The 144,179-nt window shown below is 41.0% G+C and overlaps 4 protein-coding genes and 1 long non-coding RNA gene across 7 annotated transcripts in view; all 5 read left to right on the forward strand.

The window, feature by feature from the left end:
- LOC124140571 (coadhesin-like) overlaps window positions 1–4,096 on the forward strand; it is a 25,899-nt gene extending 21,803 nt beyond the window's left edge. The window contains exons 6-8 of the mRNA XM_046508215.2: window positions 1,276–1,464; window positions 2,484–2,603; window positions 3,280–4,096. Of these exons, the coding sequence (XP_046364171.2) occupies window positions 1,276–1,464; window positions 2,484–2,603; window positions 3,280–3,548 (578 nt within the window). The 3' untranslated portion in view covers window positions 3,549–4,096. The remainder of the gene's footprint in view (window positions 1–1,275; window positions 1,465–2,483; window positions 2,604–3,279) is intronic.
- Window positions 4,097–14,180: 10,084 nt separating this feature from the next.
- Window positions 14,181–51,749, forward strand: LOC125371722 (coadhesin-like). 3 transcript variants are annotated; one of them, XM_048385696.1, is made up of 6 exons: window positions 14,181–14,790; window positions 45,956–46,147; window positions 47,815–48,006; window positions 49,783–49,974; window positions 50,762–50,878; window positions 51,044–51,749. In XM_048385696.1, the coding sequence occupies exons 1-6, from the start codon at window positions 14,469–14,471 to the stop codon at window positions 51,310–51,312; spliced, it is 1,284 nt and encodes a 427-aa protein (XP_048241653.1). In that variant the 5' UTR covers window positions 14,181–14,468; the 3' UTR covers window positions 51,313–51,749. The 3 variants fall into 3 exon arrangements, with proteins under 3 accessions (XP_048241653.1, XP_048241652.1, XP_048241654.1); XM_048385695.1 differs by lacking the exon at window positions 14,181–14,790 and adding an exon at window positions 44,013–44,433; XM_048385697.1 differs by lacking the exons at window positions 14,181–14,790; window positions 49,783–49,974 and adding an exon at window positions 44,013–44,433.
- LOC124140574 lies at window positions 15,517–19,202 on the forward strand. Its single transcript, XR_007218707.1, has 3 exons — window positions 15,517–16,342; window positions 17,317–17,433; window positions 18,362–19,202. It is a non-coding gene; the product is annotated as an uncharacterized LOC124140574 (long non-coding RNA).
- An 11,993-nt stretch (window positions 51,750–63,742) lies between the features above and the next one.
- Window positions 63,743–86,983, forward strand: LOC124140605 (SCO-spondin-like). Its single transcript, XM_046508253.2, has 6 exons — window positions 63,743–64,259; window positions 65,867–66,058; window positions 84,961–85,152; window positions 85,287–85,478; window positions 86,322–86,441; window positions 86,709–86,983. The coding sequence occupies exons 1-6, from the start codon at window positions 63,884–63,886 to the stop codon at window positions 86,975–86,977; spliced, it is 1,341 nt and encodes a 446-aa protein (XP_046364209.2). The 5' UTR covers window positions 63,743–63,883; the 3' UTR covers window positions 86,978–86,983.
- An 8,424-nt stretch (window positions 86,984–95,407) lies between these two features.
- On the forward strand, window positions 95,408–104,374 carry LOC124140576. Its single transcript, XM_046508220.2, has 4 exons — window positions 95,408–95,564; window positions 97,577–97,656; window positions 103,619–103,682; window positions 104,133–104,374. Exons 1-4 carry the CDS (start codon window positions 95,513–95,515, stop codon window positions 104,276–104,278), a joined length of 342 nt encoding a protein of 113 aa, XP_046364176.1. The 5' UTR covers window positions 95,408–95,512; the 3' UTR covers window positions 104,279–104,374.
- The last annotated feature ends 39,805 nt before the right edge of the window (window positions 104,375–144,179 follow it).

Raw genomic sequence — 144,179 nt, forward strand, 5'->3', positions numbered from 1 at the left:
ACGCCAAACCGGTTGAACAACAGGGCAGATGATCTCGTCGCGGTAGCGCTGTCCATTGAGATTTCCCGCTACCAATTTCAAACGGGTCCTCTGTCTTGCTGTAATCCCACCACATACCATAACGCTGCCGCCCCCTAACCAATCTTCTTCCATGACACAATGATTGACGTAACGCTCACCTCGACGTCGGTACGCTCGAATCCGTCCATCGCTGTGGCTGAGGTGAAAACTCGTGAGTGAATAGAACTTGTCCCCCACTGCATGGCCGTCCAGCGTAGACGCTGTCTGCACCACTTTAGACGTGCTTGACGGTGGTTCATGTCACAATGGAACACCTGGCGGGTCTTCTGGCGACAATCCCTGCACATCTGAGGCGAGGACGTACGGTTTGTGAAGATATTCATCGAAGGCCAGGAATGCTTCTTGCAGTCACTGTTGCTGGCTGGAATCGATTTCTTAGGTGTGTTGTTCGAATCCAGTTGTCTTGTGGTTTATTGGTTACACGTGGCCTGCCCGTAAAGATTCCGGGGAAGAATAGGTCTTCATGCAGCAACCCACGCTTGCCGTTAAAGGTGACTATGCATGTCGTAAAAGGCGACTAACGGGATCGGGTGGTCAGGCTCGCTGACTTGGTTGATGCATGTCATCGATCTCAATTGCGTGGATCGATGCTCATGATATCAATCACTGGATTGTCTGGTCCAGACTCGATTATTTCGGACCGCCATCATATAGCTGGAATATTGCTGAGTGCGGCGTTAACCAACCAACCTTCATTCGTCTGTTGCCAACGTTGCCATAAAAACCAAATGGTGTTTCTCTGGACGTTAAATTGTCTTGCAACATCACGTTGACTCGATCCTGCTTCATACAAATGGCTCGCAGACGCTCATTTTGGGACGGGCGTGGCATTTCGTGTAAAGTTGAATAATTGCGTAATTTTGTTGTTTTTCTGAGTGGTCAGCACGATGCTAAACAATGCATATGGAATCCCGTTAACGCACATGTTTTTGTACCCATTCTCGGGTAGTGAAATGCATGGGGCTTGCATAAAAGTAATATTTTCCATGGAATGCATCCTTTTCTGTAGCAGTTTCGTTTTTGTGACTTGATTCCATACATGTGTACTACATTATTGAAAGCCAAACTTTACTTGTTTGAAAAATACACTAAAATATTGGTGTCACAGGAACTTTTGTTGTTGGGTATATTTACATAAATGTTATGCTTGATTTTAAAAGGTCCTATTGTAAAAGCCACTAAAATACATTTCAGTGAACGGCGGTATCAGCAGCTGGGGCTCATGGAGTGGATCATGCTCACAAACCTGTGGCCCAACTCTGACAGTGACCAAAACCCGGACTCGAACCTGTACGAACCCCACTCCGTCTAATGGTGGATCTGACTGCACCGAAAGTCGCACACAAACATCTAACGTCAACTGTGGTCTGCCCTCTTGCACCTGTAGGTACACAACCTGTACTCGTTAGTTCCAACATTTTTTTTTGAAGTATAACTACATTTAAATGAAACATCAAAGCAGGATCCATGTGTTTTGGTGAAGCTTTCCAATAAACGTTGATTTCCCGACAGTTTAGAAACTAAAAATACAACATCAGACATAAGGGACCGAATATTTAACTTTCTGTTGGGTGGATGGTTGATGTGTTATTATTACGGGCATAATTAATACCTTTCGGTCAACCTCTCTAAAAGTACTTCTCATTCCCAAAATGGGGAAGTCAAAACAAATTTTGTACCCATCTCATTTTTCAGACATCCGTAAAGATTCCGGGGTAGAATAGGTCTTCAGCAACCCATGCTTGCCGGAAAAATCGACTATGCTTATCGCAAAAGGCGACTAACGGGATCGGGTGGTCAGGCTCGCTGACTTGGTTGATGATGCCATCGATCCCAATAACGTGGATCGATGCTCATGATGTCAATCACTGGATTGTCTGGTTCAGACTCGATTATTTACAGACCGCCGTCATATTCCTGTAATATTGCCGAGTGCGGCGTTAAACAACAAACCTACCAACCAAAAACATCGTGCATGTTCTTTCAACAAAATGTTTGCAGCTCTTTGACGGCGGTCTGTAAATAACCGAGTCTTGACCAGACAATCCTGTGTTTGATATCATGAGTATCGATTCACACACTGGCATACGATGACATGCATCAACCAAATCAGCGTGCCTGACCACCCGATCCCGTTAGTCGCCTCTTACGACAATCATAGGCGCCTTTAACTGCAAACAAATTATTTATTTCATTATACCTGGGGTAATCTGTTTTTACACACTAAAAAACCCAGGTTGCTCCAAAATATCAAATGGTATGTCTTCAACAAGTCAAATCAAACAAATGATCCATGATCAAGCTCACATTAATAATCTCTTTTATATATTATCTCAAATAAATAATATCTGTTCAAATATAAAGTCTTTGCTTTTCTGGTATATTGATTATCGTATTTTCAGCACCTCCACCACATTTTGGAACTTGCAGCTCCACTTGTTCTGGGACGAACGTGGTCTGCAACAACGGTTATTGTGTGTGTAGCATAATGTACGTCAAGCTTGGCAGCAGTTGTGTCCAGGGTAAGTATTCATTGCAAATAAGGGCCAAGAAATGTGACTGATAAGAACCTAAGTGAGCAACTCAGTGGGGATTTCAAAACAAAGCAGATCCAAGCCCATTGTGTGAAGAATCCACTAATTTAGGATAGAGTGTGTGTACAGTTGCAATGTGTGAACTTTGATAGTAGTTTAGTGTTTAACGCCGCACTCAGTAATATTGCAGCTATAAAACGGCGGTCTGTAAATAATCGAGTCTGGACTAGACAATCCAGTGATTGACACCGTGAGCAACTGGGAGACGATGACATGCATCAACAAAGTCACCGAGCCTGATCACCCGATCCCGTTAGTCGCCTCCTACACGACAAGCCGAGTCGTCTTTCACGGCAAGAATGGGTTGCTGAGGACCTATTCCAGCCCGGATCTTCACGGGTCGCAGTATATGAACTGATTCAAACTGATTGTAATTGCTCCCAAAAGGTGCTGTTTTGCCTGGCTCAGATACATTCAAACTTGTAATATTTGTTGAAAAGAGCAGATATTCACGCTGATTGAGCACGATGACGAACATCAAGCAAGTCCAACAGTAAGAGCCCCTTGATCCTAATGTGACGGCTGTGCTCTAATTACAATGACCTCTTTAATAACAACTTTATTCATGCCTCACTCACATGAAATGATTTTCTTCACATTTCAGATTGCGGCGGATCTGGATATGGATCAGGCTTCACCATCTTTCACGACAAAGTCCTGAATGGTTACAACGACAGGACCGTCGACTCCATTCAAACAATTGACGCGTGTATCAGTCTGTGCCAGGCGGAATCGGGTTTCACTTGTATTACCGCGGACTATCAGCATCAGTCAAAGACTTGCTACTTGAGCAAAACAGCTTGGTATGATGCATCAGCGAGCTCGGCTGTCAGTAGCACCACGTATCACCAGGTAATTCGTAATTGTGCTTAAAAGTCGGAAAGGAGAGGTCACTTGTAGCATGTCAAGTACTTTTGTGTATCAAGAGAACAATTACGGCGATGCCAGAAAAATATTGCTTTTGCAAGTTCGTGACTTTGAGGTTAGGCAGATTTCAGGTAGATCAAGTAAGATGCCCTTACACAGCTCTACATTATCAGAAGCTAACGGGATCAGGTGGTCAGGCTCGTCTCGCTGACTTGGTTTGTGCATGTCATCGTATCCGAATCGTGTGGATCGATGCTCATGATGATATCAATCACTGGATTGTCTGGTCCTGACTCGATTAATTACAGACCATCGTCATAAAGCTGGAATATTGCGGAGTGCGGCGAAAAACAACAACAAAAACACCGACTATATTTTTTTAACTCACTCACCCAATTATTGCATGCATAGTGTTAAAACCGGCGCACAACTTCACTCACCGTAAAAGGCGACTAACCGGGGTCGGGTGGTAAGGCTCGCTGACTTGGTTGATGCATGTCATCGATCCAAATTGCGTGGATCCAGGCTTATGATATTAATCACTGGATTGTCTGGTCCAGAAACGATTATTTCCAGATCGCCGTCATATAGCTGAGTGCGGCGTTAATCAACAAACCAACCAACCAACCAACCAACATCCACTATAATATTTGCATTTTTATCAGCATTTAAACATTTCAACAAAACAATGGGCATTTTTTATAGTTGACAGTTCATACAGAACCACATCTTCTTGTACTTGGACCCGTAGAAATCTGGGGTAGAATAGAATAGCTCACGCAACTGGGATTGATGACATGTATCAACCAAGTCACCGATCCCGTTAGTCGCCTCTTACGACAAGCATGGGTTGCTGAAGACCTAGTCTGCCCCGGATCTTCACGGGTGTCTTCATTTTTTTCAACTCATCACCCAAATGAGGCCCATGTTTGTTCTTTTTTACTGTACTCTTAAATTTTCAAAAACATCGATCTCCACCTGTAAATTTGTGTTGACAACAAACAATTGCATCGAGAAATTGAAAGAGTGAGTGTGAGGTAAGGTTTAATGCCGTTACCAATATGTCAGAGCAATCAGTGCTTAACGTTGAATGAAAGGTTTACCACTCGGTGTGAATTCGAAAGCAATGGAGACAATTTTCTTGCCCTTAACCAAGTAATATAATCCCCATCCGCTTAATATATTGTACAAACTTATCTCCTTTTGTCGCCTTGATACTTTACTTTTCATTCAAATTTTGAATAAAATTGATATCCATCCACGAAGTGTCATTCTTCCTCCATAAGCAAACAGGGATAATCATCACCACCTTTAACACGTACACTAACGTCTGCAAACGTTGGACAGCACAGTTTCTCCCTCCTGCATTTGCTTTTTGGTTCTTTAACGCCACACTCCGCAATATCCCAGCCATATGTCATTGTCGGTCATTGAGAGTATGGATCAAACAACCCAGGGATGCTATGCTGCACTGCATTTAACATCTGAAACCAAAAGCTGAGCGTTCCATTCACATTCATTTTATAGAGTTTAAATATACAGTTGACGATGCTCTACATCGAAAACCTACCCATGAAGATCCGGGGTAGAATAGGTCTTCAGCAACCCATGCTTGCCGTAAAGGGCGACTATGCTTGTCGTAAAAGGCGACTAACGGGATCGGGTGGTCAGGCTCGCTGACTTGGTTGATGCATGACATCGACCCCAATTGCGTGGATCGATGCTCAAGATATTAATCACTGGATTGTCTGGTCCAGACTCGATTATTTACAGACCGCCGTCATATAGCTGGAATATTGCTGAGTGCGGCGTTAAAACAACAAACCAACCAATCTGTTTGACCAAATATTATGCCACAAAGAACCAAGCCTCAACAACTCGAAAATAATAAATATAATGACTTAGTATAATGAGTGATTACCCGGTAACGTGTAAAAAATTAATACTTCCCTGTGTTTTGACAATGACCTCGACCTCTGACATTGGCCTTGCCTGCAGCAGTTCACAAAAAAAAACAACCAAGCGACGTGCGTCGTTTCACCCTGGAAATGTTATAATATTATAGCAGAGGATGAGCATGTGATAATTACATATATTTACTTCAAATACAGAAAATCTCTTCTCTCATAAAGCACTTGGATTTTCCCCCTGTATTCTCAACTTGCGAAAAATTGTCCTTTACGATAATATATGGCAATACTATTCAAGAATGTGTACTTGTGGGGATTTTATGGAAAATTACACATTTGAAATGTCAGTATAAAGGTGAGGGTGGGCCTCGTTGGCCCAGAGGACTAAGGTGCTACGATGGAACATATAGCCTTTCACCTCACATTTCTACCGTTTGTAATAATAACAAAATAATGCCTCAGATTTCTTAATATACTTACATGTAAGACTGTCAAATCCCCTTTTATGCCAGGCTGTATCAAGTGCACAAGACATTCCACTTCTGGTCGAAAAGACGTTAAAAATGGTACTTGTTGTTACCCTGTCTGGCGCTCGGCATTAAGGGGCTAAAACAAGGACTGGTCGGCAAGGAGACAGTAAACTGTGTCTGAGTGGGATATTCATGTTAAACTGCGGCACTGTATCTCAGTGAGCTAGCACTATAAATCGGCATCAGTCCGGACTAGTACAAGCTGCCACACAATAACACACACGTACATGCACGTCGCTATATAAGTGCAATACTCTTGGATTCGCAGCCACACAAACACACACACGTACATGCACGTCGCTATATTAGTGCAATAATCTTGGACGCGACGTTAACCCCGTTTCACCTCACCTCATCACCACTTCCACTGGTCTTGCATGTAAATCTTGATGCAAGTCTCACACGCTTCTCAGATGTTAAGATCTTCTTCTTGCCTGGGTGTTCGTGTGGGGCCTGAGGAATTTGTTTTAATTCGGCAACAAGGCTGGCTGGATTTGACGGCGTGTCTACACTGAAACACATAAACAGAAAACTTTGATACACATCAATAAATTTTCATGTCTGACATACCAAATCAAAAATACACTGATGGAATAAAATAAAAAATCGCATTGATGGCGCATACATAAGATTTTAATACAACACTTGATCAAATGAAAGCTACATGGTAAATAATGACTTAATCTCAGTTCTTCAGTTTGACGTGTGACCACCACGAGCTCTCACAACAGCCTGACAACGTCTTGGCATACTCCGAATTAATGCCCGGATTGTAGCCCTTGGAACATTATGCAACTCTTTGTCTTAAACAGTCAAACGTTTCGTCCAGATTACGAGGTTGATTAATGCGATCTCGCACCCGACGACCAAGAACGTCCCATAAATGTTCTATCGGGTTAACGTCTGGACTTTTAGCCGGCCATGGAAGCACAGCGACCTGGTTCTGCCTAAAAACATCCGCTGAAACACGAGCAGTATGTGGCCTTGCATTGTCCTGCTGAAACTCGAACAACCGCCCAACTCTGTTAGCGAACGGAAGCACCACTGGGCGTAACACTTCGTCACGGTAACGAACACCAGTTAGACGACCATCCACACGAATCAAATCTGTTCGGTTGTCGTAGGTGATTCCACCCCAGACCATCACTGATCCACCTCCGTATCTGTCATGCTGTTTGACAGTGCATGCTTGGTATCGTTCATTACGTCGTCTCCAAACACGTATCCGACCATCTGCATTGTCCATATTGAAACGAGACTCATCGCTGAACATGGTGTATCGCCAACGACGCAGCTGTCTGGCTCCATGCTGCCTTGCCCACTGTAACCTTCGCCGTTTGTGTTCTTGAGTCATCCTGATTCCTACCACGGGACGGCGACTTTGTAGACCCGCTGAACGCAGCCTGTTACGTACTGTGCGATCACTTAACCGTAGATGTGTGACAGCTCTGAACTCGGTATTCACTTTTTGGGCAGGTTTAAAGCGATCCCTCAAACAAATCAGCCGAATCTAACGATCTTGACGAGCTGTAGTTTTCTTTGGTCGCCCACGTCTAGTGACAACATCGCCGGTCTGCCTGCAGAGGGTTCCACAGCCGTGAGAGGACACTGATGGACTTATGAAAGTGTCTTGCAACTTCTCGCAGTGACTGGCCTGACCTCACCATCCCGATTGCCTGCCATTTCTCCTTCAAACCCATGTACTGTCTTGGCATGTTTCACGCAGTTGATGTCAATGAGATCGGTCTTACAGTAGAATACCCCATTGTGCCATGAAAAACTACTGAAACACGTGCACTACATGTCTTTCTATAGGTGATACCCTGCGTTTTGGAGATGTTGACCATGTACTTCCGAAAAACGGCCACAAAAAAATAACATTCGGACTCATTGACCAAACACACTGCGATCCCTTATTTTTTTCCATCAGTATATGAATAAAATACAGCAAGTACATTTTAAAAGTTAAATCCTTTCATAGCTAAAGCTGCTATAAGGTCTGTGATTATACCCGGTTTCCTTGGTGCTATGGGATAAGGTCCCCCCCCCCCCGGATGTTACACCAGTGCATCATCGCAGGTTAACCTGCAGTCAAAGTCAATGGCTATATACAGCTGGCTGGGCTGAGACAATGCAGATACAGTGACTTTATCAAATAAAACTATTGTTTGTGTTTGAATTTTTTCAAAATTCTCACCTGTTTGAAGATGAGACTGGTGGACTTTCGATTTTAGATGCTTGAGGAGTCTGCTCAGAATGTCAACTTTCATCATCAGAACCAGCATCAACTACTGGTACAGTAGAGGAATAGGATGACACCAATAATCTGAATAAATAAAAGTGAATTCCAAATTGTTTCCATGTATTGTCAAAATGTTTCTTCCAGATCAGTTATTGTTTAACTTCTTTGGTGGAGGAATTTAACTGAGTAACTTTAAGCTGCAAACACATTTTACCAATGCAATGAACCAACCCGAATTAATATAGGTTCTTTTATGTGCTAAAACAATTTCTCTCATGGAACCACTTATTCTGCAGTCCCATCTGATGGATTGATCTTCAATGTCCCACAGAAATATTGAACCTATGGAAAAGTGTCTTGTTCTTTATAAATGATATACAATAGTTGCATATACATTGTACAATGGAATATTTTCAAAATAATCTTATTTCCATCAGAACATATCTCCCACTATTCAACACAAGCTTTACATGTGCATACTAAAAATAAATAGAAAAGAACAAACCTAATTTCAGGAGGTGCGTCTGGTAGAGGACAAACTTCTAAATCTTCTGTCACCTCCCCGATGATCTCCGCAGCTTGTTGACTCTCCTCTTCTGCAATGTCTCTGTACCAAAGAATTAAACCTGATGGGTTAAAGTCAGACCAGAAGCAACAAAGTGAAAGCGGAATTCCAAATTCAAAGTTGGCGGGGGATATAGAAACGGGCTCCGTCCGTCCGTCACGTTTTCGTTTCCGGAGCATAACTCATAAACCGTTCAATATTTTTTCATCAAACTTTGCAGGTTTGTCAGGTACATGCTGAACTGGTGCCTTTTGCTATTTAGAATTTATTTATTTTTTTTACGTTTCCATGGCAGCAAGATGGACTTAGGTTCCAAACCTTCTTTTTTTACAATTTCCATGACAAGTTCCACCTCGGTTAAAAAAGGTTTGGGTTTGTTTAGATTTAATTATCCCCCGCCGCGCGAAAGCGCGAAGCGGGGGATATAGTATTCACGACCGTCCGTACGTACGTCCGTACGTCCGTACGTCCCACCTGTTTGTTGCCGCGATATCTCAAGAACTAAACACTGGATTGTCTTCATATTTGGAACTATGGTGTATATACAGACTCCAGTCGGTTTTGGTGACCTTGATCCCATTTTCAAGGTCACAGCAGACAAATCTGCTTTTAGAGTTGGAAAACGGTGTTGCCGCGATATCTCAAGAACTAAACACTGGATTGTCTTCATATTTGGAACTATGGTGTATATACAGACTCCGCAGACACCAGTCGGTTTTGGTGACCTTGATCCCATTTTCAAGGTCACAGCAGACAAATCTGCTTTTAGAGTTGGAAAACGGTGTTGCCGCGATATCTCAAGAACTAAACACTGGATTGTCTTCATATTTGGAACTATGGTGTATATACAGACTCCGCAGACACCAGTCGGTTTTGGTGACCTTGATCCCATTTTAAAGGTCACAGCAGGCAAATCTGCTTTTGGAGTTGGAAAACGGTGTTGCCGCGATATCTCAAGAACTAAACACTGGATTGTCTTCATATTTGGAACTATGGTGTATATACAGACACCGCAGACACCAGTCGGTTTTGGTGACCTTGACCCCATTGTCAAGGTCACAGCAGGCAAATCTGCTTTTGGAGTTAGAAAACGGTGTTGCCGCGATATCTCAAGAACTAATCGCTGGATTGTCTTCATATTTGGAACTATAGTGTATATACAGACACCGCATACACCTGTCAGATTTGGTGACCTTGACCCCATTTTCAAGGTCACAGCAGGCAAATCTGTTTTTGGAGTTGGAAAACGGTGTTGCCACAATATCTCAAGAACTAATCGCTGGATTGTCTTCATATTTGGTACTATGGTGTACAGGCGGGGGATATTTCGTCACTCTGTGACAAATACTTGTTATGTCATAAATTCTGCAACAGGGGCGGGGGATATAGCCACGTTAGTGGCAAACTCTTGTTTGAATATCCGACGCCAATACAAGATGATATTCTTTGCTTATATATTTGACGATTTCCACAATATCTACACAAGCAGTCGTCATTAAACAATGAATTCATTTGATTCAGAGTATCCACCATGTCTATTGTATCATTGTGTTATTAACAATTGGTTTGAACACAAATGACTGGTTTCATAAACAAACATTGTTATGACATTGTATAGAACTTACTCCCTCTCCCTTCTAAATGAATCATTTGCAGCCTGTTGAGTCGACTCTTTGGCAACAGCTTCAACATAGCCTCCAGTCGTCCGTTCCATGCTTTTTAAACTTCTCTGGTTGATGGGTTTGATATTTAATGTTGAAAGGAGATTATTCATCCTGTCTGGTCCCCCGACGCTATCGATCATAGCTGTAAATAAATATTAACCACAATATAATTATACGAATGTATCTAATATTTTTTTTAGGAATGAGGGAGTGATGTGGGCCTGTTCATATAGTTGGCAGTAAAAATTCAAAGTTAAATCAATACTTTTTTAAATCGGTCAAAGCTTCCGCGCACCCGATCGGACTGGGAGCAATACTGACTTAAATTTCACCCCCGGCCACCTAGACACAAGGACAACTGTCACAAGCGTCCAATGTCTCACCCTTTTCCCATGTTGAAGCATCATGGAAAAAAAGCTTACTATACTTACTTACCTTTTGTTGAAGAAACAAGACAACATTGCCAACATAAGACATTATTAAAACATATGATATCATCGTGACATGAACAATAAGAAAGGCATGACGCTGAAATATCTGATCGAAAACAGGATGAGGAAAACTGTATGAGAGAATTTTATTGGTCATTAAATGTAAAACAAAAATAAAATTTACCTGTTCCAAGCTTTGTGTTGATAACATAACATGGCATCCCTGACTTCCCTTTCTTCTCCCATGCTCAAAGACTTTTAGACAGCCATAAAGACATCAAACCTACCAAAATGAAGTTATGAAAGCCGAGGCACACTACACCGACTCGACATGCCGCCATTGGGTTGCAACTGCGCATGAACGGAAGCGACATATACGTAAAAACACCCGAAAAATATACATGCACATAAATTGATTTGAGGAATGTATGGGCGGTGGATATTGACATAAGCTTAGTTATGCACGACTTGAAAATATGAAACAATGCCAAAACGAAATATTAAAATGAGGCGTCATGAAATTTGCAGTCATTGACTGGTTGCAAGAAATACACAATTAATTGAGACCATATAAAAGGAATCGGGAATAATCATTCCCACTTAACTCAGCTACATGGAATGCGGGTGCAAGAAGCACAGTGAATTTGCACATGGAAAGGAGTTTAAGGTACTCAAACTGTCTTGGAAAAAAATACCCAAATGCATCGTGAACAAATTAATAGACAAACATTTGTTGACCGAAAAACAAAATCTGCTCTGCATTGCCTGTGCTGATTATTGCCGTGATTCTATTCTCAAGGAACATTTAACAAAGTGTCACATCTATCATCGACGACATACACATCGGCAAATGTACTCAGAACGAACTAGCAGCTATAGCATCAGCTTTAGGCAATTGTCAACATGATGCAATGCAAAAGGAAGCACGTGCCACCAAATGTTTATCTCTTGACGATTTCAATAACTATGACGGCCAAAAATGGCTGAATGACAGAAACCCCATAATTATTGCATTCCTTAGGGGATTAAGCAACCTTCAGGAAGGTGATTGTAACAAAAAGATATTGTCTATGATACTTTGTGTTGAAAAGTTACTGTTATGCTGTTGTTTGTCAGTTGTTGCTCCCCTTTCCTTCATGACAAATGTTTTCACCTATCTCTGTACTGGCAGCAAAAATGTATGTCAGTTAATGTCTTAATCATCCCCATCTGGCTCATACACCACCATTTGCAACTGGCTAAATGAGCCAACTTCTGCTCCTATACATGTCCCCGCTGGTTATGATCTCATAACATTTTTTGACAATAACCAGGTGTTGGCACATTACCCTGTACTGTCCCAGGACCATGTCCTACAAACACAGCCTCAATTGTCGCCATTCGTGTGGCTAAACATGAGCCCCGATACCTTAAATGTGACGCGAGAGGTTTATGATTCAAACATAGATGATTGTAAGAACTTCCCCTTACACAGGAAGAAGTTCATTGAATAACAAATTAATCATGTGTTTCACCAGCAAATACATGATGTGAACATTACTGATATGTTTGATTCTGTTCCAGTCACATCACCCCACACCACCAAGGCCAGTGACTTCATTTTGGAGACGTAAAAGGCGACTAACGGGATCGGGTGGTCAGGCTCGCTGACTTGGTTGATGCATGTCATCGATCCCAATTGCGTGGATCGATGCTCATGACATTGATCACTGGATTGTCTGGTCAAGACTCGATTATTTACAGACCGCCGTCATATAGCTGGAATATTCCCGAGTGCGGCGTTAAACAACAAACCAACCAACGTAGATAACGTTTCGTCAAGAGCAGCATCGGCTTTTCAGTTACCTTGTTATGCTGTTATGCTAACGTGACTTGGTGACCAGCAAAAGACGATGTCTCATCAGCCAGTAGAAAGAGCATTATATATATACTCAACAACGAAAGTTCCTGTGACACCAATATTTTAGTGTGCTTTTCAAACAAGTTAAGTTTGGTTTTCAATATTGTAGTACATGTATTGAATCAAGTCACAAAAACGCAAATGCTACAGAAAAGCATGCATTCCATGCAAAAGCCCCATGCATTTCACTCCTCAAGAATGGGTATAAAAACATGTGCGTTAACGGAATTCCACATTCATTGTTTAGCATCGTGCTGACAACAACCACTCAGAACAACAACAAAATTACGCAATTATTCAACATTACAAAATGCCACGCCTGTCCGAAAATGAGCGTCTGCGAGCCATTGGTATGGTTGAAGCAGGATGAGTCAACGTGATGTTGCAAGACAATTTTTACGTCCACAGAAACACCATTTGGTTTTTATGGCAACGTTTGCAACAGACGAATGCAGTCAGAGACCACACTCAGAGTGGCAGGCCACACGTAACCAATAATCGACCAAACTGGATTCGAACAACACACCTACGAAATCGATTCTAGCCAGCAACAGTGACTGCAAGAAGCATCCCTGGCCTTCGACGAATATCTTCACAAACCGTACCTCGCCGCCTCAGATGTGCAGGGATTGTCGCCAGAAGACCCGGCAGACGTCCCATTTTGACAGAAAACCATTGTCAAGCACGTCCACAGTGGTGCAGACAGCGTCTATGCAGTGAGGACAAGTTCTATTCACTGACGATTTTCGTTTTCACCTCAGCCACAGCGATGGACGGATTCGAGTGTACCGACGTCGAGGTGAGCGTTACGTCAATCATTGTGTCATGGAAGAAGAACGGTTCGGGGGCGGCAGCGTTATGGTATGGGGTGGGATTACAGCAAGACAGAGGACCCGTTTGATACTGGTAGAGGGAAATCTCAATGGACAGCGCTACCGCGACAAGATCATCGTCCCTGTTGTTTTACCGTTTTTGCGTCGTCATGGTCCAGACATTACATTTCAACATGACAACGCCCGGCCTCACATTGCTCGGCTTGTTCAGGATTCTCTTCAACAAAACAACGTGAATGTCATCCCCTGGTCGGCTCGCTTCCCTGATCTCTCACCAATCGAGCACATGTTGGATGAGATGGATCGGCGCCTTTGACGTCACCCACGTGTTCCACAGACATTCAAGGAACTTCGAAACATGCTCCAGCAGATATGGACAGATATCCACAGGACTTTGGGCGACGCCTGGTCCTTTCCATGAGACGAAGATATGTTGCTTGCATCGCAGCCAGAGTCTGACACACACGCTATTGATTTGTAAATTGACATTTTGGCATGTTCATGTTTTTTTTATGAAATCACAAATTTTCTGAAGTCAAAATGGCAAATTAAACCATTTGAACACTTACAGGAGTCTTTTATCTGTTGCAAAACGAAATTGTTTCAGATTTGGCAAAAAACATAACTTTGCATTAAATCTTATTCAAAGTCACAGGAACTTTGGTTGCCGAGTAGATATACTTCCATGACAAATACCTTAAGTGCTTGTTGTCTCTGTAGTCGCAGTTAGTGACAGTTGCACTACATCACTTATCTTAATATTGAAAAGGTATATCGATTTAAGCTGTTCAACCCCGAACACCACGCATAGTGCATGTTGCCAAGTGGGAAGAAGGAGACAGTTTTTAATCATGCCTTTACGACTGATTTTGATAACTTTTGGAGGTTTTTGGCTTGTTGAAAGTTCTGCCTCTGTTTGTAGTCTATGCGAGGTAAAGCCATTGTCAGATTTCCAGAACAAGAGAGTTAGTGAGGGTGTTCTGTGGACAAAGACTGATATTACTAGTCGTGCCGAATGTGCAGCGCGCTGCTCCCTCTTCAGTGTGATAAAGTCCTTTGGATACAAGGAGGCCAGTGAAGAATGTGTGGCACATACTGTGCCTCTCACAACACCAGCAGCAATGACGTATGCCAGTGAATCAGGATTCAACATGTATTCAACTTGTGCACCAGGTAATAGAAACACTCTTAAATTACACTTGCAACTGTCATATATCTGACATAAGAATATTAATTGTCAATACCAGAAAATAACCAGTCCAGATTATTTGCAGAAACAGATTCCATTAGACATACAGGGCAAAATACATTGAGCTGTGAAAATTATATGAATGGACCACCGGCAATCGTATCCCAGTTGCGTGGATCGATTGTCATGATGTCAATCACTGCATTGTCTGGTCCAGACCCGATAATTTACACAGACCGCCGTCATATAGCTGGAGTATTGCTGAGTGCGGCGTTAAACAACAAACATTTAACATTAATCAGGCGATGGCAGTAGGGCCTTGCTTACCATGTTCGCGAAAATGGTAAGCATGCCTGGCCCTACTGCCAGCTCCCGCCATTCACACAATTTGCTCAAGAAGTAAGTCTTTATATTGCCTGACGCCGCACAGCAGTACTCCTGCCATGCGACGGTGGCTTGTGTTGTAACAAACCATGACTCATAGTGCATTTATAGATTTTGTTGAAACAAATAAAAACGACATGATAATTTGGAATTACGTCTGCTGTGTACAAGCAAGGCCAGAGTAATCTGACCCATGAAGATTCCGGGGTAGAATAGGTCTTCAGCAACCCATGCTTACCGTAAAAGGCGACTAACGGGATGGTTGATGCATGTCATCGATCCCAATTGCGTGGAACCGTGCTCATGATATTAATCACGGGAGTGTCTGGTCCAGACTCGATTATTTACAGACCGCCGTCATATAGCAGGAATATTGCTGAGTGCGGCGTTAAACAACAAACTAACCAACCAGAGTAATCTATCAAACTGTAGCCACAAGAGATAACCGCAACCCACTACAAACGTAAGCGGAAATGTTATGGAAACAAAAGAATGATAATGCTGATATCGGTACGGCTCTTCGAAGTGGCTAGGACACCGGAACGACACAGATTGTTTCAATGTGTACTGATGTCTTTCATATATCAAGAATTGATAAAAAATTCCACAATCTAAAGAATCTGAAGAATATCTTCAGTTTCATTCCTGCTTTTGTGGTTTTTAACTGATATCCTGAGTAGTCTGCTTGTAGCCTTGAGAACATTCATTAAAATGACTATTTCGTTTTTCGAGACAATCTTTTAACCATTTGTAATTTGCAAATACATGACGGCCCCTTTTCATGGTCCAATCCAAAATTTTCGTTAATTTCTTCAAGGGAAACCTACGTAGAGAGAGGTAATTTTGCAAATCAATTCAAAATAAAAAATAAATTGTTTAATCATATATTTGAGTCAATTCATTTGACTAATGATAAAGAAATCATTGACGTCTCAAAATTAATTTTTAAATTGACTTCAGTTGACGGTGGTGTCAGTACCTGGGGCCAGTGGACTGGACCAGCTTGCCCTCAGACATGTGGGACCTCGCACACCATAACGAAAAGCCGGACTCGAACATGCACGAACCCGTCTCCAGATAAAGGAGGGGCAAGCTGCACAGAAAGCCTCTCGGAAACAGGTGACGTCAACTGTGGTTTGCCCCAATGTCCGTGTAAGTATCACATAATAGGTCTGCACAACCCATTCTTGCCGTAAAAGGCGACTATGCTTGTCGTGAGAAGCGATTAACGGGATCGGGTGGTCTGGATCTCTGACTTGGTTGATGCATGTCATCGATCCCAATTGCGTGGATCAATGCTCATATCAATCACTGGATTGTCTGGTCCAGTCTTGTTCATTTACAGACCGCCGTCATATAGCTGGAATATTACTGAGTGCGGCGTTAAACGACAAACAAACCAACCATTCTTGCCGTAAAAGGCGACTATGCTTGTCGTGAGAAGCGATTAACGGGATCGGGTGGTCAGGATCGCTGACTTGGTTGATGCATGTCATCGTATTCCAATTCCGGGCCCCGTAAAGATTCAGGGATAGAATAGGTCTTCAGCAAACCATGCTTGCCGTAAAAGGTGACTATGCTTGTCGGAAAAGGCGACTGTAACGGGATCGGGTGGTCAGGCTCGCTGACTTGGCTGATGCATGTCATCGATCCCAATTGCGTGGATCGATGCTCATGATATTTTTCACTGGATTTTCTGGTCCAGACTAGATTATTTACAGACTGCCGTCTTATAGCTTGAATATTTCTGAGTGCGGCTTTAAACAACAAACCAATCAGCTATATGACGGCGGTCTGTAAATAAATCGAGTCTAGACCAGACAACCCAGTGATTTATACCATCGATCCACGCAATTTTTTGTTTGTTTGTTGTTTAACGCCGCACTGAGCAATATTCCAGCTATATAACGGCGGTCTGTAAAAAATCGAATATGGACCAGACAATCCTCTCTTCTTAAGGCTTCATGGGACTGTTTTTTATAGTTTATGTTTACAACTCTATGATCAAACAAATTTCTAATGTGCCTCATTAGGGGGAATGTGATAACGTTGTTTTCTTGTTTATTTATTTGATCATGGTAACTTTAATACTGTCTGTTCAAATGAATGTCTTTTCTGTTATATAGACTATCCTAACTTTGGCACGTGCAGCTCCTCTTGTTCTGGGACGAACGTGGTCTGCAACAACGGTTATTGTGTGTGTAGCATAATGTACGTCAAGCTCGACAGCAGCTGTGTCCAGGGTAAGATTTTAAAGCAAATAAGGGACAAGAAATGTGACTGATAAGATTTGTTTGCTTGTTGTTTAACACGCCGCACTCAGCAATATTCCAGCTATATGACGGCGGTCTGTAAATAATCTAGTCTGAACAAGACAATCCAGTGAATAACATCATAAGCATTGATCCACGCAATTGGGACCGATGACATGCATCAACCAAATCAGCGAGCCTGACCACCCGATCCCGTTAGTCGCCTCTTACGACAAGCATAATCGCCTTTTACGGCAAGTATGGGTTGCTGCATGAAGACCTATTCTACCCCGGATCTTCACGGGTCTGATAAGAAACTAAGAAAGCAACTCAGTGGGGATTTTAGAACAAAGCAAATCCAAGCCATATCATTGTCTCAAGAATCCACTTATGAACTTTGATTGTTTGTTTGTCGTTTAACGCCGCACGCAGCTTAGATAACGGCGGTCTGTAAATAATCGATTCTGGACCAGAGAATCCAGTGATTGACATGATCATCGATCAACGCAATTGGGAGACGATGACTTGCATCAACCAAGTCAGCGAGCCTGACCACCCGATCCCGATCCCGTTAGTCGCCCCCTGCACGACGAGTCGCCTTTCACGGCAAGAATGGGTTGCTGAGGACCTATTCAAGCCCGGACCTTCACGGGTCGCAGTATATGAACTGATTCAAACTGATTGTAATTGCTCCCAAAAGGTGTTGTTTTGCCTGGCTCAGATACATTCAAACTGTTGTAATATTTGTTAGAAAGAGCAGATATTCACGCTAATTGAGCACGATGACGTACAAGAAGCAAGTCCAACAGTAAGAGCCCCCTGATTCTAATGTGTCGGCTATGTTCCAATTACAATGACCTCTTTAATAACGACTTAATTCATGCCTCACTCACATGAAATGATTTTCTTCACATTTCAGATTGCGGCGGATCTGGATATGGATCAGGCTTCACCATCTTTCACGACAAAGTCCTGAATGGTTACAACGACAAGATCGTCTCCTCCATTCAAACAATTGACGCGTGTATCAGTCTGTGCCAGGCGGAATCGGGTTTTACTTGTATTACCGCGGACTATGCGCATCAGTCAAAGACTTGCTACTTGAGCAAAACAGCTTGGTATGATGTACCAGCGAGCTCGGCTGGCAGTAGCACCATATATCACCAGGTAATTCGTAATTGTGCTTAAAAGTCGGAAAGGAGAGGTCACTTGTAGCATGTAGGAGAGGTCACTTGTAGCATGTATATATATATTTTGTGTACAAAGAGAACAGTCACGGCGATGCGAAAAAAATATTGCTTTTGCAAGTTCGTGATTTGAGGTTGGTCAGATTTCAGGTAGATCAAGAAGGATGCCCTTACAAAGCTCTACATTATCAGAAGTTAACGGATCGAGTGGGTCAGGCTGTCTCGCTGACTTAATTGGTTGATGCATGTCATCGTATCCCAACTGCGTGGATTGATGCTCATGATGTCAATTTCTGGATTGTCTTGACTCGATTATTTACAGACCGCCGTCATATAGCTGGAATATGGCTTTAACACACAAACAAACTTAAGTGGCTGTGCAGTAGATTCGAGTTCAATTCCCATCACTAATGCCATTGTTGGTTTTCCCCTTCCTATTGTTGTGGTGATCTCGAGCCAATGCTTATAATGTACCATGCACCCTAGCTTCACCAAACTTTCTCCACACATTAACCGCAATGAGTACTTGTGCCTTTTGCTAGTTTGAAGATTCTGATTTTTTTAATTTTTGCCGTTTCCATGGAAACATTAGAAACTTAAACTTTTAGGGGGGGTGTTTTGTACGGCCCATAACTTTTTAACCATGCACACTAGCTTCACCAAACCTGCTACACACATTTATTACAATGAGTACTTGTGCCTTTTGCTAGTTTGAAGATTCTGATTTTTTAAATTTTTGCCGTTTCCATGGAAACATTAGAAACTTAAACTTTTAGGGTGGGTGTTTTGTACTTTGTACGGCCCATATCTTTTTAACCATGCACCCTAGCTTCACCAATCTTTCTACACACATTTACTACAATGAGTACTTGTGCCTTTTGCTGGTTTGAAGATTCTGAATTTTTTAATTTTTGCCGTTTCCATGGACACATTAAGAAACTTAAACTTTTAGGGTGGATGTTTTGTACGGCCCATATCTTTTAATCATGCACCCTAGCTTCACCAAACTTTCTACACACATTTACCACAATGAGTACTTGTGCCTTTTGCTGGTTTGAAGATTCTGATTTTTTTAATTTTTGCCGTTTCTGGGGACTTTTTTTAATTTTTGCCGTTTCCATGGACACATTAAGAAACTTAAACTTTTAGGGTGGGTGTTTTGTACGGCCCATATCTTTTTAACTATGCATCCTAGCTTCATCAAGCTTGCTACACACATTTACCACAATGAGTACTTTCTTATATGATATTGTTCCAGTTTTTATGTGTTTTTATATCAACAATGTTTGGTCCTAATGATAATTCTTCTTATGTAACTCTTTAATTATTTTTTTATTCAAAGGTGTTTTTGGTGATCACCTTCCTCGTAGTGAACACTGGTAACATTGGGGGGGGGGGGGGGGGGGGGCGCAATTATCACTGGAACTCAATCTTAGTTTTTAAACATAGGAGTTAAAATCAGTTAGAAATATGTAATATTTCATTAATTACAAACTATTTACAGTAAACTACGGTTATAACGAACACGCTTATAACGAACTAACGGATATAACGAACTTACTTTTTAGTCCAGACTATATGCTGTAGGTATGCTGTATATATGCTTATAACGAACTACGGTTATAACGAACTAAAATTAGTAGTCCCTTTGAGTTCGTTATAACCGTAGTTTACTGTACTATTTGTTGTTGACCAGCGGGGATAACGGGGGTATGTGAGCTTTGCTCTCTTCTTTCTTGTTCTTTTACTGTCCTTTGTCGACTGGTTTTATAGGCTATATTTATGCTGTATTCTGTATAACTTGATTTAGTCACGCGTGATATGGCTGAAATATTACCGATGTGACAATAAATCTTAACCAACTCACCCAATTATTGCATGCATAGTGTTTAAGCCGGCGCACAACTTCACTCATTTACAGCCACTAGATTATTAACATTTTTATCAGCATTTAAAATTTTCAACAAAACAATGGGCATACATTTTTTTTATGGTTGACAGTCTATACAGAACCGTATCTTCTTGTACTTCAGCAACCCATGCTTGCCGTAAAAGGCGACCATGCTTGTCCTTTTACGACCATGCTTGTCGTAAGAGGCGACTAACGGGATCGGGTGGTCAGACTCACTGACTTGGTTGATGCATGTCATCGATCCCAATTGCGTGGATCGATGCGCATGATATTAATCACTGGATTGTCGGGTCCATATTCTATTATTTACAGACCGCCGTCATATAGCTGGAATATTGCTGAATGCGGTGTTTAATCTTGTACTTGTTGTAATGTCTTCTGTCGACATGTGAGTGCCGTCAAATTTCATAATGTTCATTTTGATGGTTGGTTGGTTTGTTGTTTAACGCCTTACTTAGCAATATTCCAGCTATATGAAGATGTGTTACTGAAGATCTAGTCTACCCCGGATCTTCACGGGTGTGTTCATTTTGAGGATATGTTAGTTATATTATTTCAACTCACCACCCCAATGAGGTTCATGTTTGATCTTTTTTACTGTACTCTTAAACTTTCAAAAACATCATCTGCACCTGTAAATTTGAGTTGACAACAAACAATTGCTTTGAGAAATTGAAAGAGTGAGTGTGTTAGTGAGGTAAGGTTTAATGCTGTTACCAATATGTCCGAGCAATCAGTGCTTAACGTTGAAGGAAAAAATCACCACTCGGTGTTAATTCGGAAGTAATGGAGACAATTCCCTTGCCCTTAACCAAATATTTCCCCATCCTCTTAATATATTGAACAAACTTATCTACTTTTGTTGCCTTGATTCTTTACTTTTCATTCAAATGTTGAATAAAATTGATATCCATCCACGACGAGTCATTCTTCCTTTATGATCAAACATGGGTACTGAGATCTTTGCTCATCACCAGCTTTACGATATGAATATTAATGTATCTTAACACGTACTCTATCGTCTGGGCAGCACAGTTTCTCATTACTGCATTTGTTTGTTTGTTCTTTAACGCCACACTCCGCAATATTCAGGCCATATGATAGCGGTCATTGCGATTATGGATCAAACAACCCAGCGATGCAATGGGCTGCACTGCATTTAACATCTGAAACCTCAAGCTGAGCACTTCGGTCACTTCGGGCCTTTTTTTTTTTTTTATGTCCGAGCAATCAGTGCTTAACGTTGAAGGAAAAAATCACCACTCGGTGTTAATTCGGAAGTAATGGAGACAATTCCCTTGCCCTTAACCAAGTATTTCCCCATCCTCTTAATATATTGAACAAACTTATCTACTTTTGTTGCCTTGATTCTTTACTTTTCATTCAAATGTTGAATAAAATTGATATCCATCCACGACGAGTCATTCTTCCTTTATGATCAAACATGGGTACTGAGATCTTTGCTCATCACCAGCTTTACGATATGAATATTAATGTATCTTAACACGTACTCTATCGTCTGGGCAGCACAGTTTCTCATTACTGCATTTGTTTGTTTGTTCTTTAACGCCACACTCCGCAATATTCAGGCCATATGATAGCGGTCATTGCGATTATGGATCAAACAACCCAGCGATGCAATGGGCTGCACTGCATTTAACATCTGAAACCTCAAGCTGAGCACTTCGGGCACTTCGGGCCTTCCTCCCACATCAAGCTGACACGCCGTGACATAACTGGAATACTGTTATCGGCCGACCTGTTATGGACTATGAAAAGGCCAGGTGTGGAAGGCGGAGACGGGCGCTAGACCGAGCAAAGGGAGATAACACCCTGCAGCCGCAGCGAAAACCATGTGCTCTCTACTGTACAGCAGACGAGCTATGTGCATTTGTGTCCACTAACGGAAACATGAGGGCTGGAATGTGCTCCGACAGTGGAAGCAGGCAACCGAGCATACGAACGAGACCTTATCGGTCCAGCGCCCGCCCGAACCTTGCCACCGAGCACCAAAGGTGCTACGCCATCCACACCTTACCCAAATCAAACTGAGAAAAAAACAAGGAAACAAAAATCTAATGAATGAAATGAAATAAACTATATGGCAAAGAAGTTAATGTTATCAAATGATTCTGATGTAGTGTGTACCTCTCCCCTGATCCTACCGAAGTCTAAGAACACCTGAAAACTGAAAAAAATGTTAAGCATGAAGTGGTGCCGTGTAATGCCCTGGTACCCTTGGGTCCACGTGGTCATGTCGCACAACTCTCACCCTGTAGTTCCGCGACGCGTTTCCCAACGCGCCGGTTTAGGTTTTTTTCTGGATAGCTCTAGCTTCTTTAAGTTACGTCCTCAGCGCCACGGCAGCATCCAGGACCAGATTAGGGTGGTGTCAGGCAGTACCAGTCTTGCATAGAGCAGATCTTCGTAGATGTCCCCACAGAGCATATGGCCTTTTATCTTACCCAAGTCGTTGGAGCCGAGGTGAATAAGAAGGTACTTGGGAGGGCTTCCGGCGACGGGGAGATATTGCAGCGCCGGTCTGAATTTCTTCCAAGTCCATCCCCCTCTTGACCTGGACTTTCCAACGTTATGGACCAACACCAGACAGTAGGGCTGACAGGTGGCGCTCGTTCTGGCCAGATAGCTGTCGCCGATGGCACCTGAAATTGTGTAAACAAGCCAGAAATCGGAAATGGTGGCCTACCTTTTATCTAACATAATTAGTGAAACCGTTTGAAGACCAGCGGCCGTCTTGTTTTATGGTGTCTGCATCCACACTGTTCATGGCTGCTGTAGTTGCGGCGCCAAGTCTAAATGAATGAGAAGTATACTTCTGGTGATGAATACCTAAGAGTGAGACAGATTTTGTTAGCACAGCCTGAAACTGAAATCTAGTTAACTGATTTCCATCAAAATGAACAAATAAGTATGGGAAGCGTGAAGTCCGTGAGGATAAGTAACCGGCCATAGCTGCAACAGGAGATAGAGGGGAAGTAGGTGCCGCTTTTATTAAAAAATGATGTGCCTCTCCTGCTTGGTCTGTTTTTGAGTACCTGAGGCGTACCTGAAGTCGGTTTGTTAGATCTGAAAGTGTTATGTCGTTGATTAGCAGCGCTCTACCGGAGGTACAGTGTATCTGCAATATCTGCACTGGCCTACCCGGAAGACACCGAAGTATGTTAAAGTTTTTTGGTTTTGGTTTGGTTTGGTTTGTTGTTAAACGCCGCACTCAGCAATATTCCAGCTATATGACGGCGGTATGTAAATAATCGAGTCTGGACCAGACAATCCAGTGATTGATATCATGAGCATCGATCCACACAATTGGGATCAATGACATGCATCAACCAAGTCAGCGAGCCTGTCCACCCGATCCCGTTTGTCACCTTATACGACAAGCATAGTCACCTGTGTGTTAAAGTAAAGGCTGCTTTAAAAAGCTTAACCTGATATGTTGAGTAACATACAAGGTGAATTACCTGAAGTATTTTGCCTAACAAGTGCGCAGTGATAGGACGACGGCAGTCCTGCTTAATGTTTGATTTACGTGTACCTTACAGTGCTTTCCTCAATAGGAAAGGTTTTGTAGGATCTGGCATATCTTGCAGTTTGTGCCACATACCTAGCGCCGATATGTATGAGAACAGAGTCCGTTGTGATATACCCTCTAATGACAACGCAGCCACGAAGAAGAGCAGATGGTCTAGTGGAACTTGCCATGTTTGATAATCTGAACTGAACGAAGGACTGCAAGGCTGTGTTGTAGGTTCGCCATGTGTTGTCCGACAAGGACAAACCCACCAATCTGCTAGTTTCCTGTACTAAATATTCAGAACGTCCTGCGGGACGGGTGTTCCCTGCGTCTCTGCCGTCGGGGCTGCTTCTCTGAACCGGTCCTTTTGAAACCTCGAAAGAGCGTCAGCGATGACATTGGCATGAGCACTAACATACTTGGCACAAAGAAGAATGTTGTGATTTAGACAAGTACTTACTATGAGACGGACCAGTGACCATAACTTTGGATTCTTTGCAGACTGTTTGTTTACGATGTAGACTACTGCCTGATTATCACAAAAACTGCTGATTATCACAAAAAAGCACAATCATGTTGTTGAAGAACTTGGTTCCCCACAAGCGAAGTGCTACCATGACTGGAAATAGCTCTAGGTATGTCATGTCTTTGGTAAGACCAGCGATTACCCATTGCAGCGGCCATGCACCATTTGCCCATCTTCCTTTGAAATATACTCCAAATTTTAAAGCCGCATGTACTAGCTGCATCTGTATACAGTTCCAGTTGTTCCGAGGTCAACCATTCATTATGCTGAGTAAGTGAGTGAGTTGGGTTTAACGCCACTTTTGACAGTATTCCAGTTATATCACGGCATGTCAGCTTAATGGTGGAGGAAAGCCTGAAGTGATGCAGGTCTCAGACGTTTACCACTTCGGTGAAACCTACGAGCACGGGTATGGTGCTGACAAACCTAGAAACATAATCGGGGCGAATCGGAATTCGAACCCACAATCATAGGTTTCTGGCGTGCCCAAGGGACGCAACTCTGCACAGCGAATCGCGGCGCCTAAGACGACTGGGCCACCCGTGCCCCCTCATTATGCTGAAATACTGACACGCCATTATGATAACGAAGGAATTTTAGCCATACCTATAGATCTTCCTTCATACCTCGCGTTAGCCTGACTCTGTGATGTGGCCTGGAGTGCGCCCCTGGATCGTGTGTGTCGCCTGCTGAAGGCCCGCCCTGCTGAAATCGCACGGGTTAGAAACTGCAACTAACCTGCGAGTGATTGAATCTCGCAAACATGTACCTTGCCCTTACCCGATGATAGCAAGGTTTGCATTACCTGCACAACATCTGTGACTTTGTCGGCCAGTACTCTCACTTCCATGGCTACAGTGTCGATTGTGAGGCCAAGAAATGTCAACGATGTTGTCGGGCCAACAGTTTTGTACACCTAATTCCTGAAGCAACGCAATTGCTGAATCCAACATGTAACTGCATTTGGCAACGGCAGGTTCACCGGCCAACAAGAAATCATCCAGGTAATGCATTGTATGAGATGAAAGTGTTTTCTTAATGATACACCATTGGAGAAAAGTACTGAATTTTTCAAATAGCGAACATGACATTGCACATCCCAAAGGTAAACATTTGTCAAAGTAATATTTTCCTCCAAAACACATTCCCGGTAAATTAAAATCCTCTTGTCGTACCGGAATGAGTCTGAACGCCGACTTAGTCCAATTTTGCAAGCAGGGCTCCTTTTCCAAGTTTTTGAACCATCTGAAAAGCTTCGTCACATTTTGCATATGTAAGAGATCAGAACTCCTGGGGAATGAAATCATTGATTGAAGAACCCTCTGGGTATGACAGGTGATGTATCAGCCTGTAGTGGTCCTGCGGCAGCGTTGACTGCGGGGTTGTACTCCCAGTGTGTACAGGCACCTTCTTCTCTACCTGACCTATCGGCGAGACTATAAGGTCTGGAAATAGAGGTTTATTAAAGGGGCCAGAAATTCTACCAAGCATTATTTCTTTATCTAAATTGGTTCTTACCACATGCGGGAGCTGCATTGCGGACCGAAGGTTTTATGCAAATCTCGGCCCTGTAGGGCCCACATACTGTAAATTGAAACCTTCAGAAAAACCAAGAATTAAGAACAAGGCAAGTTTTCGGTGAGAAAAAAGAATAATGCTTGAGCCAAGGTAAGATATTTCCAAACTTAATTGGAAGGTCTGCTAGCGTTCATACCTGGCGTTGCATTGTTTGCTCTGCTGCCGCTTGCGTGGCTGTCTGCTGACTGTCTTGGACGAAAGGAACTGCATGTACGGGCACCATGTCCTGTAGCATGGCACCTAGAACACTTGTGAGGGAATACACAAGCCGGCCGCATGCACCGAGACCGGTTTAAATCCCAACATACGAAGCTGTCCTGGTTGTCGTTGTTAGCTTTGTTTTGAAAGGCCTGACGGGGATTTACTTGCTTACCTGGTAGCATGAAACGCAGCCAGAGATTCCCGTCCGTAACTCCCCAAGACCGGGTCGGGTCACGAGCCATTTTGTTGCGAAAATGGTAGTCATACAAGGCCCAGGAGTCACCACCATATCTGATCGCCGATCCCCGGATAGTTTCAACATAGGACAGTAGCTGCTGTACCCGTTCCGGATGTTGGGTTACGTAAATTCCCATGAAGATGTGAAAAGCCGTCGTCCATGCACTTACGCTGAGATACTTGGGTGCTTGTGATTGAAATGGTTTAAATATAACCTGCCCTGAACTGTCCGATACTAACCTTAACGGAATTTGGTCATCAAGCGGTTGGTTATATCTGACGGCAACAGTGAACGGAAATCAACATACTCACCATTTATTATTTTTTGTCGAGGGCGTCCTTGACGTGAGACCCAACAGCGTCAGCTTGATATGCCAGCGGGTCGCGCGGTAGCTGCGCCAAAATTGCATTATGCGCTGAACGCAGTGGGTTTGTGTCAAATTGAACAGGAGTGCTGTGAGATAGCAAGGAACTAGGCGCTAAGGGAATTTGTTGTTGATTGCTACCTGAATGAGAGGCTGCGAACTGTGATAAAACAGCTAACGTGCGCTGTACCTCATTATTTGAAGTTGGGTGCTTACCGGTTGATTAAACCGATGTAAGCTTGATACAAGTAAATCCGGATTGATGTTTACTGTTGTATCTACACCTGCTCCTAGCGACAACATACCCGTATTGAGTTGACCTAGCTCCGAGTTGTTGCTCAATGAAGCTGCCGTTGTGGTCTTCTTGGCTGCGGGTTGCTGTCTTACCAACTTGTGCGCAAGCGACGCTTTTCTTTTTGGTGGCATTGTACTTGTGTTATGTAAGTTTCCTTGTGTACTGACACGGTTACATGATGGCGCAGTGAGTGTTTTTTGAAATGACGTAATATATAGAACGTCATAAATATGACGTCACTTGAGAAACAAACAGACGATAACAAGGAGAAGAATTTGTTTGGCAACAAGGCCACGTGTTATCGTTGTGGTTGTTGCGTATCATAAAATGAAGGGTGTTAATTATTAAGGTGTCACCGAATGTATAATTATATTATGATTGTAACTTGTGTGATTATGTAAACTTGAATATGCTTGTGTATGAATGGATGACTGTGCGCCTATGTGTCGGATGTGGCCGAAAGGGAATACATGATGTACATAGACTACTTGGATATGCCTGGAATTACATTAAGATTAGATCTATAAGTTAAGGTAAATTTATCAGGCGGGCAAATAACACCATTTAGCTAAATATTGCTAAATGACATTAAAAGCGGCGATTTTTTTTTTTACCCAACTCATTCACTGTAAAAGCCGAATAACCGGATCGGGTGATCTGGTTGTTTTTTTTGGTTAACGCCGCACTCAGCAATATTCCAGCTATATGACGGCGGTCTGTAAATAATCGAGTCTAGACCAGACAATCCTGTGATTGATATCATGAGCATCGATCCACACAAGTGAGTGAGTGAGTTAAGATTTTAAGTCACATCGGCAATATTTCAGCCATATCGTGACTTTCAAAGGCTATACATAATAAATATGTGTAAACTATAAAGACCTGTAAACAAGGGACAGTAAAATAACTAGACTTATCACAGATTATTATTTAAAACTAGCATGGAACCATACAAATACATCGCTAGACAGGACAATACATTATCAAAAAGAGCTATAGATCGCCAGCAACTGAAGGTAGATCACCATACTGGGGATCACGGGGACTTACAGTACCTTTGTTACCTGCATGGACCCCAGCAGGATTTACATCATCCCTTCAGTGGTTGGCGACGATTAGGGAATTAAGCTGAATTTAAAAGAACATATATTCTACGATAAAAACTATGATAGGAATAACAGACTTTGAATGATATGGACTTACTATGCCCTCTCAGGGGGACAATAATTTTACAGTACGTTAACCCCCGTCAAGGGCACAGCCAATAACAATCTCAGTTCACAATTAGACACTATGAAATTAAGAAATAACTATGTACATCAAAATTTATTTATCAGTTCAATTTCTTTTAAAAATGCAATAATCAAATGAGGACTAATATTGGTAAAAAGATCCTTAATTATAAGAGATGATGATTTGAAATATTTATCCCTCGTGATGGAAAAATCAACACAGTCAAGCAGGACATGCTTGGCTGTGATTCTTTCATCACAAGGTATACAAAATGGAGGATCCTCACTTTTAAGTAAATATTCATTCGTATATCTGCTGTGGCCAATGCGACATCGTCGTACAATGACCTCTTCAAATCTGGGCTGACAACCCAAGTAGGTGTAACCGATGGTTGGTTTTATAGCATGTAATTTATTTATACCTACTTCGGTGTCCCACTTCTTCTGCATTATATCTCTGATGTAGCATCTTATTACAGGTTTATAATCGCTGTATGGAAGCAGAAGTCGTGTCACAGATTTGTTGGGTGCTGCTTTAGCTGCAGCATCGGCCATTGTATTACCAGTGATTCCAACATGGCTTGGTAACCAGCAAAAAATGATGTCGTATTGGCCAGTGGCAAGATCATTAAACAAATCAACAATTTTGATTAAAAGTGGATGTGTACAAGATAGATTTTTAACTTCCTGAAGGCAAGATAGTGAGTCCGAAAATATAATAAATTGTTTATGCTTTGATTGTTTGTTTATATACTGAGTCAAATTAAAAACTTCACATTTTTAAAAGTAATCCCATATATGATATACAACGGACAAATGTATCAGAGAAGGTAATATTTAATCATTAATGTCGAAAGAAGGATTTTAATTAAAGGTGGTAACCATAATTTGTTCCAAGCACCTACGGTATTCGGTAATAACATCAACAGTTTAAATCATAAGTCCCAAGCACAAGAATCTGATGGCACACAAGTTCAGTAGCGTGTATGGCCACCATGTGCGTTGACAACTGCCACACAACGCCTCCGCATGGATCTTGTGATGCTTGTGAACACATGATTGGGAAGACGACGCCATTGTTGCTGCAAAATGGTGCCAAGATCTTGCAAATTCTGTGGTTGGTTCTGGAGAGTGCGCAGACTTCTGCCAAGATCATCCCAGACGTGTTCGTTGGAATTGAGGTCGGGAGACCTTGACGGCCAGTCAATGACGTTGACTCCCGCATTCTGAAGGAAATTCCTCGTCAAAATTGCCGTGTGGGGTCTGGCATTGTCGTGTTGGAAGATCAAACCGGGTCCATGTGCTGCCATAAAAGGCAGAAGTTCTGGTGCCAGTACCTGGTCGCGGTAAGCAGCAGCGTTGAGGTTGCCACGGATGACAAGAAGCCTGGAACGTGCATTGCCACAGAAAGCACCCCACACCATGACACTTCCGCCTCGAAATCTGTCAACTTCCTGTACACAACACTAGGCGTAACGTTCATGACGGCGCCTCCACACCTCGCCCTACCATCAGCAAATCGAAGATTAAATCGGGATACATCACTGAAGACGACTTGATTCCAATTCCTCTGACATGAGTCCATCGTAAGTGTCGCTGTGCCCACAATTGACGTTGACGTCTGTGTAATTGAGTTAGAATCGGCCCGCAGTATGGCCGTCGTGCTTGAAGGTGAACAGTTCTCAGACGGTTTCGAACAGTTTGCGCACTCAGTCCCTAAACAGTTCATTTCTGGTTGATGTAGCCGTCAAAAATCGGTTACGGAGGTGACGTAAGACAATCTGACAATCCTCTACATGTGACGTCACACGTGGTCGACCTGGCGGAGGGCGATCAGCGGTGGTACCCATTTGCTTGAACGCGTCTGTAAATCATAAACAGTCCGTCGACTACAACCCATCGTCCTTGCGACTTCAGCTACGGACGTTCCCGTCTGCAACATGGCGATGGCACGTTCACGTTGCACATTTGAAAGGCGTGGCATGACAAATGGTCGTAAAGACTTTTGTTTTCTTGTTTTTCTTTTTTTGTTAATGACTGCTAACAAGTATTGCTGTAAACACGTACGGTATTATGGCCACGTGACCAGTTCCACGTGAAAAAACTATTTTGCCATTATAGTACTGTGCACATGATTTTGATCGATTCACCTGCACAAAAACGGGTGTTATCTGAAGACAATACGTGGCCATTACTGTTTAAATACACAATAAGGGCCCACAATGATAACTGGTCAAAATGTTAAAATTTTAGGATTGTGAAGTTTTTAATTTGGTTCAGTATATATTCAAGTGCTGTTAATATGGCCTTTGCTTCGGCCGTAAAAATGAAACAGTTGTCTGGTAGTCGTTGCGATATAATCCAATGACAGTAGCGCTGGCTACAGCATCACCATCCTTGGATCCATCTGTAAATATCAATTTATAGGTATTGTATAATGATCTTAAGTGTCTGTATTCTTGTTGATAAATTAGTTCATTTGTTTCAGATTTCTTCAGTTTAGTTAAGGTTAGGTCCACCTCAGGTCTAACAACCTGCCACGGTGGAGAAGACAAAGCTGAGTTGGGGCTATATTATCAAGATGTATTTTAGCAGCAGAAATATGAGATTGTAACCTTATTCCAAGTGGTGGAATTAGACATGACTTTCTGTTGTAGAGTTCTTCATAAAGAGGAAGAAAAACACAATCAAAAGTTGGATTTGATTGATTAGAAGATAATTTTGTGATATATTGTAATGACAATTTTAAACGGCGTTGCTTGAGGGATGGTTCATCCGCCTCCACATACAGGCTATGAATAGGAGATGTGCGGAAAGCTCCAAGGCAAAGTCTCAGGCCTTGGTGATGTATAGTATCTAATTTTTGTAGTGTACTTTTACAGACTCCACCATAGACGATGGAGCCGGAATCAAGTTTTGAACGGATCAGGGACCTGTACAAGTGCAAGAGTGTTGTCTGATCCCCTCCCCACTTCGAATTAGAAACGACTTTCAACAAATCAAGTGCCTTCAGGCATTTAGCTTTAAGGTATTTAATATGTGGTAAAACGTTAAGTGGCTATCGAAAATAAGTCCCAAGAACTTGGCCTAATTCACAACTTTTGATAGGGGTACCATTTATGATTTATGAGAGAGAGAGAGAGAGAGAGAGAGAGAGAGAGAGAGAGAGAGAGAGAGAGAGAGATCCTTGGACATTTAGAAACTGTGGACATTATCTGTATAATATTAGGCACTCGTGAAGAGCAACCTCCTCGTGGTGAGTGCTGGGTAGCGCTAATAGCTCTTCCCCCGTGTGGAACCGGGGTAGAATATTTCCACAGCACCCCATTGCTGGTCGTAAGAGGCGACCAAAGTGGGCAGCCCGTTTGCCGTGGGTTGCGTCCCTGTGTCGGCGGAGGACGGGAGTCTGGTAGTTGAGGGCACTGGTTCCTGGAACTGTGTTCCTTTGCCCAACACACTACTTCGACCCTTACTTCGCCTAGACGGGTGGTAAGATGGGCCCGGTCTTATCAATCGGCTGGTCATGCCAGGCCCTGTGCGTAATATTGTATATGCACACCTGTGTTGTATTTTACTGTATATTTTGGTCTTGGCCGTGCATAACTTGTGTGATTACTAAATTTTGGATGTAATAAATTGCCTAGAGTCTTACGCCAGAAGGCGGTGGCTCATGGGCCAATCTGGTGATGTTGACCTCTGTATTCTGTATGTCTCCAGTTTCTTGTCATGGACTGAACCTGCCTGGCACTACATCTGGTAGATAAATATAGCTATTCAAGTCATATTTGCTGGAGTATAACATCCCTGTATCCCTGGTGTTTGCATCCTGGATATCCGGTGCAATATAACACTGTCCTTGTTGACACTCGATGGCGGGTGGGGAACAGGGGTGCTGAAATATATTCTTTTCATCATGGCTCAACAACAATCTGGTTCTTCTCGAAATGAAAAAAAGAGACGTCTAGAGGAAATTGAATTTACAACTGGAAATGTTTCTCAAAATATTGATTCCTGGGCTCGATTCCTGGTAATTGAGGCTGCTGACAAACTACCCATCAAATTGAATCCTTTTGCCATATCTAAGGCTGTGTCTGGGATTTGCGGTGAGGTCAAGAACGTCACCCGTCTCCGTAGTGGTTCGCTTCTGGTGGAGTGTGCACGGAGACAGCAATCTCTCAATCTTTTATCTATCTCTACCTTTGCCAATATTGAGGTTGCTGTGTCTGTGCACAGAACATTAAATTCTTGTCGAGGCATTGTTCGTGACAGAGCTCGTTGTCTGTCCGACATGTCTGAAGAAGAAATCGTTTCAGAGTTGGGAGACCAAGCCGTTACTGAAGTTAAACGTTTCACAATGAAGAAAGACGGTGTCATCACAAACACTAATACTTATCTCATAACGTTTGCCCGTACATCCCTTCCACAGGCAATTAAAGCAGGTTATATGAACATCGGAGTGGATGTGTATGTCCCCAATCCGCTCCGATGCTACAAGTGCCAACATTTCGGTCACGGTTCCAAATCCTGTCGCAACTCTGTGGTATGTCATCGCTGTGGTGACAGCCATGAGAGCTCTGACTGCGATCATGATTTGAAGTGTGCAAACTGTTCTGGCCCACATGTTGCTTCGTCAAAATCTTGCCCTGTGTGGCAAATGGAATCTAAAATAATGAAACTCAAATGTGAAAGAAACATATCCTACCTGGATGCCAAAAAACTATTTAAAGATCAGACCACGACTCCATCTACCATTTCCTACTCTGCTGCAGTCTCTCGCTCTGTAGCAACATCCTCTATTTCGTGCCAGACTGACTTGACATGGGTCAAGTCAGAAAAACCTGTTGCTACTATACAACTCACTGAACATATTACTGCCACTCACTCTAGTTCAGGATCTCAAACTGAGATTCAGCCTGAGAAACATTCTCAAACGTCTATGAAAGAACCTGTTAATCAGTCAAAAAAAGGGAAAAAGAAATTGCATAGAAAACAAGCACCGATCGTCCCTTCACCTTCAGACGTTCCTTTACAGAACTCATTTGGGCCTCTGGATATGGAGGTTACTCTGTCCTCACCGGACAGGCGGAGGAGTAGTTCCTCCTCACATTCACGCGAGCGATCTCCAATTGAGCCACCATGACTCAATTGTCCAACATAATACAGTGGAATTGCAGAGGACTTAGGCATAATTTTAATGAGATACAATTATTAATACAGGATTTTCAACCGTCAGCATTGTGTCTTCAGGAAACATACCTGAAAACTACAGATCAGTTCACCTTACGACAGTACAATGACTATCATTCATTTTCTCCTCCAGGAGATAAAGCAACGGGAGGCTCTTCTATCTTGGTGCGACAGGGGATAATACATAGTCCTGTCCCCCTAAATACCAATCTTCAAACTGTTGCTGTTCGTCTGACTCTGCACATTGCTTTTACGCTGTGCTCTTTGTATATCCCTCCTTCTTCTGATCTTCGACAGTCTGATCTTCAAAATCTGTATGACCAGCTCCCAAAGCCCTGCATCATCATGGGTGATCTGAACGGACACAACCCGCTTTGGGGAAGTGCAAATACCAGTTCTAAAGGAAAAATCATTGAGGAATTTATTTCTGACAACAACCTGTGTATTTTTAATGATGATTCTGCAACATATTTACATCCAGCCACTGGAACTTATTCTGCCCTCGATCTGTCACTCACAGACTCAAACTTGTATAACGAATTTGCATGGTCAGTCCATGATGACCTGTGCGGGAGTGATCATTTTCCCACAGTACTTAAAACTGTTAATCCTACTGATGAGCCACCATCATGCAGATGGAACTTTACCAAGGCTAATTGGTCCTTATATGAGGTACTGTGTACTGACACAATAAAACATCACATTTTCAAGAATATTCCAGATCCGATACAGTTGTTTTCGGATTTACTGAATGACATTGCTGACCAAACCATTCCTAAGTCCTCTGCGAATTCCCATATTCGTAAACCATGGTTCACAAATGACTGCAAACAGGCCAGAAAGTGTAGGAAGAAAGCAGAAAAATATTTTCGCCGACATCCTACAGTCCATAATTTGAATAAGGTTAAAATTACAAATGCCAAAGCAAGACGTGCTTTTAAACAAAATAAGCGTATGTCTTGGAGGAACTATGTCTCCAAAATAAATTCCCGCACGCCCATATCCAAGGTGTGGAATATGGTGCAGAAAATAAAAGGCAAAGGTTCAAGATCGTCTGTTCACCATCTTAAGGAAGGTGACACGTTATTAACGGATAAAACAGATATTGCCAATAAACTTGGAGAAACGTTAGCGAAACATTCTTCAACTTCTAATTATGTCCCGGAGTTTCAAAAATTTAAGAAACAACAGGAGAAGATCAAAGTTAATTTCACTTCTGATAATGGTGAAGACTATAATGAAGTCTCCTCATTACATGAGCTACATACCGCCCTTGGGCAAGCTCATGACACAGCAACGGGAGCTGATAACATTCATTACCAGCTTTTAAAACATTTACCAGATTCTTGTCTGGAGACACTTTTAGACATATTTGATCAAATATGGACATCAGGGAATTTTCCTACTTCATGGCATAATGCCATTGTAGTCCCAATACCGAAGCCTGGCCGGGATCATACAGATCCCTCTAACTATCGACCTATATCCTTAACAAGCTGCGTATGTAAAACCATGGAACGAATGGTTAATAATAGATTAATTTGGTATCTGGAAACCAATAATCTAATTACAAATATCCAATGTGGTTTCCGAAAAAATAGAAGTACTATCGACCATTTAGTACGATTAGAATCCTTTGTGATAAATGCTATTGTAAACAAACAACACGTAGTATCAATTTTCTTTGATCTTGAGAAAGCCTACGATACTACTTGGAAGCATGGCATTTTAAAGGATTTACATGATTTTGGTTTGAGAGGCCGTTTGCCTCATTTTATATCACAATTTTTAACAGACAGACAATTTCAAGTCCGAGTGGGTTCCACCCTGTCTGACCATTATAATCAGGATCAGGGTGTCCCACAAGGCAGTATATTGTCTGTCACCTTGTTTAGTATTAAAATTAATAGTCTGTCCAAGGTTTTAAGTAATTCAGTGGATGGATCACTGTTCGTGGATGATTTTAATGCATCTTGTTGTGGTAAAAATATGCATACCATAGAGAGGCAGTTACAAATCTGTCTCAATAAAATTCATAAATGGTCTCTCGAAAACGGGTTCAAATTTTCTATGTCTAAAACTAACTGTATACACTTCTGCAGAAAATATAAGCCGCATAAAGACCCTGAATTATTTTTGAATGGCACCCCTATCAAAGTTGTTAAAGAGGCCAAATTCTTGGGACTCATCTTTGATAGCCATTTAACTTTCTTACCACACATTAAATCTCTTAAAGCTAAATGCCTGAAAGCACTCGATTTGTTGAAAGTTGTTTCTAATTCCAAGTGGGGAGGGGATCAGACTACCCTCCTACACTTATACAGGTCACTGATCCGTTCCAAACTTGATTATGGCTCCATCGTCTACGGTGGAGCCTGTAAAAGTAATTTAAAAAAACTTGATACTATCCATCACCAGGGACTGAGGCTTTGCCTTGGAGCCTTTCGCACTTCTCCTATTCCGAGTCTGTCTGTTGAGGCGGATGAGCCTTCTCTTAAACAACGCCGTCTGAAACTATCTTTACAATACATCACTAAATTATATTCCAATCAGTCAAATCCAGCCTTTAATTGCGTATTTAATCCTTTGTACGAAGATATTTACAATAAGAAAACATCTCTTGTTCCACCCCTAGGAATAAGAATTAAATCAGTCATTTCTGCTGCGAACATTAACTTTCAGGATATAGCTCCGACAAAACTTTTTTCATCGCCTCCTTGGCAGATGGTAAGACCAACTGTAGACCTCACATTAACAAAACTTAAGAAATCTGATACAAATCCACTTATTTATAAACAAGAATACAATCAATTACGAAACACTTATGACACTTATAAATCTATATTTACAGATGGATCCAAGGATGGTGGTGCAGTTGCTAGTGCCACCGTCATTGGATCCAGAACAGTATCTTCACGTTTACCCGATAATAGTTCCATATTCACTGCAGAAGCGCACGCAATTTTAACAGCACTACAATATATCAAGAAGAAATCAAAATATAAAGACTTCATTATATTTTCAGATTCACTTTCGTGCCTTTAGGCTATTAAAAATATGTCATCTAAACATCCATTTTTAATTGAAATTCTTGAGTTATTTAATGATCTTGCGACTGGCCAATATGACATCGTTTTTTGTTGGTTACCAAGCCATGTTGGGATTGTTGGTAATACAATGGCTGATGCTGCCGCAAAAGCAGCACTCAACAAATCTGTGACACCACTTCTTTTACCATACAGTGATTATAAACCTGTCATTAGATCTTACATCAGAGATCTAATGCAGAAGAAGTGGGACACCCAAGTGGGTATAAATAAATTACATGCAATAAAAGCGAATATCGGTTATACCTACTTGGGTTGTCAGTCCAGATTTGAAGAGGTCATTTTAAGACGATGTCGTATTGGCCATTCACGTTATACTCATGAATATATTTTAAAAGGTGAAGATCCTCCATTCTGCGTCCCTTGTGATGAAAGAATCACGGTCAAGCATGTCCTGCTTGACTGCATTGATTTTTCCATCACAAGGGATAAATATTTCAAGGTATCGGGTATCAAGGATCTTTTTTATCAGGTAAGTAGTCATTTAATTATTGGTTTTTTAAAGGAAATCGAATTACTGCATAAATTTTGATTGTTATAGTTTGTAATTAAATAAATAACTTTTATAATTGGTAGAATTATTCAGTAACTGGGATTGTTAGTGGCTATATCCTCGAAGGGGGTTAAAGTAGTGTAAAATTATTGTCCCCCTGAGAGGGTATGTAAGACCACGTCTTTCAAAGTATGTTTATTTCTGCTCTTTTTTATTCGTAGTATATATGTTCGTTTATTCTGGCTAGATTTGTCATTAATCGCAAACAGCGGAAGGGATGATGTAAATCCGGCTGGGGTCCATGCAGGTAGCAAAAGTACTGTAAGTCCCCATGGACCCTAGCATGGTGATCTACCTTCAGCTGCTGGCGATCTATAGCCCTTTTTTATATTGTACCGTTATATATAGTGATATCTTTTATAGTTGTATGCTAGTTTTAAATATTAATCTGTGATATTCTAGTAATTTTACTGTCCATCGTTGACAGCTTTTTATGTTGTATACATTTATGTATTATTAATGTACTTCTCGTCACGATATGGCTGAAATACTGCCGATGTGACGTTAAATCATAACTCACTCACTCACTGTATAATATTATCAGACTAAAGACTGTCAACACAAAGTAGATGTTTAGAAAGTAATGAGATTTATTCTTGACAGCCTGTTTATATCATCTTTTGTAATGTGACATACCTGTATGACACAAGCTCTATTCACAACGAAAGTTAATAGTATCATTACTGTGACAATAGAAACAGTGTTTTGCATGGTTATACTTTAACTCTGAATAGCAGAACTATTAAAACACACAATGTTGAACGCTCAATATAACACTGAACGCTGTCAGTAAATCTAAGTCTGATGTCCCACGACACTGAATGCAATGGGCTTTAGAACTTCTGTTCTACAGGCCACAAATTAGTCAAAATGTGAGCACACTGCAGATACTTTTTTGATTTCTGTTCAGTGAACACTTCACCTAAAATCAATTACTGTAAGAGGCCAAGAACCTTAATGTTATCTATTGGAATAGTACCATTTTTGTGACAATAGGAATTGTGTTTTGCATAATTAAACTTTAACTCTGAATAGCAAAACTATGTTGAACAATCAATATACCACTGAACGCTGTTAGTAAATCTAAGTCTGATGTCTGATGTCCCATGAAACTTAATGCAATAGGCTTTAGAACTTCTGTTCTACAGGCCACAAATTAGTCAAAATGTTAGCAAACCGCAGATACTTTTTTGATTTCTGTTCAGTGAACACTTCACCTAAAATCAATTACTGTAAGAGACCAAGAACCTTAATGTTATCTACTGGAATAGTACCATTATTGTGACAATAGGAATTGTGTTTTGCATAATTAAACTTTAACTCTGAATAGCAAAACTATGTTGAACAATCAATATACCACTGAACGCTGTTAGTAAATCTAAGTCTGATGTCTGATGTCCCATGAAACTTAATGCAATAGGCTTTAGAACTTCTGTTCTACAGGCCACAAATTAGTCAAAATGTTAGCAAACCGCAGATACTTTTGGGATTTCTGTTCAGTGAACACTTCACCCAAAACCAATTGCTGTAAGAGGCCAAGAATCTGAGAATACTGTCTTGGATAGGATATCCAAGCAATATAGTACACTGCCAACAGGTGGAGCACAGACTTTCTGAATGTTGGACAAGAAGAGAGGTTTACATTATCAGCTTTGACAATGGCATGAGTAATTGCATCATCATTCACAAACACAATCAGTCTTGGTGAATGTTCGTTAGACACTTTCTGTTCAGCCTTGTCTACTTCGTCCGGTGAAAAATCCTGGAATAATCAAATAAACAATGCAAGACCCCAGTGAGACCGAATTGTATAGCATTAATTTTTTTTAATATGTATAAAATACTACTAGAGCAATGCTTCTCATTAATATGACCTTAAATATGAGGGGCACGGGTGGCCCAGTCGTCTCAATTCGTTGTGCAGAGGTGCGTCCCTTGGCACACCAGAAACCTGTGATTGTGAGTTTGAATCCCAGTCCGCCCCGATTATGTTTCTACGTTTGTCAGCATCGTGGGTCTCGTGGGTTTCCTCCTCCCAAATTAAGCTGACACACCGCTATATAACTGGAATACTGTTCGAAGTGGCGTTAAACCCAACTCACTCACTTAAATATGATTTGAAGGGTCACATACTGGACAATAGATGAAGTTTCTTACTTCGTGACTTACGCGGTGGACTGTTAATATTGAAGCGGTTTTTCTACCCTTTCCTCTGTCATAGGCACTTTCATTTTCCATACACAGGAAGGATGAAATATCTGCCTCAAGTCCCTGTGAAAGAAAATATTTATGTTGTCATCTAGAGATTTCAACAAGAAGACCACAAGCGTCCTCACATGATAATAATCACTGCTAAGTTGTTCCATTAAATATCAGAAAGGAAGTATAACTAGAATGTGGCGATGCAGTTTTAAACGAAATTGTGGTGGAATATTTCCCAGTGAGAAGTAGAAAGCTGTAATTTTATGGTTTTTTCACATGCTTTCCAATAGGATTTGTGATTTCAATGTCATCAGTGTACATCATAACTTGCAATGCATTCGATTTTTGACTAAGCAATGGGTGCTCTTTGAAGAATATGCCATCGTACATGTCAAACACCACGTCTGAAGAAGACACATGTACGGAAGCCTTTTTAGGGCCATGTCCCAAAAAATTCATATCCCTATTAACTGGAAACTTCCACTTAGTATCTTGAAATTTCCACTTAGTATAAGGAAAATTCCACTTACTAACTTTGGGGGGGGGGGGGGGGGGGGGGGGGTCATGACCATCGAACAGAGCTCCGTGTTTTTCGTGGAAGAGTTAATGCCCTTTACTACAGGAATAACATATTGGCAAATCACGTCACCCCATTCTTTCATCAGCACCAGGATATGCACACCTCTTAGCAAGATAATGCAAGAGCGCACATGGCACGTGCTTCAACACAGTTCCTAGCGAACAATAATGTGCCTCTGCTTCCATGGCCAGCCCTGTCACCCGATTTATAGCCAATTGAACATATATGGGATTACATGGGTCAACGCCTCTCACGTCGTCTGCAAGTACAGAACCTGAGAGCACTTGAAGATACACTACGTCAAGAGTGGAAAGCCCCAGAACACTATTCGCAGACTTATTCGATCAATGAGAAGACGTTGCATGGCCTGTGTTGCTGCTAATGGCGGACATACCAGATATTGACTTTTCATTTTAACCCTATGTGTCTTCCTTACACTGATGACGTAAATGTAATTACTGTGTGGTATTCCTGTTTCCTTTGTCGTCTTTCTTAATAATCCGTCTATGTTTGTTCTAATTAAAATCGGTCATTGCTCAAGTTGTTTTTGTAATATTTCAAGATTTATTGCTGGTGCGTTTTCAATGCTGTTCAGTGTATGTATGCATTGTAATACCATTGTCATGTTGCAACACTGTCACTGTCACTGATAATAAATTTATGGCCCCTTAAAATTCAGATGGCTCCACTTTTTTTAAAAATACCTGAAAAAAAGAACTTTGATTTTTTTTCAAAACTTTATTCATTTCAAGAAAAAGCCGTAAAGTAAACCCAACGCAGAGACGCACTCTAAACAAAACCGGCCCGTCGACTCCGTTACAAAGCCCAATGCACAGCCGCAACGGACTTGCGTCAAAACAGAAGTGATGGGCGCACTTTGTAACAACGGACTTTAAAAAAATGATAAACAATGTCAAACTTGCAATCTCACAATTTTTGGAAAGGCTGTCGATGAAATAATGTATTCAAACTAGCAGTGTTCTCTCATGCTCCCACTTTCTGTAATACTTAGGGAGGTGGGTCTTTAGCACCATTGTGTCATGGATAGTGTTGTCTTTCAGTATTCATATTCCACTGCGAGAATATGCATCCAGAGCGACATCTTGATAATGGATCTGTCCATTATCCAGATGTCGCTCTTCAGCACAGACGTGAATTCGGACCTGTACTCAAGATAGTTGTCGTACTGCTCGGGTAGTTCCAGCACATAACCACAGGTGTGAGCCACAGGATGATGTTCTATTCCCTCACAGCGATGGATTTCTGCTTCCCAGAAGCATCGATTAGCAGGAGATCAGAACCGGTACAAAATCTGAGTAGCTTTGCCAACATATCGGATTCTAGTTCTTTAACAAACTTGATAAGAAACTTTGAAGAAGCTGTTTGACAAGATGACATGGTTTCTTGAAATATGAAGAGTTTGACCACCTTTCTGACATTTGGGATCTGTCCACATGATCATTCCTCAGAAAGGATTGCATATTTTCTGTCCCCGCATCAGAGCGCACTCTCTCTGGGCATCCTTGATATGTTGATACAGCATCAATGAAATAACTTGCTACCAGCTATGGATTGTTATTCGTGTTCCATGCATGCAACCATATGATGTTACGTGAAAATCCATCAATGCATCCATGAATGCAAATTCCGTAGGGCTTCAATTTGTCATACCCATCGATATGCCACACAGCGTTAGGTCCTGATGAAAGGTACTTTCGGCGCTCTTTTTTTTACTACGACGTTTCACACCCCGAGGATCAACGATACCAAGCACTATTCTTACAGTTTCTTTGTCAACAGTCAAACCATTTTCCCTACACCTTTGATGCATCCATCCGATGCCATGTAGCATACCAGAGGTTTCACATTCAGACAAGATTAAGAGAGAGACATCAACCAGCTTTGATTTTCCTTTTCTCCGATAGAGCTTCATTTTTGCAAGTTTTCTTTTCAGTGTGCATTCACTTATTCACAAAATCTTGTGATCATGAGCCAGAAAATATAGAATGTCTTTATTGCTCAAGTCTAAGCATACGTATGTTCGAATAATGTTAACACACCTCTTCATAGTTTGAGGTTAATAGGTATTCCAATATAGCTGTTGATTCTATTTAAAGCATTTAAGTAGAAATTTCCAGATACTAAGTGGAAATTTCCAGTTAGTAAGTGGAAATTTCAAGATACTATGTAGAATTTTCCAGATACTAAGTGGAAATTTCCAGATACTAAGATACTAATTTTTTTTGGACATGGCCCTAAAAGGCTTCCGTACACATGTGATTGTTGTTGCCATTTCCTAATTTCTGGTAATTCAAGCAGTGATTTTACTTACTTTTCAAAAGGAATGATGTAGCCATATCTTGGTTCTCGTAACACCCTGCATCGTTTAACTGATGTAGTAGTACCTAAATAGACCTTTACAGGGTCTATCAATCTGCAATGTTCTTAATAGTTTTTTCCCCTTCTGTGCTGATTTGCTAATGCCTCAAAATGCATGTCATTTTCAATATTATCTAAGAGTTTGTCATTGAGGCCATGCTGAACTAAACATTCTTTATCCTTCTCCATAATGAGCTTGTAATTCTCTTCCAACAGGTGGCATGCCTCGCCAATGATGGCATCAACTGCTCTGTTTGACAAACTATGTTTTGCCTGTAAGGACATTACAAAATTGAGTTCTGTGTAACATTTGTGTGATAGAGTTGGAAGTGAAGAAAGTGTGTCTGGGTCAGGTAACATTGTCTCTAATCCAGTGTCGTTACCATCTAGATCCTGCATTTCATTCTGTGAATGCTTTTTGAAAACATGTTTGCGGAATGCTGTTTTACTCTTTGTCGTGTAACAACAACCATTCCATGTACATGACACTAAAAAGTGTGGGTCATTCTTGTTGTTTCGTATGATGTGGTTTCGTATGATGTGGTTCAAATTTTGCCTGTGGTTGTTACATAATGACGTCATATGTCACGTTCCTACCCAGAGTTCATTGTGGTAAATGCTTGAAGTGTTGTCATATTCATTCACATGATATCGGGAAATTCCGACACGGTGTGTATTGACCCGAATGCGGATTGTATTTTCAACACAGTATGTTTAGACTGCGAATGGTAGATCTAAACACCTGTGTTTAACATTGGCCAGTTTCATGTTTTAATTTAACTTTAAAAAATCATACCAGGTGATAGTAAAACTCCGCGAACAACTTTTTGACATGTAAGTTTAACACTGAACCGCAAAACTACGACACTGAATAGATAAATCAGTTTTACAACATGGCGTGTCATCAAAAAGTTAAAATATTGCGTCCAAACACATGTTACGTGGCAGACTCTTTACATTATATATGTTTCAGTAGTTTCTTACACTGCAAGTTAGCAGTGTTTAAAACTTAAACGCTCAGGTATTAACGGCTATGTGCGATCTAACTATACGCATGTCGTATTGTTATTATGCAGTGTAGTGTTTAAAATGTAAACACGAAATGTATAAAATATAAACACCGATTTATTACTGTGTAGTAGCATTTTACGGCAAACGTGGGTTGCTGAAAACCTATTCTACCCCGGGTCGTATAGTAATAAAAGCGACAAAATCATTTCCATAGTCAACAACAAACAAACAAACAAAACAATATTTAAGAAGTAAAAGGTCATCTAAGGTTAGTAGATGCATCACAAGGTAGGTTCCTGCGGTGCCTTTATCATAGGACTCTGGAGACACTCTTAACGTTAGAAAAACAAAACATCCCACCACAGTTACTTGTGGGATTTCTTTGTCTTGTAAGTCTACACTTCCATGACAAATACCTTAACTGCTTGTTGTCTCTATAGTCGCAGTTAGTCACTGTTCCAGTGTATAACTTGTTATCTGCATATTGAAAAGGTATATCGATTGAAGCTGTTGAGCTGTTCAACCACGAACACCACGCATATTGCATGTTGCCAAGTGGGAAGAAGGAGACAGTTTTCAATCATGCCTTTACGACTGATTTTGATAACTTTTGGAGGTTTTTGTCTTGTTAAAAGTTCTGCCTCTGTTTGTAGTCTATGCGAGGTAAAGCCATTGTCAGATTTCCAGAACAAGAGAGTTAGTGCGGGTGTTCTGTGGACAAAGACTGATATGACTAGTCGTGCCGAATGTGCAGCGCGCTGCTCCCTCTTCAGCGTGATAAAGTCCTTTGGATACAAGGAGGCCAGTGGAGAATGTGTTGCATTCACCGTGCCCCTCACAACACCAGCAGCAATGACGTATGTCAGTGAATCAGGATTCAACATGTATTCAACTTGCGCACCAGGTAATAGAAACAATCTTAAGTTACACTTGGAACTGGCATTAGAACTTTAATTGTCAATGCCAGAAAAAAACCAGTCCAGATTATTTGCAGAAACATACTCCATTAGACATACAGGGCAAAATACATGGAGCTGTGAAAATCATATGAATGGACTACTGGCAATCGTATTCCAGTTGCGTGGATCGATGGTCATGATGTCCAGAATCGTTTATTTACAGACCGCCGTCATATACATTGTGTAGCTGGAGTATTGCTGAGTGCGGCGTTAAACAACAAACATTAAACCCAAATCAGGAGATGGCAGTAGGGACTTGCTAACCATGTTCGTGATAATGGTGAGCATGCCTGGCCCTACTGCCAGCTCCCACCATTCACACAATTTGCTCAAGAAGTAAGTCTTTATTGCCTGACGCCGCACAGCAGTACTCCTGCCATGCGACGGTGGCTTGTAACAAACCATGACTCATAGTGCATTTACAGATTTTGCTGAAACTGATAAAAACGACGTGATCATTTTGAATTACGTTTGCTGTGTACAAGCAAGGCGATAGTAATCTATCAAACTGCAGCCACAAGAGATAACCACAGCCCATTACAAACGTAAGCGCAAATGTTATGGAAACAAGAATGATAATGCTGATATCAGTACGGTTCTTCGAATGTGGCTAGAACACCGGAACGACACAGATTGTTCAATGTGTACTGATGACTTTCATATTTCAAGAATTGATAGAAAATTCCATAATCTAAAGAATCTGAAGAATATCTTTAGTTTCATTCCTGCTTTTGGTTTTTATCCCCCGGAGTTGGAAAACGGTGTTGCCGCGATATCTCAAGAACTAAACACTGGATTGTCTTCATATTTGGAACTATGGTGTATATACAGACACCGCAGACACCAGTTGGTTTTGGTGACCTTGACCCCATTGTCAAGGTCACAGCAGGCAAATCTGCTTTTGGAGTTAGAAAACGGTGTTGCCGCGATATCTCAAGAACTAATCGCTGGATTGTCTTCATATTTGGAACTATAGTGTATATACAGACACCGCATACACCTGTCAGATTTGGTGACCTTGACCCCATTTTCAAGGTCACAGCAGGCAAATCTGTTTTTGGAGTCGGAAAACGGTGTTGCCACAATATCTCAAGAACTAATCGCTGGATTGTCTTCATATTTGGTACTATGGTGTACAGGGGGGGGATATTTCGTCACTCTGTGACAAATACTTGTTTAAACTGATATCCTTAGTAATCTGCTTGTAGCATTGAGAACATTCATTAAAATGACTATTTGGTTCTTCGAGACAATCTTTTTAACCATTTGTAATTTGCAAATACATGACGGCCCCTTTTCATGGTCCAATGCAGAAATTTCGTAAATTTCTTCAAGGCAAATGTAGAGAGAGGCAATTTTGCAGATCAATTAAAAATTAAGTGTTTAATTATATATTTGAGTCAATTCAAATGACTAATCATAAAGAAATCATTGACGTTACGAAATCAATTTTTATATTGACTTCAGTTGACGGCGGTGTCAGCGCCTGGGGCCAGTGGACTGGACCAGCTTGCCCTCAGACATGTGGGACCTCGCACACCATAACGAAAAGCCGGACTCGAACATGCACGAACCCGTCTCCAGATAAAGGAGGGGCAAGCTGCACAGAAAGCCTCTCGGAAACAGGTGACGTCAACTGTGGTTTGCCCCAGTGTCCGAGTAAGTATCACACACAATAGGTCTGCACAACCCAATCTTGCCTTAAAAGGCGACTATGCTTGTCGTGAGAAGCGATTAACGGTATCAGGTGGTCAAGATCGATGACTTGGTTGATGCATGTCATCGTATTCCAATTGCGCGAATCGATGCTCATGATCGACCCTGGATTGTCTGGTTCAGACTCGATTATTAACGGACCGCCGTCATAAAGCTGGATTGTTGCTGAGTGCGGCGTTAAACAACCAACAAAGAAACATATCATGATGTCTGGTCCAGTGTGTACAGACTGCTGTCACACAGATTGATTATTGCTGAGAGCGGCGTTAAAGTTCTAACAAGCAATTAAAACTATCAACAATGTCACCGTAACTGATTAGCCGCATCGTATAGCAAGAACTTACAAATCCTTTCAGACCCGTGAAGATCCGGGGTGGAGTGAGTGAGTTTAAAATTTAACGTCGCATCTGTTGTTTGTTTGGTTGTGTTTTGTTTAACGCCGCACTCAGCAATATTCCAGCTATATGACGGCAGTCTGTAAATAATCGAGTGTTGGTTTCATGATCATCGATCCACGCAATTGAGATCGATGACATGCATCAACCAAGTCAGCGAGCCTGACCACCCGATCCCGTTAGTCGCCTTTTACGACAAGCATAGTCACACTTTATGGCAAGCATGGGTTGCTGAAGATCTATTCTACCCCGGAATCTTCACGGGTTACGTCGCATCGGCATTATTTCAGTCTTATATCGAGGGGGTAGAACTGGTCTTCAGCAACCAGTGCTTGTCATAAGAGGCGACTAACGGGATCGGGTGGTCAGGCTCGCTGACTTGGTTGGTGCATGTCATCGTATCCGAATTGGGTTGATCGATGCTCATGTCAATCACTGGATTGTCTGGTCCAGACTCTATTATTTACACATCACCGTCAAAGAGCTTAGTATCTTGAAATTTCAACTTAGTATCTTGAAATTGCAAGATAGTATCGAAAAAAATAAAAAACAAATGGCCCTAAAAGGCTTCCTTACCTTGCTTCGTGCTTTTCACCTTAGTGCATACTGAGTAAAATGGGGACACGTTTTCTCAGAAACTACTTTGTTTGTTTGTTGTTTAACGCCGCAGTCAGCAATATTCCAGCTATATGACGGCGGTCTATAAATAATCGATTCTGGACCAGACAATCCAGTGATTGACATCATGAGCATCAATCCACGCAATTGGGGGGATACGATGACATAAGCCGCAACTGATTAGCAGCCTCCTATAGCAAGAATTCTCCTGTGATTAACCGCGGAATCTTCAAATCCTTTTAGACGTCGCATCGGCATTATTTCAGTCTTATATCGAGGGGGTAGAACTGGTCTTCAGCAACCCATATTTGTCGTAAGAGGCGACTAACGGGATCGGGTAGTCAGGCTCGCTGACTTGGTGCATGTCATCGTATCCGAATTGGGTGGATCGATGATCATTCCAGTCACTAGATTGTCTGGTCCAGACTATTTTTTTACACATCACCGTCTTAAAGCTTGAATATTGTTGAGTGCGGCGTTAAACAACAAACAAACAATGTTATCGGAGCCACACAGTGACGGATAAAGAACCCACGATCAGCGCACATTTCCAAATAAATCGATTATCATTAACAGGTCTTTCGATATATTTTTCAGTTGACGGAGGCGTCAGCGCTTGGGGTGCGTGGGGCACATTGGTATGTTCACAGACTTGCGGTACCACAGCAACAGGAACCAGGACACGAACCCGAACCTGCACCAACCCTGCTCCAGCTTACGGAGGAGCGGACTGTTCGGAGACGCTCTCCAGCACGACCAGTGGGAACTGTGGTTTCTCTTCGTGCTCTGGTAAGGTTGCCCATTGGAATTACTGATAAGAAAAGGTTATCGAAACCACAAATTGACGATTAGAAATCAGCGTACAAATCCAAATTTAACTCATCAGGAATAAAACTTATTCCGATGTAATTATGTACCGTATAATCCCGTGTTTTTCCAGGTAAAAAATTGACTTGCGTTTGCGCGTGTTTGTGATGAGTGTCACCTGTGGGGCAGGGTACGCTCACTTTTTTTCAAGATTGTACGATTCCGACTAAATCATTAATCCATGTTTGTGAATCATAATCAAATGGTGATGATATGAGATGTTCATAAAAAAAGGCGAGCGTATCACATCCCAGTGGCTACACGCGTCACAAACACATGGTTTGATTCATTGGTTAGCAATAGCGACTCCATTGCAAAGTGATCGTATGTATTCGCGGGAGAAACGTAGAGTATTGACGATGGATAGAATAAAACAATATTTTAATGTTACGACTTCAGTGTCTATTTCGATATTATCCTTCGTCCGGTTCTCAAAAGGTTTAACGCCGCTTTTGGCAATATTCCAGCAATATCACAGCGGGGGACACCAGAAATGGGCTTCACACATTGTACCCATGTCGGGAATCGAACCCGGGTCTTCGGCGTGACGAGCGAACGCTTTAACCACTAGCTAGGCTACCCCACCGCCCCGGTTATCAACGGGGACACATTTTCTCCAAAACTATATAAGGCAGACACGTGAAATTTTACACTGATGTTACTGGTCATGATCTCAATAGAGTGCAAAATTGGTCCCGTCAATTATTTTGGACAGTGTTTTGGCCTTTGCAACGGAAGCCCAAAAAGGGCCATTTGTTTTTTTTAACTTTTCGATACTATCTTGAAATTTCAAGTTACTAAGTTGAAATTTCAAGATACTAAGTTAAAATTTCAAGATAGTATCTTGAAATTTCAAGATAACATCTTGAAATAAATTTCAACTGAGTATCTTGAAATTGCAAGATAGTATCGAAAAAAACAAATGGCCCTAAAAGGCTTCCTTACCTTGCTCCGTGCTTCCTTTTCACCTTAGTGCATACTGTGTAAAATGGGGACACGTTTTCTCAGAAACTACTTTGTTTGTTGTTTAACGCCGCAGTCAGCAATATTCCAGCTATATGACGGCGGTCTGTAAAAAAATAAATCGATTTTGGACCAGACAATCCAGTGATTGACATCATGAGCATCAATCCACGCAATTGGGGGGATACGATGACATGCATCAATCAAGTCAGCAAGCCTGACCAAAGTTCTAACAAGCAATTAAAACAATCAACGATATCACCGCAACTGATTAGCCGCCTCCTATAGCAAGAATGTTCCTGTGATTAACCGTGGAAGCTTCAAATCCTTTCAGACCCGTGAAGATCTGGGGTGGAGTGAGTGAGTTTAAAATTTAACGTCGCATCGGCATTATTTCAGTCTTATATCGAGGGGGTAGAACTGGTCTTCAGCAACCCATACTTGTCGTAAGAGGCGACTAACGGGATCGGGTGGTCAGGCTCGAAGACTTGGTTGGTGCATGTCATCGTATCCGATTTGGGTGGATCGATGATCATGTCAATCACTGGATTGTCTGGTCCAGACTATTTTTTTACACATCACCGTCTTAAAAGCTTGAATAGTGTTGAGTGCGGCGTTAAACAACAAACAAACAATGTTATCGGAGCCACACAGTGACGGATAAATAACCCACGATCAGCGGACATTTCCAAATAAATCGATAATCATTAACAGGTCTTTCGATATATTTTTCAGTTGACGGAGGCGTCAGCGCTTGGGGTGCGTGGGGCACATTGGTATGTTCACAGACTTGCGGTACCACAGCAACAGGAACCAGGACACGAACCCGAACCTGCACCAACCCTGCTCCAGCTTACGGAGGAGCGGACTGTTCGGAGACGCTCTCCAGCACGACCAGTGGGAACTGTGGTTTCTCTTCGTGTTCTGGTAAGGTTGCCCATTGGAATTACTGATAAGAAAAGGTTATCGAAACCACAGAATGACGATAAAAAAATCAGCGTACAAATCCAAATCTAACTCATTAGTGAATTAAACTTATTCCGATGTAATTGCCTAATAATATGTAATTATGTACCGTATAATCCCGTGTTTTTCCAGGTCAAAATTTGGCTTGCCTTTGCGCGTGTTTGTGATGAGTGTCACCTGTGGTATCGAGTCTGGACCAGACAATCCAGTAATTAATGTCATGAGCATCGATCCACGGAATTGGGATACGATGAAATGCATCAACCAAGTCAGCGAGCCTGACCAACCGATCCCGTTAGTCGCCTCTCTTCTAAAGGCTTCATGGGACTCTTTTTTTATAGTTAACCCGTGAAGATTCCGGGGTAGAATAGATCTTCAGCAACCCATGCTTGCCGTAAAAGGCGACTATGCTTGTCGTAAAAGGCGACTAACGGGATCGGATGGTCAGGCTCGCTGACTTGGTTGATGCATGTCATCAATCCCAATTGCGTGGATCGATGCTCATGACATTAAACACTGGATCGTCTGGTCCAGACTCGATTATGTACAGACCGCCGTAATATAGCTTGAATATTGCTGGGTGCGGCGTTAAACAACAAACCAACCAACCAACCATTTTATAGTTTATATGTACTATCTAATGTGCCTCATTAGGGGGAATGTGCAAACGCTGTTTTCTGGTTTTATTTATTTGATAATGGTAACTTTAATACTGTCTGTTCAAATGAATACCTTTTCTGTTGTATAGACAATCCTAACTTTGGCACGTGCAGCTCCTCTTGTTCTGGGACGAACGTGGTCTGCAATACTGGCTACTGTGTGTGTGACATCATGTATGTGAAACGTGGCAGCAGTTGTGTCCAAGGTATGTATTTATCTGAAGTAATACAATTCGGGCAATATGATGTTTTATTGACCCAAGAAACAGGATAATTCCTTCATGAATGAGTCCCTGTTTTGGCCCCGGAACTCCCCATTGTAATTAAGATCAACCCCCTGTAATCATGTCATACATCGCTTCTTATTTCAGACTGTGGTAGCTCTGGATATGGATCAGGCTTCACCATCTTCAACAACAAACTCCTTGATGGTTATAATGACAGAGTTGTCTCCTCCATTCAAACAATAGAGGAGTGCACCAGCCTGTGTCTATCAGCATCGGATTTCACTTGTATTACCGCGGACTATGAATTTAACAGTAAGACTTGCTACTTGAGCACAACAGCTTGGTACGCTGTACCATCGAGCTCGGCTGTCGATAGCTCCACGTATCAGATGATAATCCGTAATTGTGCTTAAAATACGGCTTTGGTTACTTTTGTAAGGTTAGCAAAGCTGGTGAGAAAGGGCTCGTGACACCCATATAAACTACTACAAAAATGAAAGACTGGAAGAACCGTTAACTAAATTCGTGGATAACCTTGATTCGTTGATCGCGGTAATCGTGATATCTCGTAAATTAAGTACTTTTGATGTACATGCACTGCCACGCCCTGCTGACAAAAGTGTTCCGAATCGCTGTATTACACGTAAGTACAGAAAAACCAAATGTCCAACACTGAGATAAATAGCCATAGATCACTCGTACAAAATTTCATGTTTACAAAACATCAAATAAAATATATACCGTAAGCATCACCCTTCTCGTCTGCTTGTCGAGATGTCAATAAACATAAGTCACGTGACTTGAGGATGTCTGTTAAAATTAAAAATATATGGAAACATTTTCGGGCTTCTTTTTTTTTTTTATCTCATTTTCATAGGGTTCACCGACGCCTTCACGGAAGGGATACAAAAGTTATTCGCCTACAGCTTTGACTAATGCTTACTTAGATGTAAAAAACTATAAAGTTGCAGGTCATAAAGCGGCATTAAACTTCTCTGTACCCGAGCAAACACTGAGAGACAGGATAAAAGTCAAGATTGATGTTCCCACAGTCAAGTCAGGTGCGACTCCAATTTTTGATGCGGTGCAAGAAAACTAGACTTGTTGACCATGTAACATACATGGCATCCATCGGATACGGATATACCAGGAAAGAGGTTATCCAATTAGGGTCTAACTTTGCTTAGGAAAACGTGACCTGGCCCATCCATTATCTGTCAAGTGGTTATATGTATGGTCTGTTGGAGCGATGGCCGGAGTTGAAAGTTAGGAGTGCCAAGTCTCTCACGAAACATCGTGCTAAAGCTAGTTCAAAGGAATGCACCAACAAGTATGTTGATGAACTTCCAATCAAGACCAGAAGAAATTTATAACGTAGATGACAAAGGAATCAACCAGTCCCATGTCGCACCGAAAATTGTTGGCTGAAGAAAAGCCGTGGCCTACGAGATTTCTTCGGAGAGATCGTCGGTCGTCACGATTCATTATACAGCAGTGACAGTGAGGACTCGCCAATATCCGATGACGAAACATGTTGCGTGTGTCATCACTATTAGCCCGCAGAACTGGCCCAATGCACTTCACTGTTTTCGTACAATGGGGGCAGTGCAAGTATCATGACTGTAACCACTGGGTGCACTTACAGTAGTGTTGTCCAGTGCGCGTGCTTCGGACTCATGACACATTTTCTTGCCCTTGCCATGGTCTGCCATGCAAACCATGGGAAGAGTTGAGACTGAAAGAGGACACAAACTTACCTGTAATTAGTGTACACAACTTTATTGACAAGAATCGTTTTTGGAGTTGTGTGTTGAATAACTATGCTTTTCAACTGTTATCAGCCGACAGAAATGCTGGTAGGTATAGATTCGAATTCATAAAAAAATATTACACAGTAACGGTACTGGGCTTTCGTACATAGCGATACAATAAACTACTACGTTTTGTGTGCACATGAATGTCTGATGAATGCAAATGGCTTCGGTAAACATAACTTTTCAGTTACGAGTGGAATCTTCGTCATTTTCTTAGAGTTTAATAGATGAATTAAATGATCAGTGAGTATACAAAACAAAATCGGACATTTAAACCACGAATTTGGGTGAACGTTTCTTATATTCACGAATCAAGGTTACGCGAGGGTAGTTAAAGTGCTTAAAAATGTTACTCCTTCACAAGTACACAAACAACCCGTTCTGTAGAATAAATAATTTATGGCACCAGATTTTGAACTCAGTCTTGATAAGTATCTTTTGGATACGCTTGCAAAGTTTTATTCATGTAACTTCAGTAGTTTCAGAGAAAACGTGTCTCTATGTCTCGGAGCACCAATTTAAAAGGGCCATAAAACATGAAATTAAGACTCCAATTCCTTTGAGATCGTGACCTGTAACATCATTGTCTGAAATTTTATTTCTCTAACTTACATAATTGCTTAGAAAATTCGTCTCCATTGAGAAGCGGACGGACGGGGTTAAAATCTCGCAAGAAAATATCGAACATGAACTTCCCCTGAAGACACGTGAAGATCCGGGGTAGAATAGGTCTTCAGCAACACATCCTTTTCGTGAGAGGCGAATATGCTTGCCGTAAAAACCGACTAACGATATCGGGTGGTCAGGCTCGCTGACTTGGTTGATGCATGTCATCGATCCCAATTCGGTGGATCCATGCTCATGATGTCAATCCCTGGATTTTCTGGTCCAGACTTGATTATTTACAGACCGCCTTCATATAGCTGAAATATTGCTGAGTGCGGCGTAAAACAAAAAAACCATTCCAAACCCCACCCAACACAACCCAACCACACTAAATGGATGACAGAATTTGTGAAAGCCACTGATTGGGTCGACCACCGTGATATTGTTTTCACATTATTAAAAGTGACGCTGCTTCTTTATTCACTCAAATTCAGTATACTGCTTGCACTTTTGAATAAACATCTATAAATTCAGCTTGACAATAAAACTACAAAATCAATAGAAATCTCTGCATAAATCAGAGTTGATTGTACGATTCAAACTATATCATGAGCATGTGTTTATGACTCACTATCAAAAAGTAATGACACGAGGTGTTCGCGAAAAGGTGAGCATATCCTGCCCCACCGGCGGCATCCGTCACAAACACATGCAAAGGCAATTCAGTTCACCTACAAAAAACACGGGGACAAATGGTTCTAGTCAAATAGGGGATTGCATCGGACATAATTTTTGTCACTGATGCATCATATTTGGAAATGTCCTCCACATGGTTACCATAAAACATTATTCACAATTGTTTATTGTCCTGTCTTTTGGTATCACGTGTCGTTGCAATGCACCATGTCCATCTGAGTGTGCAGTCTGATGTTCTTTGTTTAATGTTGAGAATATATGCGATATATTTCAACAACTCATGACCGATATGAGGCTCATATTCGTTGTTTGGTATTGCTTAACTACATTTTATTATATTTTATAACCACCTTGTTATATATTCAACAACAAAAGTTCCTGTGACACCAATATTTTAGTGTATTTTTCAAACAAGTAAAGTTATGTTTTCAATATTGTAGTACATGTATGGAATCAAGTCACAAAAACGCAACTGCTACAGAAAAGCATGCATTCCATGCAAAAGTTGACTTTTATGCAAGCCCCATGCATTTCACTACCAAAGAATGGGTATGAAAACGTGTGCGTTAACGGGATTCCATATGCATTGTTTAGCATCGTGCTGACAACAACCACTCAGAAAAACAACAAAATTACGCAATTATTCAACATTACGAAATGCCACGCCCGTCCGAAAATGAGCGTCTGCGAGCCATTGGTATGCTTGAAGCAGAATCGAGTCAACGTGATATTGCAAGACAATTTAACGTCTACAGAAACACCATTTGGTGTTTATGGCAACGTTGCCAACAGACGAATGCAGCCAGAGACCATCCTCGTAGTGGCAGGCCACGGGTAACCAATAATCGACAAGACAACTGGATTCGAACAACACACCTACGAAATCGATTCCAGCCAGCAACAGTGAGTTCAAGAAGCATCCCTGGCCTTCGACGAATATCTTCACAAACCGTACGTCGTCGCCTCAGATGTGCAGAGATTGTCTCCGGAAGACCCGCCAGACGTCCCATTTTTACAGGAAACCACCGTCAAGCACGTCTACAGTGGTGCAGACAGCGTCACCGCTGGACGGCCATGCAGTAGTTCTATTTACTGACGAGTCTCGCTTTCACCTCAGCCACAGCGATGGGCGGATTCGAGTGTACCGACGTCGAGGTGAAAGTTACGTCAATCATTGTGTCATGGAAGATCGGTTCGGGGGCGGCAGCGTTATGCTATAGGGTGGGATTACAGCAAGACAGAGGACCCGTTTGATAGTGGTTGAGGGAAATCTCAATGGACAGCGCTACCGCGACGAGATCATCGCCCCTATTGTTCTACCGTTTTTGCGTTGTCCTGGCCCAGGCATTACCTTTCAACATGACAACGCCCGGCCTCGTATTGCTTAACTTGTTCAGGATTCTCTTCAACAAAACAACGTGAATGTCATCCCCTGGCCGGCTCGCTCCCATGATCTCTCACCAATCGAGCACATGTGGGATAAGAAGGATCGGCGCCTTCGAGGTCAACCACGTGTTCCACAGACACTGCAGGAACTTCGAAACATGCTCTAGCAGATATCCCACAGGACTTTGTGCGACGCCTGGTCCATTCCATGAGACGAAAATGTATTGATTACATCGCAATCAGAGGCGGACACACACGCTGTTGATTTGTAAATTGACATTTTGGCAAGTTCATGTTTTTTATGAAATCTTGCATTTTCTGAACCATTTGAACACTAACAGGAGTCTTTTATCTGTTGCAAACCGAAATTGTTTCAGATTTGGTGAAAAACATAACTTTGCAATAAATCTTATTCAATGTCACAGGAACTTTTGTTGTTGAGTATATAAATTATGCCATTGATGATATATATTCATGTGCACTTTGTGTTATATATTGAACGAAGACATTTCTTAACACCAACTTGATCTATAGATGTGAGTGGTCTTTGAAAACGTATTACTAATTGTACATGTTATTTAGACTATCAGTAATGGTATTCATATAAGCACCGCCACGAGCTAATAAAATCTCCCACAAATAAAGAATAATCAGTGTTTTAATTTCACGATTTAGCGTCATGACATCAATGCATCATATGATTATGCGTTACAATTATCAACCGTCCAAATGGCAACAGATCGATTGCGAGTTAAAATATCATTTGTTACAATCGCATCCTCGATTATCAAGTGTATTTCATCTTCTGGCTATTATGATAAATACCTTCGACACATTCGCCATCAAAACTTTGCAGCGGAAGTGACGTCACAATGGCCATATTAATTATCACTAATTCAGGACAAGTTTCTCTCGCTCATTGTAATCTCAGTGGACTGTTTTGTTTAGAAATGTGTCTTTCCAAAAAGGTTATGGCAGCAAATAGGTGCAGGGTATTTATCTTAATATATATTATCAGGGACCTGTGAAGATCGGGGTAGAATAGGTCTTCAGCAATCCATGCTTGCTGTAAAAGGCGATTATGCTTGTCGTAAAAAGGCGACTAACGGGATCGGGTGGTCAGGCTCGCATACTTGGTTGATGCATGTCATCAATACCAATTGCGGGGATCGATGCTTATAATATTAATCACTGGATTTTATTGTACAGACTCGATTATTTACAGACCGCCGTCATATAGCTGGAATATTGCTGAGTGCGGCGTTAAACAACAAAGGAAAGAAAGAAAGCCAGAAATAAGCTTTTCTGGCTTCATTCATAGGGTTATGAAAATAGGATATACATGTATCAAAACAATTTAATCCCCTTTAAGACGGAATACACAGTATTTTATCAAGATCACGTGGACCAATCAGATCTCATTATTCTGACATGGAGGTATCCTATGATAATGTGTTTTGTCACAGAACAAAATACATATTCCCCTTTAACCAAATATCTTGTCTAATATACGGACAAAAGATGGTTCTCGGAAAGATGCTTCTACAACTCATAATAAATATCACGGCGTCATCAGTATCATCCGATCTTGTAATATAAATCTTACTTATTTTTTTACATAAATGTTCTACAATCTAGAAATGGTTTTATATGTTGAGTTTATTGTTGGTAATCAGGGGACCAAGTGGAATTCATGGACAGGGTATTGATTTAATTTTTAAAATTTTATTCCTTCATATTATAGGATAGAAATGCACATAAAAGAATAGCAACCCATGCTTGTGTCAGCCAAATGAAATGAGGCTGAGGTTAAAAGAGAGACAAAACGTGTTATTTAGGCGAAATATGGTCAGGTGTATTGTACACTTATAACTGTTATTATTTTGAATAGGAAATGTACACATGACACAATAATAACCTTTTATTACTATTCTATCCAGACTAAAATAAACAAAATGCAGTGAATAGGGTTTGGGTGATCCTGGCACAGTCAGGCTGGTTAGGCTCATCATCAGCACGCAGCGAATTGGACTTCTCCAAGGAAGCGCTGCCGAGTCGAAGCCACTCAGAACGTTTCGGAGAATGTGAAGACTCCCCAACGCTGCAGCCTTTTGTATTGTTCAGAATGTGAGAAGGGCTGTATTCCTGGCAGCAAACCCGGGTACTCTCCCAATGTCAGTCAACAGATTGGGAGGCACCAAACCTAAGGTACCAAGGACAATTGAAAGTCGGACAACCTTGTACTTGGGATGCAAGCGTGACATTTCGAAAGCGATATTTGTCAATCACAAGTATGTCAAAAGGTACAGAAAATTCAATAATAAAAGTGATTTCATAGGATTTATCAAAACGAACAAGATGAGGTTTGATGGCTTAGCTAGGTCTGAGGCTGTAAACGAGCCAATTCCAAAGAATTTTGTATTTATCATTAGTATTAATTTAGGTATTAATATTTAAAACGATATTGAACGATATTTCGAGGCAAGTCAGAAATATATTAAACAAGTAATCCGACCCGACACCTTCGCACAGCTGACCCGTGAAGATCCGGGGTAGAATATGTCTTCAGCAACCCATGCTTGCCGTAAAATGCGACTAACGTGATCGCGTGGTCAGGCTCGCTGACTTAGTTGATTCATGTCATCGATCCCAATTGCCTAGATCGATGTTCATGATATCAATCACTGAATTGTCTGGTCCAGACTCGATTATTTACAGACCGTCGTCATATAGCTGGAATATTGCTGAATGCGGCGTAAAACAACAAACCAACTTTCGCACAGCTAATTATTACCCTGCTAAAAAGCATAGCCTGGAAGCCGTCAGGGCACTGGCGGTCGTTAGCGCATGGAGTTACACTTGGCTACACATCTACATTCTGAGACGTACTGCCACAAAATATGTCATTCTCATCACAGCAGGGTGATATCTTTGTCATGCATATATCATAATCTGGCATTGTTCCAGCTTATTGGATGGCTAATTCTGATTACCTGTGGGAAGAACCTTTATAGTTGATGTCTTGTTTCACCCCAGCCTACTGGTGCATCATTTCCCCATAGACTTGAATTTACATATAAACAAACAGATTCTTAGTGAATGTAGCATTGTGCTATTAGCAGTATTCAAGCTCAATCAAGGGTGAACGTGGCTTTGATTGTACGTTATGTGAAATTACAGCTATTTCACGATATGTCAGCTTGGTAAGGGGGGAAATTCAGTGATGTTTTCCATTTCAGTGAAACCCACGAGCACGGGTATGGTGCCGACGAACCTATAAAAAAGTAATCAGGGATTCTAGAATGTACTTACTTCCCATACCCTGGTTTATCAAGTGCATTATTATCCTTGACTGGTCCCGTAAGATTCCGAGGTAGAATAGGTCTTCAGCAACCCATGCTTGCCGTAAAAGGTGAATATGCTTGTCGTAAAAGGCGACTAACGGGATCGGGTGGACAGGCTCGCTGACTTGGTTGATGCATGCCATCTGCTTAAATATCTGCTTAAGACAGATGGGGACGAACCTCCTAAATGTATCCTTTGTGATGAAAGGTTCACCGTCAAGCATATATTACTTGACTGTGTGGACTTTGAAATCGCAAGGGATTCACATTATGAAAGCGAAAATCTGAAAGATCTCTTTTCCCGTGTCAGCGGGCATCTCATTATCAGCTATTTGAAAGAAATCGGTCTGTATAATAAATTTTAAATATGTATGTGAATAATTAAATGTTTGTTCTTAAATTTGGTGTGATGCTATTATCAACTGACGTTATTGAAAGCTCTGCCAGGAGGTTAACGTAGCGTAAAAATATTGTCCCCCTGTGTGACACGTAATCGACTGTTACTATCATCAACCAGTGTTTTTAAGCCAACTCATTGCTGACAATTTTTTAATATTGGCTAGTATTGTTCACAACCACCAGTGGCTAAAGTGATAACGTAAATCCTGCTTGGATATCATGCAGGAAGCAGGGGTACTGTAAGTCCCCATGATCCCCAAGCAAGGTGGCCTAGCTTTGGTTGCTGGTGGCCCGTGTTATAAAACTGTATTATATTGTTATGCTCAAATGTGTTTCATAAATTGTCTTTAAATATGGTATGGATGAATTAATTTTAAATATTTCTTTGCTTAAATGACTCAATTGTTAACATATTAAACTTTGTCTCGTCGCTAAATGGCTGAAATAATGCTCTCTCACTTATTCTCATAAAACGACCATCACCAAACGACGAAGCGGCCTACATATGCCGCAAGGGATACCATGCCATCAATGTACAGCTTTCTCCGGTAAGACGTACAATAGATCCCTCATTTAACAATAAAGATACATTATGTATATATTTTTTAGCGATATTAATCAATTTGCGGCAATCAATTTTTAAAGAATAGTGGTAACTGGGCCATGGTCCGCAAACTACGCTCTACTGTTTATATTAACAACGACCTTGACCCACAAGCGAATCGAAACTACTTTCCTGTCAAATGAAACCAGCGTCATTCATTTCACCGTAGCTTCATTCAATCCTTTTTTTTCTTATCTACATGTAAATTGCCATATATATTTTATTACCATTTACACAACAATATCTTCAGGATTATTTTCTGAGTGTTACTAGAACTCATTAATTTCAAGATACATGTAATGTAATTTTGTTTCTGTTAACAAACATTTTACTTTTAATTATTCAGTGTGTGGTCTTCATTGGACTGATTTGACAGGTCAAAAAGTTATGATTACGTATATTAATTTACAATGTATTCAAAATGTAGGACTGATATTCCTGATGGGCTTGCCCATGGGCGATATATTTTAATAACGCTACAAATTAGTTGAATTAAGGTAAAATGAGTTGAATCATGTGTCAGGATACATGTAGACAAACCTTTATGTATTTGCCAAAGAAAAACATGAGTTTTGAGCAGAGGAAAATAGAGTTCGACCATGGGTGACATAGTTTAAATTTTAAGTTTTCGAAAGAATATGACATAGAGAATTAACGAGGATTTGAAGCAAATCCGGTAAGGGAGATTTTCCAACCGAATTAAAGCCAATTGGCTTAAAAACATTTTGTATTCCCATGTTTAGACCCATAGGCTAAATGACCAGGGGATATAGAAACGTGCCGTCTCGGTAGTCACAATGTACGAAGCCCATTTCTGGTGTCCCCCGTCGCGATATTGGCGTTGTCCCGGTATAAACTCTCCCCCGTACAAATTCTCCCCCCGGAGATTTTATACCGGTACAGATTCTTCCCCGGAGAATATGTTCTGAAATAAAATCTCCCCCGGGCGGATATATTTCGCGCCCCCCTCAGTATAAAGTCTCCCCCCTGATTATTCGGTTTGTTGCAATGTCTTTAAGTACTATATTCTTTAAATAGATATATTTAATGTAAGGAGGGTTACTTTAAAAAATAGATTATGAAATATGGTCATAATGAATTGATATCAATACATAATTTCAGCATATTTTATTTGGTAACTGTACCTTCCATCCTAGAATAATTATAAGACATATATCATACCAAACAAATTTGAATGAAATGACTTAATGTAACAAATACATGTACGGTTACTGTTGTAACTGAATTTAGAAATCTTATTAATCCTCGCAAACATTCAGTTTTAACACTAACTACGTAACGTAAAACGTAAAAACCGGCATTTTGCTAAAAGCGGCGTGACCAATGAAGATCCGGGGTAGAATAGGTCTTCAGCAACCCATGCTTGTCTCAAAAGGCAACTATGCTTGTCGTAAAAGGCGACTAACGGGTTCGGGTGGTCAGGCTCGCTGACTTGGTTGATGCCTGTCATCGATCCCAATTGCGTGGATCGATGTTTATGATGTCAATCACCGGATTGTCTGGTCCAGACTGGATTATTTACAGACCGCCATCATATAGCTGGAATATTGCTGAGTGCAGCATTCAACAACAAACAACAAAACTAACTAAAAGCGGCGTAAAACCATACTCATTCACTACTGTCATTTGGGACCATAAAGAACAATATCCAATGGAATATTCGTGATTTTAACTGCGCTTCAGTTATCCTCAATTAATTGATTTTTATGTCATGCCCCAGTTACTATTATTCATCCTGTATCACGTCGGCATGTACATAATTGACTCCTAAAACAAGCAGTGTTTGATATCATGAGAAACGTCACACAACGACGGGGCACGACGATACAGTCATCGAAATCATCGAGCCAAACCCACAGGCCCTTGTGTCGTTGTTTAAATATTTCTAGATCAATTAATATGACGAGTGTCAGAAATTCACTGTCCTATTATATATTTACACAAGGCCAGACACTCCCTACATCACCGGTGGCTCGCCTTGCGTCGCTGTTCTAAAGTAACATCGCAAATCAGGCACAAAAAACTTCATATCTTCATACCTTGTGTCGGGTGACAATTCTATCGATTCCAATACATATCTCCCAATTCCTTATTGCTATGAAATAATATTGACCGAAATCCGTCGACTCGCCATTTTGAAGCCAACTGGGCGAGTCAGGCCGATATCAGACCCGCACAGAATGGGTATGTGTCGGAAAGCAGCTTGAGTTGGAAAATATTTGTTAAACACAGTTACGTCCCTTGACCCATGTTATTCTACTGTGTGCATAGTTTTCTCAGTAACTACTGAAGTTACATGAATGAACTTGGCATTGTTTTCTTGGTGATATCATTTGTCGTACTGCTTTAGATATATCGACAGTCAATTAGATAATCAGCCATTCCAGAAAAGTCTTTTTTCAGTTTTAAAATTTTCAATCGAGAATTTGTCAAAATATGCTTCGTCGCGTAGTCGCCAGTTTGAAACTAGAGCCGTAAAGCACAAGAGAAAGCTGCCCTCTGATTGGCTAATGTCGAATTATTGTCAGTCGTTCCATTGGCCGTTCAAAGTTCGCATAAGATCGATCTGACATGACCCGTAAAGAGATGTCCTCAGTCTGGTTTTAATGAGATTTGTAAGGAAGTACTTCCTCTGAAATGTGGGCCCATATCTTCGACCCAGCTAGTAAGTGGTCCACAATTCAGTAGTGTTGACAAACATCTCTAACAATCGTAAAGCAAACTAGTGTTGTTTGTATTGATTGACGTGTTTCACTTAATAGAATAACCTGTGTAGCAATTATGAACCGAGTGACGAAAGGAACAGGTTTCGCTTTCTCATAGCCATGTTTTTCTCGGATACGTAACTAAACAGCATAGTTCCAAAGTATATGTAGAGTTAGCTCCCTTCGACACTCGAACCAATGATAATGCAGTTTCGCCCAAAATTCCAGTATAATCACGGTGGGTCAGCTAAGTATGGGTGGGAGGAAAGCCCGAAGTCATACAGGTTTAGACGTTTACCAACGAGCATGGGTATAGTGCTCACAAACCTAGAAACATAATCTGAGCAAACCGTGATTCGAACCTAGGAATCATATATTTCTGGCGTCCCCATGGGAGACAACTCTGCTGGGCCAACCGTGATTCATACTTGATGGAAATGCTAATTGGTCCGAGGGTAATACCCCTTTAACATTTCTCCACTGCCTTCCCTTTTCAAACCTGTAGTACCATATGTGTCATTAATAACAGCGACAAAACCATTTCCATAATCATAAGAAATCTCTCCTAAAAGCAGAGTGCAGTGTACGATTCCGACTATGTTATAAGCGTTTGTTTAGAATTTCAAATAGTGGTGATATCAGACGTTAGCGAAAAGGTTAGCGTTTTAAGCTTAAGTTTGGTTTGGTTTGGTTTGTTGTTTAACGCCGCACTCAGCAATATTCCAGCTATATGACGGCGGTCTGTAAATAATCGAGTCTGGACCAGAAAATCCAGTGATTAATATCATGTGCATCGATCACCGCAAGTGGGATCGATGACATGCATCAACCAAGTCAGCGAGCCTGACCACCCGATCCCGTTAGTCGCCTTTTACGACAAGCATAGTGACCTTTTAAGGCAAGCATGGGTTGCTGAAGATTTATTCTACCCCGGAATCTTCACGGGTCTTAGTTTAAGTTAAAGAACACGTTTTGTGCATGAATAGTGTTAATACCATCAAGCTAAATGAAGTAGGAAGTTCAGTGTGCTACCGGTAGGGTAGGCATGCGTACCCCATCGCAAACACCTGGTGTCATCACCGATTTGCAATGATTCATTCATAGAATCTTCACAGCTAATTTGCCTTTTACGCCAATGAAATGTATTCCGTCAGATTGGGATTTCAATTCTATGGCGTTGGCAGTTAATAGTCAGGCTGGTGTAAGAGGATCTGGTGACCAATGTCATGCTTTGTGATTTGATTGATTGCATGTTATCATACCTTGAATTGTATTGTTTTGGTATTATTTCTCTATACAGTCATAACAAGTATAATTGCTTGTTATTCCTGAAGTGTCAGTTCTATGGCTATAAATCACAAAAAGACAAAACATATCGATTTGCTACTCTGTTATAACTAGTCACCAGAATGCCATGCTTGTTGCCACTGCCAAATGACGTTTGGGAAGAAAGGAGACTGTTTTCAATCATGACCATACGATTGATTTTGATGATAGCTTGTGGCGGTTTTGGTCTTGTAAAAAGTTTTTGTGGTGTATGCGAGGTTAAACCATTGCCAGATTTCCAGAACAAGAGAGTTAGTGAGGGTGTTCTGTGGACAAAGACTGATATGACTAGTCGTGCCGAATGTGCAGCGCGGTGCTCCCTCTTCAGCGTGATAAAGTCCTTTGGATACAAGGAGGCCAGTAGAGAATGTGTGGCATACACCGTGCCTCTCACAACACCAGCAGCAATGACATATGCCAGTGAATCAGGATTCAACATGTATTCAACTTGTGCACCAGGTAAAGGAAACACTCTTAAATTCAATTTTATTTAATTCTAAACAATTAGCTGTCACATATCTGACATTAGAAGCCAGGACATAGAATCATATCAGAAGCTATTCACATGAGATAACCCTTTCCCACTACAAACGAAAAGTGAAATGTTATGGGAAAACAGGAATGACAATGCTGACATTAGTAGTGAGGTGAGGTGAAATGGGGTTTAACGTCGCGTCCAAGATTATTGCACTTATATAGCGACGTGCATGCACGTGTATGTGTGTGTGTGTGGCTGCTTGTACTAGTCCGGACTGATGCCGATTTATAGTGCTAGCTCACTGAGATACCATGCCGCAGTTTAACATGAATACCCCACTCAGACACAGTATACTGACTCCGAGCCGACCAGTCCTTGTTTTAGCCTCTTAATGCCGAGCGCCAGACAGGGTAACAACAAGTACCATCTTTTAACGTCTTTTGGTGTGACGCGGCTGGGGATCGAACCCCGGACCTTCCGCTCTCCGGGCGGACGCTCTACCATTAGACCACGGAGGCGGTCGCTGACATTAGTAGGATTCCTCGATAGGACACCTGCATAAAGACGCAGATTGCTCTGTATGCACTAATGTTTGTCATATGCAAAACTATGATAGAAAATGGCTGATGCAGATTCCCCAATGTAATGAGTGCAAAGGAAAACCTTCAGTTTCATTCCTGCATTAGTGGTGTATTTACCTGATGTCTTGAGGAATCTGCTTTTCGCATTGACTACATTAATTCAAAACAGTTTCGTTCAAGACCATTTTTCTAACCAGTTTTGTTTGTTGTTTAACGCCGCACTCAGCAATATTCCAGCTATATGACGGCGGTCTGTATATAATAGACCCGTGAAGATTCCGGGGAAGAATAGGTCTTCAGGAACCCATGCTTGCCGTCAAAGGTGACTATGCTTGTCGTAAAAGGCGACTAACGGGATCGGGTGGTCAGGCTCGCTGACTTGGTTGATGCATGTCATCGATCCTAATTGCGTGGATCGATGCTCATGATATCAATCACTGGATTGTCTGGTCCAGACTCGATTATTTACAGCCCGCCGTCATATAGCTGGAATATTGTCGAGTGCGGCGTTAAACAACAAACCAACCATGAAAATAATAGCGTCTGGACCAGACAATGCAGTGATTGACATCATGAGCATCGATCTACGGAACTGCAATACGATGACGTGCAACAACCATGTCAGCAAATCTGACCACCAGATCCCGTTAGTCTCCCCATCCAACCTGTATTAATAAGCAACAAACTGAATTACAGAATTACTTAAATTTACACTGAGCAAAAATATGAAGTGATAAGTTATATTGCAGATCAATTGTTAAAATTGTGATTTAATTCATGTGTTTGTTTGTTTGTTTGTTTGTTGTTTAACGCCGCACTCAGCAAAAGTCCAGCTATATAACGGCGGTCTGTAAATAATCGAGTCTTGACAAGCATAGTCGGCTGTTACGGCAAGCATGAGTTACTCAAGACCTATTCTACCCCGGAACGTCACGGGTCTTAAATTCATGTGACTAATAATAATGATAGCATTGACGTTACGACATCTATCCTTAAATTGTCTTCAGTTGACGGCGGTGTCAGCACCTGGGGCCAGTGGACAGTACCAGCTTGCCCTCAGACATGTGGAACCTCGCACACCATCATGAAAACCAGGACTCGAACCTGCACCAATCCGACTCCAGATAATGGAGGAGCTGACTGCACAGAGAGCCTCTCGGAAACGGGCGAATTAAGCTGTGGTTTGCCTCGATGTCCAAGTGAGTATCACATATCGATCTACGAAATTGGGTTGCGATGACATGCATCAACCAAGTCAGCGAATCTGATCACCCGATCCCGTTAGTCGCCTCTTATGACAAGCGCAGTCGCCTTTTTCAGCAAGGATGGGTTGCTGGAGACCTATTCTACCCTGGAATCTTCAAGGGTCCAGCAGCATTTGAACCCTATACCAAAAGCATGTCATTGAGTTTATGAATCATCATAGTGATGATACCAGGTGACTGATGCGTCAAATATGGAAATGTCTTCCGCATGTCTACCATAAAACTTTCTGAATGAATTCTGTAACTTTGATCAAGAGTCGTGGGGAGCTCTTCGAAATCTTCGTAGACTTGTTTGTTTGATGTGAAACGTGTTATCAACACCTGGAACGCATGAACTTCGCGTGTTTTATGATATCCTACTTTGACTTTTACCATATGTTCACGTGTAGAGGTTTTTGTAGGTGAATGTCACGGAGCTGTGCTCCAGAGATCAGGGCGCCATTACACAAGAATAAAGTAATAAAGTAATAATGCACACGCGGTATTAGATTCACAGGTTTATTATTATTAGCTAGTTGTGAGGATAGACGACAATAATAAGGATAAAAACAAAACCAATTTACACTGCCAACGAACACTGATCTATTTAACCAGAACAAATATACAAGCTAATGAGCTAAGGAAGTGTATAACAGTAACAAAATGTGTTTGTTTGTTTGTTGTTTAACGCCGCACTCAGCAATAATCCAGCTATATGACGGCGGTCTGTAAATAATCGAGTCTGAACCAGACAATCCAGTGATTGACAGCAGGAGCATTGATCCACGCATTTGGGATCGATGGCATGTATCAACCAAGTCAGCGAGCCTGACCACCCGATCCCGTTAGTCGCCTTTTACGACAAGCATAACAGTAACAAAAAGAGTCAACACATGGACAATATAATTGACAAGATACATAGACTGTCATTTAAGTCGACCAATTAACAATGAGAATATTTAACTCAAAACACTAATGAGTGTTAACTCTTATCAAAAAAAGACAAACAAACGCTTTGGGGAATAGGTCAATATTTAATTGACAATAAATAGTTTATGTTTTAAAACAATGTAAAAATACCCCCCGACCTAAAATGTACAGCATGAAACAATAAATACAAACCAACGAGCCCTGGGGGGAGGGTGGGAGTCTTACTTTCTCGCCTGCAGGGAGAAGACTGAGCGTCATGGGTGCGGCACAGTGCCCTCGCGGTAGCAGAAGCACGTGCGGATCGTGACCTGAGCAGCGGATCGGCTGCGTTGTGCTTACAGAGTTAAGCCTAAATAAAGCTTTATTCATTATTTACCGCTTAACTCTTATCAAGAAAAGACAAACAAACGCTTTGGGAATAGGTCAATATTTAATTGACAATAAATTGTTTATGTGTTAAAACAATGTTAAAATACCTCCAAATCATATCCTAGTCTATATTGCTTTGATTGTTTTTGTTTGATTTTTTACTTTAAGCTAGCTGCTACAACTTAAGCTCGTGCGAATTTACGGTGCAGGTCCTATTAAATTGTGATGTAATGCTCAAACGCGTTTGACTTCCAGTCACCATGTAATTTTATCAGGACTTATGGCATGCCGATATTCAAAGCAAAAGTACAGCCAAATGTCCACTGATATCTTGAGGTGATAACCCAAACGCCGCTACCACACGGCGCAACGCCTTGACAAACATATCGTGATTCACCCAGTTAACCTGACCTTTGTCCAGAATGAGAACACATGGCATGTCACCGGTATCGTGTTCTGGACCTGCCGAAGAGATTGCAAAGCTGTTACTGGACACAAGAGTGAGCCGGCCATGTTACACAAGGGAATTTGCAGAATCCTTTGATCAAACTGGATAGTTTTGCTATGTCTCATTGTTAAGAGCACTTTATCACTATACCATGTGACGTCACGAATACACAACTGCTTGTCAGAGCTTTTCAAATTGGAGGGCAGCAGAGTCGATTTTCTTAAAAATGTGAAGAAGCCCACCATACAGACAGCCCAGAAAGCTATGTTGAACGTTGGGGTCAGGTCTAATTTTTGGCGTATCCTCAGAAGAATAGCAGGCGTGATCGGTAACTTCTGTGCTGGTGGTTCACCTTTTAATCTGTGAATACCTCTCTTGATCATCCCCAGGGACCAATCAGAGGGTTCTCTCGTCCTGCATCGACGTGCACCAGGCGAATGATATTCAGATAATTAGGAATATTGGTAGCGTTGAGGGATCTCGCCGGAAACGCGGTTTATCTCAACACATTAAGTGTAGATGCAGGCAGGGGAGATAATCCGTAATACAAACAAAATCGCATGTAGGATTTTAACATGGACGTACACGTCTTCTTGGGCCCGCTGCATAGGCCGATTGTATGTAAATTGTAATCTCAGAATCTAAATATTTGAGGTCTGCTGCCACTGGTCCTGTAAGACAACTATGATTTAACTGTCATATGACGTAATAGCGAATCCCTGGTATAGTTGTCAAGCCACACCCAGTTATGTCGATCATGTAATTCAGATAACCTGTCACACACATGGAATGTGTCTAGCTGTAAGCTTAAAACCATGTACAGCGGCTAACCAAAACAGTTCCCGGTAGACTTCATTAACACAGGATTTGTTGACGTGCCCCTGTTGATGCAGGACATTGTAACGGTATTGTCCGTATAAGCAACGACGTGGCGCCCGCGAAAGTTACCCGCGAAAGTTACCAATTCTTTAATATTAATATGCTGATCGCTCACAGCAGGGAGATCACTCTTCCAATTCTCATAGAACCAATCACCACCCAGTACGCCTTCGCCGCATGCATCAGTGGCAAATTCCTGATAGGGAACCACTTCACCTTTAAGAGCAAAGGTAGTTCCGTTAAACTGCTCACAGAAATCTAACCACAATTTTAAATCTGCCTTCGCCAACGCATTAAGAGTCACAAAATGATGTTTCCGCTTCACTGCATTGCAGAGATCAATAAGTCTCCTCATAAACGTCCGCCCGCCATGAACCGTCCAAGACGCCCAGTTTAGTTTTCCTAGCAACTGCTGCAACTGTAACTTTCTTCACTTTTACAAATTGATATAAACAGTCTTTCCGATCTACAAGTTTTCCTTCGGGGAGACTTAATGTTCTTGCAACACTATCTAATTGTATACCCCAAAATATCATTTTGGGGGTTGGTGCTACGAATTTGTCATAGTTAACCGTAAAACCTAAATCTTCAATAAGCCGGCGCAAGCATTCAAATACCTCCTCACAGTGGCCTTTATTCGCAGTAATGATAGCAAAGTCATCCAGGTAAACAATAGTCACATCGTACCCCGTACGTTTCATCATACCGGTAATGCTAGACGATATGCGTTGGAAGATCTCGGGGCTCCGGGAAGAGCTGAACAGAAGTTTGGTGTCGAACATATAGCTTACATGATCATCCCTGGAGAATTGCCACTGAAGCCCTAGCGCGGGATAGGAATCTGGATGGACGGGTACGCTTCTGTACACGTTCTTTAAATCCAGTTGGTGGTAACATGGCTGTCGCCTTATCTATGGCGTCGTATACAACAGAGTTCTTAGTGACGTAATCATTCACTGATTCCGGTCTACTACAGTCATGTATAACGCGCAAATCAGAATTGCCTTTTGGGATAGCTGCCAGACTGCTGACGATCGTTGGCTTTTTATGGGTAATAATATAGTTTCCTTGTAACATTTAACACTTCAATCGACTTTCAACTTTATCGTGAGTTTCAGGAGTAAGCGCCTATTTCAATTTTTTACAATACACGTCTTTAAGCTGAACGTTTCTATCTATAACCCGGAAGCCATGTTTAATGCCATCTAAATTGAATTTTCTATCTAAGTCTCCCTGAAGTTCATTGTCCTACACATGGATACGCTCACTATGGAGGTTGGGCTGGATACCTAGGGGACTCTGTTATGAAGATGGCTCTGATAGTTTTCCGACCGCTGATGGGAATTGTTATGCTGAAACTGGGGGTGAGGGCCGTGGCACTGAATACATACGTGCATATATTTGCAGTGGTGAATTTTGGAAACTTAAACAAACTGTGAGTTCTGTTTGCCTGATTTTACATTTTTCCGTCCCACGTCCTGCTTTTCTAGATAGTAGAATTCTCTATGGAAATCTATTTTACACCAAAGTTTTCCTTGTTCTGCCAGTGTTTTCCTGTGAATATGGTCAAATGTCATTACAGATGATACGGTGTGGGACTGTAAATAGTCGCCGATACAGGCTGTGTACTCAAGGTATTCACACAGTCCCTGGGAGTCTAAACGCCCTTCTTCGAGTAGAGATAATATTCTTGCATTCGCGGAGATCCACTGTGACACTGAAATTTCTTCTGGCTTTAATTTACTATTTCCTTTCTTTATGACAAGTTGTCTACTTCCATCTGATAAACCAAAAGTCTGTTCTTATGGGGTGATAAACTTCTTTGGCAATAGACGTACAAATGTAGCATATAATTGTCCACATGAACAGTCTACTCTGTTCCAGATATGTTTATTCATTTTGTCAGCATTTAAATCGTTGCATTCCTGGCTCAATGATTCATTTGACGAAATCTTGTTCCCTGTTTTAAATTACCGTCAGATAGTTCCAGAACAATTATAAAATTTTCAGCCCTATGTGTTGCGCATAATTCCGACATAATTCGAAGTTCATATTCTTGTACGAACACTTATCAAAATTCATTTATACCTAGTACTATTATGTACATATGTATATTGGTTCAAATTATAATAATGAGGCCCTCTATATTCTCGAAACGGTCTTTGTTTGACGACAACCGTAAGTCGGTATGGGAAAACAAAATATTTGTTTAATTGTTCAAAGTTCAAAGTCAATGTCATATGATTATAGACAAGGAAGATAAGAAATTAAATATAAAGAGTAGCCACTTTAAATGACAGAATTTCTTTTCGTTAAATTTGCTCATGATTTGGTCTTTACTTTCATGTCATTACTAATCTCACATAAGGTCAAAAGTTGTACAACTTTTAACAGATATGATTATGACATGTTGTATCCAAACATTTCCAAACAAATCCAAGCTTGGAAATATGACCTTTCCAAATATTGGAATGGTCATATTTCCAATTGGAATGGTGGTATTTCCAAGTTTTGGATTTTTTGGAATGGATGATATTTTGTCCAGTATCTTGGACTACACATTTGGGTCGGGTGATAAAGTCATGTATAAAGTATGGTTTATCACCTGATTTAACCGTAGTTGTGGTGGTAACACCATTATCGTCTGTATGTAAGATGTCATTCAATGACGCCGACCCATAGATTCTAGTAGTTGTTTTAGTTCGGATTTTGCCGCTAGGTCTTTAGTGGTAGTATTGTTACCTTGCTGCTGCTGTTGTTGCTGGTCATGACAAGGTAATTTTATGTCTTCAACCACTTTCCGAAGACGTTTTCGCTGTGCCATCTTGAAACCTAACTCGTCAATATCGTCTTTCGTTAAGTCTGCAAGTTGACTTGGCACAACGAACTCTTCCGCCAGATATTTCGAGATAGAGCTATTGCTGAAACTTTGCTCTTCCAAACAGGTTTCGAAGTCGACACTCTCTTTGCACGACATTGCTTGCGAGTCTTACTTTCTCGCCTGCAGGGAGATGACTGAGCGTCATGGGTGAGGCGAAGTGCCCTCGCGGTAGCAGAACCACGTGCGGATCGTAACCTTAGCAGCGGATCGGCTGCGTTGTGCTTACCGAGTTAAACCTATTTAAAGCTTTACTCATTATTTACCACAATACCCTCGGCTGGGGTAAATAGCAGGAAATAAACACAGAGGGCCAGTAGTATAGATGATGGGGGTTCTGGCTCACTTCCACTAGAGCCAGATTCATATACCTATACCACCAATACAGAGGGAATTTTTTATGTCAAAATGATGATGTAATTTAACAATCGTAATGATTCTTTTTTACTAGAGCGCATTTTTGGTAAGGGCTACCAAATTTTCGGCTACTTTTTTCTCCAACGACTCCAAAAACCATATCCCCAAGTATCTACAAATAGGCAGCAGTGTATAGCGAAAAACAGACCACAACGCCAATGGTACGAAGAAAAAGCTAGAACAAGTAGCGAAGAATTTCAATATAGACATTTGGTAGCCCAAAGTATATAGAGCAACAATGGAGCAAAATAGAATGGAGACAACATACCAAAGTATGGGCCTACGAGCCGCAAAATCGGTAGCACCCCACCTATTGCTAGAAAATGCGTACCAGAGCAATCTAGTACCAGATATCGCCAATGTCGACTATTTGGCAGGAAATCTTGGTAGAACAAATCTACAACCGCTAGAAGGCCTACCAACATTTTTAGACGATTTGTACGCGTTTGGATATCTACATCGCAAAGAATGTGCATACAGAAAGGGAAAATTGCTATGTACAACAGGAGAAGATAGTTCTGCACAAAATATTGTATTGAGAATATCTACAGCAGTACGAACAAGTATGGGAGAAACTCCAGATGGCGAAAAAAGAGGACATATCCATACAACAATTTTGCATACTATTTCTGCCATACAAAACCAAAAATAGTGCCATACAGAGTACAATTGCAAGAATAGAGCAAGATACAGAGCTACTTCTGTTGAATCTTTCGAGGTTAATGGCTCAGCCTCTTTGTATCGACTAGCCACATCCACTACGGTTAAAGCATATTTATACGTTTTGCGTCTTACCTTATCATGGGGAAGAAACAAGAGGTCAGCCTGAACTTCATTCGTTGTAAAAAATATCAAACTTCTTCCTCGGTATATAACGCGGTGCTGGTAAGTATATTTGCCACATCGCTTGTTTCTTTAACCAATCCTTGGCCACATCTTTAGATACCTTAGCCGTGGTGGCTAATTTTTGTATTGCTCCTATACCTTTCCAATATCATCGTGGGCTATAATAAATTTTATTTATTATTATTTAATATTGATGATTCTTTTAATATGATATCATGACGATTGTTAAATCGCATTATAATTTTGACATAAAAAATTCCCTCTGTATTGGTGGTACATGTATAAGTATATGAATCTGGCTCTAGTGGAAGTGAGCCAGAACCCCCATCATCTATACTACTGGGCCCATTCCTAAAATAAAGCTCTTGGACAATAAAATAGACGGAAACGCCTGAATATCAAACTAGACTTATAGCCTTAAGACTCTGTCACTTTGACTGGGCACGGAATTCCCCCCCCCAAAAAAAACAAAACAAACAAAAAACAAAACAAAACAAAAACAAACAAGGTACTTGACCTAAGAAGTGTGTAGACTCAGTCATTAAAAACAGGGTATTTGACCAAAAGAGTAGCTTGACTCCAGTAGTAAATAGACAATCGCAGGAAATTGGGTTATCCACGGATTACTAGAAAAACAGGTTACGAAAAATAAAAACCAAGCAATTAAGTTTCAGTTCAATACTGCCCCATAACCACTTGCTCACGAAACCTTAGTTTCGACCTGACCAAACCAGTAGCGATAAACAGTCTAGCCTTACCTGGAGGTAGAGACACGTGATTTTTATATATGTGTGTGCAGACGTAGACTCTGTCTGCACCACTGTAGACTTGCTTGACGGTGGTTTCCTGTCCAAATGGGGGTCTGGCGGGTCTTCTGGCGACAATCCCTGCACATCTGAGGCGGTGACGTACGGGTTGTGAAGATATTCGTCGCAGGCCAGGGATGCTTCTTGCAGTCACTGTTGCTGGCAGATATCGATTTCTTAGGTGTGTTGTTCGAATCCAGTTGTCTTGTCAATTATTGGATACGCGTGGCCTGCCACTCCGAGGAAGGTCTCTGACTGCATTCGTCTGTTGCCAACGTTGCCATAAACACCAAATGGTGTTTCTGTGAACGTAAAATTGTCTTGCAACATCACGTTGCCTCGATCCTGCTTCAAGCATACCAATGGCTCGCAAACGCTCATTTTCGGACAGGCGTGGCATTTTGTAATGTTGAATAATTGGGTAATTTTGGGTTGTTGTCAGCACGATGCTAAACAATGCATATGGAATCCTGTTAACGCACATGTTTTAATACCCATTCTTGAATATCGAAATTCATTGGGCTTGCATAAAAGTCAAATTTTGCATGGAATGGATTCTTCTCTGTAGCAGTTACGTTTTGGTGACTTGATTCCATACATGTACTACATTATTGAAAACCAAACTTTACTTGTTTTGAAAATACACTAAAATATTGGTGTCACAGGAACTTTTGTTGTTGAGTATATGTACATTTATCGAGGTGGCAAATATGACCTTAAATACATGTGAGATATCTACCAGTGCCAGATAATCCGGCTACTCCGCGAAAATCAATGTTACTAAAACATTTTCAACGCATATATAAGGTAGCAATCATTAATAAGATAACAATATATCAAATCAATAAATGATAAAAGTATGTGATTATACGGCTTGAGAATACAATTTACGAGTCATCAATTCTCGCACAGACATCGGCGTATGGCGACCGCCGGACTTTGCCGAATGGTAACGGAAGCTCGATAATTAAAAGCGAGAAGCGGAGCGGTCACTAGACCGTGACTGACTGGCTTTACGACCCGGTGACAGTGAACAATTGACTTCCCTTTGCATGTGTTTGTGACGGGTGCCACCGGTGGGGCCGGATACGCCCACCTTTTCGCTTGTGTCACTGTTTGATAGTGATTCATGCTTATGATGTAGTCGGACTTGTACAATGGACGCTGCTTTCAGCAGAGATTGCTTATGACTATGAAAGCATCGTCTTGTTTCTGTTTACCCCTTTAAGGGATGCAGGCTGCTTTGATATGTGGATCTGTGATGTCATTCCATGGCTGTCATTTCAATGTCGAAGGCTGTGGTTTGTGCTATGTTAAACAAAGTTTTAACAAAGTTTCAATTGCTTAATGACAACATCTTGCGTGCAATCGTCGACGGTGCAACATCTGGTTGAAGTTTGTTTGTTTGTCTGTTGTTTAACCCTGCACTCTGAAAAATAATCGAGCATGGACCAGACAATCCAGTGATTGGCATCATGAGCATCGATCCATACAATTGGGATACGATGACATGCATCTACTAAGACAGCGGGCCTGACCACCCGATCCCGTTAGTCGACTCTTACGACAAGCATAGTCGCCTTTTACCACAAGCATGGGCTGAAGACCTATTTTACCTCGCACCTTCACGACTCGGATGTGCACCCTTCAGGCTTGTCAGATTAGTATAACCTGCATAACTTCGGGCTTTCCTCCCTTATCAGGCTGTCACGCAGTGGTGGAACTGCATGACTGTTCACAAAGGCGTTAAACCAAACTAATTCACTCTGATAGGAGAGAACTATTCAGCATTGGGTTGTTACATTATGTGATTTTGTGTGTGATTATGCGCGGTCGACCTGGGTTGCTGCTTCTGCGGTCAAGCACTGTCTTCTTGACTTAGACTCGATTATTCATGCACAACCATCCAATAGCTGTATTTTCGCTGATTTCGGTGTACACCAAGGGTAACGTGTTTACAAGAAGATACAACCGCGGCCTTTTTAGTAAGTTGCTTCTGTTGTAACTCTCAAATGCAAACCTTGCAAATATCAAAATTAGAATATGTCAAAGTGGTAAATGTAAGACTTCAGCGTCGAGACACTTCCCCTGGGCATAAGGGCAATGCAGATATGAAAGCGGCATGCATGGATCTACCTCAGTACCTCATGTCATATCTCTTAGATTCATAAACCTTTCGTATAAATGAGTCAAGCATCACCCTTGTTGTTCCTTGTTCTGAGACACCTTCACCATTTTACGCTTGCACTTCCGGTGCTTAGAGCCACCCCTGTTGGCCTTGGACATATCCTTAGTTTTAAACAAAGTCCTTAGACCCTTGGCTCAAGTTTTGCGTCATCTTAACTTGAGAGGTGTCCCCTACCCACAAAACTTGGTGCTCGTCTCCTGCCCTGAGAGCAAAGTTCAGGCCATTCAAATTAAGAAGAGTATTACTGAGCTTTTTGCTTGATTTATCGATATTGATGAAAGTCTAAAATTCATCATTTTATGAGGATGATTTAAATCGGTTTTGGGTCCAAACAGGAATTTCCTTGTGTTTTGTTTCATTTTTATACCTCACGACCAGATGGTTGTTCAGCAGGACTATTGTTAACAGGTGCGCCTTTTAGAGTTTTGTTTGTTTGTTGTTTAACGGCGCACTCAGAACTATTCCAGCTATATGACGGCGGTCTGTTAATAATCGAGTCTGGACCAGACAATCCAGTGAGTAATGTCATGAGTATCGATCCACGCAATTAGGATCGATGACATGCATCAACCAAGTCAATGTGTCTGACCACCCGATCCCGCTAGTCGCCTTTTACGGCAAGCATGGGTTGCTGAAGACAATGGATCTTCATTGGTCACGCCCCTTTTAGCAATATCGCGACGGGGGACACCAGAAATGGGCTTCATACATTGTGCCCATATAGTACGCGTAAGAACATGTGTTGGTGTGCAATGTCACTGTACATTAGTAACAAACGTGAGTACAATAGTGAATTAGTTGTAAGCAGGAGAGTCCGAAATCCATCGATGATTAGTTTCACTCGCGAAGATCTTTCTCAGCCTAACGGTCTCGAAAAAGGCTCATGAGCGAAACTAATCGACGAATTATGACTTTCTCCTACACTAAATTAAAATACTTCCTAGATTCACATGATCTAAATGGAATAGTTAATGGTACATTTATAATTAAAATAGCATGTTGCTGAGTAAGGAAAAGATTTATGATGAACAATTTCTTTATTACACATTAGGAGCCACGTTTCGCTGTAGGTTCTTACACTGTTATCACGCAAGTGATGTACTGAGTACTTACTTACTTTGGAGATTTAACGTGCGCTTTCCGACTGATGCGTATTTCGCACACGGGCCCGGCCAGGCCATTTAATGTGTTTCCGAAAGGGGCGAAAGTGGTCTGTGCAACCCAGGAGGGGGGTTTAGTGGTTGCTTATATAGAATTTTGGAATTTTGAGATTTGGAAGAGATGCCGATGGGGTTGGGGAGGGGAGCTGGGTATGGTGGATGTTTGTTTGTTTATGTGATTTTGATTTGGTAGGTTATTGTGTTTTTTGATGCGTTTTATTAGTTCCGTTTTTATTAAGAATACGCCTAAGGCCTTGAAGTTTTCTAGTTTATTTTGTGGGTTTAGTATTGCTTCTAGAGTGAGAGCCTTGTTTAGATTGAGGGTGGTTTGTAATGCGGTTCGATGTATTAGGCAGTGTGTGCAGTGGATGAGTGCGTGTTCTGGGGTTTCTGGTTGTTTGCAGTGTGGGCAGTTACCTGTAGTGTGTTTTTTAATTTTTTTTAGGTGGTTATTTAGGTTGGTGTGTCCTGTTTGGAGTTTAGTGATTACTCTGTCGATTTTTTTTGATGGATGGAGAATTTTTGGTTTGGTTAGTGGTTTGCTGAGCACTTTTTTGATTTGGCTATTTGAGTTTAGATATAGGTTATGCCATATTTTGTGATTTTTTGCTTGTTTACACTTTAATTTCTGATTTTGAGATGGGTAAGTTTAAGCTTATTTCTGGGATTTTGAGGGATAGTTTAGCTGCTTTATCGGCGTTTTCATTACCGTATATTCCTTCGTGGGCGGGTATCCACAAGAAGGTTATTTGTTTGCCTGCCTTAGTTAGGTCGTTGGAGCTTTTAAGTATTTGATTTATTAATTTAGGTCGGTTTTTGGTATTTTTGTTTTGGAGGGCTTGCAGTCCACTTAGGGAGTCGGTAAGTATTAGGATTTTTTTTGGTGGTTTTTGGATTCTTGATTATGGAGGGCTGAGGCCATGCCCATTAGTTCTGTCGTGAATATTGATTGGTTGTTTGGGAGTCGGAAGGATTGTGTGGTTTTAGTTGGTTGTGTGGTATGGACTCCGAAACCTGTGTGTTTGGAGGTCGGATCTGAGGATCCGTCCGTGTAAATGTGACACCAATTCACAATTTGGCCAATTTTCGTGTATGTATGCTAGTGTGGTAGTTTTAGCTATGTTTGTGTCGGTTTGTTTATTTATTTGGCTAGCTAGTGTTGTGTCTATTTTGGGTATTTTAAGTTTAGGGGTGAAGATATTTGATTGTTTGCAGTTTTGTTTAAGATTTTTAATTTAGTGTTCATTTAGGTAGTTTGTTATTCTTTGGGATATTGGGGTAAGTAAGGGGTGTTTACGAGCTAGAGCTTGGTTTTTACGGCTGATGTTTTGGTTTATTAAGTTTTGGATGAGAGAGTTTGATTGGGACGCGGCCCAGAAATTTAAGCTTAGCTGTTCCCTGCGTAGACTTAGTGGCATCCCCTGTTAAGGCCTGAAGTGAGGTGTAGGAGGTGCCATGTTGGGTGCGTGTAATTAGTTTGAGAGCCTGATATTGTATTGAGTCAAGTTTTTTAGATAGAGAGTTGTTTAGGGTGTTGTATATGGCGCAGCCGTTGTCTAGTTTTGATCTAATAAGTGATATGTAAAGAGAGAGGAGGGTATCTTTGGAGGCTCCCCAGTTAGAGCCAGTTAGGCATCTTAGGGTGTTTAGGTCTTTACTGCATTTAGTTGTTAGGTTTTGGATGTGAGCATCCCAGGGGAGATGTTCATCGAAAATAAGTCCTAAGAATTTTTGTTTGTTTTTGAAATTTGATTGTTTGATTGTTTAGCTGGAGGATTGGGGAGGCGGGTTTCATGTTTTTATGTTTGAATACTATTCCTGTTGTTTTTTCTGAGTTAAGGGAGAAGCCCCATTTGTCAGCCCATTGTTGTATTTTATAAAGAGATTTTTGGAGTAAATTTTGGACCATTTTCATGCTTTATAGTGCGGATCCAGATGGCTCCATCATCCGCGAATTTTGATGTGTTTACTTTAGGGGATAGGCCCTCGAATAGATCGTTTATCATTATATTGAAGAGGGTGGGGCTGAGGATACTGCCCTGTGGAGTGCCATTTTCTAGGGGACATTGGTCCGATAGAGTTTGGTCTATACCCACTCATGTACTTAGTATGTTTCACAAGTATATATACAGGTAGGTGGCAGTGTTTATACAGTAGAGTATATATCAGATGTAGTTAAACTGGAGTTGAGAAGCCTGTTGTGGACACAAAAATGGTAGTAAACATATTGATCGGCGAAGTCAGTAATATAAATAAACAAAAGGGTGAAGCCAGTAATACCAACGAAAGGATTATGACTGATTGGGGTCCCTGATGAGTTGATGGTACGCCAGGGGTATGTAATAGCCTTGGTCACGGTTGATTGACGGTCGGTGTCTTTTAATGTTGATGGCTTCTTGTAGTTTTCTGATTTTGAAGTCTTTGGTTTTTGTGGTGAGGGCTTTGACATTATCCCACTGGATGCTGTGGCTTGGGGTATCACGGATATTGTCTGATAGAGCTGCTTAGAGTCATCTTTGGAAGCTGAGCTTTGATGTTCTTTAATTCGGGTTTTGAGGGGCCTAGATATTTCTCCACTATAAGCCTGTCCACAATTGCACGGAATGTGGTACACTGCTCCTGATGGTTCTAGTTTGTGGCTGGTGGGTGTTTTTCCCTGTGGCTTTAATTGTTCTGAATGATGTGACTTCTCTTGAAAACTACATCAATGTTGGCCTATTTCTTTATTCTGGTCTCTGGAATTTGTGGCTAACTGTTCCAAAGTAGGGGAAGCTGATCACAAAGGGTGCAGTTTGTTGATGGGGGATTTCTGAGATTTCTTGGTGATGTTCTGTATTGTCTGTTGTACGAGCTTCTCAGGGTAGTGGTTGTGCCATGTGAATATACTTGTTTGAGGTGGCTTATTTCAGTGGTAAGATGTTGCTTCGTAGAACAGATGGGGTCGACTCGCTAGGGTTGAGATAATTCCTTTCTTGACTTGAAGTGGATGGTTGGAGGCATAGTGAAGATATTGACCTGTATGGGCTGGTTTCCGGTAAACAGTGGTCTGAACTTTGGTGTTATTGTCTTTCTGTACAAGTACATCAAGGAAGGGTAGCTGACGATTAGTTTCTACCTCCATGGTGAACTGCATTCGTGGGTTTTGGGAGTTAAGGTGGTCCAGTAGGGTTCTGGGGTCATTGTTGGGATGTAGGATAACAAAGGTGTTATCTACTTTGCGGAACAAGCAGAGGGGAGTTATTGGGGATGTTTTTGGGGCATTTTCTTCAAGATGGGTCTTAAATTTCTCGGTGATCAAGGTTGATAGTTGGAATCCCATGGGAAGGCCAAGGGAAGGCCAGGGGTTTGTTGAAAGATGCTAATGCTGCAAATGACGAAAAGACCCATACACTTACCGTCACTATATTGAAACTACACAGACCTTGTCAAATCAACTGTTTGTTTTTCAGATTGTTTGGGAAAAAATGTCCCGATGGAATACGTTTTTCTCTCGGTATTAGAAATATCAGAAATAGGTATGTTTTGCTAGAGTGAAATATTTTCCAATGAACGAAGAAGAAACGGATGCAGTTGTGTTATTCAATATGTTACCCATTGTTGTTTTTTTAACCATGTAAAGGAAATTTAGTTATCCCATTAAACTATAAAGATATCAGTTTTGTTATCAGTCAATGAATTGTTGTATGGACAATGTATTATGTTCGCTGTGGCCATAACTAATTATACAATGATCTTCACGTTGGGATTTCCTTCGTAATTAAAACACAATGACGAGATATTGACAATCGGTGTAAAGCAATCACGAAATGCCTTACTTATTGAGTCGGAACGTCTAAAATTTCCAACTCCTATAAAGTAGGGCATTCTCGGAAATAGCTTAAAATTTCCAGAATTGTAAGATATACAGTTGTATTAGTTGCTTGTTATAGTTGAATGATAATAATGAACGAATTGGGAACACATTACAACCGGTAGACGTCATGACCGCCAACTATATTGAAGGACAAAAGGTGTAATGTGGGAGATTTCAAAGTTGACGATTAGAGCGTAATACCGATTTGTCAAACATTCATTCACTCGACGTGGCATACTGCGTATGAGTTTCCGAATGGCGTTTTGATGAAGTCTGTCCCTAGCAGCGCCTGATCAAGGTACAGCCAACGTGGTCGGCGGTCTATGACGTTGACGCACACGTCTTCTTATCATGTCCCAGACGTGTTCAATATTTGGGGAAAAGATCTGGGTTCGTGGCTGGCCATGGCAGTCTATGGATGTTGTGCTGTTTGATGTGCACATTGATTTTACGTGCGCAGGCGTTGACGTCCTGAAAGAAAAAACACAAACCCGCATGCATTTCAAACGGGACAACAAAGTGTGTCCTTATGTTGACGCGATAGAATGGTCTGTTGACCTTTCCTAGCACAATATGGAGTGGGGCTCATTCAGTCATATTAATGCCACCCTACACCATAACCGATCCACCGCCAAATTTTTGTTAGGCTGACATTGGTATGACGTTCATTTCGACGTCGACAGACACGACCACGCCTATCAATGTAGTGCAAAGTGAATCGGGCCGCATCTGACTCATAACACGTGACCAGCGACCATTACCTCAGTTCCGACGTTGTGTACACCATTGACGTTTGTTGGCAATATGACGATTTGTAAGGGGTGGCTGAACACGTGGCGATCAAGCATGGAGATGAGCTGCATGTAGACTTGTACCCCAGAAGCGTCATGATAGTTGGCAGTAGTTTGATTCTGGGTTTGAGCTAGATTTTGAAGTGGCTGGTTTCGGATAATTTGATCGTGTACTCTTGTCGTTCACCTGGGACGCTCTTAGCGGGATCGATCGACAACATTTGGGGTTTGTTAGTTTCTGTTTCATAGCCTGCTAATTACACATTGTGAAACATTGAACGTATTGGCCACAGCACGATGACCTCTGCCAGTTTTCAGCATGCCAGTAGCCCGTAGACGCTCCGTGCGTTGCAGACGCTGCATCACATGTTAAAAAACACACTACGAATAAAATCAAGTAAATCAAAGTGTATAAGGAAATAATAATCCAGAGATTAATCGACGGTAGATGGTCATTTATGGAGTTAATATCGGTTCCGGTTGTTTGTTATTCTCTTGAAAATGTTTCGTTATACACTGTTAATGTCTCGCTAAACTCGTCAGTCGAGACTGTTTGTTTCGCAAAGCACCATTTTTGTCACTTGATCAGCATGTATTATTTCACTTCCAACAGTGGTTTGGTAGTTTTCAAGTATATTTTTTTGTTAAAGTTGATTTTGTATATAATCATATCTATATGTATGTAGATTTTAAGTGCCCCTAAATACTTTTTGTTACTTTTGTAAAGATGTTGCAAACATGAAACTACCTTTTTAGTCGCAAATACAAGGGGTGGAGATATTTCCTCCATAACTTCGGACCTGTTGCTAGTGACGTCCAAATAATAGAACAGATAGCATCCCGTCGTTAGGGAAAAGCGGACTGCTATCTGGTTTCACTGGCCCGCAGATTTCAATAACCTGTGGGCATTTAATGATAATTCTATCCATTTTAGCTGTAATATTGATAAACTCCCTGACAGTGGTTTACACCAAACTTTACATTCTCACAGTAAGAACCGATCGCGGCCTTTTTTGTAAGTTGCATACTTTTGTTAATTACACCTGCTTCTAGATCTTGTCATTCAAAAGTAAAAGAACATCGTACAAGTTGATCGGTCTGACGGTACTTGAACCAAGATAATCTGGATGGTAGCGTTGATTAGAATACTTTGCAAGACTGGTATCCTGAAAAGCATAGTCAAAATACTTCCTAGATTCTCAGATCACAGTGGTATGTTTGAAAGTAGAATAGCATGTTGCTAGTTTTGAAAAAGAATAAATATAAACAATTTCCAAAGGTAGAGTATCAGAAATTCGGCAGTGGCATCGCTTACTTCAAACCAGTGTTTACATAGTCATTACTAAAGACATTCTGACTATCAAATCTAAAATAAGCATATAATTACCATCACAGTAACCAAAACAGACCATGACGAAATTAACTGTTTATTTTTCGGATTGTTTGGGTAAAATGTCTCGATGAAATATGTTTTTGTCTCGGTATCATTTTTCACATTTTAATAGAGACTAACACAACAGCTACCACGAAAGAGGACATTTTTAATGTGAAATAATTTCCAACAAAGGAGGGACAATTAAACGGATGCGGATTTGTTATTCAATATGTCATCCATTGTCGTTTTATTCTGACCATGTCAAGGAAATGTAATTTTCCCAGAAAATATAAAGATATTAGTTGTCAATGTATTGTTTGAAGGAATATTGATTACGTTCGCGGAGGCAATAACTCATCATTAACGACAATGCAGTTTATTTTAGTAGGTCCGCTTCGTAAACTATCGGACAAATAAACGACATGGACGTTTATTTGCCAAGGAGAGAAGCAATCATGAAATGCCTATTTGCGTGAAGATCGGGGGTAGAATAGGTCTTCAGGACCCCATGCCTGCCGTAAGAGGCAACTATTCTTGTCATAAGATGTGACTGACGGCTTCGGGTGGTCAGGCTCGCTGACTTGGTTGAGTCATGACAAGCACTGGACTGTCTGGTCCAGACTCGATTTGAAAATGCATTTTTACTTACACTGATTCACCAGATTTTAATCACGTAGCCTTGCTTATCTATGAATCGCGATAATGCTTCGTTTCGTATAGCGTCTACACCACACTCGAGCAGTATTTCGGCTACATGAAAGGGGCCTGTGAATACACGAGCCAAATGTAAGCAGAACATTTACGAGTTGTGCTTGTTAATAGGTGGCCCTCGACGGGAATCAAGCCAACGTATCTAGTAACTTCACTATCTATTTGGTTTGCTTGTTTCTTAACGCCACACTTAGGGCTGAGATGACAAACAATCATCAAACCCGTGACGAGCCGGGTTAGAATGGTTTCACAAACCCATGTTTGGCGTGAGAGGCTACTAACAGGATCGGGTAGTCAGATTCGCTGACTTGGTTGATACAGGTCGCATGATCCTATTTGCGTAGATCGTAGCTCATGATGTAAGTCACTGGATTTTCTGGTCCTGATTAGATTAATTACAGACCTGCAGAGTGCTGCAAACAAAGAAATAAAACAATCAACGATGTCACCGTAACTGCCCACTCTGACCAGCCGCCTTGTAAGACACGAATAGGTTGCTGGGGACCAACTCTACAATAGAATCTCCATGACTTGTAATCAAAACACCTTTTGTTTGTTGTTGTTTAACGCTGCACTCAGGAACTATTCCCGGTATATGAGGTGGTCTGTAAGTAATAAGTTTGCACCAGACTATCCAGTGAATGGTATGAACATCGATCCACGCAATTGGGAAACGGTGATATGCATCAACTAAGTCAGCGTGTCTGACCACCCGATCCCGTTAGTCGCCTCTTACGACAAGCATTGAACAAAACACATACCTTCCGATCAATACAATGTTTCCTTTGATGAGGGGTGGTGTGGTTCCCTTGCGGTTAAAGCGTCCGTTCGTCCAGATGAAGGCCGAGATTCGCTTATCCATATGGGAATAATGTATGAAGTCAATTTTCGGGATGTTGATGGAGAAGAGGGTATAAAAACAAAGCACTGATAAAAAAACACAATGGCCTGAATACATGTTCAGCACAACGCTGACTGTAGTTTATTTTCAGCTCTGAAATACACGTGGTGAGCCTTCACATATTTTATCGTGCCCGGGATTGTATACATGTAAATGTATCTAAAACCTGCAAACTAACTTAACTAACTTACTAATAAGGATAAGGTTAACGAAACCACAGAACAACGGTTAAGAACCCCGATCAGCGGACATTTCCAAATAATTCGATTATCATTAACAGGTCTTTCGATATCTATGTTTTTCAGTTGATGGAGGTGTCAGCGCTTGGGGTGCGTGGGGCACATTGGCATGTTCACAGACTTGCGGCACCACAGCTACAGGAACCAGGACACGAACCCGAACCTGCACCAACCCTGCTCCAGCTTACGGAGGAGCGGACTGTTCGGAGACTCTCTCCAGCACCACAAGTGAAAACTGTGGTTTCTCTTCGTGCCCAGGTAAGGTTGTCATTCAATTACTAATAAGAAAAGATTATCGAAACTACAGAATAACGGACAAGAACCCCGATCTGCGGACATTTCCAAATAATTCGATAATCATTAACAGGTCTTTTGATATCTATGTTTTTCAGTGGACGGAGGCGTCAGCGCTTGGGGGACGTGGGGCACATTGGTATGTTCACTGACTTGCGGCACCACAGCAACAGGAACCAGGACACGAACCCGAACCTGCACCAACCCTGCTCCAGCTTACGGAGGAGCGGACTGTTCGGAGACTCTCTCCAGCACGACCAGTGAGAACTGTGGTTTCTCTTGGTGCCCAGGTACGGTTGCCATTGGAATTACTAATAAGAAAAGATTATCGAAACTACAGAATAACGGATAAGAACCTCGATCTGCGAACATTTCCAAATGTGACGCATCAGTAACAAAAACATGATGTGCATCAGTTCCCTATTTTGACTTGTACCATATGTTCCCGTGTTTTATCAAGTGAACAATTGACTTGCCTTTGTATGTGTTTGTGATGGGTGCCATCGGTGGGAAGTGATACGCGCACTTTTAGGCAAAAACCTGTAATAGAAACTCATAAACACATACAGATGATATAGTCGGATACAATCGATATGCAGATATTTCTCATTTGTGTAGAAAGGGTTTTATTAACACTGGACCGCTGAAGAAAACGAATAGTTTTATTATTCAATTCTTGAGTGTTGAAGGTACTATTCCAAGATTGTATGAAATATTTTATGATTGTTTTCTACTCTACTATAACTATATGTTCTTTCACGTGCAATTCTAAAATCCTAAATGTGACATTACTGCATATTACATCCTTTCTTATCATAGCAGAGTCCCTTGTACGATGATATCATTAGAAGGTGTTTATGAATCATTACCACATGGTGATGATGCCTGATGTTCGTGAAAAGGTGAGCGTATTCCACCCCACCGACGAAAGGCCTCACACTGCACAGTGATCGCACGTATTCATGGGTAGTGGAGAAACGTACTGTATTGACGATGACGAGAATAAACCATAATGACTAAAGGTTATTAATAATATTTATGTGTCCATTGTGTTTTTTATTTCACCCAGCTAACTTTAATATTGTCTGTTCAAATTAATGCCTATTCTGGTATCTGGATGATCCTATTTTCAGTAACTCCACCAAACTTTGGCATGTGCTCTCCATATTGTTCTGGGACGAACGTGGTCTGCAATAACGGCTATTGTGTGTGTGACATCATGTATGTGAAACGTGGCAGCAGTTGTGTCCAAGGTTTGTATTTACTAAAAAAAGGGCTTTAGCAACCCATGCTTGTCCTTAAAGGCGACTAAGCTGATAGGATCGGGAGATCAGGCTCGCTGACTTGGTTGATGCATGTCATCGTATCCCAATGCTCATAATGTCAATCATTGGATTGTCTGGTCCAGACTCGATTATTTACAGACAGCTGTACAATAGCTGGAATATTGCGGGGTGCAGCGTTAAACAACAAATAAACAAACTTTATTCTCATATCAAACAATTCGCTTCTTATTTCAGATTGTGGTAGCTCTGGATATGGATCAGGCTTCACCATCTTTCACAACAAAGTACACCACGAACATTATGAAAGACCTGTCTACTCCATTCAAACAATAGAGGAGTGCATCAGTATGTGTCTATCAGCATCGGATTTCACTTGCATTACCGCGGCCTATGGCTTTATCAACAAGATTTGCCACTTCAGCAAAACAGCTTGGTACGCTGTAACATCGAGCTATACTACCAACAGCACCAGGTATCATGAGATAATCCGTAATTGTGCTTAAAGTTCGGTTTGGGCAATGAGAACTTATTTCTCCAGTTCTATTTGAATCATGAAAACACAAGTTGGGGACAAGTGATACTTGTACAAATATCTCCCCCCCCCCCCCCCCCCCCCCCGTCAAAGAAAGTTCACTACGGCCTTGTGAACACACAGGTTGTGGGACACTAAATCCGTATGTCACTCGTGGGTCGTACAAGTTTGACCGCGTTTTATTCGTTTTGATTGGATAACCGTGACCTCATGATAATTCGGAACTACTTTTTTTCATTCATTAACAGTCACGAGACTTCAGTGACTTTTACAACGTTTAGCATTACACCTCTGTCAGAGGCTAATTTGCATATCACGTGACCGACTTTTACCTTCTTTGTAAACAAACGCACGTATTCTGATATTATACAAGACTGGCCTAAAGGAAACCTTTTAGTGTGTATTGTATACTGTTTTGCATAATTATGTAGATCTACTTCTACACCTGCAAGTCTGAGGAGCATGACAATATATCTTTATACATCAAAGTAACCGTTTCACTAGTTCTCCATAGGGCCTCGGCGACAGCACGTAGAGCCGGGCAACCATATAAACTAAGGATAAATGCAAATGGAATTAATTTGTCACGTTTTTGAATATTTCCCCCATGAAAGTTTACCATATTATGACATCATTATCTAAATGTGAAAGAAGACTCTTCAAACACGAACGGGCCCAAAGCACATGACCAGAGCAGAGGTACAAATTTTAAGCTGTCCGGAACTCTGGGTAGGAGCGTGCTACGAGGCAGAACTGAACACATCTCGTGAAAACGAGAGACATTTGCAAACAATCACAAGCAAAAGTATTACTTATCATGTTTTGTATGACCAAGTTGAAATAATTTCATTTGGTAACGTATATGCTCCAGTAGACAAAACCAAAACATCCCGCTGACCCACACGACCGCGATCGCCTGCTTCAGCCACTTGAAGCATTCATTGCCCACAATAAGGTGGTTGAATGGTGTAATGGGCAAGTAGGATGGCACTGTATCTCAGCCCGTCTCCGGTTTTAACCCCTTTGATTGGTTGGTTGGTTGGTTGTTTAACGCCGCACTCAGCAATATTCCAGCTATATGACGGCGGTCTGTAAATAATCGAGTCTGGACCAGACAATCCAGTGATTAATATCATGAGCATCGATCCACGCAATTGGGATCAATGACATGCATCAACCAAGTCAGCGAACCTGACCACCCGATCCCGTTAGTCGCCTTTTACGACAAGCATAGTCACCTTTTACGGCAAGCATGGGTTGCTGAAGACCTATTCTACCCCGGAATCTTCACGGGTCTTGACATTGTTCCAGAATGTGTCTACGATGACTAGCTTAAGGATGACTTATTTACGATATACCAGGTGACAACGTGAATCAGTATGTCTTTTAAGTCCCTTGCTTTGGTAACTGGTGGCCTATAGCCCGTGTGCAAAAGCTGTATACGTGATATTGTTATGCTCAAATATGTTTCATAAATTATTATTTTAAATATTACTTTGCATAAATGACTAAATTGTTATTATAATGAACTTGGTCTCGTCGCTATATGGCTGAAATAGTGCTGATGCGACCTAAAAAATTAACTCACTCATTCACTTTTAAACCATCGACAATTTCATACATCAATACGAAAGCAACACCTGGAGAAAAACTCAAAATGACATAAACATTTCAAGAATGCCAATAGTGATACTTGACTGGTTGAAACCATACCCTCAAATGAACTAGAGAAAGATATGAGAAAGATATGTGACATTAACGCAGTTCTAAAGACATTTTCAAAACAGTTTGTGCACCAAATACCCCTTGCTATTTGGTATGGTAACATCTGCATCCAAACATCCTTGGTTTAAAACTGGACAAGTTGGAAAATATAAACTTGACTCCATTATGCAGGGAGTATCCCGTTAAGTGGAATCCCCGGAAAACGTTTAAATATGCAAATCACTCCGCCAGGAGAAACCCTGATTCACTCACTCCGTGAGACTGATGCACTCGACACTGATATCCAACATTCAATGTGTGCACAACAACTGCGGTATCTCCTGCGTTATAGTAACATGATCTGTTGCATCACCTTAGGTGACCTTGCCCTTCCGAAAAGCGCATCTCGTTCTGTAAATGTTATAACCTCGACATAATCCAGGCAGTTGACTTTTAAAACACTTTCTATTTTAAGCTCACATTTTCCATTGATAATACATAATTATTATATGTTTTTGTACGTAGTTTCCATTCGAAATGTCAGCCTAGGAAACACCAGGGGCAGGGCTCACAGTACGCCTTATGTTGTGGTGCTTTTGGGGACAACACAATGATTGCGTTGATCCAGGATATTACCGTATTGTACATAATGGTCCAACATCTATATTTTCTATTTTTCAACTTTGACTATGTTGATTTTTCCATCATAAGGGATCGGATTAATGCATGTCATCGTATCCCAATTGCGTGGATCGATGCTCATGATGTCAATCACTGAAATGTCTGGTCCAGACTCACTTATTTACATACAGCTGGAATATTGCTGAGTGCGGCGTTAAGCAACAAGCAACCAACCAAAAACCACCATGAGGAAATGTTTTAACAATGTTCCGTCGCATTTAATCATTTGCTATTAAAAAGACTTGATATTTTTTAATTTGTGTTCATAGTAAACATTTTATAATATTAGTAGTGTCTACTCTGTAACTGAAATTGATCTCGGATGTATAATAAAAGTAGTATAAAGTAATTGTCCCCCCTGAGAGGGTATGGAAGATCACATAATCAAAGTACGTTTATTCCTACTATCTTCATCGTAAAATAATTGGGTTTTGTTAGTGTGTGGCTAAAATTGACGACAATGGCCATCAACTAGAGGCATGGTGTAAATCCTCCAGGAATCCCTGGGGGTAGCAGAGGTACCGTAAGTCACCATGGTCCCTAGTATTGCGGCCGAACTTTGGTTGCCGTGATCTATAGGCCGTTTTTATAATGTATTATTGTGTATTGTGATATTTTTAATGGTTACATACTAGTTTTAAACACAACACTATGATGATAAGGTTGTTTGCGATGACACGCAATCAACCAAGTCCCATTATTTGACCACCCGCCCCATGAAGTGGCATCGTACAATCAAGGTTGCTGGTTACCACTTGTCTTAATCTCCGTGAAGATCGGGGGTAGAAAAGGTTTTCAGCAACCCATGCTTGCCGTAAAAGGTGACTATGCTCGCTGAATTGGTTGATGCATGTCATCGTATCCCAGTTTGATCGATTTGCATGATGTCAATGACTGGATTGTCTGGTCCAGACGCGATTGTTTACAGACGGCCGTCATAAAGCTTGAATATTGCTGAGTGCGGCGTTAAACAACAAACAAATCTTAATCTCCACGGAGATCCATAACACATGCTGTGATGCATCCCAGTTTGCTCCATGTATCCTGGTTAAATCCCTCTCCTCCCCATGGATGAAACAATTTGGGAAAGCCATTGATAGGGTCAACCTTCGTACATGTAGTTTCTTTATTCCCTCACATTCAGTATACTGCTAGCACGTTTTGTACCTACAGGCTCAGCTCGACAAATACATTATGCACAACATTTTTGTCATCACTTGTGTGCCATGTCGTTTAGTATCACTTGCGGGGACACGGGTGGCCCAGTCGTCTAAGGCGCTGCGATTCGCTGTACAGAGTTGCGTCCCTTGGGCAAGCCAGAAACCTATGATTGTGGGCTCGAATCCCGGTTCGCCCCGATTATGTTTCTAGGTTTGTCAGCACCATACCCGTGCTCGTGGGTTTCACCGAAGTGGTAAACGTCTAAGACCTGCACCACTACGGGCTTTCCTCCCACATTAAGCTGACACGCCGTGGTATAACTGGAATACTGTTAAAAGCGGCGTTAAACCCAACTCACTCACTCACTCACTAGTATCACTTGCTGTTGCATTGCTTTATGTCCACCTCAGAGTTCAGTCCGATTTCTTTAAACTAGTTTAATGTTGAGAATATATTCGATATATTTGAACAACTCATGACTCACATGAGGCTCATATTCGTTTTTTCGTATTTCATTAATACAATTTCATATGTTTTATAACCACATTGTAATATATTTATTACATGTGCACTTCGTGTTTCATATTAGACGAAGATATTTGTTTACACCAACTTGATTTTCGACATTGGAGTGGTATATTGTGAAAGAAATAACAGCTGCGTCTTTGTCGTTTTGAAAACGGTTTTCCAGTGACTGCTTTTTGGTGTTATTGTAACATGTCTGTAACTGTCCTTTAATTGTTTTTCATTTCACCACGACGAGCTAATAAAATATCCAACAATTTAAGAGTAATCCATGTTGTCATTTAGCACTTGATTTTGACATCAAAGGGAACGTCAGATGGATGACTGCCCGATCGCGATGTCTCTCGTCAAGGAACTTGCATCGAACTTAGTCATGTCAGTGCGTTACAGTTAGTCTATGTTGGACGTCCAAAGGCAATATATTGATGGCAAGTTAAAATATGACTTGTTACAATCAGAATTTAGTAGCGGAAGCGACGTCACCATCTCCATATTCATTGTCATTAATTCAGCACATGGTTTCTCTCGCTCAATGGGTATGTCACTCCCACATCATTCAATGTATTTTTATGCATACGGGAATTTTAAAACGTAGTATTTTTGTCATTTTAATATAAGGCTTAATTGGTAAACTATCGCCAGTGACTAAAGGGATGATATAAATCCAGCCAGGGTCCATGCAGGAAGCAAAGTCACTGTAAGTCCCCATGGTCCCTGGTATGGTGATCTCCCTTTAGTTACTGACTATCTCTAGCCCATTTTTATAATGTGTTGTTCACTAATACTTATGACTTTTATATATTCTCAACTAATTTTTAAATAGACTGTGTGATATTCTAGTTATTGTACTGTCCATCGTTGACAGCTTTTTATATTGTCTAAATATGTGTATTATTAATGTACTTCTCGTCACGATATGGCTGAAATACTGCCGATGTGACGTTAAATCTTAACTCACTCACTCACTCACTCTCGCTCACTGTAGTCTCATTGGACTGTTTTCTCAGAGAATAAGGTTAAAACGAAACTATGGCAGGAAATGGGTTCATGGTATTTATCCTAATATAATGGATTAACAATACACGTCCGTCTGTCTTCATCCGTTTTCTGTTTCTGGAACCGAACTCTTAAACCGTCGAAAATTTCTTGTTGATACTTGCTTTTCACATCGGTCTAGTGCCAGTGGGTTAATCAATCAATCTTTATTCATGGTACTTATGAGGCCAAATGCCTATAGTACATTGTCTGGGGCTTGTTACAAATTCATACATGTTCTTAGTTTCATAGCATGATAAACGAACATTGATAAATTTCTAATAGTTTCTGTACAATCACAAGTCATTAAATTACAAAATTTGTTACAGTTTGGGTTGCGGTAGAAATAGTTATTTAGATATTTTGTTCTTAAATCTTTATACGCTGGACATACACATAAAAAGTGATATTCATCTTTAATACAATCAGTTTTACAAATCCTACAGAGTCTATGTTCTCTTGCAATACCTTCATATCTGCCTGTTTCAATAAATAGATCATGTGAGCCACAACGAAATCGAGAAAGAGCTGTTCTAAACTAATGTAAATTTACACTTAATAGATAAGGTTCTCGTTTAATAGTAGTCTTAAATGTAGTGTAGTAATTTGCTTTTCTAGTGGTCATAATTTACAATATCTCGTAAACTGCCCTTCTACGAACAACACATGTACTAATTACAATACATTCAGAACAAAGACGGCCGAGTGATTGCCATGAGTAGTTCAGTTTTCAAAATGGCTGAAGTGCTTCAAAATCAACGTCGATATCGAAAATATCGCTGAAAGGAACATGTACGTTGAACACTAATACTATTTACACATATTGCAAATTTCATTTAAATTTATAAAAAAAAATGATAATGACTTTACCTGCCATATTAATTACGTTGCTGCAAGCTGTTGTTTTTAAAGCGAAAATCGGGCTCGTTAAATCAAAAAAATAGAAATACCACGAAGATAATCGCAAACGGCGAAACTACAGTTTATGGTCACTGTGTGGACTAAATATCATTATCATCCAAAACTGGCTCCCACAGGAGATATCGCTTTGGTGAGTTCAAGCGATATCTACACTGTAGATATCCCTGCAATAAAATTGCATCACAATGCTTTGCAGACCATTGTGACATCATTGGTTACCATGACGTCACAATCAAATGACATCACTAATGGCTCTGCTACTGAAGCTGTTAGCAGTACTTTTTACACTTAAGACACTGCTTATTACTGTCTACAAACTGAAAAAAGTGGAAGAATGATGTTGGATGATAAATAAAATCTCACCCTCGTGTCTTTTGAAGTCAAATATATCAACACTTGTTGATAAAAGTGGAAAAAATCCTCGGCAAGCCTCGGAGTTTTCCCACTTTTATCAACTCGTGTTGATATATTTGATATCAAAAGACACTCTGGTGAGATTCTCTATTTAACAACCCTAATAATTGTTTTATTCTGAAAAAAACCCCAAAACATCCAGGACCTAAACTCCGTGTCGGGGACAAAGTCCTTATTTGTACCTCGGAAACAGAAACAAGGGGAAGTTATTGAGAAAACAATCATCGGAAATGGCATAACTGGAGTGTATGGTGAACGTGTGTACCCCATGTCGTTAATGTCGCCGTTATAGTTTTCGACTCTTGCTCCTGAAACGATTTCGATAGGAACGCAAACGATTTCATGTGGACGGAGACAACCAATTTTGATTACACTTCTCTCGTGCAAGTAGTGCCATGCCACGGTGACATATAATAGTTGCAGTTTTTCATCGATGAAAATACGTGTCCTCAAATGAACATCATTAACCACCATTTCATAGATGTAAGGTCGAGTATGAACAATATTTAGTCCGAGTGTCTATTGACCAGTTACAAGTGAGGTTAACACAGGAGACGGTAATCAGCTGAATCGCGGACAGCAGCTGCGACTCTCAACTGAACGGCGTTGATTGACAAGGGCAATCAAAGGCTTAGTACATAAATGTACTCTTTCCCTGTAAAGTAGGGCTGTAAGTCACAATTATTATTTTGGATCATGAATCATGTTCTTAAAAAAAGAAACGTGCTCTACATGTAGTATAAATGTGATATTCTTTTCGTATATATCTGAATCCATACTCGAATACAAAAGAAACTGATCATTTTAAGGTATCGATAATTGATTGGTTTGTTTGTTCGTTGTTTGTTATTCAACGCCGCACTCAGCAATATTCCAGCTTTATAACATTGACATCATGTGCATCGATTCACGCAATTAGGATACGATGACATGAATCAACCAATTCAGCGAGCCTAACCCTATAACTGAAAAAGAGTTATAAAATTAATGATATTACTATGTAGCGTTAAGCTCATGATATCAATCACTGGATTGTCTGGTCCAGACTCGATCATTTACAGACCGCCGTCATATAGCTGGAATATTGCTAAGTGCGGGGTTAAACAACAAACAAACTAAAACTAACTGATATCATACTTGTTGCCAAGTGAGACCAGGACAAAAAAAAAAAAATTGTAGAGAATTTCAACACTCTCGGTCTCTCCTTTATCTGCTGTACATCCCTGTTTGGGATGAGAATAACCTCAACTTCCCCAACAACTTGTGTCACGAACACAACACTTGTGGGGCAGATTTCGAACTTAATCACTGGTCACATTTTCATTTTTCCGATTCTATAACATTATATCCCGAAGTCAATACTTAATCGGTGAGAATTCGGCTTTACCTTAAGGAAATTCATCTTTATCGGGCTTTCTGAAACATACTTTAAAGTTATGTTTTTGTTTTTAACGGTTGAACTTCTAAAATTGCAACAGGTTTCGATTCGATGCCGAGACCATACACCTGCTAAAGTTACAGTCGCTTGAAATCTGAAACTTCCAGGTAATTCCGACTCCATCTAATATTTAAAGGTGGGTTTTGAAACGTCATTTGCGTGATCAACGTAGACTTCGGCAACCCACTGACTTGGTGGATGCATGTCATCGTATCCCAATTGCGTAGATTGATGCTCATGATGTCAATGTCTGGAGTCCAGACTTATTTTGTTACAGCCCGCCGTCATATAGCTGGAATATTGCGCTGCGTTAAGCAACAAACAAAGGTGATCAACATATATTGCCGTGATCTTCAATGGCCGTCTAGTCCTTGCAGTATGTTTTTGTGTCACAGCGATTTCGCCCCCAGCTGTAGGTTGCATACTCTAGAACCAGCGCGTGCTCAAATTGTCGCAATTTGCTGGTTAGCTGAACACTTCTGACATTCAGTTCTACCCAATTTGTAGAAGTATTTCCTGTTATTTCACTTGACCTATAATTATCGTCACTTCTGCTTGAACAACGCTAGGTGAAATCGTGAGGTGAATTAGAGAGAACATTTGCACGGCAGCCCACGAAGGAGAAACATGAACGATATTCTTAGGAAAATCTGCATCTTTTGTGCCGCGCTTGTTGTTGGTAAGTCGATTTTGTTCATGGTTTAAAGTCTTTTATTGGCATAAATGATTAATAGGCATAAATTGGTATAATATGTTTTGGTCTAATTTGTAAACAAACCAGCATTATGACCATGTAAGTTAGAATGAAGTTTGCAGATGTGTCTATAACTGATCACAGTATGAATAGTTCAGTTAAGAGGGCATACATTTCCTTGTGTGCATAAAATAAAATGGTTGTGTGTGTGTGTGTGTGTGTGTGTGTGTGTGTGTGTGTGTGTGTGTGTGTGTTGCTGTTGCTGAACGGGAGAACACCATCTTAGTTGATGTTTGTTTAGGTATGGGAATAACTATTTGATAGTAATTCATTTACACATGCTTATGATATACTCGGAATCGTATAACTGACTATTGTCAGGAGAGATTTCTTATGATTATGGACATGTTTTTGTCGCTTTGTTTAATCATATATAGGGGGGCACGGATGGCCCAGTCGTCTAAGGCGCCGCGATTCGCTGTGCAGAGTTGCGTCACTTGGGCACGGCAGAAACCTATGATTGTGGGTTCGAATCCTGGTTCGTCCCGGTTACGTTTCTAGGCTTGTCAGCACCATACCCGTGCTCGTGGGTTTCACCGAAGTGGTAAACGTCTGAGACCTGCATCACTTCGGGCTTTCCTCCCACATTAAGCTGACACGCCGTGATTTAACTGTAATACTGTTAAAAGCAGCGTTTAACACAACTCACTCACTCACTTAATCCTTTATAAGAAAGGAGGATCAGTTAATGTTGGATGGAACAGGAAAGCAGTTGGGTCAAATGTATGTCATTTGGCATAATTAATACATACTTTACTGTTTTACAGTAAATGCTTTCAATGAATCGTTGAATTTGCACTTTTTGTCACTCCTGGTTTACTGTACATGCTTTTAATGAATCGTATAATTTGCACTTGTGGCCACATGGTTGAGATATTACCGATGCAACCTTAAACTTTAACTCACTCACTCATCCACTCGAGTGAACAGGTGGCCCAGTCTTCTACGGCGTCGCGTATCGCTGTACAGAGTTGCGTCCTTTAGGCCTGCCAGATTCTGTGCTGTTTGGATAAATTCGAGGCTCACCATTGTGCCCAAGTGGGGAAACGAACCCGGGTCTTCAGCGTGACGAGCCAACGCTTTTACAACAAGGTCCCACGTGCATGGAAGACGGACAGCGATGCCACCGTGTAAACATTACACAGAGAAGCACATTTCAGCAGCGGTACCTGTATTTTAATGCCATAAGAAATATATCGTCTACAGTTTCTACAGACCGACCCTTTCGTTGAGGGCCGTGTGTGTGTGTGTGTGTGTGTGTGTGTGTGTGTGTGTGTGTGTGTGTGTGTGTGTGTGTGTGTGTGTGTGTGTGTTTAGGCTCATAGTTTTAATGTAACAGAATATCTTGTTTGCAGTTGTAGGTGAATAGAATATCTTTAATATACAAAATATACAAAATCCCATTTTTAACAGTATTCCAGTTATGGTGTGGGAATATAGCCCGAAGTGATGCAGATCTCCTCTCCGATGTTTTGCCCTTTAGGTGAAACCCATGCGCACGTGTATGGTGTTGACAAACCTAGAAACAAAATCGGGGCGAACCAGGATCTATAGGATTCTGGCGTGCCCCAGGGACGCAATTCTTAAATTTGAAATACGGCGCCTCAGACGAGTGCCGACCCGTGCACCCTCTGATGTTGGATGAAAGCCCAAAGTGACGCAGTTCGTAGACATATATCACTTTGATGGGTACGGTAATGGTGTTTACACACAGGATTATTCGCTATCAGAACCTAATACTAGCTGAATTTGACACAACTAAAGAACTCAACTTGACACAACGAATTGCGGTGCCTTACATCACAAGGCCACCATGCCATGCCAATCGATATTTTTCCGGTTAAAACAAATCTAAAAACATGATATCATTTCTATTTGCAGTAACGGAAATATAAAAAGGGTGCAATCAATTTAACTGATTATATTTTGTATCCTAGCCTCCGGCCTGCAGTGTTATGTGTGTGACAGCGCAGGGAGCGAGTTCTGTGGGGCAAATGTCAACACAGAGAGGATTAAGGTAATGTACCCTTAATACTATGCCCGCTAGATTTTGTAGGCGGCGGCAACGTGAAGAAATAAAACACAAACAACGTTTATGTTCGCCATGGTAGAAGAGGTCTTCAGCAGCCCATGCTTGCCGTAAAAGGTGACTAGGCTTGTCGTAAAAGGCGACTAACGGGATCGGGTGGTCAGGCTCGCTGACTTGGTTGATGCATGTCATCGATCCCAATTGCGTGGATCGATGCTCATGATATCAATCACTGGATTGTCTGGTCCAGACTCGATTATTTACAGACCGCCGTCATATAGCTGGAATATTGCTGAGTGCGGCGTTAAACAACAAACCAACCAACTATGTTCACCATGGACATAAGATCGATAGATTGAGACGAATACTAACCCGGAATGACCGCGGGGATCTCAGGGTGTTCTCATGCCCATACGTGTAACAAAAAGGACAATCGTACATCTATTAATCTGTCTGGTGTTTTTCTTGTTATATTTTCAAATACAAAGCTAACACTTTTAATAACTAAATGGTTGGCAGGAAATAATTCTATTATATATTTTCCAACATCCATTACAGTTTTGAAAATAAAATACAAATTCATAAAAGAGGAATTTCATATATTATCAGGCCAATTCTACAACTGTAAATCTTAACATCTCTGTGCAAACATTCTCAAAAATGCTTTACTATTAACACAGTCCTGAGTGATCCGCTTGTCGTAAAAGGCGACTAACGGGATCGGGTGGTCAGGCTCGCTGACTTGGTTGATACATGTCATCGATCCACATAGCGTGGATCGATGCTCATGATGTCAATCACTGGATTGTCTGGTCCAGACTCGATTATTTACAGACCGCCGTCATATAGCTGGGATATTGTTGAGTGCGGCGTTAAACAACAAACCAACCAACCAACCAACCAAACACATGAAAAACAGATTTAATAAATAACATACGAATGCAGAGCGCGATTTATTTTACCCTAATCATAAAGAATACGCAGCATATCACAGCAAGTCCTCGGATACCTGGAACATTCCTTATAAAGAAATCTGCACCAATGACCTATATATCGACTATAATAATGAACACACCTATAACTTCTGCCCACATCACCTAATACAGCATTGCTTGACGTACGTCTAGAGACACCCGGACACTTTTAACTGAAATTACTCTGTACCTCTTGTATGGCCTCCCTAAACGTATATCCCCAAATTTATTAACCATACAAATAAGCTTGGTGCAATTTTAGCATCAAATATATTTTGAATGGTATCAAATAACAAAGACGACTGAGTTCGACTCTGCGGACAGGAAAGGTAGTCTTACAGGCCTGTACAGGCTTTGGACGACTCTAGCCTTGGAAAAACCCCAACAATCATGCCTAAATATTTATCATAAGTTACGATTGTCTTCGTTTCAGTCGCAAAATAAAACAACCTTTCTACACTACGCAAATTACTGCCATGTCGAAACACTATTGAATTAGACTTATCCAAATTTACCTCTACTTCCCATGTTAAAGTTTGCAGGTTTGTCAGCACCATACCCGTGCTCGTGGGTTTCACCGAATTGGTAAACGTCTGAGACCTGCATCACTTCGGGCTTTCCTCCCATATTAAGCTGACACGCCGTGATACAACTGGAATACTGTTAAAAGCGACGTTAAACCCAAACTCACTAACTCATTCCCATGTTAAACAATAAACTTCCCCAAAAATAAACTTTCTTTGCAAAGCAATAACAGAATCGTCCACCAAAACAGGATTGTCTGCAAATATTTGTCTCCAGTAAAAGCATAAAAATACCCTCTGAACTCACTCACTAACTCAAAACTGGGCTTCAATCTTGGAGAACAGATGTCTCGATTATTTACAGACCATCGTCATATAGCTGGAATATTGTTGAGGGCGGCGACAAAACACAAACAAATCATATGCTATGATGTCAAAATCAGTTATAACCTTTTTCGACTTCTAATTACACACACGATAACATTTTTGTGGGTATCAGATACATAGATGTGCTTTTTCCGTAACATACTTATATTATGAAATATTATCTGATGACCCCCAGCACCCTCACCAGCACTGTTTGTAGCGCCTTGTTTTATCAATTTCAAGTCTTTGATGGTCTGGAAGTAGCAGAAGTTCTGGAGTTCTTGTCTTCCTGTTAGAACCAGATGTACCCAATCACAATATTCCTAACGAAGAGCGTGGTTTTGTGTAGGTTGAGTGGTCGCTTCTTGACGCCTTCTTATTCAATAATTGGATACAGCTGTGTCGTGATTTAGTTCTGATTTAGTTAGCTTTGTTTGATGTACTGTCAGTCACCGTCATACTCAATAACGTTATCTGGCTTAGTGAGTTCTAGATTTCTTACACACATGTGGGTGAGAAACCCATTTGGGATAACTGGTATCAAACGTATGTGTGAGATCGAATTCCAGGCCCGTGATTGGCTACTCCATGGTGATGACCTGAGGTCAGATGATGACGGACTACTTTCCTGAGTGTAAGTCATTCATAAGTTGCTCGTGCTTCAGTCGAATGTTCACCTACGTCTGTATTGAACAACAGGACCGTGTAATCAATAATAAAAATAAACACACTCGTCCTGGTCTGCGAGTTTGTTTGTTATTATTATCATTTACATAACCTGTTGTTATGTCAACATTATCGGTTTTTTTCAGAGTGTAAACCCCCTGAATGCCACAGCGACACATATGTCCATCCTCTTCAACCCTCACTTCGAAGTCAAATCGAATAAAATTCAAAATACATCACGCAGACTAATAAACTTCACAGTTTTGAATTCCCCTTTCTGTTTATCATTTACTGTCACTTTAGGCAATTCAAAATTACTGAAAGTGACTTCTGGAAATTAGGTACATTGTAAATCTCGCCAAATCACAATTCACGGCATTATATAGATATTTACTGTGTGTTTAGAAATCTAAATATCGGATATTTACTCGAATAATTAAAGTAGAAAAACAGCATATTAGCGATCACGGGTATCAAATCACTAATGTAAATTCTGAAACGTCGCTGATAAGCCTAGAATCGTTTAGAATATTTTGGAAAATACGCATACACGAACGCCGAAGTGTACGTTCCGCCATATTGGATTGTGTTTACAAAATGTCAGTTATGAGACGCCTATTCGATCGGATATATATTAAACTCAGCTGCTATACATGCATCCCTGGATTCCTCATACATTTTCGAAACAATGGATAAATGGTCTTTGTCACCAATGCAAATTATCTAGATGAAATCATGAAAAATACATTAGGTATGGAAACGAAAACTGTGCTCGGAAAACTACTTGCTGAAATGTAAACAAAGCAAAATTCAGATTTTACAGTGTAGCATTTTAGAGGTACTTTCGTCTAATTGTTGCATACATTGGCTCGTACACGCGTTTGAGAATATTCACGGGAAGGCTATCGTTGCACTAATTATGGAAATACACATATATACATTACAATGATCTGGTAAATTCAACAGAAGTCGTAAAAGTTTCCGTCCTGTGTGACGCCATTACTGACGCTAAAACCACGCACAACGATGACGGTAGTTATCTGCATTTCTGACTTATTCTCTTTGTTACATTGGTAAACATGGTAAACAAATAACAGTACGCAGATTGTCAGAATGTTTCTGATTACTTACGTGACACATTTATGTGGATACGATCCCTCAATCAACAAAAATCCGCCTCTGGAAATCCCGCGTACTGTTGACAGTGAACACGCCATTTTGTAAAAGTCGGTCACCGGTAGTAATGTCATACGGAAGTAAACATTGTTGTACATATTTGGTAATTTCTTTGAGGTGTAAACTTTCAACTTTGCACCCAGCGTGTTCTTTGTTTTTGTCTAGTTTGCAATTTTATCATCGCCTTGATAATCCACAGATATGACGGAAACCGTTTTGTGTAGGGTCACATTTTTTATATATTAAGTAGTAAGCAGCACATAGGATGACGTCACTTATGACAGTGGTGTTATGTATTAATGCGCTACTGCAATCATGAGAATAGGCAAAATGCATCGGTTCGATGCTAAAAAGGTGAGATTTTAGGGTGTGTAAGAAACAGATTAGAATACTGCACTCGTGCCTGTCAGATATCATTGATCTTACAACTTTCGCTCGTTAGATACGTTTTGTAACAACTCGTTGTAAGATCAACGGTATCTGACAGACACTCGTGTAGTAATCTCAATATCTACACTGCAGATATCGGTGCAATAAAATTGCATCACAATGCTTTGCAGTCCATTGTGACGTAACAATTAGACACTAATTTTCAGTATATTAGACTATTCTTTTCATAATGATAGCATTTATCCCAGTAGGTTGTCTAGATTCCCGATGGTTAATTCTGACTGGATCGCCGAATGACAAGTTGTTCATAAACAGTGAAAGTAGTCCCTACTTGACCTTTGATATTTGCATCTCTAACCGCATATGACCCCAACGGATGTCGTTTTTATCCGTTGGCTTTATCCTGCCGAGAAACCTACCCATTTTATGATAAATAATGTGACCCTACACGAAAAGATTACCGTCATATCTGTGGATTATCAAGGCGATGATGATACAGCAAACTAGATAAACACAAAGAACACGCTGGATGCCGAGTTAAAAGTTTTCACCTCAAAGAAAATACCAAATATGTACAACAATGTTTATTTCCGTATGACGTCACTACCTGTGACCGACTTTTACGAAATGGCGTATTCACTGACAACACAACGCGGGATTTCCAGAGGTGGATTTTTGTTGATTGAGGGATCGTATACACATAAATGTGTCACGTAAGTAATCAGAAACATTCTGACAATCTGCGTACTGTTTTTTGTTTTATGTTTTCCAATGTAATCAATAGAATTAGTCAGAAATGCAGATAACTACCGTCGTCGGTGCGCGTGATATGCGTTAGTCATGGTGTCACACAGGGCGGAAACCTTTACGATTTCTGTTGAATTAACCCATCATTAAAATGTATATATTAGTAATTCCATAATTCGTGCGACGATACTCTTCCTATGAATATTCTCAAACGCGTGATCGATCCAATTTATGCAACAATTAGACGAAAGTACCTCTAAAAATGCTACACAGTGCAAAATCTGTTTACATTTCAGTTAGTACAGTTTTCCGAGCAGTGTGCATGTTCGCTTCCACACCTAATTTATTTCGCTTGATTCCATCTAGATAATTTTCATTGATGACAAAGACCATTGGTCATTTGATTAATAAATGTATGAGGAATTCGGGGATGCATGTATCGCAGATGAGTTTGAAATATACTTGATCTAATAGGCGTCTCATAACAGACATTTTGAAACAATCCAATATGTCGGAATGTACACATCGGCGTTCGTGTATGCGTATTTTCCAAAACATTCTAAACGATTCTAGGCTTATCAGTGACGTTTCAGAATTCTCATTAGTGATTTGATGAAAAACAGTTACCCGTAGTCAATAAATATTTTGTTTGGAAATTTAATTCTTGGAGTACATATCCCATATTTAGATTTAATAACCCATATTTAGATTTCTAAACACACAGTAAATAACGCTGTGAATTGTGATTCAGGAAGATTTACAATGTCACTTTCAGTAATTTTGCTTTGCCTGAAATGATATCAGAGGAGAGGGAATTCAAAACTGTGAAGTGTATTAGTTTGCGTGATGTATTTTGAATTTTATTCGACTTCGAAGTGAGAGCTGAAGAGGAGGGACATATATATCGCTGTGGGATCCAGGTTTACACTCTAAAAAACATAACGTTGACAACAACAAACGATGTAACTGATAACGGGGCAGGAATGCGATCTGACACATATGTTTTGTACCAGTTATCTCAAATGGGTGTCTCACCCACAGGTGTGTGAGAAGAATAAATAACACACTCATTGTGCAAGAACTGATTCGTGTATGCTTATATTTCAGCCCGTAGAATGTGATGACGAGAACGTAAAATGTGGGACACAAATACAAGATCCTGCAGAAGACGGTACGTACTACGTAGATTCTGAGTCGGGCTTAACGCCGCTGTCAACTGTATTGCAGTTATTTCACCGTGTCAATTTAAAGGGGGGGGGGGCTGACCTGATGTATTCAGTAGGTTGGTTGGTTGGTTGTTTAACGCCGCACTCAGCAATATTCCAGCTATATGACGGCGGTCTGTAAATAATCGAGCATGGACCAGACAATCCAGTGATTAATATCATGAGCATCGATCCAGGCAATTGGGAATGAATGACATGCATCAACCAAGTCAGCGAGCCTGAACACCCGATCCCGTTAGTCGCCTTTGACGGCAAGCATGGGTTGCTGAAGACCTTTTCTACCCCGGAATCTTCACGGGTCCAGTAGGCGTTTACCATTTTGGTGAAACCAATCTTCCAGTTACATTGACTTTTATTATGCGAAATAAAGCATTACATACTCTCTGTAATTCCAGGCTGGGTTGGTGTGATGAGAGTCTGTTACCCCCTAGGATCTCTACCCAGGATGAATGAAACCAATGGATGTCACCAGTGGAGCAACAACAATTTTACAGCGCGTTTCTGTTTTTGTGAAACTGATGGATGCAACAGTAAAATATAGAAAGAATTGAAACACTCAATTGTGATGATACCCCTCATATCAGCCTTGGGCAACGATGTAACTTAATAAATATGAATAAATAGAAATTGAAGTTGACGGATTCCTTAGAAAGAAAGTTTGATTGTTGTTTGACGCCGCACTCAGCTATATGACGGCGGTCTGTTAATAATCGAGTCTGGACCAGACAATGTAGTGATTAATATCATGAGCATCGTTCCACGCAATTGGGATCGATGACATGCGTCAACCAAGTCAGCGAGCCTGACCAACCGATCCCGTTAGTCGCCTTTTACGGCAAGCATGGGTTGATTTCATTGGTACATCGAGAACAGATACGTCTCTCCGTTAGAACGTCCAAGTTTCCCAAAGTATGTTCCGTACACATATTGGAGTGAAATATCAGATTTCTTCAGAAACTGCAGATTGACAAAGCACACACACAATCAACGATTCGTTCTTCCAAGAACCAATAACGTAACTTTGGTCACATAAACCTCATCGGCCATCTCCACAAGCATTGGGAGGAGTAACGGAGTGAGTGAGTGAGCGAGTTGGGTTTAACGCCGCTTTTAACAATATTTCATGTGTGTCAGCTTTATTTGGGAGGAAAGCCTCACGTGCTGTAGGCCTCCAACGTTTTTACCACTTTGGTGAAACGAGCACAGGTATGGTGCTGACAAAAGTTGAAACATAATCGGGGCGAACGGGGATTCAAACCCCTAATCATATGTTTCTGACGTGCTCATTGGGAGGTTGGTTGGTTGTTTAACGCTGCACTCAGCAATATTCCAGCTATATGACGGCGGTCTGTAAATAATCGAGTCTGGACCAGACAATCCGGTGATTGATAATATGAGCATACATGCATCAACCAAACCAGCGAGCCTGACCACCCGATCCCGTTAGTCGCCTTTTACGGCAATTTTTTTTGGAATAGGCCCGTTTACAGAATTCTTGTTCAATACGACTTGTTGCAGTGGGCATGTTCAGGTCATGTTAGTTGGTTTGTTGTTTAACGCCGCACTCCGCAATATTCCAGCTATATGACGGCGGTCTGTAAATAATCGAGTCTGGACCAGACAATCAAGTGATTGTCATGATTGTTGGTTGTTTAACGCCGCACTCAACAATAGTCCAGCTATATGACGGCGGCCTGTATAAATAATCGAGTCTGGACCAGACAATCCAGTGATTGATATCCTTAGCATCGATCCACGCAATTGGGATCGATGACATGCATGAACAAAGTCAGCGAGCCTGACCACCCGATCCCGTTATAGTCGCCTTTTACGGCAAGCATGGGTTGCTGAAGACCTATTGTACCCCGGAATAGTGTATGTCAAGGACAAATCTTTGCCTAATGTTAGTTTAAGCTGGACAAATGATTTGGTTGGTTTTGTTGTTTAACGCCGCACTCAGCAAATCGAGTCTGGACCAGACAATCCAGTGATTAATATCTTAGTCTCCTCTACTATAAGTGGTCATGAACATTAGAAAGTCTATATTAATTTCTTTCTAATCACATCATAGGTGCACAAATGCTGAATTGTCATCACAATGTTAAGAGTTAGATATACATGCTTTAAAATGATCTTACTTTAGAGCAGGTTACAAAAACTTTACAGCACGTTACAAAAACTCAAGATTTTTTGGAGCAAGTGCATATGTCATGAATAGTGTTTAAACAATACACTGATATTCTTCTGCCATTCATTATCTTACTATTTCTCAATGTACAAAATAATCGCTTGTGGACCTGACAATCCATATCAATCACTTGATTGTCTGGTCCAGACGCGATTATTTACAGACCGCCGTCATATAGCTGGAATATTGCCGAGTGCGGCGTAAAACAACAAACAAGGAAACAAACTAAACAAAAAATAAAATAGCATTGTTATCACCTCTGAAACAACATGAATACAGTTGATATTGTGTAACAATATTTCTTTCAATTAAAGATTGAAGTTGTATTTGTTGACGTTCATCAGCTGATGAAGACTTCACTTCACTTGTTATATTGACAGATACATAAATCATAACAAAACAATCCATTAAATATCAAACTTGAATTATTGAAAGCGAACTATATCAACGCGGAGAGTCGTGACGTCATCCGTCCAATCATTCCATTTGGAGTGACATCCTTTGGCTTTACAAACGGCAGAAAATGGCGGCTACCGCAATGTCATTCGCTTGAAATACAAGTTGCACCCAGTAAAGTAGCGTTGGAAAGAATTCCAGACCCGGCTCATGCTGAAAATGGATACATATTAACGTTCTGTGAACTTTTGCTGTGTGTTTGAGTCATACTACGGCTGCTGATGACGGGCATTACCGTTTGAGGCGGCGCGTTTGGATTTACTGTGGCAGAGTGTGGGAGCTCAGTGATTTCTTTTGGAAAAGTTGAGCATTCTCTGTTATGGCTTCGAATGGACCCGACATTATTTCGGTGACCCGACATTATACAGTTCTGACTTCAAAGTCTGCATCATTCATAGCCTAAATCGATGTCGCTCTCAGTTTCCGTAATTATTTTTAATGTTATTATTTTTAGACATCGAGGAATTCCCCAAAAGTAGTTCTGTATGTCAGCGCGAGATTTACAACGTAATCACGTGACATACTGACGTTCGTAGGTAAATGAACGACAGTCAGCTTGGTAGTGTTCACACCTAGGCGAGAGGTCACCCGCTACTGTCTGTATTTATCAATAACTGTATCTCGGTCGAATTCAGCTGATCATGTCCGAGCGAATCAGTAAATAATGTTGTCATTCATATTACAGCTGGTTTAATTTTGATACCTAATATGATACTATTATGGAACCATTATGGAACCAAAATACTATTGTAAAAACCAAATACCAGCTATTTTTTGGTTCTTGCCTTTGACCTTTGTCATAACATGGGCACAATTAATAATATTTTATAATGTTTAAAAATCTCTTCAACTTATATGAATACTATTTGAATTAAACAGTTTTCTTGGTGAAAGGGTCACATTTTATTATTACTAGTATCATAAAATCCGTACAAAGGTCATATTTTATTATTAGTATCATACATATATTAATGAGAAAAGGTTGGCCTCAAAATCTGCATCAATCTTTTACATGAAATCATACCAACAGTGTCAATTCTATGTTCTTGGCCATGAACACCTGGCCGCCCCACCAACGACTGGGAAAAAAAAAGACTTCGTCCACGTTGGATAAAGCTGAGATAGGAGGTCCTCTTTCAGTTGTTCCCATGGACCTTTTCAGGTCATCGATCTTGCTTTTAGCTACAATACAAACTTGCAGTTTAATTCCAGTAACAATAACATATATATTGAAGTATTACATTTGGGTTTCATTGACACGTGTTCGTGTGTTATTGTGGGATAAATACTTGTTTTCATCAATTATATAATAACCAATTAATACATTATGATGGAGTAACAATGTAGACAGAATATGACTTTTAGTGTTTTTCTAATATGAAAGAGTACCTCTTTTTTTCAATTTGAAGTATTTCTTTTTCACTTCCAAGATCTCTCATTTGGCATTGATGTGTTTTCAACCAAGTCAGCGAGCCTAACCACCCGATCCCGTTAGTCGCCTTTTACGACAAGCATAGTCACCTTTTACGGCAAGCATGGGTTGCTGAAGACGGGGAAAGCCAATGAATATATATAGATATAGATATATAGATATATATACAAAAATGAGGTAAATGTTCACTCGGTGTACATGTAATATATAATAAAATCATGAAGTCCACGTTAGTCCATCATCTTCTTTATTTATATCAGTTTCATACATAGTACTTTCGCTGTCTCATGAGAGCTCTTTCATACATAGTACTTTCGCTGTCTTATGATATATCGCGGTATCGGTAAATCTAGTAATCCACACTCCTTGTCGACTGTTTACTTATGCAAATCGGAGCACCGCATGATCGAATACAGGATAATATATCGTTGCGATATGTCCTGGGTAGAATAGGTCTTCAGCCGTAAAAGGCAACTAACGGGATCGGGTGGTGTATAATAGGCTCTCTGACTTGGTTGATACATGTCATCGATCCCAAGACACCGTTTATAGCTGAGAGCGGCGTAAAACATCACACCAATAAAACCTATTTCGACAAGCATAGTCGCCTTTCACGGCAAGCATGGGTTAAATTGCTGAAGACCTATTTCACCCTAGATCATCACGGGTCTGGTCCAAAGTCACAAGACTGTCGGTACTGAGGCCCATGTTATGTTTCATATGTTTTCTCTTTTAATCATTTAGAAAAGACACAGCAAACAGTCCAATTTGATTTGCAGATCCTATTTTAGTTAATGGAATTATGCCATAAAAGTATGCCATTCCTTCACTCTTCTGATAGCTCTCTCCCCATGTATACACAGTCTGGATATTTTCACATCCTCTCTAGAAAACTGATAATCATTTGATTTTCAGAGACGGTGGTAATCAAGTGAGCACCTGTAGGTTGAAGAAGATAATCAAACAAAATACCTTTTGGCTAATGCTTTTAAAAATGTGAAAATTATAATTTTTGAATTTACAACCCCAGAGGTTTGCGTTTGACATTTCAATTCAGTACTGTCAACAATAAACCGTGTTGCAGGATGGGAACATTTAAATTCTGGTGTCATTCTATCATTTATCACTTCTCAAGAGGGCCAAACGCATACATATCCAAAAGTACAGATAATAGTACAGATCATTGGCCCATGTAATAGTTACTCAACAAATAGGTGAAACACTGAAATTAAACAGATGCGCTAAGTGTGTTTGTGAAGCCTTGTCTTGTCTATAAATAATAAGACCCGTGAAGATTCCGGGGTAGAATAGGTCTTCAGGAACCCATGCTTGTCGTAAAAGACTAATGGGATTATTTGCAGACCGCCGTCATATAGCTGGAATATTGGTAATTGCGGCGTTTTACAACGAACCAACCAACCGTATCCATGTTCTGTACTAATCGTTTTGCCAGAGTACTGCCAGGTATGACTGGATGGCCAAGATACGTTCTGTGGACTTTTTGTTTTGGTCCTCTATGATTGTTTTCACATCTTATAAAGCCATGTAAGTGTATTAGCACATATATTTAAGGCTCAGACTTGTATTTGTTTGTTGTGTAACGCCGCACTCAGCAATATTCCAGCTGTATGACGGCGGTCTGTAAATAATCGAGTGTGGACCAGACAATCCAGTGATTAATTTGAGCATCGATCCACGCAATTGGAATCGATGACATGCATCAACCAAGTAAGCGAGCCTGACCACCCGATCCCCATAGTCGCCTTTTACGGCAAGTATGGGTTGCTGAAGACCTCTACCCCGGACTCTTCACGGGTGAGCTGATGTCATGAAATAATGCCGATGCGACGTTTAAGTTTAACTCACTCACTCACTGATGAATCTTTGGTGCGTGGAACATCGATTCAATTGCAAACCAACCAGTCTAATAACTCCTATGTTTAAAATAATATGGAAATATCTAAAATGTCATGCGCTGCTATAGTTAATGAATATAGTCCATTCCACAGTATTATCCACATTATTCTGTCCTGTTAAACTGCAGGTCAGGCCCCCTGACTTGGTTGATGCATGTTATTGATCCCAATTGCGTGGATCGATGCTCATGATATCAATGACTGGATTGTCTGGTGAAGACTCGATTATTTACAGACCGCCGTCATAGAGCTGGAATATTGCTGAGTGCGGCTTTAATCAACAAACCAAAATGTCCTGAACAAAGCCAGCAGAGGTGGTGCACAGGCATGGCATTATGCTATGAGCAAGGGGTTCAAATCCCAGATTGATGACAGTCCTTGGTTTCTCTATGTCACCTGCATCACTTTGTACTTTCCTCCTACATTTATCTCATACCCAATTACCTACTAGCAATGTACAAACTGTATGTTTGTGCAGACACCAAAGGAAGGAGGACATGATCAACAGTCATTTAACAATTAAACAAAACAAAATTCAAGACATAATTCTGTGAAGATTTTATATGTATTTTTATATATTAGATTTTAACATTAGAATTATTCATAGTCTTTATCTTGTTGGTTGATCAGTTGGCGTTGTCCATGTTAGTGAAAGGAAAAAAGGTTGAAAAATTCTCTAAAGTTACATATAATTCCCATTCTGTTGTGTACAGCGTTGAATTCAGAATTCATGCTGAAGCGGTAGAAATACTGATTTTTGGTATCTTAATGTAAATCAATTTTCAAACTTCTTTCGGCACTAAACCTGTCCAATAACATCCGAATTGCATGGTATATTGTAAAGGTGTATTCCTGTCCATGGTATACACGACACAAGTAGGACTTCACTGGTGCATTTGCTTGTCGTATGACCTCACAGTACTTCCCTCCTTGAGTTCTGTATACATTATTTGGTCTGTTGCAGCTGAGAGTTTTTCTTTGGTGAGATACTTTCTCGACATCACATGATTCATAAATTCTTTTCACCACTTGTGAAGCTGGATTGGTCCCACAGCTGAGTTTTCTCTTTTACTGGCTAGTTTTCAAAATTCCAGGCAGCACAAACATCTAATGAGCCAAGGTTCTCTACTTCATTCTTGTAATGTAATAGACTAAGCTTCTCTACCATACAGTCCTCGGCATTTGGCGATTAAATAATGTAGGCGACGGCGTGCATAGTCGGCATATCTGAAAGCAAACCTTTCCTTGACTAAAATGTGCAACACACAGGCACATGAAGTGCTGCTACAGATTATCTTGAAGAATATGTTTGAACACAAATTGTCCTGGAAATAACAGAAATTGTCTGTGGTCTTTCACCTGTCTTCCTCTTCCACTTTCCTTGGCTTCCTTGCAAATTCACATGGAATAAATTGTCTGTGATAAATCAACTTTTCACTGATCTAGGCAATTTGTCCAGCAGATAATTTAGGACTTCCTCGTGGTCAACGCATCCATGTTGTGAGTAACTTCTTGGTAACCTCCACACGAACTTGATGCATGTGGACAAGTCGTGCTCCTCTTGATCAGCATGGGTGAAAAGATTGATTAGACCTTAGAACTAAACTTTTGGTGCTTGGATAGGCGATTATGCCAATCTACTGACCTCTTTGATTGCACCTATCACATCCATAGTATCCAGAGTATTGCTTTGTGCACTGACCAAAGGACTTGGCAGGTGTATCACATATGATACACTTCAATTGTATTTTATAATGTTTACCATTAACATCCAGTCCATTTGCAAGCACACTACCCAATTCTGTGTTTGCTTCTTTGAGAAAGTCAATATTTGATGGTTTGCTTTTTCCAACAGTCACAGCTATAAATAAAATGACAAAACTTTGTTGAAGTTATATTTTCGGTTTTAGAAATATAGTTCAAATGTGAACATATATAAACTAGTGTCCAAAAGAAACGATACCACCTGTTTGCAACGACATAAAAGAAAAACTAAACAATGCAGAAGTTTAGGATTGGTGTTATGCTTTTGAGAAATCCTTTCACAACATCTGTACAAAAATTTCATTTCAATAAAATCTGTACAACCAATATGACAAGCCTTCAAAGATGGATGGGGTCGAAAAATGAACATTTCGTTAGAGCACTGATCACAGAAACAACGGGAAATGTCACACCACACGTCTCAAAGTCAAGTCAGTAGCGGGTATGTCCACCGTGAGCATCAATACATGCCAGAACACGCCTACGGACTGATGATGTCAAACGTCTGATGACGTTGGGAGTGATGCGTTGCCATTCCTCGAGGAGACATCGTTCCAAGTGCTGGACGTTGACTGGAGGCACACGGCGACGTCGGATTTGCCGATCGAGGTGGTCCCATAAGTGCTCGATGGGATTCATGTCCGGTGAACATGCGGGCCATGGCAAAACCTGTACGTTGGCGTTGGCAAGGAAGTTCTGTGTCAATCTTGCTGTGTGTGGCCTTGCATTGTCATGTTGGAAAGGGAGTCCACGAGGCTGTTGCTGAATAAAGGGCACCACAACAGGTCGTAGGATGTCATCAAGATAACGCTGTGCATTCAGGTTTCCACGAATTACGACAAACATCGTTTTGACGTCACCACATATGCCACCCCAAACCATTAACCCTCCACCTCCAAACGGCCGGACCTGTTGGATACAGTTAGGCGCCAAACGTTCACCAAATCGTCGGTATACAAGCTGCCGTCGATCGTTTCTGAAGATGAGGAATCTGCTCTCATCAGAGAACATAACACGTGCCCAGTCCCGCCGTTGCCAACGTCGAACTCGCCTGGCCCAGATCAGTCTGTTGTTCCGGTGTCGAGGCGTCAGGAGCGGTCCGCGGTAGGGATGACGTGGCCGGATACCATACTGCTGTAGTCTCCTGTAGACGGTCTGTCGACTGATCCTGTGTCCCAGTGCTGTAGCCGCCGTGGACGTCGCTGTTACGGTGCGGTTCCTCAGGTGTAATACCCGGATGTAACGATCTTCACGGGGCGTGGTTACTCGTGGTCTTCCACTCCTGGGCCTGTCTGACGTCTGACCTGTCTGACGTAACCGCTGCATCAACCTGGTGATAGTGATGCGTGCGCAGCCCAACCTTCTGGCGACGTCGACGTGTGACGCTCCTTGTTGGACCATTCCAACGGCTCTCTCTCTCTCGATGGCTGTCAAACGTGGCATATCTTGTGTTCTTTTTGTTGCTGTGATATCAACGTGTCTGATCAGCCGTTTTATACAGTTTTTCTGCACGTGCAGAACATGCTAGAGAGGGAAATGTCACTTTCACGAAATTTACGTTTTTTCCCGGAAGTGATCACGTGTTCCCGGTATTTTTTATCGACTATGCTGTGTTTGGGATGTGCAATACGAATTGGCATGTTTTCATACTTGACAATTCACTTAGTAAAAAACAATTTTGAAAATAAGTTGGTATCGTTTCTTTTGGACACTAGTTTAGATAGATCTACTGCCTATTCATAACCTGGCTAGCCCTCATGAAATTACAAGAATGAATGTTATACCACAGATCAGATACCTGTGATCATGTCATCGATCCCATTTGCGTGGATCGATGCTCATGATATCAATCACTTGATTGTCTGGTCCAGACTCGATTATTTACAGACCGCCGTCATTATAGCTGGAATATTGCTGAGTGCGGCGTTAAACAACAAACCAAACCAACCAAAACCAAAACCTGTGATCATGCTATGCTGCACGGGGATCACGCACGCACGAATACGGTGTTCGCGTTGGGCATCCCAGCGTGCGTGATTCCCGTGCACCCTTTCGAGTTGAGTTGATTGGTTCAACTGTGTCATATGGCCCTGTGACGCAGGCGTAGCATTTTGCAGATGGCTGTTTCAATAAATGCGAGTAGTTGGTGGCATCGGTCCAGGACCGCTCCTGGATTCCGATTGGTCGGGAGTATCACGTGACCACTTTCGGTCACGTGATCTGCGCATGATGGCGGCCCATCCGTTTCCGGTGGCGTGCGCCTCCAAGAGGACTGTTCCTCCGTTACCGGTTGCGTGCGCCTCCGTTTCCGGTGGCGCGCGCACCTCCAAGAGGGCGTCGCCTCCGTTTCCCAGGGGAGGACGAGGAGGAGGGAAGAGAAGGGGAAAAAAACCAGAGAAGCGGTCGTAAAAGGTGAACAAGAAAAGAGTTTTGTTGTTGTTCTAAACATAGACGCGGTGGCGGAGGGAAGGAGGAGGCGGGTTCTTTGTTTGGGTTTGAGGGTCGTCAAGGCAAAGGATGAAAGCGTTCTTTCGGGATAGATGGGTGGCCCTGAAAAGGGCCGTTTTGAAGAAGATGACTTCTTCACATGCACGTATACGTACACGCAACGATACAAAGGCATGGGTGGACTGTCATTTGGCGTCTTACAGGACACCTACTTGTGTGCGTTAAACGACGCATGTAGGTATCCTTCAAGATGGTCTTGCAATAAAAGCATTGGAAATTCCCATCCCATGCCCTTGTACCAAGGGCGTACACTGGCAGACACCCTGTGCACCTGCCGTATTGCCATGGAGGTAGCGATTGCAATGCTACTGCTTCTTTCTTCTTCTCCAACTCTGAGTGACACCCTTTGCACAGGGGCAAAGACTGTGTCACTGAGACGATCTCCAAATCCCAGTTTTCTTCCATGTTCCTGTTGCTGATTATTTTCTTTTTACAAGTGACACTGATCCACTCGAATGGTTTGTTCACTTGTTTTATAGGAGAGGCACTGACACCCTGCTTCCTGGTTGGTTCGCCAGGCAGCAGCTCCGATTGGTTCGTTCCGGTGCCTGGCCAGCACCTCGGTTTTCCAAAATGACCCGACCCCTGTGTTTCTTTTCTATAGGAAATGAATTTTACCATGGGAGAGAAAGCACAGCCCCGGTTCCACCAATCAGCCCAGCATGTCCAGAGCGCAGCCTCTGATTGATTGACAACCCAGGCTTCTGATTGGTCAGATTTCGATCCGTTTTTTTTCTTCTGGGGTAGCCTTGATATTTTTTAGGTAGACGGTCGTCTGAATGCTAAAGGTGGACCGTCATAGGTAGGCATGAACGTGATGTGGGAATGCCTACGTGATGTACGTCGTGTCACCCCCATGCCAATCGGGATGTCATGTGTGTGTTTGTCTTCAAACAGACGTTGACGTTGATCCATAGAATGATGATGCCATGCCTACGCGATGTACGTAATGTTGCCAGGCACACTCGGTGTTTCATGCGTGTTGTCAGGCAAAACGTGGTGTCCTGTGTATGTGTGTGTGTGTGTGTGTGTGTGTGTGTGACTACAAACATTTATTTAGTATTAAGATGGATAGCGAAAGATCGATAGACATACGTGACGTTTGCACACGTGATGTACTTCGTGTCTTCATGCAAACGTAGTGTCCTGTGTGTGTATCTTCAAATTATAATAATTATTTAATGATACCGAGGTGTTGACACTCGTGTAGGTCTACAGACGTACTGTGACACGTGTTTTCATGCATACGTGATGTTTGACGTGGTGTACTACGTGTCTCTATTTATATGTATTTATATATATTTATATATATATATGTATTTTATTTTGAGACGTACCATGGTGGTGTCACGCGTAGACGTATGCCTCCAAGAGGCCTAGGGGTGAGTGGTTCTTTGTTTTGGATTGTTGTTGTTGGCAAAGCAAAGGATGAAAGTTGTCTTTTGGGGGAGATGGGTGGCCCTGAAAAGGGCCGTTTTGGGGAAAGGAAAACTTTTCTGCTGCTGTCAAAGAAGAATCATCATGTCCAAGCTTATGACAAGACAAGGATCGTCGAAGCGGTACTTGCTGTCATCTGGGTATGTCATCTGGGTGACATCCCATCCTCAGCATCCTTACTCTTACTCCAACATCCACGAGTATCTGCACTATCCATCACCACATCTCCGTCACGCGACGTCATACCACTCTCCTTTGTCCCCAAAGATGTTGTCCCCGATTCTGAGTGGGTGTCTGAAAAGGCGGGAGAACAAGAACCGAGAAAACGTTCACTCTTTATGGATGACGACACATGGCGACTCAGTGACATTCTGGAGGGGCCTTTTCCTTCTTACACCTTGTGTCATCCTTCTCATCCTAACTATGATTCATTTCAAGAACGTCTGAGGTCTTTTCAAACGTGGCCTAAACAGATGACCCAGACCCCATATGACATAGCCATGGCTGGCTTTTTCTATCCAGGACGGGGTGACCGTGTTATCTGTTATTGCTGCAGTGTGACACTCTGCCAATGGGAAGCCACAGACAAACCCTGGAAAGAACATCTGAAGCACGCCAAAGTCCCCTGCAAATACTTGTGTGTGTTTTGTCCTGATGGAGAAGTGAACGAAAAATACAGACGTTTGGTGTCCCAAGAAGCACGGAAGAGAAGAGTCGAGTGTCTTGTTCACCCCAAGTGACAAAGTTTCTTTCTTTTTTTTCAAAGTGTACAGACGTTCATACCCTCATGGTCACCCTCGTGGTCACCTTCATGTTCACAAAAATCACAGGGATGCCCCTAATCCTGTGACTTTTGTTTTGTTGTGTTGGTTCATGAAAGCAGGGGATTAAAAAGAACAAAAGTTGAACCAATAGTGGTGTTATGTTGTCTGTAAGATGTAGAAAAAACTTAACAGGATCGAAATGCACACCCCGATAAAAACCGGATCGAAATCTGACCAATCCGAGGCTTGGGTTGTCGACCAATCAGAGGCCACGCTCGGGTCATTCTGGACCCTGAATGGTCCAACCGGGGTTGTGCTTTCTCTCCCATGGTAAAATCCATTTCCTATGGAAAAGAAACACAGGGGTCGGTCCGTTTTGAAATAAACCGAGGTGCAGGCCAGGCACCGGAACGAACCAATCGGGGGCGCTGCCTGGGGAACTAATCAGGAAGCAGGGTGTCAGTGTCTCTCCTATAAAAACAAAAACAAGAGCGAAGTCACTCACACACTGCATTCTATGAAACCAACCATGTCACCTCGATACAGTTGTATGAAGTGCCAAACCGACAGTCACAGTTACCTGTACTGCCCTGAAGTGACATGTGCCGAGTGTCACGCTCAAGGTCACTGTCACTATGTCTGTCCGAAGATAAGCAGTCAAGGGAAGCAGAAGACTCCCCAGGGCCCCTGTTACAACTGTCAAGTCATGTGTCATTTCGCTGCAGATTACCCAGAACCCAGTTGAAAGAAGACACCCCAGCGCCCCTGTTACAACAGCCAAGTCGTGGGTCATTTCACTGCAGATTGCCCAGAACCTTGTCGAAAGAAAACGTCAGCAACACCGTCCACATCGACACCCGTGGCACCCGTGACACCAGTGACACAAGTGCTTCATCTCATAGAAGACATGCATGCCGATGTCCTCGACCTAAAAGAATGCCTCACACAACTCCGTGCAGGCATCATACCTCGTCTAGAGAAAAGAAAACGGAACAGAAGCCCCTCAAGAAAACACTCTTCAAAGCGCCGACGACACCTTCAGTCCGAGGATGAGATGGAGGTAGAGGATGAAGAAGATAGATCGTCTGAGCAAAGTGACTAACGCATGGGTCATGCTGCTCCACAGGGGCAGTAACTCTGTCAAAATTAGTCGAAATTAGTCGAAACAAAACGGGACTGAGATATGCGTATCATCAACATGTCGACATCTTGTGTGTAGAGTGTCGGGGATATTCTCTGGAAACTGTAGGAGGAGTTGATTTCACAAGCCCAGTACCCTCTCTCACAATAAGGCAAGTAAAGCTCCGTAAAACAGGGGCAGTAACTCTGTCAAAATTAGTCGAAACGAAACGGGACTGCGATATGCGTCTCATCAACATGTCGACATCTTGTGTGTAGAGTTTCAGGGATATTCTCTGGAAACTGTAGGAGGAGTTGATTTCACAAGCTTAGTACCCTCTGTGGGACGGACGGACTGCGCCACGACATAATCCCCATTCGGCCATTCTGGCCCGGCGGGGGATAAAAAAGAGGAATGATTACAAGTACGTTTTAGATATATTCCATTGCTAGAATTTATTGGTGTGTGCACATGTATTTGTAAGTATTTAACTACATTGTTGTGGTGTTCCTTTAAAAGACAAATTGGTTGTTATTTGTCAATTAAAAATCAAGTGTTTTGGTTTACAATAACAATTGGTAAATAAACATGGCAAACAATTGGGGAAATGTTAACAATCACCAGTTTATGTACAATATGAATTGCATGTTATAAAATGGCCCATTTACAATTATCACTGTGAACATCATCATGATTAAATTATTTACAGATCTCAGGTAAAAAGAAAGGCCGAGGATGTCCTCAAAGAATCGTCCAAAACAGGAGGCGGTCCAGCAACATCACTTTGACAAAACTGGAATTCAAAGTATGTTATAAAATTTGAATTTCCTTTAGAGGGTTGTATTTCAAGGCTATCTGAATAGGAAAGTTAATTATGAAAGTGTCCACTCACAACAACATTTATTTATTTAATTCCCCCCCCCCCCCCAGTGTATATAGCTTGAATATTTCTCTTTGTAGGTTGTATCACTAATTCCACATTGTCAAATTGAAAGAATAGCTGGTGGGTTGGAGTCTGAGGTTGGTGAAAGTGAGTGTTTTTTTCCCCAATTATTTTCACTATATATTTATAATACAAAACAACTGTCATATTGTTTGAATATTTTCATTGAACTGGATGTATTTTCCCACACTGAGTATTAAAATAAACACTGGTAATCGTTTAGATTGGCATGGACATAGATGATCATTTCATAAGAACTCATAACATTTTCAGCTTTCCCTACACTCAACGCATTGAATGAAGGTGACCTTGCCACGGTGGATTTCTTAGGTACAATCATCACAAGTGAAGAGACACAGACCTTTGAAACACTTATTTAATATTTCTTAAAAAATCATTCAATGTGCATTTATTCATGATGTGAGTAAAAATTTAACGTCGCATCGGCATTATCTCAGCCATATAGCTACGAGACCAAGTTAATATATTTACAATTTAGTCATATATGCAGAGTTTTGTTTAAAAATAAGTTGTAAAACATATTTGAGCATACTGTGTTTAGAAACAATTGATGAAACATATTTGAGCATAACAATATTATATACAGTTTTAAAACACAGGCTATATAGACCACCAGTTACCAAAGCTAGGCCACCTCGCTGGGGATCATGGGGAACCTCTGCTTCCTGCATGATACCCCAGCAGGATTTACGTAATCACTTAAGCCACTGATGGCTGGCTGTGCACAATGCTAGCCAATATTAAAAAAAACCTCATCAATGAGTTGGCTTAAAAAACAGTGGTTGACGATAGTTACATTGATTATGATAGGATTACGTGTCACACAGGGGGGCAATATTTTACGGTACTTTAACCCCCTGGACAGAGCCTTTGATAATGTCTGTTAATAGTAGCATCACACCAAAGTTAAAACACAAGCATTTAATTATTCACATACATATTTAGAATTTATTACACAGACCAATTTCTTTCAAGTAATTTATGATGAGATGCCCGCTGACACGGGAAAAGAGATCTTTTAGATTTACACTTTGATAATGTGAATCCCTTGCGATTGCAAAGTCCACACAGTCAGCAATATATGATTGACAGTGAACCTTTCATCACAAGAGATACATTCAGGAGGTTTTTCCTCATCTGTCTTAAGCAGATGTTCGTGTGTAACCCGACTGTGGCCAATACAACATCGTCATGTCTTGACTGACAACCCAAGTAGGAATGACCGATTGTTGGTTTCAATTCGTGTTGTTTATTGCTTCCGAATTGGGTGTCCCACCTCCTTAGCGTGACATCCCGAGTATAGGATTTGATGGTTGGTTTGAAATTACTGTACGGGATAATAAGAAGTGGAGATAACGGTTTGTCAAGAGCTGCAGCATCGGCTTTTGAGTTACCTGTTATGCCGACATGACTTGGTAACCAGCAAAAGATGATGTCACATTGGCGAGTGGAAAGATCATTATAGAGTTCGAAAATGTCAAGGATAATAGGGTGATATGGTGAGACACTTGTAAGTGCCTGAAGGCAAGATAACGAATCAGAGAAGATGATGAAAATCTTAGATTGGTTTTGTTGTTGAATACAGGTCAAAGCTGTTAGGATAGCTTTGGCCTCAGCAGTAAAAATTGAACTAAAATCTGGGATTCTTGAGGAGACAGTTCTGGATCCAATGATGGTGGCACCGACTTTTTTAGATTGGTTAGAGTGAGGTCTACTTCTGGCTTCACCATCTGTCAGGGAGGAGACAGAAGACGGTGAGGTGATAAAATATTAATATCTATTTTAGCTGCAGTGATGTGTGGTTGAATTCTGATTCAAAGTGGTGGAACCAGGTTTGATAGATTTTGAAACAGGTTGTCATATTGAGGGTGGAAAACACAATTGTATGCTGGATTAGATTTATTTGAGTGCTTTTTAGTGATATATTGCAGTGAAAGTTTAATGCGGCGCAGTTCGAGTGAAGGTTCATCTGCCTCCACATACAAACTGTCCACAGGAGAGGTCCTAAAAGCTCCAAGACGGAGTCTTAGACCTTGATGGTGTATAGTGTCCAATTTTTCTAAATTGCTTTTGCAGGCTCAACCATAGACAATGGAACCATAGTCCAGTTTGGATCGTATTAACGATCTGTACAAGTGAAGGAGGGTGGTCTGATCCCCTCCCCTCTCGGAATTTGAAACGACTTTTAACAAGTCGAGAGCCTTCAGGCACTTTGCCTTGGAGTATTTAATGTGTGGTAACAATGTGAGATCGGTCAAATATGAGGCCCAGGAATTTGGCCTCCTCTACTACCATGATAGGAGTACCATCTAAAAATAAATTTGGATCCTTGTGAGGTTTGTATTTACGACAAAAGTGAATACAGTTTGTTTTGGATTTAGAAAATTTGAAGCTGTTTTCGTTGGCCCATTATTGAATTTTGTTAAGACAGAGCTGTAGCTGTCTTTCTATTGTATTCATATTCTTACCACGACAAGAAATGTTGAAATCGTCCACAAAAAGTGAACCATCAACGCTATTGTTTAATACTTTAGTGAGACTATTAATTTTGATGCTGAAAAGTGTGACTGATATAGTATGCTGCCTTGAGGGACGCCCTGATCTTGATCGAAGCGATCAGACAGGGTAGATCCCACTCGTACTTGAAATTGTCTGTTGTTTAAAAATTGAGATATGAACTGAGGTCATCTGCCCCTCAATTTCATGCAAATCATTTAAAATACCATGTTTCCATGTTGTTATCATATGCCTTCTCTGGATCGAAAAAGATTGATACAGTATGTTGTTTGTTGACAATAAAAATTTTAATAAACGATTCTAAACGCACCACATGGACAATGGTACTTCTGCTTTTTCGGAAACCACACTGGATGTCACTCAGGAGGTTATTTGTCTCCAGGTACCAGACTAATCGATTTTGACCATTCGCTCCATGGTTTTACAAACACAGCTAGTTAATGATATTGGACGGTAGTTGGATGGATCTGTATGATTCCGTCCTGGCTTTGGAATAGGAATAATAATAGCATTGTGCCACGAAGAAGGAAAATTTCCGGTTGTCCATATTTCATCGATAAAGTAAGTAACGTTTCCAAACATGAATCGGGCACGTGTTCCAGGAGTTGATAGTGGATGTTGTCGGCTCCTGCTGCAGTGTCATGAGATTGCCCTAGGGCAGTAAATAATTCATGGAGTTAAAATGTTTCATTATAGTCCTCACCATTATCAGAGTTTAAATTGACTTTTTCATGATGTCAATTAATTACAGTTTAACAATCTCAGATATATTAAATTACCATGTGTATTAATGGAACCTAATTTCATCAAACTTGCAGGTCCTATATCCTGGGAACACTGGCAGTGATGAGGCTTCATCAATGAGTCAACCAGCAGAAATGAGAGTAGATGACAAGTCACATTTCAATCACAAATGTTAAAAGTTTAAATAATAGCCTATTAAAAAAAAAAAATCAACAATAATATAGAATCATACTTAATATCCAATCACCTGATGATTCCATATATCAAATCAAGCTGATAATTAGTGCATAATTAGCTTATCTCTTATGACATTATTATATATTTTGTGTACACTCTTTCATGATCATGCAAATATTATTTCAACGCAAAATATAAATTAATGTTTTGAGGAGTCATATATTGGGTTTTAACTACTAATTTCCTGTATGATATTCTTTTATTTTAATTAAATGTATTATTTTCATCACTGATTACTACTGATCATGATAATGTAATAAACATGATACATTGAATTTTCTAACAATTTTACAGAAAACTCACAGCAGCCACCGAAGCACATTGCTTCAATAATTGATGTTGAGACACCTAAAGCAGATGCCCTCAAAGAGCTGATAGATGTGCAAAAGAGGATGCTCAGCATATCAGAGGAGCACTTTGTTGTGCAGAGAGAAAGGATTGACCTGGAGAAATCCAAATTTGAACTTTTGCAACATATTTTAATGAATCAAGGAAATAGATCTCCAAATACTTTGTCCCCAGTCATCACATTTTTGTTGTCCTCTTAACCGTGCCAGCACCCCAGCTGATATATCTGACTGGTGTTTAAAGATGAAATCTTAAGTGAGATTAATACACATTGTGTATAGAGACAGTTAAATGTTTATCTGTCTTCATGTAATTTCCTGTAGCACACAGCAAAGCTTTGAATACAACCCTGTTATTTTCTGCCAATACATTTATGCCCAGCTGTTCAGCTGTAATTGAAATAAATACATGTGTATTCAATTGTTGCTAATTGTGTTGTTTACTTACAGCCTATGTAAATCTTTCAGTAATCAGCTTACTCCTCGTCGCACACCCATCCTGACACTGTCTGACTACAGGATTGTTTTCTTCATCAACATGATCAAACACTGCTTCCTCTGGTGGTGGTGCAACCTTGTTGTCGATGCAGAAGTTGTGCAGCTTGAAAGTAGCCATAATTACAGCTACACATCTTTGTGGATTAAACCATAAACATCCGGTGGACTTATGGAGACATCTGAAAATGTCATATTATCAAGTTCATGGATTTGTTACAAATTATGTACTTATTTCAACAATTCAACAATTACAGCATTAACATAATGTTTATACAATATCATTGATGATGATTTTCAAACACATATCTTATAACCAATTCGAAACTTCATAAATTATATTTTAGCAAATAAAAAGAAATGGGATAATTTACATTTAAACAAGTTGAAATGAATACTATTTTCATTTGCAAATCAAACATGGATGAAATTCACAGGTTTTAATCTGTGTCATTATAGTGCAGAACCCTGCATTGTATCATATAATTTAGATTTAACTTTTTAACTTTAAAGGTCAGAAAACTGTTTTGGTGCAGTTTGGTCATGTTTTTTTTTTATATTGTCTAATTACAGGTACACAAACATGAAACATCTGACAGAAAAATGAAATATCAAACCAAGAAGCACTTAAATGTTTTTATTCCTGAATGGAACCATGGATAATTCACAATTAAGTTTGCATAACATGTTGGACCTACCTTCCCACCAAAATGTAAAGAAAGGCATTTTATGTTATTGTTAGTCTATTCTCTCTCTGTTCTCTGTAATAACTGACCCGTCCCTGATCCGTTTTTCCATTACATTTCTGAAACTTAGACACATGTAATTTTGATATTATACCTGACCCGTCCCTGATCCGTTTTTCCATTACATTTCTGAAACTTAGACACATGTAATTTTGATATTATACCTGAATCTAGAGTTTAGCATTCCAAAGGCCCTTTCAAGTTAGTTTCAACAGTGTTTCTTGTCCTGATATGGGCGACCCGTGAAGATTCCGGGGTAGAATAGGTCTTCAGCAACCCATGCTTGCCGTAAAAGGCGACTAACGGGATCGGGCGGTCAGGCTCGCTGACTTTGTTCATGCATGTCATCGATGCTAAGGATATCAATCACTGGATTGTCTGGTCCAGACTCGATTATTTATACAGACCGCCGTCCGCATGTCATCGATCCAAATAGCGTGGATCGATGCTCATGATATTAATCACTGGATTGTCTGGTCCAGACTCGATTATTTACAGACCGCCGTCATATAGCTGGGTGCGGCGTTAAACAACAAACCAACCTGATATGGGCTGCATTTTACTTTTGTTCAGGCTTCGTCTGAGGATCAGCTAAGGGGGTTAGCATCCAAGGTCTGCATACATAGCTGTACAAATAGCAGACGCCAAATAACATTTCTTTACAAATGTAGGATATTAATTCCTTGCATAGCAACATCAGAAATATTAATGATAGTTTCACAAACGTGGCACTTTCCTTCACAAACTTCTTAACTCAAGTTCGTACATATATTTAGTGCATTGTGGATAAGGTTAAACTGGTTTACCAAGTAGCCAACCATCGGGTGCAGTTTCTTCTATCCTCATGACAATTTGACTCCTACTCCAAATCAGAGAATCGTGAGTCGAACCTGCCCATTTTGCCACCACGTTGGTAAAGCTGTCATAGCAAACAATTCCACTTTAAACAGATGTTTTGTTTCCATAGAAGCAATGAAAATAGTCTTGTATTGATAATCTAATAAATATTATGAACAATCTATCATTATCATACCATTTAAATCTTTCGGATTTGCTAACTTTCATTACATTCACACTCATATTCCTACATTTTGAATACATTGTTAATTAATATACGTAATCATAACTTTTTGACATGTCAACAGTCCAATGAAGACCACACACTGAATAACTAAAATGTTTGTTAAAAGAAACAAAATTACATTACATGTATCTTGAAATTCATGAGTTCTAGGAACACTCAGAAAATATTCCTAAAGGTATTGTTGTATAAATGTTATTAAAATATAAGGCAGCTTACATGTAGATAAGACAAAAAAGGATTGAATGAAGCTATATTGTAAAATGAATGACGCTGGTTTTATTTGGCCGGAAAGTAGTTTCGACTCGCTTGTTGGTCAAGGTCGTTGCTAATGTAAACAGTACAGCGAAGTTTGCGGATCACCGTTCAATTACCACTATTCTTTGAAAGTAGATTGCCGTTAATTGATTGATATCGATAAAAAAAAATATACATAATGTATCTTTATTGTAAAATGAGGGATCTACTGTACATCTAACCGGAGAGAGCTGTCGCATATCGCCTGCACATTGATGGCATGGTATCCCTCGCGGCATATGAAGGCCGCTTCGTCGTTTGGTGATGGTCGTTTAATGGGAATAAGTGTTCCGTCGACGGCACCGAGAACTTTAGGGAAATATCCAATTCTATAGAAAGCTTGCTGTACCTTGGTTTGCTGCTCGTGACTCCAAGGAAAAGTAATATTGTCTAAGACCGTGCATATTGCATTTACCGTTGAATGAAAGCCTCTCGACACACTTGATATATCCAAACCATGCAAATTTCCAATTTCAGAAAGAAATCCCCCTTTTCCTAAATATCTCCACGTAAACAAAACTTGAGATTCCACTCTCATAACGTACGGACGCTTTGTTGGGTCTTTCGACCAAAGGACGAACTTTGTCTACAAGACAGAAACTGGCTTCGCGTGTGAGTCGATAACGGGATGTCAGGTCCAAGTCTGTCAGTGTCTCAAGCTGCATGGTGCGATCTCGGAAAACATGCTGTTTCCTCAAACTTCTTTCAGTTTCCTCACACATCAACAAGAAAATAACCATGTTGAAATTCAATGAAGTATCAATCTCAGCCACGCTAAGGTTGGGTGTGACCAACCTTAAATCTTCACCTTAACTAAGGCTACCTAAGCGTAATTAAGGCAGTTTCATGAAACAGGGGGGTCAAACCTTAGTAAAGGCCTAAGGTTAAAACTTAAGGATATAAGGTAACCTCAGCACCAATGTTGTTTTGTACAACGGCACCCCTGTCCTTCGACGATAGGGATACAGTCTAAATATAACTAGTTTGAATATAATACTTTTTCTCGTCACGATATGGCTGAAATAATATCGAGGTGACGTTAAACTTTAATTCACTCACTCCAATAACTTTAATTTGTTTTATTAACTTAGAAAATGCGCTTATTTCTGTCCACGGAACACGTGTGATTTCTCTTATAACACGACGAGAAAGCGGGAAGAGGAAGATAGATTTGCCGTCGACTAACTTTTTTGTTTGTTTAATTGTTTGTTTGCTTGTAAAATTTGTTGTTATCGCCGCACTCATGATCAATAATATTCCAGCCATATGACGGCGGTCTGTAAATAAGAGTCTGGACCAGACAATCCAGTGACTAAAATTACAAGGAGATCCCCAATGCCTGAGATGGGCTTAAATCTGCTGGTGCGTCATCAATGTTTAACAAATGCGAATTTTTATATCGACAGGAAAAGCAGAGAAATGTGCTACTGAAGGGCATTGAAAACGTTTTAGACTTTGTGATTGATCTCGGTGACATTTGAAATCTAAGACACTTGGCTGCACTCGCGACTGCTTTGTGCAAATTCTCATAATGTGTTGACCGCTTAGCCACCTTAGAAACTCACTGAAGAGTACGTACAATAACTTCTGTTGTACTTGATTAAGGATTTAGTGGGCGTTTATTTGCAAGATGTTGGTTAGTTTGTTGTTTAACGCCGCACTCAGAAATATTCCCGCTATATGACGGCGGTCTGTAAATAAGAGTCTGGATCAGACAATCCAGTGACTAAAATTACAAGGAGATCCCCAATGCCTGAGATGGGCTTAAATCTGCTTGTGCGTCATCCATGTTTAACAAATGCGAAATTATATCGACAGGAAAAGCTACTGAAGGGAATTGAAAACGTTTTACACTTTGTGATTGATCTCAGTGACATTTGAAATCTAAGACCCGACCATCCACACTGTGCTGCACTCGCGACTGCTTTGTGCAAATTCTCATAATGTGTTGACCGCTTAGCCACCTTAGAAACTCACTGAAGAGTACGTACAATAACTTCTTTTGTACTTGATTAAGGATTTAGTGGGCGTTTATTTGCAAGATGTTAGTTAGTTTGTTGTTTAACGCAGCACTCAGCAATATTCCAGCTATATGACGGCGGTCTGTAAATAACCGAGTCTTATCTTCATGCGCATCAATCCACGCAATCGGGAGAGGATGACATGCACCCGATCCTTACTCGCCTCTTACGACAAGCTTAGTCGCCTTTTACGCCAAGCATGGGTTGTAATTCTTCCCTGGACCTTCACGGGTCCCTTCGTGGTGTAGTGCATAGAATAGAACACTTCCCTGATCCTAAGGTATATTATATAGGTCTTCAGCAACCCAAGCTTGCCGTTAAAGGCGACTATGTTTGTCGTAAGAGGCGACTAACGGGATCGGGTGGTCAGGCTCGCTGACTTGGGTGATGCATGTCATAAAAATCCCAATTGCGTAGATCGCTGATCATATTAATCACTGGATTGTCTGGTCCACACTCGATTATTTACAGACCGCTGTCACATGGCTGGAATATTGCTGAGTGCGGCGTTAAACAACAAACCAACCAAACAACCAACTTCATCGGAGAGCGGTTGTTCAACTATCACAGAGTGCTGACCCTATAAAACCTGCATATGTCCGGACTGATGCAGGCGGCCCACACACACCCGTTGCTATTCAAAGAGCAATAATCTTGAACGCAGGCGTTGAACGATATTTCACCTCAACGTCTCTCCACGTAACAGGGGCTATCGGGTAGCCTAGTGGTCAAAGCGTTCTCTCGTCACGCCGATGACCCGGGTTCATTCCCGACATGGGTACAATGTGTGAAGCTTGGTGTCCCCTCCGTGATGTTGCTGGAATATTGCTAAAAGCGGAGTAAAACCATACTCACTCACTCCACATAACAGGTTTTTTCAACACATGAGAATCCGAGTCGCCAAGGATGGCGCTTCGTTGTTTGAATTAAGAGAAACGACTGTAAAATATATACTAATGGTGTCAGACTGGGGTCCGGAAACAAGACGTTCGAATTGTGATTATATTTTGTTTGTTACTGAACGGGTCAGGATTGATTCCCTGCAATCTGTTAGTCGCTCAAGGCAACCTATGGATCGGGTGTACAGGCTCAGTGAAACGGTTTATTGAGCGTCATCGTGGTAACTCAGCGTCAGTGGAACTTAATCATTTTTTTTTACCACGTTTTTAATCGTAGCTTATGTGTTGTTCTGATGTTTGGCTTCATATGTAAACCATCGCCAACAGTTGAAGTTGTTTTACGCCGCACTCAGCAATATTCCAGCTGTATGGCGGCGGTCTGTAAATAATCGAATCTGGACCAGACAATCCAGTGATTGATATCATGAGCATCGATCCACGCAATGTGGGATGATGTAAATCAAGCTGGGGTTCATGCAGGTGCCAAAAGTACTGAAAGTCCCCATGGACCCTAGCATGGTGATCTACCTTCAGTTGCGACTAACGGGATCGGGTGGTCAGGCTCGCTGACTTGGGTGATGTATGTCATAAAAATCCCAATTGCGTAGATCGCTGATCATATTAATCACTGGATTGTCTGGTCCACACTCGATTATTTACAGACCGCTGTCACATGGCTGGAAAATTGCTGAGTGCGGCGTTAAACAACAAACCAACCAAACAACCAACTTCATCGGAGAGCGGTTGTTCAACTATCACAGAGTGCTGACCCTATAAAACCTGCATATGTCCGGACTGATGCAGGCGGCCCCCACACACCCGTTGCTATTCAAAGAGCAATAATCTTGAACGCAGGCGTTGAACGATATTTCACCTCAACGTCTCTCCACGTAACAGGGGCTATCGGGCAGCCTAGTGGTCAAAGCGTTCTCTCGTCACGCCGATGACCCGGGTTCATTCCCGACATGGGTACAATGTGTGAAGCTTGGTGTCCCCTCCGTGATGTTGCTGGAATATTGCTAAAAGCGGAGTAAAACCATACTCACTCACTCACTCCACATAACAGGTTTTTCAACACATGAGAATCCGAGTCGCCAAGGATGGTGCTTCGTTGTTGGAATTAAGAGAAACGACTGTAAAATATATACTAATGGTGTCAGACTGGGGTCCGGAAACAAGACGTTCAAATTGTGATTATATTTTGTTTGTTATTGAACGGGTCAGGATTGATTCCCTGCAATCTGTTAGTCGCTCAAGGCAACCTATGGATCGGGTGTACAGGCTCAGTGAATCGGTTTATTGAGCGTCATCGTGGTAACTCAGCGTCAGTGGAACTTAATCATTTTTTTTTTACCACGTTTTTAATCGTAGCTTGTGTGTTGTTCTGATGTTTGGCTTCATATGTAAACCATCGCCAACAGTTGAAGGGATGATGTTGGTTTGTTGTTTTACGCCGCACTCAGCAATATTCCAGCTGTATGACGGCGATCTGTAAATAATCGAATCTGGACCAGACAATCCAGTGATTGATATCATGAGCATCGATCCACGCAATGTGGGATGATGTAAATGAAGCTGGGGTTCATGCAGGTACCAAAAGTACTAGAAGTCTCCATGGACCCTAGCATGGTGATCTACCTTCAGTTGCTGGCGATCTCGAGCCCTTTTTATATTGTTATGTTCCATATAGTGGTATCTTTTTATGGCTGCATGTATGCTAGTTTTAAATATTAATCTGTCATATTCTAGTAATTTTACTCTGTCAATCGATGACACCTTTTTATTTAGTCTAAATATATGTATTAAAATGTCGTCACAATATGGCTGAATTATTGCCGATGTGACGTTAAATATAAACTCACTCACTCTTAAGATCAGTGAGTGAGTGAGTTAATATTTCAAGTCACATCGGCACTCTTTCAGCCATATCATGACTTGAGCAAGTTATGTATATTTATATAATAAAATTATTAAGACCTGTCGTCGAAGGACAGTACAACAACTAGCAATATATCACAGATTATAATTGTAAAACTAGTTTTAGAACAATAAAATAATCAGATTATAATAGACGATACAATAAAAAAAATCGGGCTGTAGATCGCCAGCAACCAAAGTTAGGCCACCATACTAGGGACCATGGGGACTTACGGTACTTCTGCTACCTACATGGTACCCCAGCAGGATTGACACCATCCCTCTGGCCACTGGCGATGATCAGAAAGATTAGCCAAAGAGTTAAAATCATCAAAGATACTACCATTAATATCACAGAGAAATGAAAAGATACGTTGAATGATACCGGACTTACGTACCTTCCCAGGGGGACAATTGTTTTGCGACCCCCTCTGAAGATACAGCCACTAACAATCTCACTTATGATTTCATTCCACTAAATTAAAAATCATTTACTTTGTACTATACATATTATAATCAAAATTTATCTATTAATTCTATTTCTTTTAAAAAACCGATGATTAAATGAGCACTGATTTGATTAAAAAGATCCTTTTTGAATGTAATTTTGAAATACTTATCCCTTGTGATGGAAAAATCAATGCAGTCAAGCAGGACATGTTTGACCGTGATTCTTTCATCACGAGGGATGCAGAATGGAGGATCCTCACCTTTCAATAAATATTCGTGGGTATATTTGCTGTGGCCAATACGACATCGTCGTATAATGACCTCTTCAAATCTGGTCTGACAGCCAAAGTAGGTGTAACCGATAGTTGGTTTAATTTCATGTAATTGATTGATACCTACTTGGGTGTCCAACTTCTGCTGCATGAGATCCCTGATGTAACATCTAATAACAGGCTTGTAATCACATAAGAACAAACAATTGATTCAGACATATCGGGGGGGGGAGGGGGGCTTGAACATAATTGCACATAATTTTTAGTCTTGCCCAGACAATCCAGTGGTTGGCAGCATGACCAAAACGCCCCTAGCCGTCGGGGTTCGACAAAACACAATGTCTCAAGCAATGTTTTATGGTAGACATGTGGAGGAATTTCCAAATTTGGCGCATCCGTGACAAAAATTATGTCCGAGGCAATTCCCAATTTTGACTCGTACCATATGTTCCCATATTGTTTTCGGGTGAACACTTGACTTGCCTTTGCACGTGTTTGTGACGGGTGCCACCAGTGGGGAAGGATACGCTCACCTTTTCGCGAACACCTTGTGTCATTACTATTTGATAGTGATAGTGATTCATAAACGCATGTTCATGATATAGTCGGAATTGTACAACCGACTCTGCTTTATGCAGAGATGATTATTGGATATGGAAAGGGTTTTGCCGCTATATTTTTAATATACGACAGGGGGAAACACTGCAGAAGGCACAATGTTGGAAGCCCAGTTCTAGTGTTCCCCGCCGGGATATTGCTGGAATGTTGCTAAAAGCGGCGTAAAACAATACTCACTCACTCACTCATCACAACCCATTAAGTGCTTTTAGGTGCATGGAACAACAGCATGACCGAATGTGACCCAACTGGTAAGAATCTCTCCCCACGCTTATCATGCAATGTTTATATTTTCCATTAGCATACGCCATGGCATTTTCGACCTGTGCAAAATCCTGGGTAGAATAGGTCTTCAGCAACCCATGCTTGCCGTAAAAGGCGACTCTGTTTGTTGTTAGAGGCAACTAACGGGATCGGGGGATAAGGCTCGCTGACTTAGTTGATGCATGTCATTGTGTCCGAATTGCGTGGATGGATGTTCATGATGTCAATCACTGGATTGTCTGGTCCAGACTAAATTATTTGCAAACAGCCGTCATATACAATGTAGCTGGAATATTGCTGTGTGCGGCATTAAACAACAATCAAACATATAATATGACGTACATTTCTTTTGTCAAATTCAGAACCCTTGGTGTTAACAACGAAACCGAAGCATTTTCTACTGTGAAAAAAAGCTGTGCCTCAAGGGTAATTCCAGGGTTGAGGGGGGGCACGGGTGGCCCAGTCGTGTAAGGCGCCGCTGTGCAGAGTTGCGTCCCTTGGGCACGCCAGAAACCTATGATTGTGGGTTCGAATCCCGGTTCGCCCCGATTATGTTTCTAAGTTTGTCAGCACCATACCCGTGCTCGTGGGTTTCACCGAAGTGGTAAACGTCTGAGACCTGCACCCCTTCGGGGTTTCCTCCCACATTAAGCTGACACGCCGTGATATAACTGGAATAATGTTAAAAGCGTTAAACCCAACTCACTCACTCACTCCAGGGTTGAGGGGCATGTCTAACCACCTTGGCAAATCTGGGAGGTCTCACAATGCCTGCAAATGTTTACTTGGATAACAGTTGTCTCTGTGGCAGAACCACCTGAGTGGGATTGCCACATTGATGTGTAAGGTTCTAGTCTGTCCTGTATAAAAACTTATAAAATAAGGCAGATATGGCGCCAAGTTGATACTCGGGTCAAAGTGATCTTGTCATGTGTTATGTCCAATATATATAATTATTGAAACTTTTGGCAGGCCTATTGCTGTTTTTCCACTGTAGGGAATATTCCAGCTGTATGAGTGTATATTACGACGTATAAAGTAATTACATATAATGATATTGCGACCTTAATTTGTCATCTGAAATGTTGTTTTGAATTCAGTAATATTAACAACGATCCAAGCAGTCAGGGTAACAGGATGAGCAATCTGTGTGTATGGGTTGGGGGGTGGATTTGTATAGAGACTTGTTAGAAGTAAAATTATGAGCCAGAATAACACCTTGCTACAATAGAATTTTCGTAGCAGAGACTTTCTCTTGCCAGCAGACTGAAGAATATTTTTTTTTTCGATAAAGTCCCAGCCCCTCCCCTGCCAGAATGTCATGTGGTCGGTCCCTAAACTCTTTTTAGGCCCTTCTTGGATTAAGTGGCTTTATAAAGGATGCATCGCAGTGGTTGTAATCTTGAAATGATGTCACATCACTTGAGGCTTAAGCAATACCGCAAATTTCATTAATCTCAGTGTGTAGCTGAACGAGGCTCTATGTACACAAGAGTACATTTTGATTGAATTTAGGCAATTTGAAATTGAAAAAGACCATCATGGGTCTCGAAATGCCGCGTCACAACTTCAGGCTATGCATATTTAAGCTGGGGCTTAACCTTCCAGTTAATGTGACTCGGCCATGACTATAAATCTAAATTTCAGGCCAACACGTTTCAATCCTTAAGTCTCTGCGTGATTCTGTGAAATTGAAACAATAGTTTGAAAATAATGACAAATTAGCCCATTGTTGCCATAACGTTTGCCCAGAAAAATCGAAGAATCAGCACTTTTTTTTGTCTATTATAAAATATACCCAGGACACAAAGCTTCGTTTCTCAAGTTTCACCACCATATCAACAACCTCTCACATACTTTCTTCGCTCCTGAGCTTGAAATCAACAATCAATCAAAATGCCTCATCTAAACGACATTTCGACACATATCTAATTTTAAACTGCGGCCTCGTACAAGCGAACCCGGAATGCTCTTAATCAATTCAGAAAACTGTTATAAACGATCTAGCTGGAGACAATGCCAGCCTGAATACTGAGATACTGGGATGCGAAGTTGGTTGGTTGGTTTGTAGTTTAACGCCGCACTCAGCAACATTCCAGCTATATATGACGGCGGTCTATAAATAATCAAGTCTGTGCCAGACAATCCAGTGATTAATATCATGAATATCGATCCACGCAATTCGGATCGATGACATGCATCAACGAAGTCAGCGAACCTGATCTCGTCGCTGAAATAATGCCAATGCGACGTTAAATTTTAACTCGCTCACTCACTTGTCATTTACACCACGGTTCAGAGAAGCCTCTGTGCTATGGCCGACGGGTACTTTTCAAGCAGATAAAAGGCAAATAAAAGCGACCAAACTCTTTCCATATTTCAAAAGATATCTCTGCCAAAAGCTGATTGTACGATTCCGACGATTTCGTGAACATGGTGTTTATGAATCACGATCAATTAGTGACGATCAAATAGTTCGCTAAAAGGCGAGCGTACCCTTTGTCACAGGTGGCACCCATCACAAACACATGTGAAGGCAAGTGAACTATTCACCTGAAACACGGGAACATATGGTTCAAGTCAAAATAGGGAACTGCATCGGACATCATTTTCGTTACTGATTTTGTCAAATTTGGAAAACTTTTGAAAGCTTTAGCGAGGGCGTGAATATAGTAATCTTGGTAAAAAAACTTATGTAAGCAAGAGTATGACAATCTTTGAAATCTTGGTAGAAAGAGCATGATCGATGGTACATAAAAGGTTGTGACATTTAAACAGTAAAGGCTGGAACTGGAGGGATTTTGCTCGACATATAAAGCTCATTATTGGAAGGTTGAAGTCACCCCTCTTGCTATACGGTCCGGTGGAGAGTGTTGTGTCAATCTGAATTTTTATACAAATATTGCGGTTGGTTTGTTGTTTAACGCCGCACTCAGCAATATTCCAGTTATGACGGCGGTCTGTAAATAATCGAGTCTGGACCAGACAATCCAGTGATTGATAACATGAGCATCGGTCCACGCAATTGGGATCGATGACATGCATCAACCAAGTCAGCGAGCCTGACCACCCGATCCCGTTAGTCGCCTTTTACGACAAGCATAGTCACCTTTTACGGCAAGCATGGGTCGCAAATATTGCGGAAAGTGGTAGAAAGAAAAGGACAATCGTTTATATAGTAAGGATTCCGGGCAGACTAGATCCCCATTATCCATACATATAGGGCCGATTAAAATGAAAAAGATTTCTTGAGGATCAATTAACCCCGACGGCATGTCTTAAGAACTTATCAACCTTGCGCAGATTCGACAATTTACAGGTCTTCATGAAATAGCTGTTATAAACAATATTGCTGACTGCGTCCATCAACAAGGTGCACTGTATTTGTTTGTTTGCTTGTTGTTTAACGCCGCACTCAGCAATATTCCAGCTATATGACGGCGGTCTGTGTAAAATAATCGATTCTGGACCAGATAAACCAGTGATTGACATCATGAGCATCGATCCACGCCATTGGGATCGATGACCTGTATCAACCAAGTCAGCGAGCCTGACCACCCGATCCCGTTAGTCGCCTTTTACGACAATCACAGTCGCCTTTTATGGCAAGTTTGGGTTGCTGAAGACCTATTCTACCCCGGAATCTTCAAGGTGCACTGTAGCCCGAACTACATCATGTCCTTAGTTATAAATTCGGGCACACAATAATGTGTATTCCAGACTCGCTTGGTTTTCTCCCCGTCTGGTGTGTGATAATATGCTTTCTGTTGAGTCATCAAATTTCCAGTTAATCGACAAACATGACTTAATAAGATATTAACGCCTAAGCACGTTTAGAATATTGAATATCGGTTCCTTAAGCTTTTCTTTATGTAAGCGTCATGTACATTCCGTAAATATACTTTTAATAATGGCAAAAACCAGACTCCTGCTGCTTTCGTAATAGACCATACATTAGCCGTAGGCGTTCGACAAACCTGTCGGAAAACGTGCAATTCTCTTGACAAATGTATTATGTTAAGGGCCATTAGTGATAGAAAATGTGTCTCGAACCAATAACTAAAACATAAATCACTGTCGTCCTCTTGCAATATTTCTATCTTATCTGAAATTCATATTTATACTTCATAAATAACTCAACTCAATTCATTACAAACATTTAAAAACAATATTCGCTTGGTTCTGAACAAAACTACAGCGGTACTGAAACTAGGCTCAACCATGATGATGTGACGGCCGGCAAATGAATATCATATATGTACTCCGTCTCAGTAGACATCCTCGGGATGAGACCCGAGAAGATCCGGGGTAGAATAGTTCTTCAGCAACCCATGCTCGAAGTAAGAGACGATTATGCTGGTCGAAAGAGGCGACTAACGGGATCTTTGTGTAAGAATCTTTCGAATCGTGATACAAACGACCCAGTGTGCATGAATAGTCTCTTTGGGTTGTTGGTTACGTGGAAATCCAAACAGGCCGCCAGTGGTAGAATGAATTATCTCTGACATCGACCCAGTTTTATTTGTACCACTTTTTCAATCGTAGCATATGTGTTGTTTTAATGTTTGCTAAATTAGTCAGTAATCACCAACAGCTGAAGGGATGATGTAAACCCGGCTGGGGTCCATGCAAGTAGCCAAAGTACTGTAAGTCCCCATGGACCCTAGCATGGTGATCTCTCTTCAGTGGCTAGCGATCTATAGCTCATTGTTATCTTGTATTGTTACGTATGATGTTATATTGTTATGGCTATCTACTAGTTTTAAATATAATCTGTGATAAATCTAGTTATTTTACTGTCCATCGTTGACCGGTTTTTATGTAGTCTAAATATATGTATTATTAATGTACTTCTCGTCACGATATGGCTGAAATACTGCCGATGTGACGTTAAATCTTAACTCACTCACTCTAACTTTAAGTGTTGCTTTATATGTTTTCTAGCATGTTACACACTAGTTGTACAAAGGTTATTACAGCTAAACAGATTTGTCCATGTATTCATTGTTGCTCAAATGAAAAAGAAATTGCCTAACAACAGATCTAGAATTAACCATTTAAGACATGTCGAAATGCGTCATTACTTCGGGCAAAACACAAAGAATTGAATTTAGTGATAAGATTTTCATTTGAAAATGCTTTGAATAAAGTAAAAAATAGCAAGAGTATGTAGCAAGGGGTAAATGATAAAAGAATAAATGTCAATGGACAACCAGGGCACTTTGGTAAATACTTGTCATGGGTGAATACTTGGTACCTGACATTACGTAATTATTTAGTGTCTCAAATGCTATGATAATGTAATCCGCCCGTTTTGTTTAGATAGCCGCGCCTGAACTGATAGGACATAGTACATATCTCATACTGGTCAGTGCATTCGGTGAAAGCGTCGCCTGGATCTTCGTGTAGATATATGTTCCAAACTAAGTGACCTTAGAAGACAAATTGTGAAAAACGTGTTTTGGTCAAAATTGGGATTTCTTATTTTTCTATATTCAGGGGTATTTTAATATTTAATTTCAACATTGCACAATCAATGTTTTACTAAGCATTAAATCTTCTTCCTTTATATTGGTACTGTTGTAAGTGTAATACAAGAAGTCTTTACAATGCCGTAACATTAGCTGTTGCTAACAGCATGTATATGGAAATGTATAATTACAAATTGGAATTTTCATTGACATTCGCTCCACACTTAGGCCGAAGATCGGCCTCTGAGCAGGTCCAGATAAATCACCGCTCTAACGTCTAAGGACAATATCGCTTAGTCCTTCAACGTGTGCATGTAAATATACGGGTTATAATTGATCTTCCGCAATCCATGCTTGACGTATAACAGTCATTATCAGATAAATGGAACAATTAGCTGAGCAAGGTACAGAAAAGATAATTTGTGATTTTTCACGAAAACGTTTTATTTTCGTAAGTAGAAACTTTAACAAAACTATAACTAAACATTCAGCACTGAAGGACAAATATTGTCGTAACGCAAGTAATACAAAGTGACCTACCCTGATATTGCAGTTTAATTAAAATAACAAAAGCTGGTTAAACATTACAGATTCTACCGCAATTCCTAAAGATCCTTTGAAAGACAATGCAGCATATTTTAAATACTAAAAGGAAACTAGATATTTCACGCACAATAACTTTTAAAGATGTCTGCTTTATATTTATAGTTTTTCACCTTTATTTGCAGGCGCAAGAAATTAAACCCGAGGACAACATATACGCCTCATTACGGATCCCGTGAAGGCAAGTCTTCATACATAAAAACATTTTGATAAATGTTACTGGGAAGTCATTTAACAAAGCAATATTAAAATATACTTGGTTCTCACATTTAGACAGTCGTTCAAGCAGTAGCATAGTACATATAACCGTGACGTAAGTTTCAAATTTAAAGAATTTTTCAAAAGGACTATACATAAAGGTTTAATAAATGCAAAAATTAATGCATATTTTTCCCGTGCTTATTCAACATCAAAACTTTGTAGATGAACGTAACAGTAAACATTGGACGTGAATATGCAAAACACTAACTGATCAAACATCAAATAGCACGTAAATTACTTTTTATTTTCTTTGACACTAAATGGTAGATAGCAAAGGCAACACAAAGGTGACATTCTGTAAAACTGTCACTTGTAATTGCTAAAACTGACGGAGCAATGTCAATTATCAACCTCAACAACACAACATTTTAGCACCAAGCATGTGTAGCGTAAATTACTTGTGGTCATCTTTTGTGCAAAACTGAATGGCATTAGCATCATCATCACTCAACTTATACATCCTGCACGTTTTTTGTACCTGTAGGAACTGGATCATCTTTCAAGACATACAACATTTAATCTCTTTTTACCCATAACTCATCACCTTTCTAGGGCCATTTGTAGGTGTTTGTTTGCTCATAAGCTTGATCTATGAACGTGATGTTTACCTCATCATCAACATCAACCAACGTATGGTTCACCTTCATTAAAGCACAAACATAATTGCCAACAGCAACAGTGATTTCCTCATGTCTGTCATAGTAGCAGACTCAACATGTTCAACTTCAAATTAAAAAATGACACCCACCGCTTGGAAATTACATCTGTGAATTATTTGCACATGTATTATGTGGCCCGTGAAGACGCCGGGGTAGAATAGGTCTTCAGCAACCCATACTTGCCGTTAAAGGCGACTAACGGTATCGGGTGGTCAGGCTCGCTGACTTGGTTGATGCATGTCATCGATCCCAATTGGATCGATGCTCATGATATTAATCACTGGATTGTCTGGTCCAGACTAGATTATTTACAGACCGCCGTCATATAGCTGGAATATTGCTGAGTGCGGCGTTAAAAAACAAACCAACCAACCAACATGTATTATGTTGTTTCGAATTAAGTTTATGGTATACTTAACTAAATAATGCGCAGAAACGTATCTTAAAATACACTACAATTTAGGAATAAATCGGTGTCATATCTGAGCGAGTGCATTTGTACCATTTGACTGATAAGAGGAGATAAACGGGATCGTGTGGTCAGGCTCGCTGAATTGGTTGATGCATGACATTATGTCCCAGTTGAGTAGATCGATTCTAATGATGAAGTCAAATTCTTTACATGCCGCCGTCGACCCGTGAAGATTCCGGGGTAGAATAGGTCTTCACCAACCCATGCTTGCCGTAAAAGGCGACTATGCTTGTCGTACAAGGCGACTAACGGGATCGGGTGGTCAGGTTCGCTGACTTGGTTGATACATGTCAGTACTGGATTGTCTGGTCCAGACTCGATTATTTACAGACCGCCGTCATATAGCTGGAATATTGCTCAGTGCGGCGTTAACCAACCAACCAATCATACAGCTGGGATATTACTCAGTGCGGCGTTAAACAACAAACAGCAAACATCGTCCACTCGCTTAAGTAAGCCATACATACCACCTTACATCAAACGACAAACGTATCTGAGAGTTGTCATCTCAGCGCTCTCTGTGTCCTCCATTCTATCAAATGTCGGCATCCGATAGCGGTAGCAACTGAAACGCTGTCATCTGATTGGCTGAAAGGTCAAGAGTCTCGTGGTAATGAGGCATTAAGGGACATCAAACACCCTCATTTTCCAGTTTGAGGAAAAGATATGTCTCGCCAACCATCGCTGTCTCTCAATAATTACGCGGTAATACTTCTCAAATTGCCTATTGTTGAGGTCAATGCAGGAGGAAGATAGCCCACTTACACTTACTTGGCACGGAATGTAAAAGAAAATTTTCATATTTATGTAACAACTAACTATGCACGCGCGGTAGTTCTGGCTCAGTTTACGTGCGTGTGATCTTAACCTTTTCAAACATCATCTGAAATCCAGTACTTGTAAGTGGAGGGTTCAGGTGAAAGTAGGCTGAAAGATTGTCTGGAGAGTGAAATCGCGATTCTTTGCGGACACGACTGCCTACGTGCAAACCTTTGGCATTCCAACACTACAGAATCTTACGCTTGTGCACTTTGTGTCATATAACGGGCATCGCCATATAAGGTTTGGGTACGTGACTGTGAACATTAATCTAACGTCATACACTATCCTGTGAAGTTACTTTGTTGTTTCCCGTTTTATGACGGCGGTCTGTAAATCATTGAGTCTGGCAAACACGACACGATAACATGCAATCAACCAATCTTGACGATCCATTCACGACACGCCTAGGTGCTTGGGTCCTGTATTCTTTGGAAGCACTCATTTCATTTTTGGGGGAATAGGGGTAGAGATTCTTTACAATGAACAGTTTGTTCAGAAATATGCTCATAACGAATAGCAGTGGGGATATAAATAAATTAATAGTTTGTATTGTGGAAAATACCCAAAACGTCAAACATTTTGTGCTAATAGTGAAAATGAATAGATTGTTTTGTGGTGTTCAGTAAATACGAAGACTTGGAATAAACAAAGAGTTGGTATTGTATAAGCTCTTATACGTACAACCCTGTGACCGCCAAACAAGGTTTTTGGAAAGTGTGAATAAATTCTGTTGTCATAAACCTTTGAATTATTATTATAACTGACGTATGTGTTGTTGTTGATATAGGTAACACGACTACACGTACACTCATCGCTGAATCGCCTTAAGTTTGTTTGTGGTTTAACGCCGGACTCCGCAATATTCCAGCTATATGACGGCGGTCTGTAAATAATCGAGTCTGGACCAGACAATCCAGTGATTGACATCATGAGCATCGACCCAAGCAATTTGGATACGATGACATGCATCAATCAAGTCAGCGAGCCTGACCACCCGATCCCGTTAGTCGCCTTTTACGACAAGCATAGTCGCCTTTGACGGCAAGCATGGGTTGCTGAAGACCTATTCCTCCCCGGAATCTTCACTGGTCCCACTCACTTAACATTTATCTGTCTAGTTTATTTCATATGTACACTCATATAGCTATGTATCATCTTGCCTTGCTCTACGGCTTAAATGTATGTATAGATTTGCTTTCGTTATATGGCTTGGATATTACGGATGTGACGTAACATTCAGTAACCCATACAGCGACTAGCAGCTTGAGTTACACCAGAGATCGACTATGTGATATTATGGGTGAGGGGATTCATTTTTAAAATACCGGTAAAGATCCGGATTAGAATAGTTCTTCAGCAACCCATGCTTGCCGTAAAAGGCGATTAACGGGATCGGGTGGTCGGGCTCTCTGACTTGGTTGATACATGTCATCGAATCCCAGTTGCGTAGATCGATGCTCATGATGTCAATCACTGAATTTTCTGGTCCAGACACGATTATTATCAGACCGCCGTCATATAGCTGGGATATTGCTGAGTGTGGCGTCAAACAACATACAAACAAACAATACATTCTCTTTTCCTGGAGATACTCCTCCATTAACAATATTCGAGTTTTATGTAATGTATATACTCCTACAGTTAACGCTATGCTCTTTTAATGTAATGCATATATCCAAAAACCAAGATACCAATGTATATTTTTAATTAATATGCATCATTAATAGTGGTAATTGTAGTATGGTGTGTTTGTTTGTTGTTTCTTGCCGCACTCAGCAATATTCCAGCTATATGACGGGGGTCTGTAAATTTTTTGAGTCTGGACCAGACAATCCAGTGATCGACATCATGAGCATCGATCCACGTAATTGGGTATTGTAATATTGAGAAAGCCTCATGGTCAGCTAGCAACTAATGCTTGTGGCGAAGGAAGAGATCGGATTGTCAGGTTCGGTTTCTTTGTTGATTGTATCATACTCGGACGTTGCTCATAGTATCAACCAGTGTTTTTCAGCCTGTGGGTAGCCAGCATCCTATTCTACTCGGACCCGTGAAGATCCGGGATAGAATAGGTCTTCAGCAACCCATACTTGACGTAAAAGGCGACTAACGGGATCGGGTGGTCAGGCTCGCTGACTTGGTTGATACATGTCATCGATCCCAATTGCGTGGATCGATGCTCATGATATTAATCACTGGATTGTCTGATCCAGATTCGATTATTTACAGACCGCCGTCATATAGCTTGAATATTGCTGAGTGCGGCGTTAAACAACAAACAAACAAAGCCAATATAGTATGATAAATGCACGTGACCCATTGGCTGAAGCGACGTCACCATTTCTCTTGTCACTAATATGGCACAACGTCCTTCCGATAATGTACTTAAAAGGTGAGCGTGTCTTGCCCAACCGGCAGCGCCCATCACAAACACATGGAAAGGCAAGTCAATTGTACACCCGAAATAAAACACGGGTTCATATTGTACAAGTCTAACCACCGAATTGCATCAGACTTCATTGTTTGGAAATGTGCCCCAGATTTCTACCATGAACGTTTTGAAAGATTTACTAAGGCAGATAAGCACGTCTTACAATGGCATTTAAAACTGAAACACAAATGCTTGACAACAATGTTTTGTTAAGTATTAATACAACAAAATATAAATTTTTTCACCGAAAATATAAAAATTGTGTTGTGGGTCCGAAAACATTGCTTGGCTGCTTTAAGAACTATAAGTGGAGATCGAAATAAACAGACTCTCATATGAAAATCCCATCGTTTGGATTCCGGGATACAACAGGTCCACAGCAGCCAATACTTGTCGTATAAAGGGACGGATGGTTCCATTGGCTGACTGCGTGTCGTTATGACCCGACAGCTTTGATCATACTATCAATCACTGGCGTGACTGGTCCGGATTGGATTTTTTACTGGCCGCAATCGCATAACTGGAATATTCCCGAGTGTGGCGTTAAACATCAAACGAATGGGACTAAACTATATAACGGACATTGCACAGTCACACAACAGTCTATCGTGCTGAAATGTTCGCGGAACGATACATAAGTTCTCCCAAGCATGCCATTTGTTTTATACAAGAACTGATTGAGGCTATTAATCGTGATGGGTTGTTCCTAATAACAGTCTGCAGGGGATTTTCAAGTGATATACAACAAGTATCCAATGCAATTTAGAAGTTCCTGACAGCTAGTTGGGAATTTCTGAATGAAATTGACCATATCCCCGAGTGATGAAATTGCTCGTGGAACATTAATCCATCACATGGCCTCTGGCATGGTTAGATTTGTCAAGATTTAATAAACCCCCTAAAATGTATGGTGACATGATTCTATTGCATTGGGAGACAGTGTCGAGGCGATTTATCGATTTCACACGCATACTGATTTTGTTCTAAAGTTCTCACACAGATTCCAATTTAGTCCCGTGGCACACGAAAACATTACGATTCCAATGATCAAGTTAGAACACTTCAGTGGAATGAAAAATATTAATGCAATATTGAAATTAGTTTCTGGCAAAGAAAAACGGTCGGAAAAATCAAGTACACGGGTTAAACTAAGCACCTCATCTATTGCGGTTACGCTTAAAATTATTGTGAATATTAGTATGACATACATGTCCACTTTTAATCTAATGCACAAAAACAACAGTCACGATATATTGTTTTAACTTCCCATGAGGTTCAAACATTGAGCGCACTGCGAGCTGCGGTTGAGAGATTATTAACAAAGCTGTACTATCCACAGGATTCGAGCAACAATTCTATGGAGGGGCATTAATCATCACCTCTCTTCATGCCCTGTCCGGATCCGAAAGGTTGGAAATCACATTGTGTTTGTGGTAAAACCCTATCCTTTCCAGTTGATTAATTAGTCCTATAAATGTCAAGCAGAAAAATGCATTTGATAGAGTAATGCCGTAATGTCTGTATATGTAACAGCAACGTTCCCACTAAGTTATGATCTTTTGAGCATACTCTTACTACGATTCCGGGTTGGAACTGGCCTTCAACAACCCATGCTTGTCGTAAGAGGCGACTAACGGGAGCGCTGGTCGGACTCTCTGAGGTGGTTAAATCATGTCATCGAATCCCAGTTGCGTAGATCGATGCTCATGATGTCAGTCACTGGATTTTCTGGTCCAGACACGATTATTTTCAGACCGCCGTCATATAGCTTGAATATTGCGGAGTGAAACATCAAACAAACAAGTCTACGAAGATTTCGAAGAGCTCCCCACGACTCTTGATCAAAGTTACAGAATTCATTCAGAAAGTTTTATGGTAGACACGTGGAAGACATTTCCATATTTGACGCATCAGTCACCCGGTTGGTTGGTTGGTTGTTTAACGCCGCACTCAGCAATATTCCAGCTATATGACGGCGGTCTGTAAATAATCAAGTCTGGACCAGACAATCCAGTGATTAATATCATGAGCATCGATCCAAGGAATTGGGATCGATGACATGCATCAACCAAGTCAGCGAGCCTGACCACCCGATCCCGTTGGTCGCCTTTTACGCCAAGCATGGTCACCTTTTACGGCAGGCATGGGTTGCTGAAGACCTATTCTACCCCGGAATCTTCACGGGTTATCATCACTATGATGATTCATATACTCAATGACATGCTTATGATAAAGTCGGAATCGTACAACGAACTCTTCAGAGATTTCT

Source organism: Haliotis rufescens, unplaced genomic scaffold (genome assembly GCF_023055435.1).
Source record: "Haliotis rufescens isolate VD_foot unplaced genomic scaffold, xgHalRufe1.0.p SCAF_6, whole genome shotgun sequence".
Taxonomy (NCBI): Eukaryota; Metazoa; Mollusca; class Gastropoda; order Lepetellida; family Haliotidae; genus Haliotis; species Haliotis rufescens.

Excerpts from the sequence above, each read along its gene's own strand:
- LOC125371722 (XM_048385696.1), top strand. The coding sequence starts at position 14,469 with ATGCCTTTACGACTGATTTTGATAACTTTTGGAGGTTTTTGGCTTGTT. Across the intron at positions 46,148-47,814 it reads TGGTTTGCCCCAGTGTCCGA|TTGACGGAGGCGTCAGCGCT; the intron begins GTAAGTATCACA and ends TATATTTTTCAG. Across the intron at positions 50,879-51,043 it reads TGGCAGCAGTTGTGTCCAAG|ACTGTGGTAGCTCTGGATAT; the intron begins GTATGTATTTAT and ends TTCTTATTTCAG.
- LOC124140576 (XM_046508220.2), top strand. The coding sequence starts at position 95,513 with ATGAACGATATTCTTAGGAAAATCTGCATCTTTTGTGCCGCGCTTGTT. Across the intron at positions 97,657-103,618 it reads TCAACACAGAGAGGATTAAG|CCCGTAGAATGTGATGACGA; the intron begins GTAATGTACCCT and ends CTTATATTTCAG. Across the intron at positions 103,683-104,132 it reads ACAAGATCCTGCAGAAGACG|GCTGGGTTGGTGTGATGAGA; the intron begins GTACGTACTACG and ends CTGTAATTCCAG.
- LOC124140605 (XM_046508253.2), top strand. The coding sequence starts at position 63,884 with ATGCCATGCTTGTTGCCACTGCCAAATGACGTTTGGGAAGAAAGGAGA. Across the intron at positions 64,260-65,866 it reads GTATTCAACTTGTGCACCAG|TTGACGGCGGTGTCAGCACC; the intron begins GTAAAGGAAACA and ends AATTGTCTTCAG. Across the intron at positions 85,479-86,321 it reads TGGTTTCTCTTGGTGCCCAG|TAACTCCACCAAACTTTGGC; the intron begins GTACGGTTGCCA and ends TCCTATTTTCAG.